Source organism: Schistocerca nitens, chromosome 2 (genome assembly GCF_023898315.1).
Source record: "Schistocerca nitens isolate TAMUIC-IGC-003100 chromosome 2, iqSchNite1.1, whole genome shotgun sequence".
In the NCBI taxonomy this organism is placed as follows: Eukaryota; Metazoa; Arthropoda; class Insecta; order Orthoptera; family Acrididae; genus Schistocerca; species Schistocerca nitens.
Window position 1 is genome coordinate 275,041,535 of NC_064615.1, and position 144,179 is coordinate 275,185,713.

The 144,179-nt window shown below is 43.0% G+C and overlaps 1 long non-coding RNA gene across 1 annotated transcript; it reads right to left on the bottom strand.

Annotated features, from left to right (window-relative positions):
* Positions 1-19,495: 19,495 nt before the first annotated feature.
* On the bottom strand, positions 19,496-106,404 carry LOC126236019 (uncharacterized). Its single transcript, XR_007544863.1, has 3 exons — positions 106,260-106,404; positions 105,615-105,748; positions 19,496-19,823 (listed from the first exon to the last, which is right to left on the bottom strand). It is a non-coding gene; the product is annotated as an uncharacterized LOC126236019 (long non-coding RNA).
* Between the last annotated feature and the right edge of the window lie 37,775 nt (positions 106,405-144,179).

Below are 144,179 nucleotides of genomic sequence, written 5' to 3' on the forward strand. Positions count from 1 at the left end.
GATTTTGTGAACCCCCAAATTTTTGCGTTCCGATGGTTACTTTACACGATGAATGAACCGTGAATTCGTCTGAAAAGGTGAATCGTCCGGAAAAAGTGCCCTCTGCCATATCCTGGAAAACTGAAATGCAACATTCCTGCCTTCTGTTATGATCGCCGGCACGGAAATACTGCAGTAACTGCAACCTGTAAGGCTTCATATGCAGGCGTCGTTTCAGAACACGCAACACCGTTGTTTCAGGAAGATGAAGTTCCTGCCCGTCTTGTGGACTTCCAGGGCTCCGAGTGAGCGCATCTCGGATCCGCTCGACATTTTCATCAGACGTGCGTAGCCGACCACTGGTCTTCCCTTTGCATATCCATCTACATGGATACTCTGCAAATCACACTTAACTGCCTGGCAGAGGGTTCATCGAACCACCTTCACAATAATTCTCTATTATTCCCATCTCGAACAGCGCACGGAAAAAAACGAACACCTGTATCTTTCCGTGCGAGCTCTGATTTCCCCTATTTTATTATGATGATCGTCTCTTCCTTTGTAGGTCGGCGTCAACAAAATATTTTCGCATTCGGAGAAGAAAGTTGTGACTGAAATTTCCTGAGAAAATTCCGCCGCAATGAAAAACGCCTTTGTTTTAATGATGTCCGCCCCAAATACTGTATCATGTCAGCGAGATTCTCAACCCTGTTTCGCGATAATACAAAATATATTGCTCATCTTTCAACTTTGTCAATGTACTCTGTTAATCCTACCTGGTAAGGAACCCAGACCGCGCAGCAGTACTCCAAAAGAGGTCGAACAAGGGTACATCTACATCTACATTTATACTCCGCAAGCCACCCAACGGTGTGTGGCGGAGGGCAAATAACCCTGTGACGAAACGCGCCGCTCTTCTTTGGATCTTCTCTATCTCCTCCGGCAACCCGACCTGGTAGGGATCCCACACTGATGAGCAATACTCAAGTATAGGTCGAACGAGTGTTTTGTAAGCCACTTCCTTTGTTGATGGACTACATTTTCTAAGGACTCCCCCAATGAATCTCAACCTGGTACCCGCCTTACCAACAATTAATTTTATATGATCATTCCACTTTAAATCGTTCCGCACGCATACTCCCAGATATTTTACAGAAGTAACTGCTACCAGTGTTTGTTCTGCTAGTATATAATCATACAATAAAGGATCCTTCTTTCTATGTATTCGCAATACATTAGTGTATGTTAAGGGTCAGTTGCCACTCCCTGCACCAAGTGCCCATCCGCTGCAGATCTTCCTGCATTTCGCTGCAATTTTCTAATGCTGCAACTTCTCTGTATACTACAGCATCATCCGCGAAAAGCCGCATGGAACTTCCGACACTATCTACTAGGTCATTTATATATATTGTGAAAAGCAATAGTCCCATAACACTCCCCTGTGGCACGCCAGAGATTACTTTAACGTCTGTAGACGTCTCTCCATTGATAACAACATGCTGTGTTCTGTTTGCTAAAAATTCTTCAATCCAGCCACACAGCTGGTCTGATATACCGTAGGCTCTTACTTTGTTTATCAGGTGACAGTGCGGAACTGTATCGAACGCCTTCCGGAAGTCAAGAAAAATAGCATCTACCTGGGAGCCTGTATCTAATATTTTCTGGGTCTCATGAACAAATAAAGCGAGTTGGGTCTCACACGATCGTTATTTCCGGAATCCATGTTGATTCCTACAGAGTAGATTCTGGGTTTCCAGAAACGACATGATACGCGAGCAAAAAACATGTTCTAAAATTCTACAACAGATCGACGTCAGAGATATAGGTCTATAGTTTTGCACATCTGCTCGACGACCCTTCTTGAAGACTGGGTAGTGTAGGCAGTATGTTTTATGGGTGCGAACTGCTTCCAGTGATTGTTCTGCAATCGAGTAATCAAACAATAAACGATCTCCCTGCCTATTTATTATCCGCAATGCATTACACTTGTTTACCTTGAAGGTTAATTCTCAATTGCTGCACGAAGCATCGATCCTCTGTATGTCTTGCAGTTCGCTAGAATATTATAGTGTTGCGACTTCTCTGCATACGCCGACACCATCCGCGAAGATCCTCACAGAACTTCCGACCTTATCTACGAGAACATTTCTATATATTGTAAAAACTAACGGTCCTACAACACCCTCTTGGGTATGCCCGAAGTTACTTTTACGTCTCAAGAAATCTCACTGTTACGAATGATATGCTGCGTTCTGTTTGCTACAAACCCTTCTGCCAAATTCCACGGCTGCTTTGATATGCCGTATGCTAGTAATTTGTCCATTAGGCGGCAGTATGAAACTGTATCGAGCGCCTTCCGGAAGTCAAGGAACACGGCATCTAACTGAATGTCGATATGTACTGCTTTCTGGGTGTCGTCGACGAACAAAGCACGATGGCAGGCGACGTTGTAGGTTGGGCAACCACAGCTATGAGTATTCATCTTGGGTATTATTACTGTCCCACGACCGGTTTCGTGGCGTTAAAGCCACATCTTCAGGTGACATATGATTAAAACATTAGAGCGAAAAAGTTGGGAATCTTTTTTCCCAACATTCATTTCTGTCAAATACAAAAAACCGCTAAAAGACGGTATGTTATGGATTAAAAACTGCCAAATTCCAGTATAGTGGATCGGTCCAAAACAAATCGTACCCTAGTGACCGCTTCTCCAGTCTATACGGAACGGCGAACAGGGGACACGGCCGCGTGCTCTGTCATACTGAGGGCAACGTCACGAAACCGATAGTGGTACAGTAATAAAGGACCAAAACACAGCTGAAATAATTATTGATAACCCAGATGAGAGAAAGATGGGTTTTGCACATTATCTTTGTTTCAGAACCCTTGTTGATTCCTGCAGGAAGATTTTCGGTCTCCAGAAATATCATTGTAAGCGAACATAAAATTTGTTCCAAAATTCTACAAGAGACCTACGTCAGACACATAGACCTACAATTTTGTGCGTCTGTTCGACGGCCTTTCTTGGAAACGGGAATGACCTCCGTCTTTTTTTTTTGCATTCATTAGGAATGCTTCGTTCCTCTGGCGGCCCACGGTACCCTGCTGCTGCAAGTGGAGCAATTTCTTTGGTACGCTCTGCGTACAACCGAATTCTTATCCCGTCATGTCTGGTGACCTATCCTCTGTTGAGGACCCTGTGTATTAATGCAAAATCCATTCCGAAATTGTGGTTCCTCAGCGTGCAGTGAAAAGGGACGACTGCAGTGGAAGACGTATCTATGGCTTCAATATAAATGGAGGTGGTTTGTGTATTTAACCCGACGAAATGTATGGTGAGCGGATGAAAAAAGTCCTTTGCTGGGCAGACACAGTTACAAAATGGAGAGCAAAACGGCTGCGTACAGCCGAAGACCGCAATGCAGTGCAGATTCAGGTACTGACCTACATCCTGCAAAGGCTGTCGAGTTGTTATGATGCAAGGTTTTCCTTCGCAGGTTGTCAAGTGCACTCCCTACGTTTCATTTTGAAATTTTGTCTCGTGCTCTACTTACTATTGCCCCTAGTGTCTAGTACGTGGAGGGCGTCGTACCTTCCACAAGACGGCATGCCTCCCGCGACGTAGCACAACAGCTGTGACGGACGCTCCCGCGAGCGACCTGGCCTATCCGCTTCGCGGGCCGCAGCCGCAGCTCTTGCTCGACTGGCGACTGCCCTTTGCTTTATCTCCGGCGTGACGTCACGCGCACTTCGCGACTGAATGGAGCTCACCGCTGTCGTACGCCACCACGTTGGTGTATTCCCGAGGCGGCATTTGGCTATTTACGGCGTCAATGCGGTGTATTTTGGGAGCGCTATTGCGTAGGTACATCGAATGAACGATATCCAATCTGGAACGGCAAAATTATACTACCATAAGGAGCGATCAGAACGTTTTCGTTCGAGGGCATTGCTGCAGCATACATGCAACGAAGGGCGACTCCGGTGCGGATATAACGACACCGACTTGTAGGCAAGGTGTGAGCGCGGCAGTTGTGTATTTCTCACGTGCGTGCGTTAAATGCGGAAATGTGAATTATGTCGACGTCACGACCAAATGCATCGAAACAGGACCAACGTGCTGTTCTTTTTTTGACTGCCGAAGGGCAAACCACCGGTAGACATCCATCGAAGAACGAAGAATCTACACACATCAGAAAAAGTTTTGCACCACCTCAGACACACTCTTGCCTCCTGCAGCCAAATGAGCGAGTTTGAAAGGGGTCAAATAGTGGCCTTCCGAGAGGCGGAATGGTCACTTCCGAGAACGCCACACAAAGAACGTGCTGCGTCAGTTGTGCATCGATGTTGGTATCAGTGGTCACGTGAACACACTCATACCTGCAGAAGAGCTTCTGTGAAGTTTGGAAGGTAGGAGACGACGTACTCGCAGAATTGAAGCTGTGAGGACGGGTCGTGAGTCGTTCTTCGGTACCTCAGTTGGTAGAGCACTTGCCCGCGAAAGGCAAAGCTCACGAGTTCGAGTCTTGGTCCGGCACACAGTTTGAACTTTAGCTATTTTCCATATTTGCAGATAACTTGTGCTTTACCTTGGAGAAGGAATTGTGTAGTGTGTAAGTCTTAAGTGAGTTCTGTGAGTTTTGAATTTATACTTGGTTATTGCGCAAATATGCACTTTAAATGCGGCCACGCCAATTCGTACTTATAGGAGCCTGGTACATGATTTAATTAACGTCACTATCGAAAATTTGAATTCCGCGAAGAAAATAAAATATAAACATAGTACGCGATGCTATGACAGAAATATACATATTTATTGCACCTTTATTCTTCATTCGGACAGCAAAGAAAAGCAGCAATAACCAAATATGGCGGATGTGCCAGCCTGTGTTTTTGGGAACTCTACGCGCGTCTAGTACGTAGGCGATCGCTCTGGGTTTCTAATAAAGCAATTATTAATTTTTCTGATACGTCTACTTATCTCTAACATAACAAAACATAAGATTTATGATGTAAGAAAACATAATGATAAACATCCGAAAATGTTACTGATAGCTTTTTGGTGTATACCTAAGTCTTCTCGTACATCAGTCTGAGAACTTAGGTCTGATAAGTAGCAGTAAAAATGTTTTAATTTTCACATCATTTGAAAGGTCGCCCTTCTTCTTTCATGATTTACTGGAAGAAAGTTCTCCAAGCAAATAACTTTTTTTTTATTTGACAAAATGGCTGGTTCAAATGGCTCTGAGCACTATGCGACTCAACTTCTGAGGTCATCAGTCGCCTAGAACTTAGAACTAATTAAACCTAACTAACCTAAGGACATCACATACATCCATGCCCGAGGCAGGATTCGAACCTGCGACCGTAGCGGTCACGCGGTTCCAGACTGAAGCGCCTTTAACCGCACGGCCACACCGGCTGGCCATTTGACAAACCCGTATAAACTTATACAGAGTCTCCCTTCAGTATTTCTTTGGGCTATCTATATCTTTTTTTTTTTTTTTTTTGGCCTTCCACGCAACACAAATCTGCCATTTTTACTAAAAATATTCAGTAAAACTTAACCTCGACATAACTTAATTAGCTCGAAGTACGCTACAGAGCTCACTTCAAAAACGGAGACTGTTCTCTGCTTGTGAGGAGCTCCTCTAGTTTTATTTGTAGAAATCGGAGAATGTTCTTTCTTCTGAGCAACTTTCCCCACCCTTTTACTGACTCAGAGAACATACTCGGGTGTAGTAAGTTCTCCGACTCGCTTCTGTTCTCCGAAATTTCGAGCATAAAGTACATTTTCCGTTTTATCCATACGATCCAATACAGCGAACTAAAACACTTTATTCAAACCTGACTACTGCTGTGATACTGCACACAAGTATCACTTCATTGCTATGGTTGGCAGTGCCAGGCCATAAAAGTAATGTCAATAGTACGATTTTGTTTACGCAGAAATACGCAGGATTGTATTGGATTCCTGTTTAATTGTGGAACAATGTACTGTTCGTAGTTATACATAATAACGAAAGATGAATACCTACATAAGATAATTACGCCAAAAGTGTGCCCTGTCTGTTTGCACTTGTATCCCGCGAGAAAATTATAAGTTGTAATATCGACCAGCACTGGCTGCACGAACGCACGCTGTCAACTCCCGTGGATTAATACGGCTATTCTCGCTGTAATTTACTCTTTCTTTATTAAAAAGTTCCATATTATAACGTGCTTCAGGGAATCACGCAACGCGCTGCCGACTACAGTTCTTGCATTGCCGACTTTATGGCTTTTTATTTTCGAATCACCCGGGAAAATGATTGCCTACAGGTGTTACTCAGTATGCATGGTGGCGGGACAGGTGTCAGGGGCTGCTCGCTTATTATGAATGGAAATTGCATCTCAGAGTTTTGCTGCTAGCGTTCCAGCTGACCAGAGGGAGCCGCGCGTAATTTGTGGCTCGGAGTTTAGTTTCAACACCGCTGCCAGGCTGTTCGCATTGGTCGGCTCCGAGACAGGCAACGCGAAATTATTAAAGGGTTCACGACATTCTGCGGACAGTGGACAAGTAGTGGGAGTATTACTATACAGCTTGCGAGAATTGGCAAAAGTAAGGGTGGTGACGTGTAAAGAAACAAAGCCGTGTGGCGTTGATTAAACAAGCGTATTATCTAGTTGGTGGAGTTGTGTAAGGAGTGGAGCTGCATATGGCGTTTTCCAGAGCTAAAAACTCGAAGTCCCAGGAGATTGGTTGGAGCGCCATCTGATCTCTCAGTTACGTAGATTCTTTAGTGGGAGGAGGGGATGGGGCAGGAGGCTGTCTTCAGACATGCTTCTTCCTTGGAAGTTTTCTAAAGGAAATTTAAGAATCTGTCGCTCTTTTCCCGGTAAGCAAACGACTCCAAACATCTTATTACTACCGACATGAGTTAAAAAAAAAGATAAACACACATTTTAAAGCGGTTGAGATCCGCGTTGAATTAAAAACTTAAGATGTAAACAACTGGTAAGGCTTACTGAAGTCTTAGAAGCACAACAAAAAACTAACGAGTTGGCTGCCTTGCGTTATGTACAATCAATCTGCCTCACTCATACGTGTAAAGCATGAAAAATTTAAGAAGGGTTATTCCTTCAGACAAAAAATTATCCTCTGTGGTTGACCAGTCTTTTCTAAAGGCTTGCCCATGAGACTCATTGTGTAAGTACATGTTCATGTTTGTCACCTAGGTATCAAATTTGTTACAAGGTGTGACACTATAAATACAGATCTGATTCCTAATTATAAACTAGCGAACCCGGCAATGCTTCGCAATTGCTAAATATGTATAGGAACTGGATATACATCTTAATCTCCTCCTCCCCCTCCCATCACCCATATCCTCGTCCTTCTCTCCCTACTTCTGTCCATCACCTTCCTTCAGCTCCCTGTACACCTCTCATACCGGACTCACTCTATCCATCTCCTCCTCCCTCATCTCTCTGTCCCTATCCTCTTTCCCCTTCTTTATCTCCATTTCTTCCCCTCTTCTCTGTCCATCTTCTTCTCCCTCCTCTCTTCTATCTTATTTATTGTTGTTGCAAACGGTATCTTGACTGTCAACAGAAGTCAAAATGAATGAGGAAATCAGTTGAAATGTTAGTACATGGGGTATCAGGGAGTTCTTTCCAGTTGATGGATCTGGGAGGAAAGTAGCTTTAATGACAGTATTAAGCATGGCTTTAATTCACGAACAGATACGATTGTAAACCCAACTTTCCTGTTTTCTGTTAAACATGACCGAAAACAAAAACAAAACCGCACATCTTCACAGCATTGCTTTGCATGTTGTTTCTCGCAGCCGGTTAAAAAGAAAATGTTTATTGTATAACATGGCTACTAACAGACTCTTTTCTTGAATTTGCATGAACCGAAACAAAATAATTTCTGTAAGTTCATAAATATATTGAAATGAAATAAATCGGAATTCATTGTTCCGGAGTCGTAATGGATCGCGCTTGAGAAATTCTTATTTGATTTGCCTCCAAATGCTCTTCGTCACTCTCAGTGCCTGGGCGACCGTGTAGTTGGCCAACGTCGGGTGTACACTGACCTACATTTGGAAGCCTCACATGTGGCATAAACCACGAACTGATATCAACTGAATGTTCGCAACATACCAAATTATCACGAATTGAAATCAATTCAGCCTTTGTCACGGATCAAAAATATGACTACCGGTAACACACGACATTTCCATTTTACTGAAATATCGCTTTTAACTATTTACATTTCTTGCAATTTGTGGTTATTATGAAAACCTACGACAGCAGACCTCCCCCCATGAACCATGGACCTTGCCGTTGGTGGGGAGGCTTGCGTGCCTCAGCGATACAGATAGCCGTACCGTAGGTGCAACCACAACGGAGGGGTAACCTTTGAGAGGCCAGACAAACGTGTGGTTCCTGAAGAGGGGCAGCAGCCTTTTCAGTAGTTGCAAGGGCAACAGTCTGGATGATTGACTGATCTGGACTTGTAACAATAACTAAAACGGCCTTGCTGTGCTGGTACTGCGAACGGCTGAAAGCAAGGGGAAACTACGGCCGTAATTTTTCCCGAGGGCATGCAGCTTTACTGTATGGTTAAATGATGATGCTGTCCTCTTGGGTAAAATATTCCGGAGGTAAAATAGTCCCCCATTCGGATCTCCGGGCGGGGACTACTCGAGAGGATGTCGTTATCAGGAAAAAGAAAACTGGCGTTCTACGGATCGGAGCGTGGAATGTCAGATCACTTAATCGGGCAGGTAGGTTAGAAAATTTAAAAACGGAAATGGATAGGTTAAAGTTAGATATAGTGGGAATTAGTGAAGTTCGGTGGCAGGAGGAACAAGACTTCTGGTCAGGTGACTACAGGGTTATAAACACAAAATCAATTAGGGGTAATGCAGGAGTAGGTTTAATAATGAATAGGAAAATAGGAATGCGGGTAAGCTACTACAAACAGCATAGTGAACGCATTATTGTGGCCAAGATAGATACGAAGCCCACACCTACTACAGTAGTACAAATTTATGTGCCAACTAGCTCTGCAGATGACGAAGAAATTGAAGAAATGTACGATGAAATAAAAGAAATTATTCAGATAGTGAAGGGTGACGAAAATTTAATAGTCATGGGTGACTGGAATTCGTAGTAGGAAAAGGGAGAGAAGGAAACGTAGTAGGTGAGTATGGATTGGGGCTAAGAAATGAAAGAGGAAGCCGCCTTGTAGAATTTTGCACAGAGCACAACTTAATCATAGCTAACACTTGGTTTAAGAATAATGAAAGAAGGTTGTATGCATGGAAGAACCCTGGAGATACTAAAAGGTATCAGATAGATTATATAATGGTAAGACAGAGATTTAGGAACCAGGTTTTAAATTGTAAGACATTTCCAGGGGCAGATGTGGACTCTGACACAATCTATTGGTTATGACCTGTAGATTAAAACTGAAGAAACAGCAAAAAGGCGGGAACTTAAGGAGATGGGACCTGGATAAACTGAAAGAACCAGAGGTTGTACAGAGTTTCAGGGAGAGCATAAGGGAACAATTGACAGAAATGGGGGAAAGAAATACAGTAGAAGAAGAATGGGTAGCTTTGAGGGATGAAGTAGTGAAGGCAGCAGAGGATAAAGTAGGTACAAAGACGAGGGCTAGTAGAAATCCTTGAGTAACAGAAGAAATATTGAATTTAATTGATGAAAGGAGAAAATATAAAAATGCAGTAAATGAAGCAGGCAAAAAGGAATACAAACGTCTCAAAAATGAGATCGACAGCAAGTGCAAAATGGCTAAGCAGGGATGGCTAGAGGACAAATGTAAGGATGTAGAGGCTTATCTCACTAGGGGTAAGATAGATACTGCCTACAGGAAAATTAAAGAGACCTTTGGAGATAAGAGAACCACTTGTATGAACATCAAGAGCTCAGATGGAAACCCAGTTCTAAGCAAAGAAGGGAAAGCAGAAAGGTGGAAGTAGTATATAGAGGGTCTATACAAGGGCGATGTACTTAAGGACAATATTATGGAAATGGAAGAGGACGTAGATGAAGATGAAATTGGAGATACGATACTGCGTGAAGAGTTTGACAGAGCACTGAAAGACCTGAGTCGAAACAAGGCCCCCAGAGTAGACAACATTCCAATTGAACTACTGACGGCCTTGGGAGAGCCAGTCCTGACAAAACTATACCATCTGGTGAGCAAGATATATGAAACAGGCGAAATACCCTCAGACTTCAAGAAGAATATAATAATTCCAATCCCAAAGAAAGCAGGTGTTGACAGATGTGAAAATTACCGAACAATCAGTTTAATAAGCCACAGCTGCAAAATACTAACACGAATTCTTTACAGACGAATGGAGAAACTAGCAGAAGCCGACCTCGGGGAAGAACAGCTTGGATTCCGTAGAAATACTGGAACACGTGAGGCAATACTGACCTTACGACTTATCTTAGAAGAAAGATTAAGGAAAGGCAAACCTACATTTCTAGCATTTGTAGACTTAGAGAAAGCTTTTGACAATGTTGACTGGAATACTCTCTTTCAAATTCTAAAGGTGGCAGGGGTAAAATACAGGGAGCGAAAGGCTAAGAGTTGAGGGACACGAAAAGGAAGCAGTTGTTGGGAAGGGAGTAAGATAGGGTTGTAGCCTCTCGCCGATGTTATTCAATCTGTATATTGAGCAAGCAGTAAAGGAAACAAAAGAAAAATTCGGAGTAGGTATTAAAATTCATGGAGAAGAAGTAAAAACTTTGGGGTTCGCCGATGACATTGTAATTCTGTCAGGGACAGCAAAGGACTTGGAAGAGCAGTTGAATGGAATGGATAGCGTCTTGAAAGGAGGATGTAAGATGAACATCAACAAAAGCAAAACGAGGATAATGGAATGTAGTCGAATTAAGTCGGGTGACGCTGAGGGAATTCATTAGGAAATGAGGCACTTAAAGTAGTAAAGGAGTTTTGCTATTTGGGGAGCAAAGTAACTGATGATGGTCGAAGTAGAGAGGATATAAAATGTAGACAGGCAATGACAAGGAAAGCGTTTCTGAAGAAGAGAAATTTGTTAACATCCAGTATAGATTTAAGTGTCAGGAAGTCATTTCTGAGAAAGTATTTGTATGGAGTGTAGCTATGTATGGAAGTGAAACATGGACGATAAATAGTTTGGACAAGAAGAGAATAGAAGCTTTCGAAATGTGGTGCTACAGAAGAATGCTGAAGATTAGATGGGTAGATCACATAACTAATGAGGAAGTATTGAATAGGATTGGGGAGAAGAGAAGTTTGTGGCACAACTTGACCAGAAGAAGGGATCGGTTGGTAAGACATGTTCTGAGGCATCAAGGGATCACGAATTTAGCATTTGAGGGCAGCGTGGAGGGTAAAAATCGTAGAGGGAGACCAAGAGATGAATACACTAAGCAGATTCAGAAGGATGTAGTTTGCAGTAGGTACTGGGAGATGAAGAAGCTTGCACAGGATAGAGTAGCATGGAGAGCTGCATCAAACCAGTCTCAGGACTGAAGACCACAACAACAACAACACGACAGCAGAACAGTCAAACTGAACGCCACAATTTTGTTTTTGTTACGAAAACACGCGACAGCGTAACTGTCAAAGCGACTGTCACATTTCTTTCACTCATCATCATTTGTGAGAGTGACTAGATTGAATTGTGAAAAGAAAATGGACTGTGTAAAAATGGGACTTTGTACGGGCGCTGATGACTGCGCAGTTGAGCGCCCCACAAACCAATCATCATCATTTCTTTCACTGAGATTTTTATACAAAAATACCATCCAAATTTCCGACTTTTCCGGTGGATTTTCCAAAACTATTCTTTCATACAAGCCTTGTCGTGGCAGTTACGAAAGAAAAAAGAACCATCAGAGAAATTGGTCGAGCAGCTCTCAAGTGACGGTCTTACATAAATGCCGCAATTGATTTTTATTTATATAGATATGATGTACCTGTTTTATTCTGTAAATCTTTAGATACCATGTGTTAATTAGAAATGTGATATGAGCTGTAACGTGGAGAAGTTATTTTGGATTATGATGAATTTATTCTGGATTAATGCCATTAGGGACAGGTAGGAAAAGCAATATCGTTGGCAGAGGGTAAAGCTTGTGTAGGAGCCCTCTCTCTGGACGCGAGTGTGACGTCAGAGCAAGGCACGCAGGGAACTTACTTGATTCTGAGAACGAGGGAGTGAACATAGCCAAATGGCGTGTACTGTCGGACCTATATGAGGCGCAGTTGTTACTAGCGAGGCACCAGGAGCATGACGAGTGTGGACAGATGTAACAGGCTCCAATAACATCAAGAGCCTGTCCCATAATTGGTCGCTGCGAATCAAGACGCGTCCACAATATTACAAGGAGCAATAGGAGCACTGTCGTCGACAACGAATACGACAACTTAACTCTGTAACGAACTGTGTTTTATTTTCGTCCACGTTTGAAACTTTGTGAGGCATTATCCAGCGTCATCGTCAATCAATTTTATTTCAATAATAATTGTACCTGCTCTTGTTATTATCCTCACTCATTGTCAGTCAGTTAGGGTCCCATTCCTTTCCAGTTACTGAATACCGGAGTATCGTTTAAATAGCTAAAAGAGAAGAAATGAAATACTATCATTGCCAATTTTATTTGTTTGCCAGAAAGATAACTGAAAGTAATTAATAATGAAGCCTCAATAAGTTAATAGTGTTGTTTAACAATATTCAGAGGCAATGACCTTCTTGCTAATTGAGTGAATACAAAGCGAAGTAAAGCAACTTAAAGTATTTCTGCCAATTCCAAATTAAAGAAAAGAATAAATTCAGTTCACGTATTTCATATCTTTGTCTGTTGTAATAGTGCTATTGTGTATTGGTGTGCTCAGTATTTCTGCGTTGTCAATCTGTTGAGAGCCAAAGACGCTTATTTGATCCAGTAAAGTTCAATACTAATTAAAGTCTATTCAAACTACGTAGCTTACCACGGCCAGGAATGTAGTGCATGTAGGTAAACGTTAATCTGACCTTACGTAAATTACTGTCGTAACAAAGAGCTACCTCGAGTCACTATAACGTTTTTAAACGCCCTTTTCCAGATTAACACATCTGAGTATTAACGAAGTAAGACAACTGCTTTCTTTGTCCATTACTATTCCGTACCGTGTAATGCTGTCAGAAACGTGTCAACTTTCTGTTCCCACACGTACACCCAAACGATTAGGTACACATTGCTGTCTGCGTTACTGAACAGATATTGGACGGAGAGTCCCAGTTGTGCTGGCGACCGTATTAATTAATTTCTTTATTATTTCAATTGGTTTTGTTGTGGTCCCTTTGAGTCATGTGGTACCCATTTTCGTTTCATATTTTTTATGTGCGATGGCACTGTTTTAAGTACTGAACCAGATCCAATTAAGTAGAAAACGCAGAAGAATAGGCTCTTCATTAGAACAAATTATTGTACACTTCCCTCTACTAACCGGTCAAAAATTTTGCCTTGTCCAAAAATTAAATTCATTAAGCATACGCGATCACGCTCATATTATCGCATTAACCGATTAGTAGCCGACCGTTGTGGCCGAGCGGTTCTAGGCGCATCAGTAAGGAACCGCGCTGCTGCTACGGTCGCAGATTCGAATCCTGCCTCGGGCATGGAAGTGTGTGATGTCCTTAGGTTAGTTAGGTTTAAGTAGTTCTAAGTCTTGGTGACCGATGACCTCAGATGTTATGTCCCATAGGCCATAATAGCGCTCAGAGCCATTTGAACCATTTGATTAGTAAGGGAGGGGGAGGGGAGGAGGACGTTACAAAGGAAAGCCACTTCTACTTACCGCCGGCCGTGGTGGCCGAGCGGTTCTAGGTGCTTCAGTCTGGAACCGCACTACCGCTACGTCGCAGGTTCGAATCCAGCCTCGGGCATGGATGTGTGTGATGTCCTTGGGTTAGTTAAGTTTAAGTAGTTCTAAGTTCTAGGGGACTGATGTCCTCAGATGTTAAGTCTCATAGTGCTCAGAGCCATTTGAACCTCTACTTACGAACCAACTGTAACAAAATGGTTCAAATGGCTCTGAGCACTATGGGACTCAACTGCTGTGGTCGTAAGTCCCCTAAAACTTAGAACTACTTAAACCTAACTAACCTAAGGACATCACACACATCCATGCCCGAGGCAGGATTCGAACCTGCCACCGTAGCGGTCGTGCGGTTCCAGACTGTAGCGCCTTTAACCGCTCGGCCACTCCGGCCGGCGGCAACTGTAACATATCGAAGTACATTATACTGGTGCCAGTTTATCAACAGAAGCATGATTTTTTGTAGGAAGAAAAAACCAGTGTTCTCGCTCCGATATCGCCGAAAAACGGGATACAGAAGCGAGGCTCGGTGCAGTGGAAAGGATGGGTAGAAGTTGCGCTGCATATGTTTCTATGGAATTACCGTGGTTTAATAACGGCTCGAGGAAATGCTATCGGTTTGTAGCAGGAAGCCAGCAGCCGAGTGAGCTGAAAATGTTAGCACCTGTTTGTGAGTCCGCCGTGTCGCAAGGCGGCGGTGGGAGGGGCCCGGCGCGGCCCACGTGCCGCGCACGTTGCGCAACCACGTGGCGACCTCGTCTGATTTATGGGCCGTCGCTCCTCATCGCAGAAGACACGCCTTCCACACTCCGACCCGTCACAGGAAAAAAACAGAACCCAAAGTGGCCGCTCGCCCCAGGAGTCTCGCGTGGTTCTCTGCCTTACATCTACGCTTCTTGTAGTTATTACGTTTTAATTACCACCCCGAAATAATCAAGCTGCAACCATTGAATTACGTAAAAGGCTTTCTCTACACATTTTTCCTCGAATGCAACGCATTTTTTCCAAATTATGCGCGAGTTGGCGGAAGCATTGGCCGTAGAAGTTTCCATTTTGGATGTTCGGTAAACGTTGCACCTCCAACATACCCCGTCCCCATTCTGGAAATTCTAGCCAAGCAACGGTTTCTTCATCCGAGGGAAGAGGAGGAACTCAATGGTTGCCATGTCAGAATAACAAGGATGGTGTGGCAAAATTTTTTGATAGACCAAAGAAGCACCGTCTCTGAGTGTATCCTGCTCATGTCCTGGGGCGTTACCGAGTGAGGTGGCGCAGTGGTTAGCACACTAGACTCGCATTCGGGGGGACGACGGTTCAAACACGCGTCCGGCCATCCTGATTTAGGTTTTCCGTTATTTCCCTAAATCGTTTCAGACAAATGCCGGGATGGTTCTATCGCAAGTCACGGCCAATTTCCATCCCCATCCTACCCTAATCCGATGGGACCGATGACCTCACTGTTTGGTCACCTACCCAACTCAACCAACCAACCAACCAACCGGGGGCGTTCTCATGAAGCAAACGACACCGCGATGCTTCGATTCGGTACACTTCTGCATCATTTACAACATTTCGCCAATATGCCACTGCGGTATATTGCCCATTAGAAGCATAATCTGTTAGCACCAAACCATGGCAGTTCCGAAAAACATTCGGATCTGAGCACTATCCGACTTCTGAGGTCATCAGTCGCCTAGAACTTAGAACCAATTAAACCTAACTAACCTAAGGACATCACACAGATCCATGCCCGAGGCAGGATTCGAACCTGCGACCGTAGCGGTCGCTCAGCTCCAGACTGTAGCGCCTAGAACCGCACGGCCACTCCGGCCGGCGAAAAACATTCGGCATCGTCTTGCCTGAGGAAGGCTATGCCCTCGTATTTTTGGCGGTGGTGAAACCACACGTCTGCACCGCTTGTTTTGCACCTTAGTGTGAGGTAGTGTTACACTCAGCATTCGTCGATGGCGATTGGGAGTCCACAGAAGCCACCTGGACTGCCCTCAAACACTTCTACGTTTCAGCAGCTGCCTCGGTTCGGCCGTCTTTCTCGAGATGAATCCAGCGGGCGGCGACCTTTGACAAACTCAAAATGTCATGCAAGATGTTTAAAACTGAACGATGACTGATTTGCGCTGTTTCACTATCGCCGGTCTTGGAGCACCGCGGTCTTCCCTGCTCTTGCGATATCCAGTTCTCTACAGAGAGCTGCTCTGCCCCTTAGGTCTTGTTTGATCACACTGGAAGCTTCTGCGGACCTGACAAAAGCTTCACTGAGCGCCGTGGCCGCACACTTCCATCGCTTCCGCGAAGCTGTTGCTCTTCAAAGAAAGAGAACGAATTACTGCACGATATTCCACTTCGTCGGCAGGTTGCGTTATTTTTATTGTGGCGCCTCTAGCGGCGTGCTACGGTACTGTGATGCGAGTATTTTAATTATGTGCCAGGCTGCAGGCATGCACCTGAAAGAAAACAACTGTGCGCCTTCATTTTTTCGATGCGTCTGTGAACAAGGTGCGGCGCTTAAATCCGGACAAATTAAACTTTTTTTAAAGAAAATTTACTGAAACAAAACACAAATGAAAATCCTTTTACATGTAAGTAGTCGTATCTTTCTAGAAGAGTAACATAACAGCCCCCCCCCTCCCCTCCCCTCTCAGCCGCAATGACCACCTCAGATCTTGTCCTGAAGCGGTCGCACGCACTCTTTAAAACAGCGCTGTCCATATTCGCGAATTCTGTTTCGACAGCGGTGCGTAGAGATACGACATTAGGGTGCTCTGAACACAGTAGTCGAGGAGTTTCAAATCCGGGCTTTCGGGGGCCAGAACTCCCTTGACCGGAACATGTTATCGTTATCCGTGGGCCAGGTTTGGCCTAAGTGGCTCGTATGAGGTCTCCGACGCATTGCTCGCTCGCTGACATTCAATACTGACGCCAATCTCCTCAGAGATTGCCCCGGGTTCTCCGAAATCAGCGCGTGAGCGTTTTCGCTGACTGCCGCGGTACGTGACACGAATTGCCTCGAATGAGGTTTCCTCGCCGGCTTCCCCAGACTTCTCCGAAGCATTATACTTGGCCACAATATCGTAAACAGTTGATTTCGGGTACCGAAGAATCGAACTATTTCAGTGGGCGAACGCCCATCGCGAAGACGTCCGATAATCGCGGCTCTTCGGTTGTACTCCGCGCTTGTCTGTAACATCTCGGCCATTTTGAGGTTCCGGCTATTTACTACTGTATAGCTACACTATTGTCTCAAACATCTGGAGACAGCGTCTGCCGTAAAATATCTAGGAGTACCTATCCAGAGCCACCTTAAGTGGAATGACCACATTAATTAGATAGTGGGAAAAGCAGATACCAGACTCCGATTCATCGGAAGAATCTTAAGGAAATGTAGCTCATCCACGAAAGAAGTGGCTTCTAAGGCGTTTCTTTGCCAGATTCTTGAGTACTATTTGTCTATCTGGGATCCCTATCAAGTACGATTGATACAGGAGATAGAGAAGATCCAACGAAGAGCGGCGCGTTTCGTCACATCGTTTAGCTGGCGAGAGAGCGTTACGGGGATGCTAAACAAACTCCACTGACAGACATTAAAAGAGAGGTGTTGTGCATCACGGAGAAGTTTACTATTGAAATTTCGGGACAGCACTTTTCAGGAGGACTCGGACAACATATTACTTCCCCCGATGTACATCTCGCGTATTGACCACGAGGAGAAAATTCGAGAAACTAGAGCCAATATAGAGGCTTACCGACAATCAATCTTCCCACGCACTCTTCGCGAGTGGAACAGGGTTGGAGGGATCAGATAGTGGCACCGAAAATACCTTCCGCTACACACCATTAGGTGGCTTGCGGATATGATGTAGATACAGATATTACTAGATGCCTATGGTTTTCAAGAACGCCATCGCGACCTCCGACGGAACTAGGATATCGCAGGAAATTCAAATTGAAATTTGTCCGGATTCGAGCACTGCACCCTGTATTCGTCTTGTATTGCTCGATTATTACCTTCGTATGTTTCGTAGAGTTTCGCTGAAAAGTGCTGGTTAGTCACTAATGACTCCTTTTTCCTTCCGTTCCCCTATTTTATGCAAATACGGGAACAGAGTTTAACTTCACAATGACTGTAATGCATTCAAATACAGAAACCACCTGACCGACGAGGTGACGCAGTGGTTAGCACACAGGACTTGCATTCGGGAGGAAGACGGCTCAAACCTGCATGCGGCTATCCAGATTTAGGTATTCCGTGATTTCCCTATATCGCCCCAAGGCAAATGCCGGGATGGTTCCTTTGAAGGGGCACGGCCAATTTCCTTCCCCATCCTTGATACTATCCGAGCTTGTGCTCCATCTTTAATGGCCTCGATGTCGACGGGACGTTAATCCTGATCTTCCTTCCTTCTTCTGCAAACCACCTACTCGAGCTGAGTTAAGAAACCAAACCTTCTTTGGTATCACAGAAATGACAGTGACTGTGGTAAATCAAAACAGAATTTTCGTACAGAGTCAACGAATAACTTTTTTCAAATTATGCCTTTCGATACTTTAGACCCCGTGAATCCATCTTCAGGTGCACTGCCTCTTTGAGTGTCGACATGCGGCTTCTTACATGATTATTTGGATCCTGTGTTACCAAAAACCACGTCATATAGAGTGAATACTTCGAATATTAAACTGCTCTCCAAAACTTAAGGACGAGGTGTGTGTATTACACCGAGGACCTAGAAACGACGGAGAGGCTTCGTCCAGGCGTAGCCCTCAGTGGTTCACAACCAAACAACAGGCCACAGCTGTTCACCCCCATCCCACCTCAATCGCCGACATAGTGTAACTCAGGAGGAATAAGGGGAACCAGCCGGCATTCGCCGAGGTAGATGGAAAACCGCCTTAAAAACCATCCACAGGCTGGCCGGCACACCGGACCTCGACACTAATCCGCCGGGCGGATTCGTGCCGGGGACCAGCTCGCCTTCCCGCTCGGGAAGTAGCGCGTTAGACCGCGCGGCTAGCCGGACGGGGTTAAAGACGAGCTAGATGAAGTAACGTAACATTTTAACAACACGGTAGAAATGAATGGAAGGGCGGAAGCAAGTGTCCAGAGGTCTCCCAGTCGTGCACAGAAGGTTGGACGTCACACGGAGTGACTGTAGCGCCAATGGGGCTGTAGGAAACGCCTCCCGCCTTTTGTAATGTCCAAGTCGCCACCATAATGGTGACTTCGGTGTAATTATTGTCTTTGAATAAGAGTGTTATTTTTGATTGTCTCATTGCGTATTTCTTTCAATTACCTTCCGTACTACACTGTAGCAGTTCTTTCTATGTATGGTCCCGTTTCACTGAGCTATGTTACTTGACAACGACACATCATACGAAAATTACTTTTATTCTCAAGTTTTGCACACCATTGCACGATAAAAGATTATTGTTGTGGATGGAATCAGTTTTTACCACTTTAGTAGTTGTGACTAGATGAAAGTACAATAGTGTGGCCTTAACTGTGGGTTCTTTGATTGCTTGGGGAGGAGTCACACAGGAACTATTAACTCATGAAATATTAGTTCTCTTTATTACAATTATATATGAACTTTGCCACAGGATTACTGAACAATTTACAACTGTTATTAACTAGCAAAGCATCACTTGATGAATTAATTAACAAACTGTTCTCTTGAGGTACAATGTTTAACATTTACTAAAGTAAAAGTTTATCAGAAAATTTAACAACTTGTTGGTTCAACACTACGATGTTGACTCCTCCAGATGACGTCACGACCTGGGCTGAGCTCTTGCATGTTCGACATTATATTGACCTCATCGTGACGGTGCTGCTGTGCTGACAGGAAGGCGTGGTCTTCTGGAGTGCCTCCCATTGGTTGTTGCGGACTGCAGGAAGCCCTCCATAGTATCTGTGGTATCGATTCGCGCTGGCGACACTGGTGTGGCGCTGCTATCTCTGGACGATAACACAGTAATTACCTAACACAGCTCCAGAAACACAGAAAACGGTATAATACACCATAGTAAGACCGCCACACTTCATGTAGAAACTTATGGTATCTCCCTGCCAATTTCAGAGACTGGAGGCATATTAATATGTAATTAACAGTGTTACTCTTTATCTGACATACTTATCAACAGATTAATGATAAAGATTGGATGACGCCAGGAAAGTAGCTAATTATGGGCAATAAGCATATTACAGAAATGGTAGCATTCCACCGCATCCACAAATTCAATATTCTCATATCACCGTATACCAATAGGAAATTAAGACAACAGTTAACACACAAAACACATACAGACGAAAATTGAAACAATACCGTATCCAAATTTAGATATGAAAATTGTTCTGCGTATCATACAAGGGAGAATGAAAGAAAATTTTCGAAACGCTTTCAAGAATGTATTGACATATTTTAACTGAACCACTTCAAGAACTCATGGTCACAGACATGTAGGATACAGAAAACAAAATACATCCTCACTATCCCCCATACTACAGCAACAAGAAACAGCTCTATTTAGAAGAAAAGCCCTAAATTCAATGTATAAGTAAAGTGAAATCTACAGCTGTGAGTTTTTACTACTTTACAGAGCCACTTTACTAACATATATGCACATTCTGAAGTTAATTCGTGTCTAAATAGTTAATATGTAACACATTAGTATCCTCTGTGAGTTTATAGTTCTAAATGTGGCGAGCAGTTTTATCGTGGCAGCTTTGTAAACTATCTGCAATCTTTAATTTGTTGACACGAAATGTTTATATCCTATAGGAAACTGTAACGAATGCGATTTAGAAATACGTTACACTCTCTTTACTGTGTTTCTTGAACTATTTTACGATGGTAGACTGATAAGAAATGGCTCTACCCATAATAGTATAACCTCCTTTATAGTAATATTCCTCGAATATAATGTATAGAACGTCGTTTTCATGAACATGAGATACAACAAACTACGTTACACATGTCTCATGCTAAGATCATTGAGCAACTTGAGTGCCTTACTGTCAGAAGAGGGCAAATGTTCCGGGTTTAGTGCAGACACAGTTCTGCTTCTGTAAGTATCATAGGTGCACAGCAGTCTGAGAGCGAAGTGGCGCGCCAATTGGATACGTTCTCCAATGCTGAAGTGAGCGAGACACTATGAGTCTTGTGAGGAAAAAGTATGTGTAAATTGCACACATTCACTGTGAAGTTAAGCGATATACGGATCAAATGCAACGTTGATCCAGCCGTAGTGGCATGGTGCCAACAAAATTCGGTGACGCTGATCGGGCAACCCAGATCTTGCACGACACGATTTCCATTTTTTCAGCAAACTGAAAGGACATCTGGGAGGGAAGGAGATTTTGCAGCGATGAGGACGTTCATACGGCGGTTCGCAACTGCCTCCGTGGCCAATATACAAAACTGTCCGACGTTTCAGCCACTATTGCAAAAGGAAAGTGTCAACTCAGCACAAGGCCCTGAAGAGAGCTTCTTGCAATAGTGGTCGTAACGTCGGACAATTTTATGTACTGACAATTCGGTCAATAGGAAGAAGAATTTTACTGACAGTGACAACGGCCGCGGAAGCATACGCTTACATATGGGCAGAAGTTTCCTACGGTTATTTACAAAGACACGATGACTATGCCGAAATACAGTGTTATGTATCTGAGTCTCTTTCAAGTGTAGTGGGCCGGTCAATAAAATGACTTTGCCTGCCATAACAACGTGTACCTTACAATTCGAAGTTCCCTCGCAACATGCTGACGCTGTTAAGAGCAGAAGCACCTGAAGATGGTTCTACAGCGTCCGAAATGCATTCCAGTGCCGTAATTAAAGTACTATCTTTTGCATCTGCAGGCGGAATTCATACGTAATTAATTTCTACAATGAAATACCGGATTGGGTACTTGGAGTCTTGTTCAATACGCGTAACTCACTAACAAATGGTCCACCTCCGGCAGCTGAGTGGTCAGCGCAACAGAATGTCAATCCTAAGGACCTGGGTTCGATTCCCGGCTGGGTCGGGGATTTTCTCCGCTGAGGGACTGGGTGTTGTGTTGTCCTAATGATCATCATTTCATCCCCATCGACGCGCAAGTCGCCGAAGTGGCGTCAAGTCGAAAGACTTGCACCCGGCGAACTGTCTACCCGACGGGAGGCCCTGGTCACACGACATTTTACAAACAAATGCATATGATTTGCAGAAGCACAAGGCCACACTTCGATTCTATACTGTGGGAGGAGAGAGAGAGAGAGAGAGAGAGAGAGAGAGAGAGAGAGAGAGAGAGTCGTTGGGCACTGCTGGATGGGACACCTGAGGGGTTCAAAAAACGGCTCTAAGCATTATGGGACTTAACATCTGAGGTCATCAGTCCCCTAGACTACTTTAACCTATCTAACCTAAGGACATCACACACATCCATGCCCGAGGCAGGATTCGAACCTGAACCGCAGCAGCAGCGCGGTTCCAGACCGAAGGGCCTAGAACCGCTCGGCCACATCAGTCGGCTGTGAGGGGTTGTTCAAGCCGCCTAATCGAAAGGGTTTCCTTGACCGCGCACTGTGACTTGCTTCATCGCGGTTTGTGTTGTATCTGGGGTGTATTTATTGAGTGTAGATGACAGTAACGAGTGTGTGTACCGTGTTGTTTCATGTCTGTGCTGTAAGATGATCAAGAAGGTGGAAAAACTCCTCTCGAATAGCGCCAAGGGGGTCGCAGAGCTACAGTCCCTATCCGACATATACAGCACAATCAAAAGCATCAGATGCCCTCATTACATGTGACACTGTGGGCAGGTCTGAAATGTAATGCAGGACATTGCCGCAAAGTCTGGTGACGAGGAACTTTACGGCACCAGATTTCCTCCTCATGCCAGTCAAATAATGGTAGCGACGTTTTCTTCCACCAGCAAGATTCGAGCCGGCTGTCTCCAAGCGCCACCACACAGGTGTCCTCAGGATGGCGGTTACCGCTGAAACAACTGATTTTCGGTTATATCGGCTTTTTTTTTTCAAATCGCTCAAAGTAACAAGTTTCTGACATATCCGGTTTTCCGTTTTTGCTACTATTACTTCCTGTAATAAATCGAGCAAATATTGAAAAATTTTGACTGTCTCTGTTTCAAGATACACAGAATCTACATATTAAACAGGCAAATGGAAGAAAACTTAGTCTGTCCACTATTGACTGCTTTTCTCGTAGAATGATAAGTGGGGGAAAACTATGGTATCACATATCTACACCTCTCCACAGGCGTCATAGCTGGCAACGACTGCGAGTTTCCGGCAGACATCGATAGCAGCCGTCCGGGATCCAGCGGACCCAATGGAGCACGCCTGCTAAGCCATGCCTCCGGCAGCTCCGTACCACAAGCGCGGCCTTTGCCGCCGCGATATAGGACGGCTGGCGGCAGCCACACAGCCCACTTGCATTTGGAGCCTCTTCCCTATGTGAAGTTACGCAGACGCCGCCTAGTCGCGGCTCTGACACAGTCGTTCATGCTTTAGCACAGAGAGCCAGACTCTGTTCCTTGTTGCATTATTTGGTAACGAGCCTTTGTACATTTGAACAAATACAAATTAGGTAAATCTGTTTCACTGTGTCAGCTTGTTCGATAATCATTTCTGCTCCTGACATCTTGGATATTCGGGAATCCAGCCGGATATTCGCGTCGTTCTCGCAGGATATTTCAAGAGCGTGCCGCGCTGTCTTCTTCAGGTGCTACCTGAGACTGGTCGTTGGGTAGATCGAGTCCAGTATTTATGCCTGGTAGGAGCTGGGCGTTCCGTCTTCGGTCCGGGCGCGGACGGCAGTCGGAACATCCGCGACTGGAGGGGTCCATTGAAGCCGAGTCTGGCGGGCGCGGACCACAGAGAGAACACTCGACTAAGCGCGGACCGAAGACTGAACGCCCAGCCCCTTCCAGGCATAAATACTGGACTCGATCGACCCAAGGACCAGTCTCAGGTAGCACCTGAAGAAGACAGCGAGGCACGCTGTTGAAATATCGTGCGAGAACGACGCGAATATCCGGCTGGATTCCCGAATATCCAAGATGTCAACAGATCGCCTGGAAAGCATGAAGAATTATTTCTGCTCCTGTCCAGATTTCCTGGAACGACACTTGCCACACCACTCAGTACCCCACCTGTCCTTACCGTTGTGTACAAAGTCGTACACAACGAATGGTACAAAAAAAATTACCGTATTCTCCGATTGATTCTAATTTTTTGAAACTCTGTTGAAAAGTCGAGTTGTGATCGTGGATCATACCGCTATTTGGGCATTACGTATAGTCAATGCAAAAGGTGAAAACTGGAGTTAAAAAACTCTGTTTTCCGTGTTAATTTGTCAGTTTTCAAGAGTTTCGAGCAGATAATGGCATATTGAGTAGACAGAGGCAGCAGATCAGCAACTTTCTATCTTTATCGTATACTATGAATGGATTTTTGTTAAGTTTTTAATTTATTACTGTTAGTATCGCTTCGTTCCTCACTTTTATTTCGGACAAATTTTTAATCTTTCAAGCAAATGAAGCACTGTACTTCACTGTTACGTCACTTCGTAAAAATATATCTAGACTAGGGTTGGTGCCATTCTGCAATACAACAGCCGTCCGGCGACGACACCGAGAAACTACCGCATAGACCAGGTGGAGCAAATCTTGCGCACTGACGTACACACGTACATAAGACACTATTGTCTCAGCAATGCTGTAAGACTTTTTGTGCCTGTGTGTCTGTCGCTCGTTTCTGCCGGCATTGTTATCAAAATAGCACACATCGCTTTTCCCACTTCCTATAAAAACGCAATATGTCAATACACTGCAAACTTTACGTATAAAAATTGCCCCTTTTTTTTTAAAAAAAAACGTTAATTTAAAAAGGAAAAATTTTAGCGTTGCACTTATGGCTAATTGATATTTCTGTTTTTTACTAGGTTAATACTAAGAAGAAAAAACACTTACTTTAACCGAGACCAAACAAATACCGAAAAATACCGGTTATTCAGAACCAAAATACCGGCATCGGTTTTAACCGGTCGTTTTCCCCATCCCTAAGGTGCGCGCAAAGCGACGTCGTCGCTTTAGGCGAGAAGGCGCTCTGAGGAACGCTTGGAATTCTCGGCCATCTGCAGAGCCAGCGGCGGCTCCGCCCCATATGGGGCCTACGTGGGCCACTTACCGCTTGCCGCCACTTAATGGCGCTCGACACGTGATGCGACAGCGCGGTACCACGAGGAAGACTGCTGCTACACGGAGCTCCTGCGCCCTTGTTGGGCGCACTGGTCTCCAAGCAGAGGAGAGCTTGGTTCAAATCCTCATTCAGATATCCCACCCTCGTTTCTCGATATCAGTTTGTATGAATGTCAGGATGGTTCCTTGGTTAGTTAGTTCTTTGGAAGTTCAGCAGATCATAACAGAAAATATGGAATGAATCAGTTTCACGATTATAATATTGTACTCTGCCAGTGAAAAATATGGCACTGTCTGGTCATTTAAATGATCCCAAAAAATATCTTCTGCTGGCTGTCTTTCACAGCTTTGGCGAAGTTTAGAAATGACATCATATAACATATTAAGGATTCGGTAAAAGTATCTGAACTACTAACATCATGAATACAGAAAATGTAGCTCAAAAACTATGTTTCGAAACTGTAACAGATATACAGGTAATACTTACAGCTTTGGTTAACAGCAAGAGCTACATTGGAATACAGTGAAGTAAAAAAAGGAGCACAATGGCAAAAAAATGACTGGAAACTGTATCATAAAATAAGAATCAGCCGCCAAGAGCTTAAAAACGCTAAACATTATATACTTCCTGTGTAGAGAGTAAAGGTCTTTAAATGGCACAGAATACAGCAAATAATAACACTATCGATCAGCAGGGGCACAGTTTGAGACATTCAAATACGTGCAGATTGGCGCTGCACGTGTTGTACCATGCAGGACCGACTCGGTAAGCGGCAACGAAGTCAGATTTCAGGTAAACCGTTCCAGCAACAACTGTTCAACTATGTGTGAATTACTAACGGACCAAACTGCAAAGGCCATCGGTCCCTAGACTTATACACTACTTAAACTAACTTATGCTAAGAACAGCACATAAACCCTTGCCCGAGGGAGGACTCGAACTTCCGGCGGGAGGGGCCGCGCAGTCCGTGACATAGCGCCTCAAATGACGCGGCCGTTCCAGCAGCACTGAATACTACAGTCACACCGCGAACATCACTGCCAAAGCCCACAGGCATATTGACGCTCCCAAGACAGATAATGCTCAAACTTGCACGAGTAGACGACGCATGGAGAGCCACTTTTAACGGTCTTTCCTGTCAACTAGCCTAAATGCCAGGGAATATATACAACTTGCATGTATAAGAAGTACAGTTACTGAAAGGCACTTAGGAGAAATATAACAAACGTACTGCAATAACACTAAAGCCTAAAACCGACATGGAATTAATAAAGAACTAAAAATAAAATCTGAATTGAACCACGCAGTAACGGCTATGTACTGTATATACAGGGTGTTTCAAAAATGACCGGTATATTTGAAACGGCAATAAAAACTAAACGAGCAGCGATAGAAATACACCGTTTGTTGCAATATGCTTGGGACAACAGTACATTTTCAGGCGGACAAGCTTTCGAAATTACAGTAGTTACAATTTTCAACAACAGATGGCGCTGCAAGTGATGTGAAAGATATAGAAGACAACGCAGTCTGTGGGTGCGCCATTCTGTACGTCGTGTTTCTGCTGTAAGCGTGTGCTGTTCACAACGTGCAAGTGTGCTGTAGACAACATGGTTTATTCCTTAGAACAGAGGATTTTTCTGGTGTTGGAATTCCACCGCCTAGAACACAGTGTTGTTGCAACAAGACGAAGTTTTCAACGGAGGTTTAATGTAACCAAAGGACCGAAAAGCGATACAATAAAGGATCTGTTTGAAAAATTTCAACGGACTGGGAACGTGACGGATGAACGTGCTGGAAAGGTAGGGCGACCGCGTACGGCAACCACAGAGGGCAACGCGCAGCTAGTGCAGCAGGTGATCCAACAGCGGCCTCGGGTTTCCGTTCGCCGTGTTGCAGCTGCGGTCCAAATGACGCCAACGTCCACGTATCGTCTCATGCGCCAGAGTTTACACCTCTATCCATACAAAATTCAAACGCGGCAACCCCTCAGCGCCGCTACCATTGCTGCACGAGAGACATTCGCTAACGATATAGTGCACAGGATTGATGACGGCGATATGCATGTGGGCAGCATTTGGTTTACTGACGAAGCTTATTTTTACCTGGACGGCTTCGTCAATAAACAGAACTGGCGCATATGGGGAACCGAAAAGCCCCATGTTGCAGTCCCATCGTCCCTGCATCCTCAAAAAGTACTGGTCTGGGCCGCCATTTCTTCCAAAGGAATCATTGGCCCATTTTTCAGATCCGAAACGATTACTGCATCACGCTATCTGGACATTCTTCGTGAATTTGTGGCGGTACAAACTGCCTTAGACGACACTGCGAACACCTCGTGGTTTATGCAAGATGGTGCCCGGCCACATCGCACGGCCGACGTCTTTAATTTCCTGAATGAATATTTCGATGATCGTGTGATTGCTTTGGGCTATCCGAAACATACAGGAGGCGGCGTGGATTGGCCTCCCTATTCGCCAGACATGAACCCCTGTGACTTCTTTCTGTGGGGACACTTGAAAGACCAGGTGTACCGCCAGAATCCAGAAACAATTGAACAGCTGAAGCAGTACATCTCATCTGCATGTGAAGCCATTCCGCGAGACACGTTGTCAAAGGTTTCGGGTAATTTCATTCAGAGACTACGCCATATTATTGCTACGCATGGTGGATATGTGGAAAATAGCGTACTATAGAGTTTCCCAGACCGCAGCGCCATCTCTTGTTGAAAATTGTAACTACTGTAATTTCGACAGTTTGTCTGCCTGAAAATGTACTGTTGTCCCAAGAATATTGCAACAAACGGTGTATTTCTATCGCTGCTCGTTTAGTTTTTATTGCCGTTTCAAATATACCGGTCATTTTTGAAACACCCTGTACATAAAACTAAATTTCGTAAAATTATCTCTCTCTCTCTCTCTCTCTCTCTCTCTCTCTCTCTCTCTCTCTCACACACACACACACACACACACACACACACACACAATATTACTACACGTTCAGAAAATCTAGTGTAGAGCAGAAGGAAATGTCAAGTAGAAATCAGATCAGTTTGTGTTAGAAGTTAATTATGTAACCTCTTAAATTCTTTTCAGCAGTAGGGACTTTCATGGCTGAATACCTCATTCCCTTCTGTGCTGAGTGAAAGTTGAAGTCAGTTCCCCGTCTAATATCATATTTATGAACGTCACCGTTGTTTCCGAACTCTGATTATTGACAACAAGGTTGATAAGAGAGCAAGCATACTGTAAGGCTGCTGTAACTATGAGCAGCTATTTAAAGGGCTGTCTACAAGACACGTTAAAAAACAAAAGAGCGATGTAGATGGCGCTGAGGCAAGTAATTTGATGTAAGAGACATGGGACCGCAAATGTCGGGAAATTCCCCAAAAAACTAAAAACTAAACTTGGGCCACGAAGGCCCAACGGTACCGACCGTCCGCCGCGTCATCCTTAGACCACCGGCGTCACTGTATGCGGAAATGGACGGGCACGAGGTCAACACAACGCTCTCCCGGCCGTATGTGAGTTAACGAGTCCGGAGCCGCTACTTCTCAGTCAAGTAGCTCCTCAGTTTGCTTCACAAGGGCTGTGTGCACACCGCTTGCCAATAACGCTGGGCAGACCGGGTGGTGACCCATCCGAGAGCTAGGCCAGCCCGACAGCGGTTAACTTCGGTGATCTAAAGGGAACCAGTAAATTCCCCTAAAGTGGAATGACAAATATTGATCACTTGGCGTCACCAGATGGTGTACCTCACCCCACGCGCAAGCCACTGGGCTTCGCCGGTAGAGGGCAGTGCTGCATATGGCTCTGCTACGTTGGTCTGTTTTCCAACATATTTTGTAAATGTGATATGATGTAAATGTAAACGTTACAAAATTATTGGCCTCTGTGTGAACAAGCAAAAACTGTCCTAATATTGTGTTTCTTTGGATTTTTTTTTGTTTTTGTTTATAGAACGTATTTCGTAAAGAACTCGTACGTCATTTATTGTTAGCGATGCAATTCGGTAGCTTATACGTCATCTGAGAACGTCATACGTTCAACATCCGTCATCCACTTCTGCGTTATTTCCCGACATTTGAGGTCCCGTGTGTCTTGTTGTAAACTACTTGTCTCAGCATCATCTACGTCGCTTCGGTTTTTTTTTTTTAAGACTAGTTACTGCAGATTATGATGCCATAAGATATTTGTGATTGAAAATTGAAAATTTCCGAAAATATGTTATTAAACGCGACGCAACAATTTCACAGATTAGATATTTAAGGAGATGTGTAACATACGACTTCCGGATTACGTCCTTACCAGCATAAACACCTCAGATTTTTAGAATACTTGGCTCCACTTACTGATTCACCGCCATGTATTATTTCTAATACTATGGTCAGGCCATGTGCGGCTCAAAATTGCATGTATTGTATTTCATCTACGTTCAGTGGCAACTCATTTGCACAAAATCATTTACTAGATTCCAAGAAAAAAGAGGAAGCAATGTGTTTGTCTTAAGAGCATTTCCGTGAAAGGCTGGTTTATCCAGATTATTATTGGTTGGTTGGTTGATTTGGGGGAGGGGATCAAACAGCGAGGTTATCGTTCCCATCAGATTAGGGAAGGATGGGGAAGGAAGTCGGCTGCGCCCTTTCAAAGGAATTATCCCAGCATTCGCCTCAAACCATTTAGGGAAACCACGGAAAACCTAAACCAGGAAGGGCGGACGCGGGTTTGCACCGCCGTCCTCCCGAATGCGAGTCCAGTGTGCTAACCACTGCGCCACCTCGCTCGGTCTGATTATTGTACTTGCAATGTCGGCAAAGATAACTTTTCTGTTTCTTGGATGTATGGCGGCAGATAGTTCAAATACAAAAAGGCACACCGAACACAATTTCGATGCCTCTGATTTTGTATCGACCGCTCCAGGTCACGGCCTACGGTCTTAGTTTCGCAGAGCACGTGCCTCGTCCCTCACGATGGTGGCGTCGGCGAGACTGAACTGTAAAAATCCTTGTTTCTTTATTTCTTGCCGGGCGGCCTCAAGTTATACTTCAAACATGTATATCTGCTTACTTTCCGGCGAAGTGTACGCGATTTTTTTTGAAGTTCCAGGAAGATTAAAATTGTACACAAACAGAGTCTCGAACTGGAAACTTCGCCTTTCACGGAAATGCTCTTACTGATTAAGCCACGCAGGTGCGTGTCATGATCCCCCCTCCCGAGCTTCAATTCCACAACTCTTCGCTGAAATACATAGGTGTAACCGACCGGAGCAACCTAAAGTGGACTGACTGCACAAAAGCTGGTACTAGGCTGAGATTTACTAGAAGAATCCTAGGGAAAAGAAATTCATCCATAAAAGAAATGACTTAGAAAACACCCATTCGACCAATTCTTGCTTAACGCTCGTCAGTGTGGGACTCATGCCAGGTAGGGTGTATAGAGGAGATGGAGAAAGTCCAACGAAGTGAGGCGAAATACGGAATTATCAGACTCTATCAACAGTCAATGTGAGAGAATCTTTGTGTATTATGGAGAGTTTTATTGCTAAAGTTCCAAGAGGATAAGACGAAGATATTGCTTCATATCCCCTAACGACCACAACGGCAAAAGCAGAGACATGGAAGCACATAGGGGACATACCAACAGTCCTTCTTCTCACGTACCAGTGTCGAGTGGAACAGGAAAAGAGGGGGGTGGGGGTGGGAGGGGGGGGGGAAGAGAAGAAGATACAATAACGCAGCACAAGGTGGCTTCTGGAGTTTCTGGAATATAGCTGATGATAGAGAGGTACGTTGCTATTTTCCAAATTTCGGAGAATCATAGGAGTACTGGGAGACAACACATCGCGGCTTTTATCCCCAGCCTAGAGTTGTTTACAAAATGGTTCAAATGGCTCTGAGCACTATGGGACTTAACATATGAGGTCGCGCGGTTCCAGCCTGAAACGCCTAGAACCGCTTGGCCTGTTGTTTACAGAACGGAACATTTACTCCGCAGTGTAAAGTAGAAAAGAAATACTGGCTGAACTGAAAATGTGAGGTTGGGTTCAGAGCCGTGCTTGGATAGCTCAGTCAGTAACAGCTTCGTTACAGAAAGGGAAAGTCTTGCGTCCGAGTACCGAGTGACACACAGATTTAATCTGCCAGTAAGTGTCATATATGTAAGCTGTCTCAAAATTGGAATCAATGTAGCTTAAAGTTGGTTTAACTACTCCGGATGAAAATTACATATTTCTTAGAATATAATTTCAACCAAACGTAATAAAGGAGATTTGCATTCTATTGAGAACTTACACCTTTTGTACAGGATGGGCAAACTACAACTGGCCCGAAAATTTGCACGCCAAACACAAATTCTAACACTACGCAACGGCTGTTCACCGTACATGCGATTACTGAAGATTATTCTGGTGAATAATGACACTTGTTTAGTGAATACACATACCTGGACAGGCTGAAGCTGGCCTCTTGTAAGGAAATGAAAAATTGACGATCCAAATGTACTGATACCATTTGATTAAGAAGACAGCGGCAGAATAGAACAGGCGCCGGTTGGATTGCCAGCTCTAACTCATGTAGAAAAGAAAATGTGAAACAATAAATGTGCAGATCTCCAGGTACAAGTTGATTCCAAGTTGCGCGAAAATTGTGTCCACCCCGACAGTGCGGTGCTTCCTTGATGAGACAGAGGAATTTCTAATTAGGACCCAGCAGTTTCACTCCGTATCAGTTAGGTCGTGTCCTAAACAGTCAACACGCAGCTTCGGCTTAGGCACTGTCATCTCAGACAACACGTCATGTTGCCGAAAATCTGGCAATAAGACCTCGCGCACTTGTAGGAGTACTAAGATCCTTTAAAAATCGGGCAGAGTGTTTTACCCTTCGTCAGTCGTAAACAGTCCAAGTGATTCAGGAAGCGAAATAGGCGCAGATATACACTCAACAAACAAAACTCGATAATTTCATTTCCAACAGGCTACAGCGTCTGAGTAAATCAATGACCTCGTACAGTCTGTGTAATGTAGGAGTTCGAAGAGACTCTCCCTCTCTACGCTCTTACAGCAAACACAGTTGAGATGTGAGGTGGCGCGGCACAAGCTACTATCTGAGGAGCTCCTCTGCAAACAGATTAGCTTGTCTACACAGCTGACAAGACTAATTTAAATTTCCTGCCGGATCGTACAGGCCATGATGAGTCGAGACGTCCAGCGCAGTCTAGACTCGACAAGCTGTGTATGAGTTCCAAACGTCAATGGGTCCTGGGCCGTGGTTTGCAACTTCGACGCTGCCTGTTTCATTGGTCCCTTACTTAGCTTGCATCTGTAGCGAATCTCTCATACAGCGCACAGTCGAAAGCGGCCGTAAAAAAGCGCAGGTGACTCTCGTATATAGTAACGGCAAAGGATGGACCCACAAAATTACACACTAATATCTTTAATGTAGATTTGCTGCAGAAGTGTTGAGTATATTATAAGTTTGAATGTAATAAATTTCCTGGAGAGAGAACGCCTCCTATCCATTAAAAAAGCATGGATTTGGAAGGCGTCGCTGTTCTTTATATTTGTGGGGTTGTTCGAGTAAAGTGTTAACTCAGGCCCAACAATCGCCTAGATTCATGTGTGAAACTTTTCAAAATAACACTACAGTAACATGGCAAGCTTCACAACCAAATAAACCAAAGTTACGCAGCGACTGTGAACGCAATACATTTCCAACAGTGCGGGAACGTGTAATGCCAGAACAGGCTGCATCTGCGGTTTGCTACGATCACAGCCTATCGTATATAGAGAAGCATGAGAATTCAGCTATGAATAAGAATTCTGTACTACAGATTCCCGCGTATAGAGAACAGTGCAGCATTTTGCCTCCACGTCACGCTTCCCCTGCAGACGCCAATGAGCAGCAGCTATTGGACAGCAATAAGAATCCGCGGAAAAGATGGAGAAGGTGGTTTCAAATCAGCGTTATATCATGCGGGTTTAGTGTTTCAAGGGTTTTACTAAACATTCACAAGTGGTGGGTACAGGAATGGTTACTCTGGCTTGGCTTACCCATACCTGTTTCAACAGAGCTAACAGTGATGTGATCTCTATGCTAACCACCCTTTACTATGGGCCAGCATCGTGCATTTCACAGAGAGGTGAAAAAGGAAATTCGTATCAACATTTCCTCTATCTACCTATATAAAACTGTTCTGGTCTGACCATTCGCAGCAAGACCTAAAAGAATTAAAAAATTCTATTATTCAATGCATTGTATGACTGCAAACGCAGCCATTCTGTAGTGTTATCTAGTCTGAAACAGTTGCGACTGACGTAATTTGGTCTTAACGTTTCTGTGTTTCAAAATTAAATAAATTTGGGGTGACAACAGGTGCAACGACAAAATAAACCTGCAGTCCAGAGTGACAAATTTCCCATTGGAAGCTTCGATAGCGTTTCACTTATTGGTAGCGGCACAGTCGCCGAAAGCCATAAATTACATTGAAACATCTGCCTGTCTCGGCGTTTTCATAACGCCATTGCTAGTTCACGGAAGCCCCTAGTGTCGAACAGATACAGTGTCTACGCACGCACGTCAGGCACTTCCCTTTAATTGAGCACTGCTGGTTTGTGAGAACGGAAACAGAGTACTGGTGGTTTGTGAGAGCGGAGGTGATCCACAATTTAAGGTCCCAGATGTGTTCCATCGGGTTCACATCAGCTGAACTTAGAAGATAAGACATCAAAGTAAACCACTGTAGCACTATTCTAACCTGATGACACAGACAGTTATCCTGCTGGAAGATGCCATGTCCGATGGGGAAGACATCAAGCACGAAGACATCTAGACATTTGTAAAAAAGTACGTTTTAAAGTTTTTACTGCTAGAATGTATAATTTACCAATTAAAATAAGTGATGGGACGATACTCCCGCGCGCTCACACACACACACACACACACACACACACACACACACACACACACACACCGCGCTGAACAGCTGTTTAATGAGAAGCCGGTATAAAAAAACATTGTTCTTAGGTCATCGCTTTGTAATGTAAAACACTCACTAATCCGAGTCAAATCTCTGAATATTACTGAAGAATAATTATTAATGTTAAAATTATTACTGACTGTATTAAACAACTGGCATGTGTTTCTTGATGGTAAATATATTCTTAAATGTTGCACAGTTTTCAGTGAAAAAATGCTATGTTGTCAGATGTAGTGACATTTCAGACAGACTATAGTTTTCTGTTCTGCTCCTATTTTTATCTACTTTCGTATGACTGCAATGTGAAAGATAAAATGAGAACACTAACATAAAAGATTTAATAATAAAGTATCGATGCCGAAGACGCTGGCATCGTTCGATTCCGACTAATCGATGGCTAGAGAACTGGCGATTCTTGGTCACATGGAGTTGGAATCGGCACATGACGCATCCTTAATTAAAATCATTATGAATTTTTTTACTGTAATATTTTTGCAGCAGTATAGTATAAGCAAAAATACTACCTACAGGCTACCTACTTAACATGTACTATGCTTAGCTGAAGAATTACTTTTAACCTTGAGTTTTGGTTTCCTTTTTTATTATGTGCTACCCCAAGAACTGACCTCATTAAAAATGTATAGTTACGTTTACAGTCCAATTTATTTCCCCTCTTAACATCCCTCCCCGTTAATTTGAAGTTAAATTATTATGACCGAATAATATTTAGTTACCTGAATGGTCACTTCTGGGCGAGGAAAGTCGTTTCCCCAATGTTTTACACAATTACCTCCCACACTTCCATATAGAAATTTTCATACTATTTTGAATTCTCAAGTAAAAAAAAAAAAAAGATTAGAAGCTACAGCTCATATCATACTCTGTTTGACGCTCGTTGTCGAAGTCAGCACCTGGAATAAAATCTGTGGCTCTGCAAAATTCAGACTCCGAAAATTCTTAAAATAATCGTACGCCGTGGGGAAGCCGTCTTGGGTGCTACGACGTACTTACTCTGCAGCATGGGAATCAGTGTCCAGGTTGTGTATCAATGTCGATGAAGTCCAGAATTAAATCTCTTAAAATAGAGCATAAACGACCGTGGCGCGCAGGCTATACTGATTTCCCAGCATACGAGTTACAACACACCAAATAATGTTCCGAGCCACAGACAAGGTAGAAGTTAAAATAACCAAAGAATCTGAAACTTTCTGGCTGATTAAAACTGTGTGCCGGACCGAGACTCCAACTCGGGACCTTTGCCTTTCGCAGGAGAGCTTCTGTAAAGTTTGGAAGGTAGGAGACGAGATACTGGCAGAAGTTAAGCTATGAGGACGGGGTGTGAGTCGTGCTTGGGTAGCTCAGATAGAGCACTTGCCCGCGAAAGGTAAAGGTCCCGAGTTCGAGTCTCGGTCCGGCACACAGTTTTAATCTGCCAGGAAGTTTCATATCAGCGCACACTCCGCTGCAGAGTGAAAATAACATTCTGGAACCAAAGAATCTAATATCCCTTTTCCATTCATGAAATAATATTTCTCCACAAATGATATTCATAGCTACATTTCAGGATACATCATCCTCTTGTAAAAGATGAAATGTTAGCATAACTAATCCAATTACATACAGTATTCAAATTGTCAGCTTATAACAATGCCGCTAATAACAGTTTCACTGCGAACCTGCTCTCCGCAATTCTAAATCAGAAGTAAATATGTCCATTGTACACTTAATGTTCCACATTACATCCACAGAGTTTTTATGTCACGAGTGAGAGATTGTCTCTCGCAGTCACAAGGCGTCTTTGAACCATATAAATGAGTCGCTCGGTCACGCGTAAATGTTTCTGCTGGTACTACATCTCTACTCTACATCTCAATCAGCTGAGTTACCTAACACCCTTTCCAACACAACATATCAGTTAAAATACTTTATAATGCCGTTTAACAACTAATTTTTAAAATCCATAAATGCCCTGGCATTTATCAATTTTGGGGATTTGCCCCAACTTAACAAATTCCTTGCGTTTTACATCACTATCCTGCGCCCAGTGCAATCGCAATTGACGATGTAATAGCATGGGAACGCATAGGAGACGCTTGCCGCGGAGCTGCATGTTCGACAATGTGCATCGAACCGTGTGATCCGAAGCGCCTGTGCCTGCACCGACATCGCACCCTCTCGTCAGATCGGCCGCAGATTGCCTCCTATCCTGCTACAAGCAGCGAGCATGTTTCCGACCTCCACGCTGCACGATGAATCGTGGACGTCCAACACAATGTCGCATTGTCATGGCTTCACCGTCGTTCAACCACTCTCCACAGATGCTGACGATAACAGCTCGCTGGCAGCCGACCAGTTTCGCCGTTTCCGAGATGCTCGCTCCCAAGAGCCGCGTCATAACGATCAGATCTTTCTTTGGTTCAAATGGCTCTGAACACTATGGGACCTAACAGTTGAGGTCACCAGTCCCATAAACTTACAACTACTTAAACCTAACTAGCCTAAGGACATCACACACATCCATGCCCGAGGCAGGATTTGAACCTGCGACCGTAGCAGTCACGCGGTTCCGGACTGAAGCGCCTAGAACCGCTCGGTCACCGCGGCCGGCAACGACCAGATCTTTGTCAAAGTCGCTTATGTCAGTGTATGTTGTCATTCGCGGCCCATGTTATCTCTTGAATGATTACCCATTCATCTCTGCTCCGCTTATGTACTTTCCTTAATGGGCCACGTGCCCACGACGCCAGTTTCGTGGTGGGCCCGTCAGTGTATTTCTGCTGGCCAGATAGCGGGAGAAACAAACTGTCCAGCGCGGCACAGTGGCCAAGTCCTGGAGACTGAGTGGACCATTAGGATTCCAGCCGCAGCGCGTCCTGCCCTAATGCGACGCCACTCAGTCCGCGTCGCCCCGGCGCAGTGGCGCCACGTCATAGCCGCCAAGCACCCATACATCAGCCGCCACAGCCAACTAGCTGGCGCCCCCCCCCTCCCCCCCCCCACACACACAGACGCGCGGCGCCTCCCGTACACAGACGCGCGGCGCCTCCCGCTGCTCTCGAACGAGAGAAAGCACTTTCCGGGATATCGGGGAACGCATAAAGTAACAGCCTTACCCTATCTGCATCACCTAATTCCAGCTGCACTACACCTATCAATGAGGTCCATCTCTGACTATCTTTACTCTGGGCGACAATTCCACTTCCGGCTGCTTTAAATGTTGACATGTACAGTAATTACAAAGTCATATTTCCCGAGGTACAAGTTGCTGTGGTGTCGAACTACTCGTACCTCAGGAACGTCCGTTACTTACGTGAGACTTTTTTTTAAAAAAAATTGGACACCTCTTCCTCCCTCGGTGAGATTTGGTGAGATGTCATAGAAACCCCCATCCCTAACACGTAAGGTTTACCCTATAATTTTTAAATAATTCAATTTATTTGATATATTTATGTTGTTGCTTCATACCACTAAAAATATCTGTTACGTTTCCTGAAATTAATGTAATAAATCAAAATACTATCCGTTATAATAATGGATATCCCCTGATACTTTCTGCCTTTTGGTATCTTTCAAGGCAGTTAATTGAGTTGAACATCTTAAACTTATTTATCATTTTTACCCCTAATTTCACGGAAAAATGTAGTGCCTAGACAGTGTATCGAGTAGCGTTTTCAACAGGTGATTAAAACACTTATTTTAGAAATGGCAGTCCTGAGCAGTATTGGAACAGACAGAGAGATAAAAAGGCTCCGTGAAAATAATATTAACCATTTTGACGGATCCCTACAAAACTGAACTTTCACTGATATATAATATACATTAAACGTCACTGAACCTTTTTACTTATACTGCAGATGAAAGACAATTGTTTGCACCTTCCTTGGTACTCCATGATTACGTACCTTTTCAACTCTTGACTGATGTGACCGCTATGACAATTCTTGCCGGTGAACTTCAGCTTAGCTTTCTTCCACATACGACTGACTTTTTGCTAGCGCATTTATTTCTACTTGTCAGCACGATGCTTAACACAGGCACTGTAAAAGTTTTGATACAAATTCATTTTGACACAACAATGTCACTTCATGTGGGTTGCACAATATCACGACTGGCTAACTATCTGACACACGCTGATTTGGACATGCGCGGCAGGGAACTACCAGAATGAAATCTGACACTTCTGCGGCACTTGTTTCAAATCTGGGAACCCCGGGCATGAACGCATGTAAAGCATTCAGTTTACAGAAGGCATGAAGATTTGTCGGCACTTCAATACTGTCTACGTTCGGGATGAATTTTGTAAAACAAAATCTTATCCGTTACGATAATATACACTGAAGGGCCAAAGAAACTGGTACACCTACCTAATATTGTGTACGACCCCCGCGAGCACGCAGAAGTGCCGTAACACGACGTGGCATGGGCTCGACTGAAGTCTGAAGTAGTGCTGGAGGGAACGGACACCATGATTCTGCAAGGCAATCCATAAATCCCTAAGAGTATGAAGGGGCGAACATCTCTTCTGAACAGTACGTTGCAAGGCATCCCAGATATGCTCAATAATGGTCATGTATGGGGAGTTTGGTACTCAGCGGAAGTGTTTCAACTCGGAGCCGCTCTGTAGTAATTGTGATCGTGTGGGGTGTCTCACTGCTGCTGGAATTGCCCAAGTTCGTCGGAATGCACAATGGACAAGGATGGATGTAGGTGATCAGACAGGACACTTAGGAAAGTGTCACCTGTCAGAGTCGTATCTAGACGTATCAGGGGTCCCATATCACTCCAACTGCACACGCCCCATACCATTACACAGCCTCCACCAACTTGAACAGTTCCCTGCTGACATGCAGGGTCCATGAATTCGTGAGGTTGTCTCCATACCCGTACACGTCCATCCGCTCGGTAAAATTTGATCCGAGACTCTTCCGACCAGGCAACATGTTTCCAGTCATCAACAGTTCAATGTCGGAGTTGACGGGCCCAAGCGATGCGTAGAGTTTTGTGTCGTGCAGTCATCAGGGGTACAGGGGTGGGCCTTCGGCTCCGAAAGCCCATATGGATAACGTTTCGTTCAGTGGTTCGCACGCTGAATTTGTTGATGGCCCAGCATTGAAATCTGCACCCTTTTGCGGAAAGGTTGTACTTCTGTCACGTTGAACTATTCTCTTCAGTCGTCGTTGGTCCCGTCCTTGCAGGATCTTTCTCCGGCCGCAGCGACGTCGGAGATTTGATGTTTTACCGAATTCCTGATATTCACTGTACACTCGTGAAAATACCCACTTCATCGCTATCTCTGATATGCTGCGTCCCATCGCTCGTGTGCCGACTATAACACCACGTTCAAACTCACTGAAATCTCGATAAGCTGCCATTGTAGCAGCAGTAACCGATCTAACAACTGCGCCTGAGACTTATCTTAATAGAGGCGCTGCCGACCGAAGCACCGTATTCTGCCTGTTTACACATCTCTGTATTTGAATACAGAGATATGTACTAGTTTGTTGGGCGCTTCAATGCATATTGTCTGAATTAAAAATCTGACATGAGATTTTCATTCCCCTCCCCTTACAGGAGTTTTGCTGGGATTTGGCCGGACCCATCCCCACATTTTGGGCTCACGTAATTAATGGACAACCACTTCTCTCATTCGTCGTCAAAGTGCAAGTATGGAGTTCTAATGAAGTGATTGATTTCCAGAGGAATGAAACCGTGTTCGCGTAAAGAAGTGAACTTTATTCACGGTACGAGGGGTAGTCAAAGTTTTAATTACGATATTGTGAAAAAAGTTACATAATTGTTTGTAGGTGCATATCGGCATTGCTGGTACACATTTAAATGTCGGCCGCGGGAGAGTACCGGAGGATGTCGCTAAAGACTACGCGACAACATGGCGTAGCCCTTCTCCACTTTACCTACGAGCTGCGCCATTCTGTTGGCGTTCCTCTAGCGGCGTGCTGCGGTACTCTCGCGCGGGCGGCATTTAAATGTGTATCAGCACTGCCGACATGTACCTACAAAACAGCTGCACCCCAGTATCGGCGCTGTTGCACAATCTGACATCTACCGCCTCCATGCTGGCAGACTTGCAATAGACTGGGACAACATTTTTATTCCATCAAATATAATTTTAACTTTGGCCGTTAGTCTGTGTTCACCTATCTGTGCCTTTCTTTCATCTCGATTTTAATGTGCCTTCGGTGTTTTATATAGAATGTCTGGACACTACGGATCGGCGGATTCAAACAGTCGAGATGCCTCCGCAGTGATGAGCTTTCATACGAAGGGTCACGCCAGAGGGAATATTTGTGTGCGATAAATTTGTGAAGTTTACTTTTTCGGCTATATTACACTCCTGCCTTTGAACAGTTATCATGGCTACGTGGAGACAAGCGTAGAGACTATCACACCATCTGTTTGCTCTACCGTCCGCTCAAACATTACACTCCATCATTTTTACCTTGAACTAACATCCTCCCGCAGCACTTTAGGTAGACTGTTTTGAACAAAGCGAGAACCTGTCTTATACCATTACATAACACAACTACTTTCTCAATACATCAGGAACCCAACTTTGGCTAGATCTACCCCAAAATCTCTGGAAAATTCATTCCTTTCTAACTTCGTAAGACAGTTAATGGTCGAGCTTCTGCCACAACAGCCGTCTCTTCTACATATTTGTCTCCCTATCCTTTAGTTGACTGCCCTCCTCCCACTTTTCTCTCCCCACTGTCTACAGAGCCATCTCTTAAAACAACCTCCTCAACGGCTACTGCCACTGTCATTCCAATCTTCTCCTCTGCCATCATCCCTCCTGTTTATGATGACATTAAACACACCACCAAAAATGGTAAACCAATCAATATTACTGTTAGTCCTAAATTGTATTATTTTTAATATTGTTATTACAATATTCGAATAAGCCACTAGAGGCCCACGGGAAGTGTCAAGTGCGGGGATGACCAGGAACTCTGCTCGCATGCGGTGCTCATGCACATGTGCAAATCTCTCTCACCCAAGTGCGCACTTCCCCCTCTAACATGTCCCTCTCTTCCAGTTCTTGGCTCAGTGACGGTCTGTCTATAGAGTAGTACGCCCTCCTGAAAACTACAAAAGTGAACACGGTCGCTCTGCTTGTTGTCGGTTGCTATCTTAGGACTGTGTTGAAACTGGATATCTATGGAGCACAGAATCTTCCCAATCTGAAGCCTGATTGGTATTCTCCTACCTTGTTTTCCAGTTGGAACTGTGTCCTATCTAGCAGGCACTGAGATAGAATTTATTATTATTGTTAATCACTTACTATTTGAGTTCCTAACTATCGCCGTCCTGCTTTATTGGGTCACGGGCGTCGCGTCGGATGAAGTTGTAAAAGTTGTGCAATATTTCAATGAGACAGTTGCTTCTCATCTTCAAGTGCTTACTAATGTGTTGCTGCAGTGGCACGCGAATGTACAGGGTGTTTCCTCAAGAGCGTGCAAAAAATGTAACAAGACACAAAACATGCTCCACTGAACAATTTGAGGTACAGAACCTGAGGTCGGAGAATCCAGCTTAATGAGATATGGAAGTAAACTTGTCCACCACTTTGTCTAGCATTACTATTTTCCAGTTTATTTACAACTAACATGCGTATAAGTTTACATGTACTGTGCTATTTATTTACACGTACATTCTTTATTTCCTGCACGGAAACAAGAGGACGAGCCTGATTACTTAGGAAGTCATGAAGCAGGTTTTTTTTACTTTACTTGTCTATAAGGTGACTCTGTTGTATCGTATTTACATTGTACCATGACAGAACGTGCTATGAATCAACGACAGACCCATTCGTTACTCAGTGCTATTCAGACACGTAGAGTACAATACGATGCAGCAGTACATGTACAGTTTCCCAGAACTCACTGACATGCACCTTGTGTATGGCGAAGTACGTTGCAAGGGGCTCTCGCTGCTGAATGACTGTACAGGGAACGATTTCGTAATAGGCATCATCCGTCACGACACTATTTCTCTCGATCGACGAATGCAGGAGACTGGTTTGTTGGAAAGAAGAAACGAGAGACCTGCCAACATGAGGGCCACTGCTGGAACGTGTTGAAGCGCACAGCACTACAAGTACTCGTCGTATTGCTCGTAAATGGGCGCTGCACATATCAGCATGAGCCGAGTACTCTACGAACAACAATTACACCCCTATCACCCACAACGAGTCCATGCAATGCTTGTGACTGACTTTGCACGAAGGGTCGCACTGTGCCAATGGGTGCTCCAACAATGGATTGGTCGACCACATTTCCTACAATCATTCTGTTTACTGACAAGGCCTCATTTGATCGTGATGGTATTTCGAAAAGCAGGAACAACAAATTGTGGGATGAGGAAAACCTTCACGCTGTAGTAGTCACACCATCCAGTACGTTTTGCTGTGAATATCTGGGCGACAATCTCAATGGGCCATATCTTCTATCTAGCCGTCTGAATGGCCACCTGTACTTGAGGTTGGTGCAAAGAGTTCTGCCTGAGTTGTTGGAGAGCGTACCCTCGGCTGTTCTTGAGAGGATGTGGATACAACATGACGGTGCATCGCCTCGCTTGGTGTGGATGTCCACACCCATTCCAATGCTGTATTTCCTGGTCGCTGGATTGGAAGGGGACGCCGTATTCCATGGCCTGCGAGGTCACCTGACCTAAATCCCCTCGATTATTTCCTATGGGGAAATCTAAAGTCACTTGTGTATGAGACCCCAGTGGATACGGAGGTGGAATTAGTTGCCAGAATTGTAGCTGCCTGCGATGTGATTTGAATCACACCAGGCATATAATATTCTGAAGGTGGCAGGGGTAAAATACAAGGAGCGAAAGGCTATTTACAATATGTACAAAAACCAAAAGGCAGTTATAAGAGTCGAGGGGCATGAAAGGAAAGCAGTGGTTGGGAAGGGAGTCAGACAGGGTTGTAGCCTCTCCCCGATGTTATTCAATCTTTATATTGAACAAGCAGTAAAGGAAACAAAAATTCGGAGTAGGTATTAAAATCCATGGAGAAGAAATAAAAACTTTGAGGTTCGCCGATGACATTGTAATTCTATCAGAGACAGCAAAGGACTTGGAAGAGCAGTTGAACGGAATGGACAGTGTCTTGAAAGGAGGATATAAGATGAACATCAACAAAAGCAAAACGAGGATAATGGAATGTAGTCGAATTAAGTCGGGTGATGCTGAGGGAATTAGATTAGGAAATGAGGCACTTTAAGTAGTAAAGGAGTTTTGCTTTTTGGGGAGCAAAATAACTGATGATGGTCGAAGTAGAGAGGATATAAAATGTAGACTGGCAATGGCAAGATAAGTGTTTCTGAAGAAGAGAAATTTGTTAACATCGAGTATAGATTTAAGTGTCAGGAAGTCATTTCTGAAAGTATTTGTGTGGACTGTAGCCATGTATGGAAGTGAAACATGGACGATAAATAGTTTGGACAAGAAGAGAATAGAAGCTTTCGAAATGTGGTGCTACAGAAGAATGCTGAAGATTAGATGGGTAGATCACGTAACTAATTAGGAGGTATTGAATGGAATTGGGGAGGAGTTTGTGGCACAGGGACCGGTTGGTAGGACACGTTCTGAGGCATCAAGGGATCACAAATTTTGCATTGGCGGGCAGCGTGGAGGGTAAAAATCGTAGAGGGAGACCGAGAGATGGTTCAAATGGCTCTGAGCACTATGGGACTCAACTGCTGAGGTCATTAGTCCCCTAGAACTTAGAACTAGTTAAACCTAACTAACCTAAGGACATCACAAACATCCATGCCCGAGGTAGGATTCGAACCTGCGACCGTAGCGGTCTTGCGGTTCCAGACTGCAGCGCCTTTAACCGCACGGCCACGGAGACCGAGAGATGAATACACTAAGCAGATTCAGAAGGATGTAGGTTGCAGTACGTACTGGGAGATGAAGAAGCTTGCACAGGATAGAGTAGCATGGAGAGCTGCATCAAACCAGTCTCAGGACTGAAGACCACAACAACAGGCATATTTGTCAGGCTGCGTCAAAATCTTGTTCCCCGATGTCATGTTTGCATTGAGATTGATGGCCGTCAGTTTCATCACACTTTGTAAGATACAGTACAAATGGTACGTTCATTGTGTCAGTGATCGTATTTGCAGTTAACTGTAATTCCCGTAAATAAAAAAGTACGCAGTAATGTGATTTTATTTCTATTATCTCCTTAAGCTTGCTTCTCTGACCCCAGGTTTTTTACCTCAAATTGTTCAGTGGACCATCCTCTATGTCCTGTCAAATGTTTGCACACTCTTACGGAAACACCCTGTATGCGCTGGCTCGCTACAAAAGCGCAGGTGCCAAGGGGTGGGGCTAAAACTTCATCGTAGGCGAATCACAGAGCACGGCGACATCCAGTGCCCTCTGCCGGAGAAACGAGCCACTGTCTTCGCATGCGCGATGCGGCAAAAGCGCGCGGGCAGGATGTTGGCGCTCAGTTTAAGTGTACGGGCTCCTGTTCCCCGTCTCTGTTGGCTCGAATTCGTTCGTCGGCTGCCGATGATGCCTTAGTGCCACCATTGCTGGTTCCCATGCCTTGCTGAGTTGAAAATCCCTGTCTCTATTAATCAGGTCTTTACTTAAACGTATTCCCACTGCTTCCTTAATGATGGAGTCCCGGTACGTGGAGGGGACGAAAGTATCTTTGTCTCTCCGTACGCTTTGTCCCGTGTCTAGACAGTGTTCAGCTACAGCAGACTTTACTGTCTGACACAATCTGGTGTGACGTCTGTGTTCAACGCATATATGTTTAACGGTGCGAACAACTGGCACAGAGTTTTATACACTCCTGGAAATTGAAATAAGAACAGCGTGAATTCATTGTCCCAGGAAGGGGAAACTTTATTGACACATTCCTGGGGTCAGATACATCACATGATCACACTGACAGAACCACAGGCACATAGACACAGGCAACAGAGCATGCACAATGTCGGCACTAGTACAGTGTATATCCACCTTTCGCAGCAATGCAGGCTGCTATTCTCCCATGGAGACGATCGTAGAGATGCTGGATGTAGTCCTGTGGAACGGCTTGCCATGCCATTTCCACCTGGCGCCTCAGTTGGACCAGCGTTCGTGCTGGACGTGCAGACCGCGTGAGACGACGCTTCATCCAGTCCCAAACATGCTCAATGGGGGACGGATCCGGAGATCTTGCTGGACAGGGTAGTTGACATACACCTTCTAGAGCACGTTGGGTGGCACGGGATACATGCGGACGTGCATTGTCCTGTTGGAACAGCAAGTTCCCTTGCCGGTCTAGGAATGGTAGAACGATGGGTTCGATGACGGTTTGGATGTACCGTGCACTATTCAGTGTCCCCTCGACGATCACCAGTGGTGTACGGCCAGTGTAGGAGATCGCTCCCCACACCATGATGCCGGGTGTTGGCCCTGTGTGCCTCGGTCGTATGCAGTCCTGATTGTGGCGCTCACCTGCACGGCGACAAACACGCATACGACCATCATTGGCACCAAGGTAGAAGCGACTCTCATCGCTGAAGACGACACGTCTCCATTCGTCCCTCCATTCACGCCTGTCGCGACACCACTGGAGGCGGGCTGCACGATGTTGGGGCGTGAGCGGAAGACGGCCTAACGGTGTGCGGGACCGTAGCCCAGCTTCATGGAGACGGTTGCGAATGGTCCTCGCCGATACCCCGGGAGCAACAGTGTCCCTAATTTGCTGGGAAGTGGCGGTGCGGTCCCCTACGGCACTGCGTAGTATCCTACGGTCTTGGCGTGCATCCGTGCGTCGCTGCGGTCCGGTCCCAGGTCGACGGGCACGTGCACCTTCCGCCGACCACTGGCGACAACATCGATGTACTGTGGAGACCTCACGCCCCACGTGTTGAGCAATTCGGCGGTACGTCCACCCGGCCTCCCGCATGCCCACTATACGCCCTCGCTCAAAGTCCGTCAACTGCACATACGGTTCACGTCCACGCTGTCGCGGCATGCTACCAGTGTTAAAGACTGCGATGGAGCTCCGTATGCCACGGCAAACCGGCTGACACTGACGGCGGCGGTGCACAAATGCTGCGCAGCTAGCGCCATTCGACGGCCAACACCGCGGTTCCTGGTGTGTCCGCTGTGCCGTGCGTGTGATCATTGCTTGTACAGCCCTCTCGCAGTGTCCGGAGCAAGTATGGTGGGTCTGACACACCGGTGTCAATGTGTTCTTTTTTCCATTTCCAGGAGTGTATATCCCTTGTCTCTTTAGGCCTACGTTGTCTTTAAAAGAACCCAACATCATTTGTACTCGCGCTGGAGAACGAAGACACATTTATTTGATGTTTCCTGAACAACCTGCCACGCCACAAATACAGCGTAGAGAACCATCCTCGTGGCGTTCTCCGTTTCTTTTGGCTGTTCTTGATGGTTAGTGTGTGCTGTTTGAAATCCGTTACAGCTCTTTTTATCAGAGTACTCGTTTTGACCAAGCACAGAGCGAAGATGGCTAAGCTCTACTAATAAGTTCCCTGGATCTGTGATAAATCTACCTCTAGGAACGAGAGCCCGTAATACGGTACGGCGTTTAGATAGGTGGTGGCAGCTCGGTGATAGGCGTCAGCATGAGTTGGTTTGAGGAACACACTGTGACCCAAGGAACCATCTTCTTTTCTGCGGACCATGACATCCAAGAATGGAAGGTCTCCATTTTTGTCTACTTCCATGGTGAAGCAAGTGCTCGGATGAAGAGAGCTGATGTGCTCCAGAAATGCAGGAAGCGTTGCTGTTCCACGTGGTCATGCTACAAAGGTGTCGTCCACACGTCTCCAGAAACATTTACGTTTTAACACCGCCAACTGATTACATTTTCTCGAAGTCTTCCATTAAAATGTTAGCTACTATGGGGGACAAAGGGCTACTGATACCAACACCGCAGTTTGCTCAAAATATTGTTCATTAAATATACAGTAAGTCGAGGTAAGCATATGCCTGAATAAAGATATCTTCCTCGAACTTAACTCCTATAAGTTGCAGTGAATCCACCAGAGGTACTCATATGAATCAAGAGAGCACATCGAAACTCATTAACGCGTCCGCTCGTTCGAGACGCAAAGTCTTCAGTCGCTATATAAAATCTTCTGAGTTTCGAATGTGATGTTCCCATTTTCCTACCAAAGGGCTCAGGAGAGAAACCAGATGTTTTGCTAGGTAATATGTTGGGACTCCTATGTAGTTCACAATGGGGCGAAGCGGAGCCCCTTCCTTACGGCCCGTTTCTGCGGAAGGGGGCACTGGATGTTGCTGTGCTCTATGATTCGCCTACGATGACGAGCCTGCGCGTACCGGTGTATTGGCGAGCCACTGCAGCAACACGACATCAAACACCTGAAGATGACGAGCAGCTGTCTCGTTGAAATATTGCGCACCTTTCACAACATCGTCCGACGCGACGCCCTCGAACCAATGAAGCAGTCACTGTGTCGGGAAAGTCTCAAACAGCACATGCATCGTCTTATAATAGAACCTCAGATGTATACATCACTGTCAGAAGTATGCATAGCAATTGAGGCACTCGGTAAACAAAGTTTTGTGATTGTTTCTGATAGGTACAGTTCCTGGTCTGATGTGAGAGGTGGCAAGTCATTCTGCATAACAACACGGCGGCCGCTGAATCACACGCGCGGCAGGGGTCCGCTGCTTGGGTCAACAGCCGCTCTGTGCGGCCAGCCGTTCGTTCATGTTCTGCCAGTCACCGCTGACTTGCATCATTCGCCACGCAACCGGGTCCTCCTCCACCGGCTACTGGCCGCGCAGCCACCCGCACCATTACTCACCGCGGCGCAAAACCGGACGGCGATCCTCCTTCCAGTGCACTGTCGCAACTTGGACTGTGGCTTTCGGCTGCGCCTAAATGCCGCTATTACGAATGTTCTTGCAGCTTTCAGTTCGCCATCTGGCTTCATGCACCCCTCCAGGCTACGGCACCCAGTTCAAGTCTCTTCATCTCAGCAACCTAGGTCCCTTGTAATCTGCTTCTTGCACTTATGTCTTCGCCTTCCTCTACAATTTTACTCCCCTACACTTCCCTCCTATTCCTTTATGCCTAAGGATGTGTCCCATCAACCTATGGCTTCCTTTACCCAAATAGTGCCAAAAAGCTCTTTTATCGTTGTCTGGCACTCATATTAACGCCCGAGAAGTCAGTCATTACCGATGGTGCGACGGCAGCAGTATAGATTAAAACCAATGTTGTTTGTAATCGAATGCGTCACTCGGACCGTACTGTCGAACGTCAACGTTGGGCGTGCCGAGTTCAACGTGCTGCTGAACGCTCAGTAACGATGCGACTTGTGCACACGGTACGTGGGCCCCAACGTGGTATATGCGATCGTAACGCGTTCCAGTGGCAGTTGTCTGCTGTATCTGGCTCGTAAATCACACTGTTTACGAAATGGACGGGCGTAAAATTCCCATATAAGCTCTATTAAAACGTACTTTCCTCCCTTGTCCATATGCTAGTTAGGTAGTTCTCTCTGTGCCGGCCGCGGTGGCCGTGCGGTTCTGGACGCTCAGTCCGGAACCGCGTGACTGCTACGGTTGCAGGTTCGAATCCTGCCTCGGGCATGGATGTGTGTGATGTCCTTAGGTTAGTTAGGTTTAAGTAGTTCTAGGGGACTGATGACCACAGATGTCAAGTCCTATAGAGCTCAGAGCCATTTTTTTAGTTCTGTCTGTAGTAGTAGTAGTAGTTGTTGTTGTTGTGGTCTTCGGTCCAAAGACTGGTTTGATGCAGCTTTCAATGCTACTCTATCCTGTGCAAGCCTCTTCATCTTCGAGTAACTACTGCAATCTACATCCTTCTGAATCTGCTTAGTGTATTCATCTCTTGGCCTCCTACGATTTTTACGCTCCACGCTTCCCTCTAACCTTAAACTGGTGATTCCTTGATGCCTCAGAACGTGTCCTATCAACCGATCCCTTCTTCTAGCCAAGTTGTGCCACCAATTCTTCTTCTCCCCAATTCTATTCAGTAGCTCCTCATTAGTTACTTGATATACATAAATAAAAACTTCAATATCCATGATAATATTATAAGGCAGAAAGGAAAGTACCACGTCCAGTCAGTAAGGGCATCGGCTTACGTCCCTTCTCAATTACTGCTCCGCTTTCATGCCCTTTGGCTCTAGTAACTGCAGTTTGGTCTCTGAACAAGTTATGAATTACCTTTGTCTCCATGTATTTTATTCATGCTACCTTCAAAAGTCCAGACAACATTGTCAAAACTTTTTTCTAAATCTACATTGCTATAAACGCAAGTTTCCCTTTCTTTAACCTGACTGCTAAGATAAGAGACGTAGGGTCAGTATTGCCTGGCGCGTCCCTACAGTTCTCCGGAAGCCAACCTGATCTTCCTCGAGGTTGGCTCCAACCAATTTTTCCATCCTTCTGTAAGTAATTCGTGTCAGTACTTCGCAACCACAACTTATTAAACTGAAGCATCCGTAGTATTCACGTCTATCAGCACTTGCCTTCTTTGGAATTGACATTATTATTACATTCGTCTTGAAGTCTGAGGGTATTTCCCGTGTCTCATACACCCTGTACATCAGATGGAAGAGTTTTGCCATGGCTGTCTCTCCTAAAGATATCAGTAATTCTGAGGCAATATGATCTACTCGAGAGGCTCTATTTCTTTTCAGAGTATCCTATTTCCCACCTGATTTTCACCTACTTCTTTTTTTCTTTCTGCAATATTGTTCTGAAGTTTTTCGCCCTTATACAGACCTTCTACATATTCCTCCCACCTTTCAGCCTTCCCTTCTTTACTAATTACTGGCTTGCCATCTGATGTCTTGTTATTAAAACAGCTGCCTCTCTTTTCTCCAAAAGTCTCTGTAAGTTTCTTATAGACGCAAGTGTCTTTCTCCTAGTCATTAACTAATTACGTTCAAAAAGTAATGCCCCACATTTTTTTCTAAGAACATATTTATTGTTAAGAGTCACAATACACTAACAAGTATTGTCCATATCCTATTTTTCCACGTAGTCTCCATCACGTTCTATGCCGTACGCCAACGTTGGGGAAGAGCATATACTGCCTGCTGGTAGACGCTCTTGTCCTGTAGGCGTAGCCATGTTTTCAATGCATGACTGACACTCTCGTCATTTTCGAAGTGTGTTCCCTGAAGAGAACCTTTGAGCTCCAACAATTCAGATGAAATGACCTTTCTTTGAATCTTGTGGTCCACTGTGAGCATTCGTGGAACCCATCGTCAGCACCTCTTTCAATATCCGGGAGTCTCGATCATTGCAGACGCACTTCCACTGCTGACCCGCAACTGTACAGCCAATTGTCGAGTTGTGATGCGCCGGTCGGCACGAATAATGGCATCCGCACGATTCAGCATGTCTGGAGCAAAGGCTGTGATAGGACGTCCCTAGCGTGGCTGATCATGGAGCTCTGTTCCTGCATTTCCTGAGGCTGCAACTCTCTTTACCCGTCGCCCAACTGTACTCCTATCAGCTGCAGCATCGCCATACATTGCACACAAACTTTTATGGATGTTCACCATAGTTTCTTTTTTCTGCACACAAGAATTCAATAACAGCACGCTGCTTGTAACGTCGGTCGTATGTAGACGCCATTTTGACGCTGTACTACGGCTCTACCATCGGCCAGAACGGTTCGAAACTTCACCGCCGCACAGAAAAAACATCAAATGTGAAGCACCAACAAGGACGTTTGTCTATGTATATTATTGGCTTTTTTAAAAAATGTGGGGCATTACTTATTGAACGACTCTCGTACATTTTCCTTATTTCGTGAGCATTTATCTAATTGAAATAAAATAACGGTTAATTGCATGGTTCGATTTCGTTTAGTGTGTTTCCTTCCCAGACGTTGGTTTATACTTTTGACAATTTTATTTTTTTTTATTTTCTATTGTTGCTCACTTTGCTCAGTTGGAAATTTCACTGAAGTCTTCGATCCAACGAACGAAGCGCATATGTTAGAGACTGAAGCACTGAGAAAGTCTAAGAAAGTCAAGGTTAATAGCTCTTGTCTAGTGCAGTTTTGAATACAAAGTGAGGCTGGTGACCCTAACTAACACACACACACACACACACACACACACACACACACACACTAATAGGTATGGACAGAGTCAAAACAACAATACGATAGTGTGCATATTTAGTGAGGACTGACACTGATTTCTCAAATAGAGGTGGTATTCGACGAAAAATAGGTGGTCGGAAAGGACAGGCATATCATATTATCCCTCACTGAGTGTTATATTCAAATTTTATGGAATGTGATATGATACGGTGGGGTGTGGTGTGTGTTGATCTACACTTCATGAGACATCACCTGGCAAACTGCGACAGCAAGTGAACGGCCTTTCAAACAATGCACCCCAAGACAACGTCCGACATTTTTAAGATAATCTCTATGCATAATTTCAAGAGTGAATCAAAGCGAGAAATAGTATTAAACAGTGGTCCGCCCCCGGTAGCTGAGTGGTCAGAGCAACAGAATGTCAATCCTAGGAGCCCGGGTTCGATTCCCGGCTGGGTCGGAGATTTTCTCCGCTCAGCGACTGGGTGTTGTGTTGTCCTAATCATCATCATTTCATCCCCATCGACGTGCAAGTCGCCGAACTGGCGTCAAAATGATTCAAATGGCTCTAAGCACTATGGGACTTAACAGCTGAGGTCATCTGTCCCCTAAACTCAGAACTACTTAAACCTAACTAACCTAAGGACATCACACAACCATGCCCGAGGCAGGATTCGAACCTGCGACCGTAGCAGCCGCGTAGTTCCGTACTGAAGCGCCTAGAACCGCTCGACCACCGCGGCCGGCGAAGTGGCATTAAATCGAAAGACTTGCACCTGGAGAATGGCCTACCCGACGGGAGGCCCTAGTCACACGACGTTTACATATTAGACAGTGAAATTTTTGCGAAACGCAAACTGACCCTAGGCGTATGTCCGCGAGATTATGATTATACGTAGCAGTAGTTGCTTCTTGGGTCCATTTTTCGCATTAACCTGTGTACTACTCACTACTACGTACTATATTCATGGACACCAATTTAAAGTAAATTATGACATTATAACTAAAAACACCAGACATTTGAAGAATCGAGATTCATACGGAAAGTAAACAACATTTCGTTAAAAAAGGCCACAATGGATGCCTCCGGATGTCTGTGTAAATGTTCGGCTCTTCACGAAGATTGTGAAACTCTGCGAGCCACAACGGCGATACTTGCAGCTGTGAAAAAAGGGAGACAGTTTTGTGTAGGCACCCGGAAGCCGCAAAGCAGAAAGCAAAACAGGAAATCTGCCATAAGTTTATCGTGTTTTGTATTGTCCAGCGACCTGTGGCGCAATATCCACGACGCTCTACAACAGGATCAGTTCCCTGTCGGTTTTATTTTTAGATACCGCTCCTCCTGATGTCCTCACCGTCCTTCCGACATCATCCTCCCAATATCTGCAGGCACGCTCAGATGCCATGAGGCTTCAGGCATTGCATGTGGTATGACAGTGCTAGAGACAAGTATTGTCGAAACATGTGCAACTATTCTTCAACGCATTTCACTCAGTTTTTTGGCGAAAACTTGGACACTTTAAGTGGATCTGGAGCTGTCGTAAGGACATCTTTCATAAAGGTAGCGTACACGAACTACATTAATGCAGTAGATGGGTGGTAGTCTGCTCTTCTAAGCACTAACGTAGCATGGACACCCTGAAACACCGCTTCTCGAGATTCACTCTGCTTTCCGTGGTGCTGGAACACAGCCTGCTAAGTGTCTTCAAACTCCCCAACGCTCTACATCTTCGGACTGAAATTCTTGTCCCCTGTCAGCCACCGGTTAGGGTTGTGAACCCCAGGTCAGACGCTTTTGGACATTAGTTTGCTGCGACGTTACTGGAGATACCTCTGGTACTCTGAAAGAAAATCTTCCCTGATATGAGCCGTTGGTGTGGTGGCTGGTATGCAAGCAAAGCATGAACTGGAGACATCTATCCCAGTCATTTCTACTGCCTTCTACTTCCCGCCGAACGTCAGAAGGAGCTACGTCACCAAGCAGTGTAGTTTCTCCAGCGCTGTAGGGCGCAGACGTCCTGTAAATCTACGACAAACCCAGTCAAGACCGACGATTGTTTGGATATGAGTATACAGAGAGAATCGGCACATATCTTCACTGTGCCTAATTGTGATCCTAAGATCCTAATTCGTAACTAGCACATAATATTGCTTCTAGAGCCAAATTTCACTTTACGTTTGCCCTTCTCGTGCAACGTAACAAGACTCTTTCTAAATGGCAGATTCCGTCATTCAATAAGTCGTACATTTCAAGCCATGCAATGAAACAAACGGATTTCTTCAGCAGTAGTATCAATCTCAAATAAGAGCAACGTAGCGGTAATCCTAATGAGGCAGGTAAGATTTCTGGGGGGTAAGGGGAACTGGATATTTAGCGGTATGAGGTGGGAGGAATATGGAGGTATGGGATAGGAGGAAGACGTGTGGACGATAATTTGCACTATTTTGCGATACGTGGGTCATCTGTAAATCAAAGAAGCTCTTGCTGTCTCTCACTTGGTAAATAACGGAAAATTTCATTATCTCTGGTCGAAGGACATAAACCATGAAATTGATATCCAGGATGTAAAAAAAACTTCATATACAAATTTGCAGAGTCATTAGGAGAGATAAAAAGAAACCAGTTTATTACGTGACACAGGCGCACCGTTTTGCCCGCTAGGGGTCCTTCAAGGGTCTGATGCTGGGCTTACCTTGAACCATCATTCACAAACGTTTCAAATGCTTTATATGCAACACGTTGGCAATGGAATCTGATTTGCAACACGGTTACACTTTACTGCTAGTAAGCGTAAGTTTCCGTTACGGCTACCTGTGTCCAAGCCGCTGGGTAAACAAGTACCTTATTACTGCTTATGTCATGTTCTGTGTACATGATAGTGTGTACTGATGTTTACAGGTTATTGGAGCTGTATTACACACTAACCGAGTTGGCTGTCACGTATCTTATTTATGGGAAGACACGACTCTTGTCAAATTTCAAAGACTTGGTGGCAGTCTAGACCAGATCGATAGAAATTGGTAGATTTCACAGTATGCAAACTGTTCAGTTTGAGGACTTGTTACAGCGAACTGAGTACAGTGCCAACACCAGCACAACACACAGTCGATAACAAGGAACTAAATAAGTCCAGCGCCAAAGTCCTTTGCGAGATGGGCATGCATCGATTCAAGTATTATAAGGTACAACAGCTGATGACTACCCTCTGCACGTGGATTCTGTCAATAGTATCTACACCGATCTAAGAATCGTGACTTCAGAAAGTGTTTCGTTTACTGACGAGATTGGCTTCACATAGGGGGAAAAAAATCTGCAGCTGCAACGGCCATGTCTGGGAGTTGAAAAGTCCTAATGCAACTTACGAGTTCCACTACCATTTGTCATAAATGTATGGGCAGGTATTTTTCACGACCATCTGAGTGGCACGTATCTTCTGTCCAAGATACTCGGTGGGGAAAATTTCCGTGAAGTACCGGAAATACTGAAGAATGTTCCACTTGTCAGGCAATGATTATGGTTCGAGCACTTTCGGCGGGCCCCATGATGTCAGAGAACATTCAGGCAACGTTTTCGCTGTTCATATAACTTGCGGGAATGCAGCCGGGTGACATTGTCGACAACCGCAGATATTACGACAGGAGCATACACTGTCACTTTCAAGGCAAAACTGCAGCAAGTAAGCGCTGCGCAAGTGAATTTAAAACCTCTGTTTTCAGAGAAACTTCAACTCTGTCCCTCAGTTTTTTGACGAGTGAGAGAGCACGATTCTATGCAGAATTTAAGCACAAACCACCATCTCTATTCGTACGGTTACTTGCTAATTCAATTTCAAGAACTTCTGGAATTGCATGCCAGAATCTCCGTGTTGTTATATTACACAGAATGACCGGTGCCAAGACAGTGTTCTACAATGGCGGATTTGCTGGGCTGTTATAAGCGAGTGTGCCTCTTATGCTCAAGTACACCAGTCCTCCACTGTCCTAATAGTCTGACCAGTGATCGCCATACTACCTGGATGTTGAACTTCAGCTGTCTGAAGGTGCCAGCCATAGATCATCATCTCTCGTTTCTTGCCAAATTACAACACGGCTGCTAGGAAACGTCACTAGAACACGAAAAGAAAATACTTTTCGAGTTCGCTCCCACACAAACCTATTACATCACATGTTGACATAAGTTTCCAAACAAGAAATCAGTCTGCAATTCTTTGTCACGTACAGGCCGCTGCGAATTTTTTTGCCACGCTACAAAATGGCAGACAATGCAAAGCATATGAATCTGCAGACACGCTGCAGTTCTATACTCAAAGACCAGACTTCTACATCCAGGTTGTATAGACATCACTGAGTCTGGCCAATGTATGAAATCTTCGGTTTGTGATGGCGGTAGTGCTTACTGTGTGTGTGTGTGTGTGTGTGTGTGTGTGTGTGTTATCTTTATGGAGTTTCTCTGGAAACCGAGCTTTTAAATGCGCGTGTACAGCGCTTACTTGCTGCAGTTTTGCTGCGCAGGATTAGCCGAGCGGTCTTAGGCGCTGCAGTCATGGACTGTGGGGCTGGTCCCGGCGGAGTTTCGAGTCCTCCCTCGGGCATGGGTGTGTGTGTCTGTCCTTAGGATAATTTAAGTTAAGTAGTGTGTAAGCTTAGGGACTGATGACCTTAGCAGTTAAGTCCCATAAGATTTCACACACATTTGAACATTTTTTTTTTTTTTTTTTGCTGCAGTTTTGCCTTGAAAATGGGCGGAGTGTGCTACTATCGAAATATCAGCGGTTGACGACGATGTCATCCGGCTGCATTCCCGTAAGGTATCTGAACAATGTATTCGCCGGGAGAAACTAAGGTCTCAATGTTGTCCCTAACTGTTGCCCCGGGATCACTGGGCCAGCATCACGGTTTCCACGACCATCCGACCTCACTCCTGTGGATTTCTTTGTGGTGGGAGACGAAGCGTTTGGTGTACGAGACACCGACACATACTCCAGAAAGCTGGTTGCCCGTTTGGCTGAAACTACAGCTATTCGTGAAACACCTGGTTGTTTTAAGGGTGTCAGACAATCATCAGCAAGCAGATGACAGATCTACATCTTCATCTACACCCATACTCCGCAAGCCACCTGACGGTGTGTGGCGGAGGGTACCTTGAGTACCTCTATCGGTTCTCCCTTCTATTCCAGTCTCGTATTGTTCGTGGAAAGAAAGATTGTCGGTATGCCTCTGTGTGGGCTCTAATGTCTTACATTTTATCCTCATGGTCTCTTCGCGAGATATTCGTAGGAGGGAGCAATATACTGCTTGACTCCTCGGTGAAGGTATGTTCTCGAAACTTCAACAAAAGCCCGTACCGTGCTACTGAGCGTCTCTCTCAGAGTCTTCCAGTGGAGTTTATCTATCATCTCCGTAACGCTTTCGCGATTACTAAATGATCCTGTAACGAAGCGCGCTGCTTTCCGTTGGATCTTCTCTATCTCTTTTTTCAACCCTATCTGGGACGGATCCCACACCGGTGAGCAGTATTCAAGCAGTGGGCGAACAAGTGTACTGTAACCTACTTCCTTTGTTTTCGGACTGCATTTCCTTAGGATTCTTCCAATGAATCTGTCTGGCATCTGCTTTACCGACGACCAACTTTATATGATGATTCCATTTTAAATCACTACTCTCAGATAATTATGGAATTAACTGCTTCCAGTTGCTGACCTGCTATATTGTAGCTAAATGATAAGGGATCTTTCTTTCTATGTATTCGCAGCACATTACACTTGTCTACATTGAGATTCAATTGCCATTCCCTGCACCATGCGTCAATTGGTTGCAGATCCTCCTGTAACTCAGTACAATTTTTCATTATTACAACCTCTCGATATACTACAGCATCATCTGCAAAAAGCCTCAGTGAACTTCCGATGTTATCCACAAGGTCATTTATATATACTGTGAATAGCAACGGTCCTACGACACTCCCCTGCGGCACACCAGAAATCACTCTTACTTCGGAAGGCTTCTCTCCATTGAGAATGACATGCTGCGTTCTGTTATCTAGGAACTCTTCAATCCAATCATACAATTGGTCTGATAGTCCATATGTTCTTACTTTGTTCATTAAACGACTGTGGGGAACTGTATCAAACGCCTTGCGGAAGTCAAGAAACAAGGCATCTACCTGTGAACCCGTGTTTATAGCCCTCTGAGTCTCGTGGACGAATAGCGCGAGCTGGGTTTCACACGATCGTCTTTTTCGAAACGCATGCTGATTGCTACAGAGTACATTTCCAGTCTCGAGAAAAGTCATTATACTCGAACATAATACGTGTTCCAAAATTCTACAACTGATCGACGTTAGAGATATAGGTCCATAGTTCTGCACGTCTGTTCGACGTCCCTTCTTGAAAACGGGGATGACCTGTGCCCTTTTCCAATCCTTTGGAACGCTACGCTCTTCTAGAGACCTACGGTACACCGGTGCAAGAAGGGGGGGGGGGGGGGGGGCAAGTTATTCCGCGTACTCTGTGTAAAGTTGTACGTCAATGTAAGTGATCGACATTTTCAGCAACATCTCTAAAATAATATTCGTCAGACGGCAGTTTGAACACCATCTCTGAACATCACAAACGCCTGAACCCTCATGGACACCTTTCTTGGGAAAATACTGCACCTGTGACATTTTTGTCACATAAAAAAAGTTTCCTTTTATCTCCTCTGAACATTAACATTTTGTATACGTACGATAATACGTAAGTAACAAACATTCACATTTTGTATAGGTACTATAAGACGGAAGTAACAAACATTCACGTGTTGTAGTTCAGACAAAAAAATCGCCAGAGATACGGCAAAAAGGATAATGAGGGTACCTCAAAACAGAAACCTGCTGCATACGGCAAAAAAGATAATGTGGGTACCTCAAAACAGAAACTTGCTGCATATGGCAAAAAAGATAATGTGGGTACCTCAAAACAGAAACCTGCTGCATACGGCAAAAAAGATAATGTGGGTACCTCAAAACAGAAACTTGCTGCCGAAACTGTCGTGCACATTACCTTCACGAAATAGAAGTGACAACACAGGAAAGCACATGTAGTCACTGCCAGCGAAACCTATTTGTTCGATTTATAATACAGGAAAATGTTACTTCCAGAAACCGGTCACTGGCCATACTCAGTAGCCGGAGAAGGATAAGCTCGCACATCTGTAAGGAATGGCAATCGCAGCGCCAGAGGGGAATTTTTCAGCGGGAATTAATTGCAGCAAATGTGGCGGACGACATCAGACAGCTGGATATACATTATGTCTGCCACGGCGCAAGAAGTGACAGGTCACAGCGACACAGAAGGACGCCTTCCCACGCCGGCTTGGCTCTCACGTTCCCTCTACCGTACACTCCTGGCTAGCTTACAGTCCCTGGTTCGAGTAGCTACTGGCGGCGGAATTATCGCGTAAAACTTTTTTTTATTTTTTTTAATCTGATGTGCTTAGGGCCATGTGGTCTTCTCTTACATCGGACCAGAGTTTCACACATCATACTGTGAGTAAGTAATACTGACTATGAACTAATAAAGTTAATGCTGACAGTATTTGTAGCACTGCTGCTGCTACTGCTAGCACTAACAGTGGTAACAACAACAACAATAATAATAGTAAATTTATAGTTGCGTACAAAATAGATGTTTTCTGAGACAGCGAATTCAGAGGAAAGGAAATTTAACGAGACTGCATCAGCTAAGCATACTGGGAAATGAGCAAGATCTCGTTGGAAGAAAGGATGTCAATTGTAAGGAGTGCGTAAATGAACAATGGTAATCATTATTCTTGTTCTAGTAGATAATTCATTAAAGGACCTCTGAAGCTAGAGATGTTATTCAATTGTCTAATATAGTGTGAGAGGTTATTCCAAAGTCGGATTCCCGCTACTGAGAATGAGAGGTCCCCAGCGATGGATTCGACCTTCTGAAATCAGATATGCGGTGATGTCGGTTCAGATCCGAGGTATCACACACTGCATCCATTCACCCTGGTGGGTCCTCGTTTGCTAGTAACTGACGAGAAAAAAAAAATTCAAAATTTTGCGTGATGCTTAATAACGTTAAAAATCTCATCTTACATGACTGGTTGCATGGCGAAGTTTATAAGAGAATATACGATATAATGTGGACGAAAAAACAGGGTGAAAAATAAATTAAATAGAAATTAATACATAAAACATATAAAAGCACATTAATAAATATTTCAACTGGAAAAAGAATGATATAAAGAAAAAATGAAACAAATGAAAAAGACCACATGGTGATTAAAATCATGTGACAAAGGAACAGAAACTAAAAATTACATTTATACCGATCAATTGTAACCACCTCCAGGTGTCGTGTTCTTTCCTGACAACTGCCATGCGGGATGTTGATGTGGTCTTCAGTCCAGGTTTGATATAGCTCTCAATGCCACTCTATCCCGTGCAAGCCTCTTCATCTCCGAGTAACTATTGCAACTTACATCCATCTGAATCTGCTTAGTGTATCTGTGTAGTGGTCTCCATCTACTATTTTGACCCCTCCACGCTTCCCTCCAATACTAAATTGGTGATCCCTTGATGCCTCGGAACATGTCCTACCAGCCGATCCCTTCTTCTAATCTGCTTCTGCCACAAATTCCCCTTCTCCCCAATTCTATTCAGTACCTCCTGATTAGTTACGTAATCTACGCATCTAATCTTCAGCATTCTTCTGTAGCGTCATATTTCGAAAGCTTCTATTTTCTTCTTGTCTAAACTATTTATCGTCCATGTCTCACTTCCATACATAGCTACACAGCATAGAAACACTTTCAGAAAAGACTTCCTGGCGCGTAAATCTATACTCCATGTTAACAAATTTCTCTTCGTCAGAAAAACATTCCTTGCCATAGCCAGTCTACATTTTATATCCCCTCTACTTCGACCATTTTGCTTCCCAGGTAGTAAAACTCATCTATTACTTTAAGTGTTTCATTTCCTAATCTAATTCCCTCAGCATCACCTGATTTAATTCGACTACATTCCCATTATCCTCGTTTTGCTTTTGTTGATGTTCATCTTATATCCTACTTTCAAGACACTGTCCACTCCCTTCAACTACTCTTCCAGGTCCTTTGCTGTCTCTGATAGAATTACAATGTCATTGGTAAACCTCAAAGCTTTTATTTCTTCTCCAAGGACTTTAATTCGTACTCCAAATTTTTCTTTTGTTTCCTTTACAGCTTCCTCAACATACATCGGGGATAGCTACAACCCTGTCTCGCTCCCCTCTCAATCACTGCTTTCCTTTCGTGCCCCTCGACTTTTGTAACTGCCATTTGGTTTCTGTACAAATTGTAAATAGCCTTACGCTCCCTATATTTTGCCCCTGTAGTCTTCAGAATTTGAAAAAGTAGTCCAGTCAACGTTGTTGTTATCCTCCCTTGCAGGATAACAACGCTGTAACCGATAACTGCTTTTTATATTCTTGCAGTGTGTGGAGAGATGCTGTTGCCTTCCCGTCCATTGCAATTACGTGCTGAGTCCAATTTATATTTTCATGTATTATTACTCCTAGACTCTTTGCTGAAAGAGAGAAGTTGACATTTGTACCATTTATGGTTTAAGATCGTAGGGATTCCCGACAATTGGGACTAATGAGCCAAGAATGACCAACCAGTATTGCTTGGGTTTTGGATGTGCTGGTATTCTGCGCTCATTTTGATAGTGCATACAAGATGGTATTAAGATTCTCGACAGATGTCTTCGGGTTTGTTGGTTCTACACTTGGATACAACTGGAGGTCATCAGTGTTCATGTGTTATTTACAGTAGGACAAAACAGACGACACATTACTGACACAAAATGGAAAGATTATAGAACCTAATACCGATACCTGGGGGACGCCGGATACTAATTGCCCCCATGCTCACTACACGGTGTGGGACACGACGCATTGCTGACGAGGAGTCAGGTGTGAAAGAAACCACTGCACTGCACTTAGCGAGAAATTTAGGTTGCTAAGTTTGGCGAGTGAAATGTAGAAGTCGACATTGTCAAAAGCTTTGATGAAGTTTACGAAGCGCATGACAGTCGTCTCTTTATATCCAAAGGAAGTTCAGGTCATCTGTTACCTTTATTAAGGCAGAAGTTCTGCTGCGATGTTTACGGAAATCTGACTGGTATTCGTCTAGTAGGTTGTCTGTGGTCAGGTAAATTATTAGCTGGTCATGGGCTATATATTCTAAGGCTTTAGACAGAGCAGGAAGAATGCAGACAGATCGGTAATCAGAGGGTACTATGGTAACGTCCGTTTTGGGTAGTGGCTTAACCACTGGCTGTTTCCAGGCCTCACGGAAAACACGTCTGGTTAAGGAGTGGTTGAAAGTATCTGTCATAGTGGGGCACTTAACCTCTGATAAACTCAGCGGCATTCTGAATGTTTAAAATGCCCCTTGATTCCCACGATGTGTAAGCACAATGCCTCGAAAAACTGACTGACAGATATTAGAGCAAGACAGTAACAATAGATGGTAGGTTACAATTAATACGCCATTGCTATTTAACATTCATTGACTTTATTCTTTATTTGTAACGTAGCTAGTTAAGAATCGGTAAGGCTTACAAGTTGGAGGACTGTGTATTATTGGCCTAATATAACTTGGCATTTTTTGCGAAGAATTCCTACTGCGATGATATCGATAAAATCTGGCCAGGACTGACTTGCTTCCGCTAAGTGGCAACTTTAAATAGCAAACAATACTGTTCACAGAAGCGCTGTACAGTAGTATTTTGCAATCTGTAGCAACATGAATTTTTCGATACATATAATCATCTAAACGGCAGTTAACGTCGTGTGTCAGCTGCTTTCGCAAAGTTCTCGTTTCATGTATGCTGCTTATCCAACGAATTAAGTTTTAATGGCAGGCAGGGTCCCTCCACCACCTCCCACCATTCCGCCATTCTCACCGAACGATGCGTCAGTTTTCGTGAGATACAATACAAACTTCAGATTTTGCAGTCTTTTGCGGACAAACAATGAGATGCCATACTATCAGACTAGAGGGCCGCTATTCATAAATGTCAACTTTCGTCTCGTAGTGTAGTGTTTTGAATATTCCTAGGTTCCAATTCACACCCAATGTCTATGCAATCGTTCCCTATAAAGGTAAGTTTTTAAAATGATACTTGCTCCGACTAAAAAAAAAATAAAAAACTTTCTTCTGTTTGCGTTTTGCGATGATGATTCTAAGATTTGATTGTTAGCAATAACTTGACTACTCGCATTGGGGAAGAGCATGATTCAAATCCACATTCTCGTTTCAGATCAAAATGTCTCGCAGTTTCCCTAAATAGCTCATGATAAAAAGTACCTGGAGGGTCCTTTGAAAAGCAAACAGCCACTTTCTCTTCCGACCCTTGCCCTAACCGCCTCTAACTCACAGCCGACGAGAGGTTAAACTTCAGCCTTCTTTTTTCTATTATCATCTGGCAAAATTACGGACTTCCGCTTGCATCTGCTTCAGTTTTCCAGCTGGCAATACACAAAATAGAGAAACATCTAACTCTTGCGAGACTGTATCAAAAGAAATTTTACGTAAAAATAGTTGTAAACATCAATTTTAGATCTTTATCATGATAATCAAGCCTAATCGCGGAATTAGTTTTAGTTAAGCGATTGTTTTCCTCCCCACCACTGATTGATTGTCGTCTGGCAGCGGTGAACTGCTTCCACATTTGCACTCAAACCTCGAAAAGTAGACAGTAAAAATGAGGAGATGCTTCACTGTTTGAGAAGGCAAATAATCGATGGCACATGGAAAGTAAACTTCGTAAATTAATATTTGCAGTTCCTTTCACATCAAATTTTATCTGGGATGTCATTCTCACCAAAGAAATTAATAATGGTTATCCAAAAATCTCTTTATATAAAAGGTAATATCCTGACTGATACACTCAGTATAGCCCAGCGCAAACCGCTAAGGATAGAAACTTAAGATTTGGATAGGTTGTTGCTTTTATTCTGTAGGTATCGTTTAAGAAGGAATTTTTCGAAATTCCATCCCTAAGGGGATTACATAGGGGAAGAAAGGTTTTTTGAAAACATATCGCTATTAAGGCAATTTTGAAGGTAGAACTACGAAAATAGGTATTTGATTTCACGGTAAGAAATAAAACAATACATGTTACAGTGTTTTTGGAAATTGAACCCCTAATGGGATAAAATAGGGGATAAAAATGTTTATGAAAATATTTCATTACGAAAGCATTTTTAAAGTTATATCTATGATAATTGGTATTTCACTTCTCGGTTACAAATTAAAAAAAATACGTATATCATTGTTTTGGAAACTCAGTCCCAAAGGAGCTGAAATAGAGTATGAAAATTTTTATGAAAATATTTCGTTACATTAAAATATTTTTACAGCTAAATATATGAAAACTAGTATTTGACTTCTCGATCAGAAATAAAGAACTATTTGTTATGGGATGAAAGTTTATCTGGTAATATCCCCACACGAACTCAAAAGACAGGATTAACAAAAACTTGGAATCCAGTTACCAGTAGCGCTTACTGGTCAGAATTACTTTCTGAGGAGACCATGCTTCGATGGCCTTTATTAGCGTCAAAAGTTGAGCTGCAATTTGTGAACATCAAAGAACGTTATTTAACAGTCACCACGACAAATCGGCTTTGTCAAAATTGCGTAATAGATCTTTAATACATTAACTTTTCAGTAGGCCTAATATATGTTTATAAAATTATTTTTGTTGTAGTTGCTAAGCAAAAGCGAGAGAAGCAGCGAGCGCTAAGCTAGTCTTTCACAAAGTTAACGAGTCTTACGGCGTGGCTTTATACAGGATGTAACTAAATTCCTTTACAGACTTTGAGGACAGGTTCCTTACAGCAAAAGAAAAAGAAAGCCGAGTAAACATGGGTTCCAATGAATAACTGAAGAACTCTGAACACACTTTCAGTGGAAGGGATGTTTTTCGCAGTAGCGCAGACGAGCAAGCGCTCACAGCTCTATGCACTTTAGAGCTCATGTTTACTACACTTGTTTTTATGTAAGGAATCTGTCCTCAAAGTCTGTAAGGAAATTTAGTTACACCCTGTATACAGTACCCGCTTGTGCCTTCATGCAGGGATTGATGGAAGCGATCGAAGTTGTAGTGCACGTCGTACATGGGTAACGACTGATTTTTCCACTTACCCCTACTTCAGTCTTATTTAAAACAGAGCAGGAATTGGAGGTTTCGTTTGTTAATAATACGAAAGCACCTGACAATACACCAACTACGACATTCAAGTAACATTTTTCTTTCATATTTCATGAAGCTCAATATAAATTTAACTAATACAGACCCTATGTCCAGAATCGAGAGCATCGTCCTGTTTAACTTTTCCGAAATATGGAGGAGCAGTCAACAATACAAGAAGGCTGTTTTCGTCTGTGACCGTGGTCGTTGCACAGATGATGCATTTTTTGGGCACTGACATCATTTGATGCATTGTGTGGGCGTGTGTTTTTTTTTGTTTTGTTTTGTTTGTGTGTGTGTGTGTAGAGAGAGAGAGAGAGAGAGAGAGAGAGAGAGAGGGGGGGGGGGGAGCGGGGAGGGGGGGATAGTTAACCTCTCACAAAGTATGTGTACTTCCGTAGATGAACACAGTGAGTGTCTTGTAAACAAAATTTCTTTCTTTCAGTTTTTATTCCCATATTATACAAATTGTGTGACTTGAGGCTGAAAGGCATAATAAGTTAATTTCGCTTAGCAAACCTCTGATCCTCTTCGCCTCGGACGTATTGTGCACTGCCCTGTACCTCAGTCGCCCTGTCAGAACGTCGATGTTTTGGCGTTACTTCGGCGCTAACAGCATGTCGTGGCCTTCTTCCAGACAAATTCCAATCCAGCGAGGGACTAAATCACAAATCTGTGATGCCGTTCTGCATAATGTCCGGCCAGTCTGACCAAAGAAGCACCTACTGAAAATAGTAAGAGAGAACCGGTTGAAACGACAGCATTTCATTCACGGAAGGACACCATCTGTATTCAGGTCACCAAAACTCTGTGACAAGTACCAGCGTAGCGTTTGTCCACGCAGTTTTTTCGCTGAACGCTGCCGCGCGGGTAAAATCGTGTTATCGCTTGCCACAAAAAGTGACCTAACCAGAAGGAAAACAGATTTCCAATTCATCGGTTTGAAATTCCTAACTTCCCTGAAGCAACTTTGGTTGTACGCCAGAGGAAGCTTTACTTTCACTTTTGTATGCCCGCAAATTATTGTTTAGAGCTGCTACGTCACTTATTAGTGTTTATTACAAGTTCAAGTGCAATTTATAATTTTATCGACAACTCTTAAATTACAAGCTTATTCTGCCTTCGAAATTTCTTCGTTACCGTTGTCCGACTTAACTCCGCGCCCTGTAATTAAGCAGGAATCTCTGATATATCAGAAATCCTTGCAGGAACACGCGACGAAATGTCATTGGAATGAAGTATCAACAGACTTCTATAATAACGATGCATCATGTTTAAAACCGTATTCGCTTCACACTACGATCACTGTTAACTTGGTTCAAATGGCTCTGAGCACTATGGGACTCAACATCTTAGGTCATAAGTCCCCTAGAACTTAGAACTACTTAAACCTAACTAACCTAAGGACATCACACACACCCATGCCCGAGGCAGGATTCGAACCTGCGACCGTAGCAGTCCCGCGGTTCCGGACTGCAGCGCCAGAATCGCACGGCCACCGCGGCCGGCTCTTAACTTGAAGAGAATGTCGGTACAGTACCACTTTGCGCTGAAATTAGTAAAAAAGGAACCGAAACTTGAATATTCAGTGCTGACACACAAAATATTCGTGTTCATATATGGATCCGTATTTATCTATAATACCATATAAAGATAAGACATTGTTTAACGTTTTCATCAACAATCTTGACCGATTTACTTCAAATTTTTACGTGCTCGTCTAATAAAGACTCAGATGGACATAAACTAAATATTTTATTAACTCGACTGCAGAAAATAAAATGCTGTTGTGCACTCTGAAAATTTGCAATTTAGTTTTTTTTCCCCTCGTTAGGTTTTAACAGAGATCAGGAAAGTTCCAGAAATGAATTTTCACTCTGCAGCGGATTGTGCGCTAATATGAAACTTCCTGGCAGATGAAAACTGTTTGCCGGAGCAAGACTCGATCTAGAGACCTTTGCCTTTCGCGGGCAAGTGCTGTACCAGTTGTGCTACCCAAAGTACAACCCACGACCTGTCCTCACAGCTTTACTACCGCCAGTATCTCGTCGCCTACCTTTAAAACTTCACAGAATTTCTCCGGCGAAACTTGCAAGACTAGCACTCCTGGAAGAAAGAATATTGCGAAGATATGGCCCACGCACGAAAATACTACTGTCTAGCGTGCGACTGGACCACATACACGGCGCAGTCGCATTAACGTTACCATCGCCCATGTTCGACGTTAGCGTGCAATAACCACCCACAGACGGCGGCAGGTGGGAGCACTAGCAGTGGAGGGTATATAAAGCGTGTCTGGGGGATGCGGGAAACAGTGCGGTCGTTATTCTATGAGGTTTCAGGATTGCAACCGGATCATGTCGACTTATTGCCACAATATTTCGGCTGGCAACCGTTCATCCATCTTCGGGTGAGTGTCCTGCACTGCAACTTCCAGTTCAAGGTGTCGGCTTTATGGCAAAAAATGGTGCGGAGACGAATGCGCACTGGCAGCCATCACAGGAGTGTCCTCTATCGAAATCCGCACCTTCTGCGAATCCTGTTCCTTCTGCGGCGCGCAGGAGCATACGTAAAGTTGCAAGTACTTGTCCGCCCTCTGTCGAAACGCGGCCTCGCCGCGCTAGAAACAAACGTCAGATGTCGCCAGACATGTCATAGTGTATAAAATTTTTTCTCTTAAAGAAATTAAAAAGACCATCGGGTCCCAAGCCTTGTCCAGTTTAAGCCGCCGTCACGATTTGTAAGCTTTTGTGCTAGGAGTATTTCCAATAATTCTTTATGTATTGAATCCCAAAAGGAACTCAGTTCTACGAAAGATATTTGGACCAATCTATGTAGGAGGAGAATGGCGAAGAAGAAAGAACAGAGAGCTCAGGCAGCTATACAATGAACCAGGTGTAGTTGCGAAAGCCAAGGCAAGAAAGAAGACTGAGATGGGCCGACCACGTCTATAGAAGAGAACCGGAAGGACGAAGACCACTAGGTAGGCCGAAAATGAGATGGAGAGACCAGGCCACAAAGGATCTCCAGGTACTGGGAACAATGAAAGAAGATGCCGAAGACAGAATACTGTGGAAGAGGCTTCTCGACGAGGCCAAAAACTGGCTGCGGTTTGTGGAGCCAGGAGAGTAAGAAAGCAAAGGATCTCACTGGGGCCAAGATTTTTGTGGCAGAATACAATGCTCAGCTAAGAGCGACTTACTGGGCTGCGAAAGGCGAGTGTGACGCTCGTGTTCAACAAACCTTTCTTGTACTCTGCGTATCGTCTGACCTATGTAACATCTACAGTCTGTGTTCAAAGATGACAGTCACTCTCCACATCAGATTAGTACAGCGCTAAGGAGGAAGAAACGTGACCACCCACAACATCAAGAAGATAAGGAGCCGTTCAGGTACAGGGTATTCCTTCCAAATATCGGCAGCCTTTTGTCTAAAGTAGGCAGATCAATTTAAAGTAATCTTCCGGCCACCGGCGAAGATTAGTGCTCTTCTCAATGTATAGGCGCGCAAACTTTGAGCAACTGACCACCCTGGTGAACCGAGGGCTACCGTCAGTGTCTCCTCTACGTCCGTTCACCGAACGTTGCGTTCGGCTTCCGGAGCAGGCGTCCGCCTTCGTGCATTCATGCTCACTGCTGTTCAAGGGCGACGAAAGCTTGAATCTACACTCCAATACCGCAACTGGACGTCCACAGAGTGGCGACAGGTGGCCTTTTCAGATGAATCATGTTTTATGCTCCATCGGGCGGGCAGATGGCCATTGGCTGCACCACGTGAAAAATTTGAAAATGAACATCCTGCACCGTCTAGTAAGGTCATCGGAAGACCAGTATCAGTTGCAAAGCGATTTAGAAAAGATTGCTGTGTGGCAGGTGGCAGTTGACGCTAAATAACGAAAAGTGTGAGGTGATCCACATGAGTTCCAAAAGAAATCCGTTGGAATTCGATTACTCGATAAATAGTACAATTCTGAAGGCTGTCAATTCAACTAAGTACCTGGGTGTTAAAATTACGAACAACTTCAGTTGGAAAGACCACATAGATAATATTGTGGGGAAGGCGAACCAAAGGTTGCGTTTCATTGCCAGGACACTTAGAAGATGCAAGTCCACTAAAGAGACAGTTTACACTACACTCGTTCGTCCTCTGTTAGAATATTGCTGCGCGGTGTGGGATCCGTACCAGGTGGGATTGACGGAGGACATCGAAAGGGTGCAAAAAGGGGCAGCTCGTTTTGTATTATCACATAATAGGGGAGAGAGTGTGGCAGATATGATACGCGAGTTGGGATAGAAGTCAGTAAAGCAGAGACGTTTTTCGTCGCTGCGAGATCTATTTACGAAATTTCAGTCACCAACTTTCTCTTCCGAATGTGAAAATATTTTGTTGAGTCCAACCTACATAGGTAGGAATGATCATCAAAATAAAATTAGAGAAATCAGAGCTCGAACAGAAAAGTTTAGGTGTTTTTCAAGCGCGCTGTTCGGGAGTGGAATGGTAGAGAGATAGTATGATTGTGGTTCGATGAACCCTCTGCCAAGCACTTAAATGTGAATTGCAGAGTAGTCATGTAGATATAGATGCAAAAATCGTCGCAGGTTTATGGTCTGTGGAATGTTTTCGTACCATTCCCCTCGGTGATCATGCCGTTCTGGAAGGCACAATGTATCAACACAATTTTTGCATTTATCCTTGGAGACCATGACTGCCACCCCACCATGCAGTTTGTTTTTCCTCGGCACGACGGCATCTACCAGCATGGCAATGCGATGTGTCACACAGCTCGTAGAGTACTTGTGTGATTCGAGGAGCACCACGATCAGTTTACAGCACTCTTCCGGCCTCCAGATTTCACCGCTTTAAACTCAATCGAAAACCTGTGGGACCACCTCGATCAGGCTGTTCGCGCCATGAATCCTCAACCGAGAAACCTGGCGCAGCTGGCTACGGCACGGGATTCGGCATGGCTCCATATCCCTGCCGGTACCTTCCAAACCTCGTGGGTTCTTTTCCCGCACGTCCGCGTTGCCAAAGTTGCTTATTCAGGCTTCTGACAGGTGATCATATTAATGTGACTAAACAGTGTGGTATACACACTCTAACAAGACTCTCGACAAGGTGGCCGCTGGGAGTAGCTATATCCACTGGCGTTGATCGGTATTGATGCCTTTCCAATCGCTATCAACTTTAGCTACCGACCAACATTGTGCTTATTTGGTCAAATAACGTAAGTAAATATAACAATTAATGTCAATAAACTACCAACCTTTCGCCTGCTACTGTAGGCAGTCTAGAATTTGTAGTCACTCTGATGAAGCCTACCTGCAGAAGCAGCCGAAACGTTGGAAGTCGTGTCACATTATAGCGCGGTTACACCCCCTGAAGAATTATATCTGAAATAGACCTCCACTACCGAAAGCCTACGCTCTTATAAGACGATCTGATACTGAGTTACACATAACATTTCACCGATCCTTGATTTCATGACTCACTTTCGGTTAAGTGGACGGAGATGCACTAAACACACTGTGTTATTTGATAGCTAACCTTGGGGCTGTTTAGAAAGTAGTCATTACTAGACTAGTGGTCTAGCCGGCAGTGTGGCCGAGCGGTTCTAGGCGCTACAGTCTGGAACCGCGGGACCGTTACGGTCGCAGGTTCGAATCCTGCCTCAGGCATGGATGTGTGTGATGTCCTTAGGTTAGTTCGGTTTAAGTAGTTCTAAGTTCTAGGGCACTCACGACCACAGCAGTTAAGTCCCATAGTTCTCAGAACCATTTGAACTAGCGGTCTATCCCATGCGACTTCCTTCGATTCTGAATCTCAAGGCAGAGTTATCTCGCCAAGAGCTTTCTTAGTATGCGCGTGTAGTAAATGCGACCCCTTCCCGTTCCTCGAACCACAGGCCTTGTCGCCATGGGGTGATTAGATTGCCTAATGGTAAAGTTAGTTTTTTCTTACACGTATAAATACAGTATAATAATTACCGAAGTAAAATCTCTAGCAAATTAATGAAATACAAACGTTTATTATGTACTATAAACTTGTCGTAGCTCGGATTCACAGTCATAAAGAATTTTTTGATGGACGTCATCTGTTGTAAGTTTTTATTACACTATTGCTATTTCGGCCTTAGGCCATTATCAAGCCTAAAATCACTTGATAATGGCTTGACTTTAGGCTTGATTATGGCCTAAGGCCGAAATAGCAATAGTGTAATAAAAACTTATAACAGTCACTGGCGAAAAAATGATGTCCTTCAAAAAATATTATATACTAATTTTTAATTTCCCCTTCCGCTACAAGAAAAGTAACTTCTTGGGCGAATCCACTCTTGAGCAAATAATATAAACTGTGCGGCGGCGCGGTTCCTTCCGTCGTCTTAACTGCACCTACCTGTGAACTCGTTGCAGCAGATCACCGTTAGGAAAGCCGAGCAGAAACTTACCGTACTGCAACGAGAGACATTTATTCTAAGAACATTTTCGTGCAGTTCTGAACGTTCGAGGTCACACACTTCCCTTGTTAGAACAGCACGGCATCCAGCGTTGGCAATATTAAAGTAACAGCGTCGCCAGGCTGCATACAACGTAACTATTCTAAGAATCGGGAAAAGGTCTTAATTTTGAATGAAAGGTTGAAATACTGGCAAAACTTCGGTATATTCTGAAACTCGATAATGTACACGTTCACTGCCAAGCCCGTGCTAATCTTAACACAGTCAGGCACAAACCCTTTTATTCACGTTAGCAAGTTTATGGTAAAGTATTTCCAGAAATCTGAACAGCTACTAAGCACGGATTGTCCTAAATGAAAATGCTCACCATACTATTAAGTTTATCACTGTCTAATGCACTCATTTTTAGTCACCGATCTGCTCAATATGCTACGCAGAATTACTGTCTTTTCTCATACACAAAATTACTTAAAAATCCGTACTTTCTAAAATATACACCGGAATAAATATGCCTTCGCTTTAAAGCACTCTTGAGGCATGTAGCACAAACTAAAACCGGCAAACTAAAAGTTCCTTACAAGCTCATACTACATACGATCGTACCATTGAAAGGCTGGGCTCCGACTCTTTAGACTGCTGTAAGCATTCTACATCTCCAAGGGAAAAGACGCACGAAGAATACTCCGCTCTGATTGGTCCACTTTCTTTAAGGCCAACAGAAAAACATTACTCTCTAGCGTTAGTGCGCACTTTTCATGACTAATCAATCAACAAATAACACACTTTGAAAATGTACTTTTCCCGAAATAAATATTTAACATTCTATTTTATTTACACTTTATGTTATTAATTATTTTCATTTGCACTCGAATTAGCTTTCCTTTTACCCTAAACTTACTTAACATATTATGATACAAAATTTCCCGTCTTACGCATTCAGACTATCTTAAAACTTCCTCACACTAGTTCGTACAGCATTTATCAGTAGAACAATGATCTACACACTACACACGATCGTACCATTGAAACTAAAAGGCTGGGCTCCGACTCTTTAGACTGCTGTAAGCAGACCACATTCACGCATCATTCACACTACTAAAAGCATAAACAAAACTGTACAAACTTAAATAAACAAAAAAGCTTTCAAGAAATAAACAGAACAATTCACAAAAACATTCTCTTGGCCTGTTTCTTGAATGTCTCTTTGCACTACTGGACTCTGGTGGATGAAAATTAGAACTACGTACCCTGCTGAATCCGTTTGACACCATCTGTCACTGTGCACGCATGAATTATTCTTCCGATGCACAGGCTCTAGGCAGGGGCGAAATAAGGCGTCACGCCTCAAGCGTTAAGGCAGACCATCTTAGGAGAAAAGTGGCGATCTCTAAAGCCGCAGTGCGACTGAAGGTTTCCCACAACATCTTTGTACAACACGGTATGGCGCCTAGCTATTTATGCTGAGCCGAATAAATTAATTTCGGGTAAATGGACAAAAATTAAAAATCTTGACTTTGCACTCGAATGAAGTAACGTTTCCGCACTGCTATCCAGGCAGTAGGGCAAAACGCCCTCGGAACTCTCAGCAACCATCGATCCCAAAGGCTATGAACATGATTAGTTTTCAATGTCTCCACAGCTAAGTGTGCTAGGCATGTATTACCGCCATTGTTTCTGAATACATTGATGTGTGTACCAAGTTTGCTTTAGACTGATCCACACAGTTCACAATCCTGCTTTACATGTCACCGCACTTCCCAACACACCCCTCACACACCTACCTTTGTCGATCAGCTGACATGAAGACTGCCACCAATGAATCCAGCGCCTCCAGTACTATGAGTTCGTCAGTAATATTCGTTGTCTTCCGTTATTTATATGTCAGTCCCTTTAACCTCCATTCTATAATACCCTTTGGAGGAAGTGGCACCAATTAGTTCAGAAAACTCAAAAGCTCTGGATTAGACTCCAATACAGTTCGTTTTCGATTAGTTGTGCATGCTACCACCTCACCCTCCAAACTGCTACGAGCATATTTTCCCGAATTAGGAAGGCATATATGTACCAAATTCTGCTGAAATGACGTCCTATGTTCCAGAATAATTCTTGCATCTCACCAATTTTGCACCTAGGAACGTCTTACTCCGGCAGTAATCATATATTGGTATTCTCATAGAGGTTTGGTTGAAATTTCTCCATGTGTTTCACAGGTCTTATTTGAACAAACGCACATACGTTTTTTCCTATATGTAAGTTTGAAATCTTTTTTATATGTTGTGAAAATTCTTTTCAGCCCTTCTTCGGTACACGAGTGAATAAACAGTGCACGGTCACAGTTTTCCAATAAACAGCGCTAAAATATCTAGGAATACATTTTTAAAAAATTGCTGCCTTGGGACGAGGAGAGAAGAGGCAGGCTGGGCGAAACGTATCGAGCATACATTGATTCATAGTTGTGATACAGTACTAGATACTTAACACTGCAAAACCACCGAACAAAAAGCAAACGTCTGTGCAGGCAGGGTTGCAAGTGCGAATCACGTGGCAGATTAAGAAAGAGCGAGAACTTTTTGGCCCCGGAGGAGGCAGCCACGAGATAATGGATGCCGACGACTAAAAACTCGCCCGGGATACGCTTCCTTATTGAGTAAACGCCCCATTACCGTTAACTGCCCACTATCGAGTCTTTTTTTCCTGTCTTATTTCGCCCTCCATGGCGGCTGCTACCTGCTCCTTTGTTGTAGTTAACGTTGTAATGAACTCCGATACCATCTTTTACGATTATGTCCGGCCAGCAGCGATGCATTAAAACGAGTTTAATCTTCTCATGCCGGCATCCTATGAAGAGGGTTGATTACGTCAGCCAACTGAGCTTCTCCGGACTCACAGCGAGATGGCAGCGATGTCTGTTGCGGCGGGGGTATCGCCCCGCGACAGTTAAAGAGCATCTCTGGGTAGTATGAGGGCAGCTGACCGTGGCCTGCAGTCCGAGTGCGGGTTTCCACACGCGTATAGGAAAAACAATGCAGGATTCCATAATTTTCCTTCTACGAGAAAACAGCGCTCACGCACGTACTATGTACATTCGCAGTTTGGCCATTGGAACCATTACCGACATAGCAGACCTACTCCCCAACAGTGGTTCCCTCATCCATTTAATTCCGCTCTTCTGGATCTCGGAATAAAAAGCTGTACAGGTGCCAATTCTTAAGGAGACAGAGTTCCACAAGAACCCAGTCCCAAAAAGCGCTTTCCAGAATCTACCAGCTATACTCACTATGCCAAGCAAACCACCTTGTGTCGATCTTCCGTTAACAGACGTCTTCGATGTCACTGGGAACTGGATACATCAATAGAATGGACGTTGTGACATTCCTAGGTTGATATGTTTGAAATGTAAGACTTCAGAAAGTTAGTCGTCCTAGCACTTTTGCGATTAAATAAAATAAAAATAAATAAGAACAAAAATTTTAAGCGTACAAACAATATTACGTCACCCATTCTTACACGAGTTCTGCTGTTACTGTATAAATAAATAAGACAGTAAATGTTTATATCTTTGCAATCACTGTAAAATGCATCTTTAATGTACTGTTATCTTTGGTTGTAGTTCATGGGCTCTTTATGGCGAAATTATCAGCGGATGTCTTTGTTCTTACGATCGCGCTAATATGGCATGCTTGTTACATGTAGTCAGTTGTCTGTTCTAGACGGAATTAGGAGTCAGGTGAAAAGTTGTAAGCAATTGTTCGAAGTTTGAGAATGAAAAACAATATTTGTGAACCTTTAGTGTGTGAACCAATGGCTATTTTTACCAGTGTCTGAATGAGAAACATCGCAATAAATCAACAAGTGGAGAACTTGAACTGTTTCAGTCTATCACTCACACCCATACCTAAATACGGGAATGATGGATGGTTTATTGCTGCCCCTAGACGCCGTTGTCAGGCAAAGATAACTACTTTTTCTTTCTTTCTATCACCGCTATTGTAAAACAACCTTTAATATTACAAAATAAATGGTTTACACAAAATAAATGGTTTACACAAAATAAATGGTTTACACTTCGAATTGCAATTTCACGTTTCTTAATTGCTACCCTTATTAGCAATCTAATGGTGGACGTGATTAGAACATACAACCCACAACACCTGTCTAATTCAAAACCCGAGGATAAAGAATGCAAAGATTGAACCACATGGCAAAGGGATAGGGGAGATGTGGCCACTTCTTTAAGAAGTGCGGTGGTTGTGTAAGTGCCGCGTCTAAATGTGGCCCAGAGGAACAGATAATAAGACAATACTGTGGAGAAAATTGCCCCCTCCACGTTTTTGTACGATTTCTGAACGACTTGCAAGAAATGAGGCCTAATGCTGCCACGTGACTGTCAAACTGGAACATTAACCAGTAAATTCATTGTTCTATAATATACTACTCTACTGTCAATAATAATGGTGTGAAAATGGAACAGTGGAAGCATCCCGTTCATTGGGAAGCAGAGCAATAGGCTACATGTTGCTCGTGTACTGCTACCAACATTAGAAATGAGATCTGTGTTTGTTCCTCCCAAGAGCACCAGGAGTACTACGTAATAAGTCAAAGATTCATACATTATTCTATCGGACACATCTCGCGTGAAGGCAGCGGCGACGCAGCCCATCATGGACTTTACATCTACATCCGCGTGATTGCCCTGCAGTTCACTGTTAAGTCGCTGGCACAATGTTCATCGGACTACTTTCACTATTTGTCTACTGTGCCACACACTAACAGAGCGCAGGAAGAACGAACACTTAAATCTTTCCATGTGAGGTCCGATTTTTCTTATTTTAAGTTGATCATTTCTCTCCATGTAGATGGCTGTCAAGAAAACATTTTCGCATTCGGAGGAGAACGTTGGAGACTGAAATTTCTTGAAAAGATCTCTCCGCAACGAAAAACTCCTTTGTTTCAATGACTGCCACCCCAACTCGCGTGTCATATCTAACACTCTCTTCCCTCCTCGGAACTTGTTCGAAGGTAGGTAGGAAGATAGCGTTGGCTTTAACGTCCCGTCGACATCGAGGTCGTTAGAGACGGAGCACAATTGTGTCAAAGACGGAGAACGAAATCGACCGTGCCCTTGCAAAGGAACCATCCCGGCGTTTGCTCAAATGGTTGAGATGGCTCTACGCACTATGGGACTTAACATCTGACGTCATCAGTCCCCTAGACTTGGAACTACTTAAACCTAACTAACCTAAGGACACCACACATCCATGCCCGAGGCAGGATTCGAACTTGCGACTGTAGCAGGCGCGCGGTTCCGTACTGAAGCGCCTAGAACCGCTCGGCGACAACGGCCGGCCCGGCGTTTGCCTGGAGCAATTTAGGGAAACCATGGAAAACTTATATCTGGTTAGCCGGACGCGGGTTTGAACCGTCGTCCTCCCGAATGGGAGTCTAGTTGCAATCCACTGCGCCACCTCGTTCGGCAATTTTTTCGATGTCTTCCATCAATGCTGCGTGGGACAGCCGCGCGGTCTTAGGCGCCTTGTCACGGTTCGCGCGGCTTCCCCCGTCGGAGGTTCGAGTCCTCGCTCGTGCATGGGTGTCTGGTGGTTGTCCTTAGCGTAAGTTAGTTTAAGTTAGATTAAGTAGTGTGTAAGGCTAGGGACCGATGGATGACCACAGGAGTTTGGTCCCATAGGATCTTACCACAAATTTCCAAATTTTTTTCCATCAATCCCATTTGGAAATGATTCCATATCGCAAAGGAATAGCCCCGCAGAGGACGGCCAAGCGTAGTGTAGGCAGTGTCTTTTCTAGACCTGTTCCATCCCGTAAGTGTTCCTCCCATAAAACGTAGTCTTTGGTTTGCCTTCCCGACAATATTCTCTAAGTGATCGGTCCAGTTTGAGTTATTCATAACTGTAATCCATAAGTATTTATCTGAAATAATGTGTATCGATAAAAAAATATATTCACCAAGTGGCGCCAGAACACCCTCAGAAAAGAGGACTGTATTTAGGCAAGCTTTCGGAGGCAGTAGCTCCTCCTTCAGCCACAAGGGTTGAAGGGGAAGGAAGAGGGGGTAAGGGGGTAAGAAAAATGACTGGAGAGGTCTGGGAAAAGGTGAAGATTTCGGGAAAGTCGCCCAGAACCGCGGGTCAGCGTAGACTTACCGCACGGGTGAGAAGGAAAAACTAAATGATTTTGTCAAAAATTGATTGTTTTAGTTGAATCGAAAGCTTTCAGACTTGTGTGATTTACCGCGTAACCAAAATGTAACGGATTTCTTTTAGTACTCATGTGGATGACGTCACACTTTTCTTTATTGAGGGTCAACTGCCAGTTTTTGCACCATACAGATATCTTCAGAAGATGCCGAAAGCGTTGGGAAGCCCATCGTGACTCAAGAACACTCAACTGCCGAAAATGAACTCTAACAGAATGGTCCAAGGCGATCGTTAAACTGTAGGTGTGCGCGTATCAAACCACGCTGACACTCGGTGAGTCAGTTCAAAGTTCGGAAGAAGGTAAGGGCATACCACCAACAATATGAACATGCCTGGTCTTCAGAACAGTCTTGGGATTGAGGACATCTTCAGTCACACTGTACGTTGTATATAAATGCTGTTTAGTGTCTGCCGACAGGGCTAAAAAAACATTCAAGACGCCACGGTTTAGGACAGGAAACAAGGCACGAAATCAAGCGGTTAGCGTCACAAGACAGAACGCCAACGCACGAGCGATTCCTGAGGCAACAACGCGGCCACATCTCCACCCTGAGCCCGCTGCTGGGCTCTTCTCCGAGTTTCATAAATCTCGCTCGGGCACGACAGCTCAAATCGGGTCTGGCGGCGATCAGTGAAAGCGGCTGCATTCAACGCAAATGCGCGACGTGAAGCAATCGGCCTCCACACAGTTGTGGCCGTTTACTGGAGCAGCCGGCGATTTACGTAATCGCAAACCGAAAACAGGCGCCACAGCTCCGATTAGAGTCGAGACACGACGGGAGTACTCGACGTTTTTCCTCGGTGGAGAGGCAGTCCCGAGAGATGAGGCTGACAGGAGGCTGTAATATCTTTACCGGTAGTGAATACTCGAACTAACTGCCGTGGGCCGGCAGTGAAGCAATCACGTGTCCTTTTGCGAGCGCTAAGTGTAAGGGGTGATCAAAAAGTTTACGTTCGAAGCCCGCACAGTGCAGAATCGGTAGGCCAATCAGGTAAAATCGGCATGAGCACTGATGCTATCAACCAATCATCCCGCTGACGCAACAGAGTTAAGATACCCGTTTGGTAAAACACTATATCCTGCTGCGTGAGAAAGTCGTAACTGCCTGCTCCACATCTTCGTCTGTAGAAATTGTCGGTCCTAGATCAGCACTATAGGGCAGATGCTTGGGTGTCCATACGCAATGGATGAGGCTGGCGTTTCAGCTAGAGCGGCGTCTTGCGTCGAATCGCGACCAGTGCGGAACGTGCCTTAACTTTCCGTGGTTTTCGACGGATATGCTGTCCCATACACAGTCTTCATTCTCCGATCGAAGTGTGCCGACATTTCTCTTTCGGCAGACACGAAAAGAACACCACCATGTTGATCCTGTTTGGATGCATTTGGTAATGACGTCGCCACAGTTCACGTACACACGCCAGAGAGACACGAATGCTGCACTAATCGCTTGCCTACATGTGGTTGCTTAGACAATAGCATTCGGAGTCGCGCTACCTTGCAGCAACACCCTCACATGGAAATTTTTTGATCGCCCCTTATACACAGAGTGATCCAGCACCCCTACCGCTGTCGTATATGCAACCTGCAGTGTTACATCTGTCCTTCAAAAACCATGCGAGAGTTTTTCATATTCTCTCGCTAGCTACGCACAAACTATTACTCCTACAGAAAAAATGAACAGGCTTTTTTGTGCGACATTTAATGTAGTTACATTTTGGACTGGGTACGTTTACGAAGGAGGGCACGGTTTTTGTGTTCTTCAAGAATAACCTACAAGTGATCTTGAAACGCACCTCATCCATCACACTCATCCTTCACCCGTCATTATTTCAAACACTGTGTTGTTTGTGGCACTCCCTCCTACTACTGACAAAACTATCCGACTACAAGAACTATTCCCGATATTCGACCTTTTTTTGGTCTCTGTTGTTCGGGCTATTCCGCCACCAGCATAGTCGGCAATTTCGGTAACATTATTAATCTCAAGTTCCGGTGAGGGTAATGAAAGGAAAACTACTTTTGTAAACGTTACGCTAATACTAGTTATGCTTACAATTCGATCAGAACCTAACACTTACAGTCACAGCAGTTTTTTAGTCAGATGGCCTGGCGCATACAACGATGTAATTGTTTATTTGATGCTGTCAAAATTCACAAATTTTTTTGGTAAAGTTTACATGAACGTCAATTTTACTATTTGTAAGTGCTCGACTAAATCGGTGGCGTAACAAGGCCGGTCGATGAAGAACAAAAAAACGTCGAATGTGCGAAATAGTTCGTGCAGTCGCAAATTCTTGGACAGTGGTGCCATGAATAACGTACCAGAAATCATGACCGGCGAGGGCTGAGTGTGGGGGGTGGAGGTGTGTCCGAAGGTCACTTTTATAAATTTCTCTTCAGAAACTCTAAAACTAAGCCTCTAGCGAAAACGTACCCTGGTACAAAATTTAACTACATTTTAAATTTTCTGCAGAAAAGAACATGTTCTTTTTTTCTGTAGAACTGATAATTTGCGCGTGGTGAGCGAGAGAATATGAACATTTCGCGCGTGGTTCTTGAACATTGTGGGATGCATAAAAAGACATTGGTAGGGGCAGCTGAATAACACTGCATGCTATACTGCAACTGATAAACCGCCGCGCGGAGTGGCCGCGTGGTTTGAGGCGTCGTGTCACGCACGAATCGCGCAGCCCTCGCGCCGGAGGTTCGATTCCTTCCTCTGGCATGGGCATGTGTGTGTTTTTCTTAGCATAAGTTAGTTTCAGTAGTGTGAAAGTCTAGGGACCGATGACCTCAGCAGTTTGGTTCCTTAGGGACTCACACACATTTGAACTGATAAATCAGCTCGAAAATTGATACAAAAATACTTTCAGGGCCTGTTCATTTTTTCTGTAGAACTAATAATTTGCGCGTGGCGAGGGAGACAAAATAGAATAAAGCTACTGGGAGTGAAAAGATGGACGCCCCAACTTGGGGATGCTGCCAGTCAACGAGTGCAAATACGCTGACGGAAATGAGAGGTGCAACACCTTGCCCAAAAGCAATCGAATTGATACTCCAGTATTTCCATGCCTGCGGGACAGTCTGATTACAGTTTCATTCTTACGCAAGCTTATTTTCAATATTTTCAGCACAGAAGAAGACATTCGTACCGATAAAGAATGTCGTGACTACATGATGGATACCGAGTGTATCTAACTTTTTTGGAACCTATCAATGGGAGGTCGCAACACAGCACGCACAATGGAAGTGCCTGCCTTTCGGGCTTTGACAAAGGCGAATCATGTTCACAAAGGACATGTGAGCATCATTCCGACAGATCACACAGACAGCTGGCGGTGGTGCAGTAAGCGCAGACGGGCTGTTGTCGAGATGGACTCGGGACAGGAGTATGGCTACAGGAGTAGGCGCGGGTCCTTCCAGAGGCGCTACACCACAAGAGATCACACGAGTCTCCGACTAGCTCTGACAAATAGGAGGGTGACCACTGCTGTAAGCCGGGCAGAGCAAACAGGCAGAGTCTCCTCACCACAAGCTATCGGAAAATGATTACTGGAACCCGGACTAAGATCTCGAAGTGGCATGAATAGTTTAACTGCTGATATCATGCCACACAGAACAAACTTGCATGGTGATGAGTCACCTGGGACAATCAGTGGTGTCCTCTAGTGCTCAGCAATGAGGCTCGCTTCTGTTTGTGGTGGTCTGATCGACTTAAGTTTACAACAAGTTTTGCCGAGTAATGCATGACCGGTCAGTGTTTATTATGCACGATGACGAACAGATTACTCTTAATTACGTACACTATGAGATCAAAAGTATCTGGATACGTGGCTGAAAATGATTTACAAGTTCGTGGCGCCTTCCAACGGTAATGCTTGAATTCAATGTGGTGTTGACCCACCCTTAGCCTTGATGGCAGTTTCCACTCTCGCAGGCATACTTTCAATTAGGTGCTGGAAGGTTTCTTGGGGAATGGCAGGCCATTCTTCACGGAGTGCTGCACTGAGGAGAAGTATTGTCGGTCGGTGAGGCCTGGCACGAAGTTCCAAAACATCCCAAAGGTGTTCTATAGCATTCAGGTCAGGACTCAGTGCAGGCCAGTCCATTACAGGGATGATATTGTCGTGTAACCACTCCGCCACAGGCGTGAATTATGAACAGGTGTTCAATCGTGTTGAAAGATGCATCACCATCCCCGAATTGCTCTTCAACAGTGGAAAGCAAGAAGGTGCTTAAAACATCAATGTAGGCCTGTGCTCTGACAATGCCAAGCAAAACAAGGAGTGCAAGCCCCCTCCATGAAAAACGCGACCGCACCATAACACCACCGCCCCCAAATTTTACTGTTGGCACTACACACACTGGCAGATGACCTTCACCGAGCATTCGCCATACCCACGACCTGTCATCAGATCGCCACATTGTGTACTGTGATTAGTCACTCCACACAACGTTTTTCCACTGGTGAATTGTCCAATGTTTACGCTTCTTACACCAAGCGACACATCGTTTGGCATTTAATGACGTGATGTGTGGCTTATGAGCAGCCGCTCGACCACGAAACCCAAGTTTTCTCACCTCCCGCCTAACTGTCATAGCACTTGCAGTGGATCCTGATGCAGTTTGGAATTCCTGTGTGGTAGTCTGGACTGGTGTGTGCCTATTACACATGACGACCCTCTTCAACTATCGGCGGTCTGCGTCAGTCAACAGGCGAGGTCGACCTGTAAGCTTTTATGCAGTACATGTCCCTTCACGTTTCCACTTCACTATCACATCTGAAACAGTGGACCGAGGGATGTTTAGGAGTATGGAAATATCGGGTATGGACGTTCCACACAAATGACACCAAATCACCTGACCACGTTCGAAGTCCGCGAGGTCTACGGAGCGCCCCATTCTGCTCTCTCATGGTGTCTGATGAGCACCGAGGTCGCTGATATGGAATACCTGACAGTAGGTGGCAGCACAATGCACCTGATATGGTAAACATGTTTTGGGGGTGTCCGGGTACTTTTGATCACATAGTGTAGTTTATTATTATTATTATTATTATTATTATTATTATTATTATTATTATCATCGTCGTCGTCATCATCATCATCTCCCACGTGGTTCGCGTCTTATTCGATGGGTCGGTGAATGAGCTTCCCCCATCAATTATAGTCCAAAAGGGTTTCCTCTCTCTTCGATGCTGTTCCTCCCTGTACGACGTGAGATTTCACCATATACTTGAACCTGAGTACAGGCCGTCTTCTTAGTCTTTTTTCTCTGAGTTTTGAGTCGTGCTGAATACAGTGTGGCTCGCTGGCTTGCGTGCTAAATTTCAAACTGCAAATCCAAAGGTTCCGGGTTCGATCACTCATAGGTTCTATCGTTTTTTTCGATCATTTTTCACTTCTGGCAATTATTAGTTAACGTGCAAAATGCCACGTCGGCCCGTTATTCTGAGTCAACGCTGAACTGCACGTCCCCCTGTAACTGGATAGATCAGTCAGATGAAACGTCGGAGGTAGGCTAGGGAGTCCCATTTCCAGCACGGCTCTGCCTTGTATAGCACAATGATGTTCAAACAAACCTTGCATGTTGAAGTCAGCTATACCTGGTCCACAGCATAACGTTCTTTTAACACCTCCATGTGATGATGAACCTGCAGTGGCTTGAAAACACCTGCAGTGGCTTTTCAAAAACATGTTTGTGGTAGAATAAATCGTATAAAAAAACTAAAAAAAAGTGACTGGTCCAATAATTCATTTATTGGGGAAAAATATTTACTCTTCGGAAAAGCTTCCGATGTTTGTAATTGTGAAAATGCTTTTATTGGTTGATATGTTCTAAGTGATACGATGGTAATGAATACAACGCCTATACCATTTTGAGTGTGTTTAATCCATACTCCAACACTGTTTGTTGCATAATGTACACACTGTATAATGTACAGCTACTTCAGTAGCACAATGCACAGAAGTGCGCTCCTGCCCATGCTTCCCTGTACGCATTGTTCGTCAGTTATGCTAGGCCTGCCGACGGATCATGCGCTGGGACACCGTCGGAGAGGGGAGAGTACAAACTTCTCTATCTTTGCTTAGTTGAACTGCTAGACAGGTGAGGGCGGCTGACATTATTGCATGTACAGTAGCTTACTTACTCACCATCACATCTGCATCTACATACATACTCCGCAATCCACAGCACGGTGGGTGGCGGAGGGATCGCGGTCTCACTACCAGTAATTTCCTATCTCATTCCACTCACAGATAGAGAGATGAAAAAACAACTGTCTACGTGCTTCCGTATGAGCCCTCATCACAGTAAAAATACTGATACGCGGGCACAGCCACACTTAATAACTAGTTACTAATAAAGTTTTTCTTAATTATCCTGATTACTTTCAAGCAATTAAACCCTTTTTTTTTTTTTTTTTTTTTTTGTAAAACTAGACCTAACACTGGTCTATCTGATACCCCAAATGTCCATTCACGACTCTTCGTCTGATTGTGAAAATTCGGACAAAAATACCCTGTGTAATTTGTTGCTAGTCTTGTTTCTGCTCCGCTCAAACATTTGACCAAAAAGGTAAACCTTGGCACGCGCGAGAAATGATTTAAGGAACGCCAAACAAGATGGTTCGGCACAGGCGTGATCTCCACTCTTTGCAGTGTCTTTACCTAAAGCTGAGCGGAGCCTGATCGGTGCAGAGTCGCGGTGCGCTTTGTCACGTGTGGGCGGGGCAGACAGTGCAGACGGGATTCGCACCGCGGACTGGGAGTGAGTGCGTGTTGTGTAAGAGGGCGGCGAGACACAGCCGCGCCGGGAACCTGTTTACCGACGGAGGCTGCGGTGAACGAACTGGAGGGAGCACGAGCAGGCCGCACCACGTGCTGGTCGGTGGCCGGGGTTCACGGCTGCCCGCTGCGGGGGCGGAGGTGGGGGCGGGGGCGGAGGAGGCACAGGCACCGGCACCGGCCTGCCCCGCCGAAACTACCGGGTCTACCAGTCTAAAGCTGCCGCCACTCCGACCGAGCACTCGGACGTTGGGCGTTGATCGTGCCGAGTTTCTGACGTCATAGCGTGGAAAAGGCACGTCGGGGAGTCTTTCCGAGCATGCGAAGCAATAGGAAGAGCGGGGGGGCGTCGAAAAGTTTCTAGCCTAACAACTAGAGAATGACAGAAATTTCATAATACCAACTTATTTTTCAATGTAATACCCGTGTACAGTAATACACTTGCGGGCACGCTCAGCTAACTTCTGCAAACCGTTCAAATAACAGGTCTTTGATTTCGAGTCCAACCAAGCGTTCACAGCATCAATCATTGCATAATCATTGGGGTCTTTTTTTCAGCTTTGGGGAAAGAAAAAAAGCCTGATGGAGCCAAACCTGGAGAATATGGCGGTTGACGTAAAAATTCGAACCCGCAGTCACGCAGACTTCCCAGTGTTGCGAGGACATTGAGCGCCGGTGCGTTGTCCTGATGCAAAAGAACTCCGCGCGCCAATTTCACACGCCATTTCTTCTCTATTTTTTCTCCCAAACGGCGCGTAGGAGGGTGCAAAAGTACGATGCATTGATAGTTACGCCCTTTTGAAACTAATCCACCATAATTACCCCTTCTGCATCCCAAAAGACCGATATCATCTTACTAGTTGAGGTTTGCACCCGGAATTTTTTTTTTTTTTTTTTTTGAGTATGGGATGAAGGATGTTTCCATTTTTGAGACTGTTGTTTTGTCTCAGGATCGAAGTGGTGAATCCACGTATCGTCCACTGTCACATACCCTGCAAAAAAGCTGTACATCCGCTTCAAATTGGCGCACGATTTTTTCACAACACTGCACACGCTCCCGTCTCTGATCGAGATGAAACTTTCCGCATTCCCAAAATATCCATATCAATGTCATGAGCATGCCCATGGGACATTCCAAATGTGGTTTTAGTATGCTGGAATGTTGTTCGACGATCCTGCGAAATCGTATCGTGAAATGCAGTCACTGTTTCATCAGTGGAAACGGTGACAGGTCTTCCGGTCCTTGGAGCATTTTCCACACACGTTCTTCCACTTTGAAATCGAACACCCTGTATTTCAGTGTTGCATAAGATGAAGCACTGTCCTTAAGTGTATTCTGCATGTCCTCCGAAATTTCCTTCCAATAAAGATATTCAATCACGGCACGGTTCTTAATTCTCTCGATATTGGCCATTCTGCTTACACTACGGTATACAACGCACCCTAGCGGCAAAACTAACGAAGCTGGAGCCGCGAAATTTGACTTGCATACACACAAAGTGTTACCATGAAAGTAGGTGGTGGTGTTTGTGCGAGACATTACGTTCTCGACCTCCCCTCGTTATCTAGCGCGTCGATATTCTGAACGTGCGTTTGACCCTAGTCCAATGAGATGGAGGAATGCCACACGCCCGCCATCTGTCTTCAGTACAGAGTCGCGAAACGGCACATTGGCTTTCAGCCCATATGTACATATCCTGAGCTTAGATTTTGTCCATGAAATGTTTGTTTTGGTTGTCAATGCATTGCTCTTGGGCAAAATAAGTTTGAAATAGTGAATTTAAAAAATTGGTTTGACTCGCAAAAATTAGGTGTTCAAAGTGAATACTATTTATGTTAGAAAGTAACTGAAATATTTACAACACTCAGAAAACTATGTTTTATAACACCTCAAGATTATGAAAACAACATCACTGAAATGTGAAAATGTAAGCTGTTGTCAAATGTAGCCTCAGTGCTACATAAAAAACAATATCTGACTATATTGTGTGACGAAATAAACAATCACTTATTCGATATTGCAGGGTATAAGAGCACGTTAAAACGTGGTATGAATACTTTATAGTCCAAAATTACTAAAAACAAACAGAAATTATCATTATTTTTCGAAGACTTGCTGTCACCACAGTAAACAGCTGTCCTAAGCAGATGCTATAAGGTACCACGAACACGAAGAGAGGTAAACAAGTCATGCGGCGAAAGCACGTCGTTTAAAGTATATGCTATAATTAAGCCAAACGAATTTTGTTTATTTCCTGAGCTAGAGAAAAATAAAATTTGGATGTAGCATATAGCCAACATAGGGACTGAGGCGGATATGCCGTTTCAAGCACAAGCAAATCAAGGATCTCTCGAAAACTATTCGTTAGTCATATGATTTGTTCTAAAACGACGGGAAACGTCGTACTGGTGGTTAAAGAATTACTGTGACTTGGGTATTATGAAAGTATGCCGTTTCAAGGCAACAGCACAATGAAGATCCATCAGAAACGCGTTTTCCTTGGTTCAGCTGGTTATAATTAAATGCCAGTTAATAACATATCTACGATTAAAGATTTCAGGAGGTGGTAAGATGCAGAGTATGTTCGTGATTCAGTAACGGTCAGTGTAGCGTAAAGGGTAGAGTCGTAGATTTGTAAGGTAGCTGTCGAGGACTCCTGATTCGCGTCTCGCTGGACATTTCCAATAAAATCGTGTTTTGTTTCCCCTGTCGTCTATTTGTCCCACTGTTTAGATTAGATATAATATAATCGACCTAAAGTTTCTCGAACCAGTTTCCCATACTGTTGTTTCTAATATACCCTCAACGTGCTTATTTGTGTCGACTCAAAATTGTTCCCGTTGTTTTGTTCCCATGTGTTATGTCTTCTGATTCTTGTTATTAAAAATCATGAATCCTCCTACTCTACAAAAAAATTGTGCTCTTCCTGTTTTTAATGTTATGCATGTGTAAAATATAAATTAACTTTCTCTTCCCTAATCATTCTACACAACTGGCCATTAAAATTGCTACAGCACGAAGATGACGTGCTACAGACGCGAAATTTAACCGACAGGAGGAAGATGCTGTGATATGCAAATGATTAGCTTTTCAGAACATTCACACAAGGTCGGCGCCGGTGGCGACACCTGCAACGTGCTGACATGAGGAAAGTTTCCAACCGATTTCTCATACACAAACAGCAGTTGACCGGCGGTGCCTGGTCAAACGTTGTTGTGATGCCTCGTGTAAGGAGGAGAAATGCATACCATCACGTTTCCGACTTTGTTAAAGGTCGGATTGTAGCCTATCGCGATTGCGGATTATCGTATCGCGACACTGCTGCTCGCGTTGGTGGCATGTACCTGTACACGCCATCCAAGCTCTGTTTGACTCAATGCCCAGGCGTATCAAGGCCGTTATTACGGCCAGAGGTGGCTGTTCTGGGTACTGATTTCTCAGGATCTATGCACCCAAATTGCGTGAAAATGTAATCACATGTCAGTTCTAGTATAATATATTTGTCCAATGAATACCCGTTTATCACCTGCATTTCTTCTTGGTGTAGCAATTTTAATGGCCAGTAGTGTACCTGTCACAAAAAATTGAACTCTATCATTTACATATCCACCGTGGTCTATACATGTATGAAGTTACACTGATATCCAACCATGTAGTGTCAGTGTCGTCGTAACTGCCGTCTGCTTCACATCTGCTGTGCAGCTAGCTACTTTAATTTAAGTATTAACTGTATTTTTCTTACTTGTCACTTCCTCTTCCGTGTGTTTTTGTTTTTAGGAAGCTTTAATTTTCGAGTAGTAGTAATAGTGTTCCATAGATTTCGTGTTTGTTTTGAATACAGTCAGAGAGGGTCCCTTTGGTCAGCTGTAGTGCCAGTAGTGCTAGTGTTTGTTTTGAATACACCCCAGAGACAGGTAGTGCGTATTTTCATTGTTTTCAACAAGAAGTGTCTAGGTACCTACAGTTTAGTTAGCTATCAGCCGCCTTTAGTGAATTAGCAGTCTAGTCAGAAGTTGATTAATTCTCTACAGTAAATTGATTTCTTCGGATGGATAAGATGTGTGACTGCTGTGTACGGACGCAGGAGGAGCTGGCCACTGCTCGCGAACACCTGAACGTTTTGATGGCCGCGGTCAGCCGTCTTCAGGCTGCTGCCTCGGAGTGTAGCGGCAGTGGGGAATCTGGTGCGCCGCACGGTACACCGCAGGTGTTACATGCTTCATCCACGGTCCCCGCTGTCGAGACATCTCCGCGGGTACCGGGCGCGGTTGGGCCACCCTCGCCCCAAGGGGAGTGGGGGTTCAGCGGCGTTCGCGGCGCACGAGGCGAAGAGTCAATGTGGAGGCTGGCCGTGTGGCGTCACCCGTTCTGCCTGTGAGTGGACATGTGGCCGCTCCTTCAGCAAGGTCCGAGCAGGCACACGGGGGGAGGGGTTTGTTAGTGATTGGGAGCTCCAACGTTAGACAGGTGATGGAGCCCCTTAGGGAAATAACGGAAAGGTCGGGGAAGAAGGCCAGTGTTCACTCTGTCTGCTTGCCGGGGGGTCTCATCCGAGATGTGGAGGAGGCGCTGCCGGCGACGATAGAGAGCACTGGGTGCACCCGACTGCAAATTGTTGCTCATGTCTGCACCAATGACTCCTGCCGTCTGGGTTCAGAGGTCATACTCAGTTCCTACAGGCGGTTGGCGGAGTTGGTGAAGGCGGAAAGCCTCGCTCGCGGTGTGGAATCTGAGCTATTTGTAGTATCGTTCCCAGAACCGATCGCGTTCCTCTGGTTTGGAGCCGAGTGGAAGGCTTAAACCAGAGGCTCAGACGATTCTGCGGATATCTGGGGTGCAAATTTCTCGACCTCCGCTATCGGGTGGAGAAATGTAGGGTCCCCCTGAATAGGTCAGGCGTGCGCTACACGCAGGAAGCGGCTACAAGGGTAGCGGAGTACGTGTGGAGTGCACATGCGGGTTTTTTAGGTTAGAGAATTCCCTAGGCCCGACAAGACGCCTCCTGAGACGCGACAAGGTAGTAGTAGGCAAAACACAACAGGAAATAACAATATTAATGTGGTAATAGTAAATTACAAGAGCGTCTATAGAAAGGTCCGAGAACTGCTCTCATTAATAATCGGCCACAATGCCAACATAGTATTAGAGACAGAAAGTTGGCTGAAACCAGATGTAAACAGTAATGAAATTCTAAACTCAGATTGAAATGTATACCACAGAGACAGGCTGGACAGTGAAGGGGGAGGCGTGTTTTTAGCGATAAAAAGTGCAATAGTAACGACGGAAATTGACGGAGATCCGAAATGTGAAGTAATTTGGGTGAAGGTCACGGTTAAAGCAGGCTCAAATATGGTAATTGGATGTCTCTATAGGTCCCCTGGCTCAGCAGCTGTTGTGGCTGAGCACCTGAAGGAAAATCTGGAAAATATTTCGAATAGATTTCCCGACCATGTTATAATTCTGGGTGGAGATTTTAATTTGCCGGATGTAGACTGGGAGACTCAAACGTTTATAACGAGTGGCTGGGACAAAGAATCCAGTGAAATTTTTTTAAGTGCATTATCTGAAAACTACCTACAGCAGTTAAACGGAGAACCGACTCGTGGCAATAACATATTAGACCTTCTGGTGACAAACAGACCCGAACTATTTGAAACAGTTAACGCAGAACAGGGAATCAGCGATCATAAAGCGGTTACTGCATCGACTATTTCAGCCGTAAATAGAAATATTAAAAAAGGTAGGAAGATTTTTCTGTTTAGCAAAAGTGACAAAAAGCAGATTTCAGAGTACTTGACGGCTCAACGCAAAAGTTTTGCCTCCGGCACAGATAGTGTTGAGAATCAGTGGACAAAGTTCAAACCATCGTACAATATGCATTAGATGAGTATGTGCCAAGCAAGATCGTAAGAGATGGAAAAGAGCCACCGTGGTATAACAACCGAGTTAGAAAACTATAAAGGAAGCAAAGTGAACTTCACAGCAAACATAAACACAGCCAAAGCCTTGCAGACAAACAAAAATTACGCGAAGCGAAATGTAGTGTGAGGGGGCCTATGCGAGAGGCGTTCAATGAATTCGAAGGTAAAGTCCTATGTACTGACTTAGCAGAAAATCCTAAGAAATTTTGGTCTTATGTCAAAACGGTAGGTGGATCAAAACAAAATGTCCAGACACTCTGTGACCAAAATGGTACTGAAACAGAGGATGACAGACTAAAGGCCGAAATACTAAATGTCTTTTTCCAAAGCTGTTTCACAGAGGAAGACTGCACTGTAGTTCCTTCTCTAGATTGTAGCACAGATGACAAAATGGTAGATATCGAAATAGACGACAGAGGGATAGAGAAACAATTAAAATCGCTCACACGAGGAAAGGCCGCTGGACCTAATGGAACACCAGTTAGATTTTACACAGAGTACAGGAAGGAACTTGCCCCCCCTTCTTGCAGCGGTGTACCGTAGGTCTCTAGAACAACGTAGCGTTCCAAAACATCGGAAAAGGTTACAGGTCATCCCTGTTTTCAAGAAGGGACGTCAAACACATGTGCAGAACTATAGACCTATATCTCTAACGTCGATCAGTTGTAGAATTTTGTAACACGTATTATGTTCGAGTATAATGACTTTTCTGGAGACTAGGAATCTATTCTGTAGGAATCAGCATGGGTTTCGAAAAAGATGATCGTGTGAAACCCAGCTCGCGCTATTCGTCCACGAGACTCAGAGGGCCATAGACACGGGTTCACAGGTAGCTGCCGTGTTTCTTGACTTCCGCAAGGCGTTTGATACAGTTCCCCACAGTCGTTTAATGAACAAAGTAAGAACATATGGACTATCAGACCAATTGTGTGATTGGATTGAAGAGTTCCTAGATAACAGAACGCAGCATGTCATTCTCAATGGAGAGAAGTCTTCCGAAGTAAGAGTGATTTCTGGTGTGCCGCAGGGGGAGTGTCGTAGGACCGTTGCTATTCACAATATATATAAATGACCTAGTGGATAACATTGGAAGTTCACTGAGGCTTTTTGCGGATGATGCTATAGTATATCGAGAGGTTGTAATAATGGAAAATTGTACTGAAGTACAGGAGGACCTGCAACGAATTTACGCATGGTGCAGGGAATGACAATTGAACCTCAATGTAGACAAGTGTAATGTGCTGCGAATACATAGAAAGAAAGATCCTTTATCATTTAGCTACAATATAGCAGGTCAGCAACTGGAAGCAGTTACTTCCATAAATTATCTGGGAGTACGCATTAGGAGTGATTTAAAATGGAATGATCATATAAAGTTGATCGTCGGTAAAGCAGATGCCAGACTGAGATTCATTGGAAGAATCCTAAGGAATGCAATCCGAGTACAAAGGAAGTAGGTTACAGTACACTTGTTCGCCCACTGCTTGAATACTGCTCAGCGGTGTGGGATCCGTACCAGATAGGGTTGATAGAAGAGATAGAGAAGATCCAACGGAGAGCAGCGCGCTTCGTTACAGGATCATTTAGTAATCGCGAGACCTTCACGGAGATGATATATAAACTCCAGTGGAAGACTCTGCAGGAGAGACGCTCAATAGCTCGGTAAGGGCTTTTGTTGAAGTTTCGAGAACATACCTTCACCGAGGAGTCAAGCAGTGTATTGCTCCCTCCTACGTACATCTCGCGAAGAGACCATGAGGATAAAATCAGAGAGATTAGAGCCCACACAGAGGCATACCGACAATCTTTCTTTCCACGAACAATACGAGACTGGAATAGAAGGGAGAACTGATAGAGGTACTAAAAGTGCCGTCCACCACACACTGTCTGGTGGCATGCGGAGTATGGATGTAGATGTAGATGTAGTAGATGTCTTCTAGTTGCTTCATTTAGATGTCAGGCAGTGTATGTTTAAAAGAAAGATGATGTGCTTCACTGACATCAGTCAGAACAGAAATGACAGAATTCCCCCACCACTGAGTCACACATCCCACCAAATGTGTTAAAAGCACCATACTATGACAATGTTATTTTGTACTGTAACTACCAGGTGTCTTCCACAAATGAACAACTAGTCTGCATATTACTACTTTTCACATTAGTTGCACACTAACAATCAAGTAAAGATCTTTGTACCACAAACCAAACAATGAGAATAGAACTAAGAATAATTCTATTAATGTTACAGTGCCAAATTATGCTTTAGAAACCAGATGAAGATGAGACGCAGGTTCCTCTTATGCATCACTCATCTTTCCTCTGGAATGTAACTTTTATGCGAAATAACATGATTACCCTTTTACAAAATGTATAATGGAAAGAAACACAATTTCTGATATTGAATAAGTGAATATAATAAAACTATATATTGATATGAATGTGGAAAATAGCATCCACAGCAGTTCAATCACAGTTAAATCTTGGCATTAGCACACTACTTACGTAGTAAAAGTAATCAAGAACCTTTCTAACACACCACAAAAGATAATAGTTCTGGCATAATTTTGAATTTGTAGGCCTTAGACTGGAAACTGATGTATATCTACCAATCTCCAAAGCAAGCAGTATCACTGTAGCAGAGGAGAGAATATATATAGGGAAACATTCCACGTGGGAAAAATATATCTAAAAACAAAGATGAAGTAACTTACCAAACGAAAGCATTGGTATGTTGGTAGACACACAATCAAACACAAACACAAATTTCAAGCTTTCGCAACCCACAGTTGCTTCATCAGGAAAGAGGGAAGGAGAGGGAAAGAGGGAAGGATGTGGGTTTTAAGGGAGAGGGTAAGTAGTCATTCCAATCCCGGGAGCGAAAAGACTTACCTTAGGGGGAAAAAAGGACAGGTATACACCCGCACACACACACATATCCATCCGCACACATACAGACACAAGCAGACATATATATCTGCTTGTGTCTATATGTGCGGATGGATGTGTGTGTGTGTGTGTGTGTGTGTGTGTGTGTGTGTGTGCGCGCGCGCGCGCGCGCGCGCTCGTATATACCTGTCCTTTTTCCCCCTTTCCACTCCCGGGATTGGAATGACTCCTTACCCTCTCCCTTAAAGCCCACATCCTTTCGTCTTTCCCTCTCTTTCCCACTTTCCTGATGAAGCAACCATGGGTTGCGAAAGCTTGAATTTTGTGTGTGTGTTTGTGTTTGTTTGTGTGTCTATCAACATATATATATATTTGGAAGCAGAGAGATGGTGTGACTGCACAACACTTTTTCTTTATTACAGAATAATAATCCACATAGAGCAAGCAAGAATTTTGATAATTACTGGTTATTAATCTCACAGAGAGTCATGTTCAGTTCTACGAAATCAAAAGTGCAAAATGTTTATACATATGTATTCAGTAATACATAATCGAACCTTCTATATGATAATATGAGTAGTTGTCTATTCTCATACCACTGTTTTTGTGTTTCATGATTTTTATCTATCCTCATATTAAATAGATAAATTACTATTCATGGTTAAAAAAAATCATATCTTGAACTGCCGAAAAGCTGCTGTATGGATAACAATATTTGTAGAAATCTATGGTAGTTTCAATCACTGGAGCTATTGTCTAGGCAATATATTATAAAATTATGAATATACCCACTGCCTGCAAAAGTGAGGAGTCCCTTACTAATACAGAATACCACTAATATTCTGATATAACTGGCATGCTTGAAAATCCAGCATGCACCACGAGTGAAACTATTTCTGTTGACTCAAATGTAACTCCAGTCAAAGTAAAAAGAGGAAGAGTTAAATCTGCTATCCCAATGACTCAAGCACACAAATGGCTATGCCCACCGTAAACTGGAAGCACTTAACCTCATGAATGCTTACACAACACCAGTGACAATCGAAAAACAAACTGAAAATGAAGACAAAGCCGTGTCATCAGCACTATGCTTTGGTAAAGGGATGGCATATGCTGACTATACAATCAGATAAGCACTCTCAACAAACAACGTTGTAACAGTGGGAAAAGACAGTGAGACATGCTGCTACAAGTAGAGTCAATCACAGAACTACCAGGAGGCTAACATAATACTTGTATCACTAGGAAATCTGTGAAGTTCCTCACGATAAAGGATGACAGCCAGAACAGTTGCAGGATGAAAATTTATTAAAATTCTTGATCAAGGTTTCGGTATACATAAATACACCTTCATCAGAAGTAAAAAATCCTGAACAGGAAGACACTTTCATTAGAAAGACCTCAGCATCAGAAGTAAGAAACACAAAATCTTAAGTAACAGTGAAATTACCAGAGGAATACAGGCACAAAATCTTTTAGTTACTTACTAAAATTACATCATGCAATGGAGATTAACAAAACAATTGTGCCACAGGCGTCGTCAATAATTAAGACATCTTCACAATTTGTACAACATGACTATGTGCACAGGGTCAATGCAAACAGTTAAGCACCAGTACTTCGCCTATGAACTATCGAGACAAGAGTGTGAAAGCACTAGGGCAGATGGTTTCGCCGAGAGAGGGCACTTGTGGTATGTGCCAGACACTCGCGCATATTAAAATCCATAAATACTTACATAAGCGCATCAAAAATTATTCAAAGTTGTGCTGATTCAAACTTTCTGTCTTAATAAATAAAACATATCAGACCATTTAAAAACATTTATGTAAAAAAGAAAATATGGAACCAATTTATCTGTGTCCTAGTGTCAAACGGATGAAGCTTGCGCTATGGAACACATCTAACGAGAGAGGGCACTAGTGTAATGCGCGAGAATCTCGCGTAACGTATACATACTAGCGAAAACAACCAAAATGTTACAATAAAACGAAACCATCTCCCCTTGTGAATAAAAACATACTAGTCAATTAACCACACATACACATCGAAAATCACAAACAGCAAACATCAAAAATACGTAAAATCCCAACAAGACAGGAAAAGCGCATTTCACCGGCATCAACAAGCAAGAAAACTAACTTCTAGTCAGCCAGACTATATTACATTAAGGCAAGGAGTGGTTTGAAACTGTCTAAAAAATTTTTGTTTCTAAGCTGCACCTGTTCATTAAGAACAAAACCATCTTTTAGAGACAGATGCTTGAAAAATCTCTAATTCTTCGAGCAAGTCCAGTTTGTAACCCTTGTTCGCTTCATGAAGCAACTCTACGTCGTCCAGTTCACGTGGCGTATGCTGTAAGAGCCATAGATGTTCGGCAAACGTGGAATTATGTTCGTTTTCCCAATTTTTACCTAGCATGTGCTCTTTACACCTTACAAAATTACTTGTAACGACTGCCCAAACTATTACGTTGGACAGACAGGTAGACCCATTAAAGTAAGGTATAAAGAGCACATGCTAGGTAAAAATGGGGAAAACGTACATAATTCCACGTTTGCCGAACATCTATGGCTCTTACAGCATACGCCACGTGAACTGGACGACGTAGAGTTGCTTCATGAAGCGAACAAGGGTTACAAACTGGACTTGCTCGAAGAATTAGAGATTTTTCAAGCATCTGTCTCTAAAGGATGGTTTTGTTCTTAATGAACAGGTGCAGCTTAGAAACAAAAATTTTTTATACAGTTTCAAACCACTCCTTGCCTTAATGTAATATAGTCTGGCTGACTAGAAGTTAGTTTTCTTGCTTGTTGATGCCGGTGAAATGCGCTTTTCCTGTCTTGTTGGGATTTTAAGTATTTTTGATGTTTGCTGTTTGTGATTTTCGATGTGTATGTGTGGTTAATTGACTAGTATGTTTTTTTTCTTTTTTTTCACAAGGACAGATGGTTTCGTTTTATTGTAACATTTTGGTGGTTTTCGCTAGTATGTATTTCACCGCCTACGTTACGCGAGATTCTCGCGCATTACACTAAAGTGCGCGTCATTTACGACGGCGGCCGAGTTTAGGTTCGTCCTGCGCATCTGACGTCACAAAACACAGTCAGCCAATGAACAGAGAACGACGTTGCCAGAGCTCGACTGTGGTGCAGAGCACAGACGAGTGTCTTCAGTTTAAGAAATATTCAGTCATAAATAAAGTAAGTGAACAAAAGCAATGTCTTGATAGCAGACTTTCTATACAAGAAAGTTTGGAAAAAGTATTCATTATACAAGTTGCTTCATATTCTATTCATTAATTAAATGACACAAGCAAAAAGCCTCCTAATTCAGGCGATAGCAAGGAAATTCATTCCCACTAAACGCATTTTCGCAATAAAGAACAGCGGTAATTGTTTATTTCCTATTGTACTTCGACGAAACGTGAGTAATTCATAGTCACACCAACAGTGTTTGTCGGTATTTTGCGTGACTCTTTATAGTCCTCCAAGAATTCCATTGAATGGTGAGCTGCGTTAGCGTAATGGTTAAGGTGTTTGGCTGCTAAGCAAAAGGTTCTGAGTTTAAATCTTGTTTGATGCTTAATACATTCTTTACTTAAAAACAATATCGAAGTGTCTTACTTCGTGTATTTTATTCGTTTGAATGTAATTTTTTGAAATTTCTAGTGGCAACCAAAATCGACAATACGGGAAGTATATGCTGTGGACTTTTACCTCTGAAAACTCTTCAAAATTTCGTGCAATGGTTTGCTACATTTAATGCTGCACAATAACTGCGTTGAACATCGAAACAAAATTAAGTCATTTATGGGGGCAAGTATCAGTCAAGAAGATGTGTAAAAATCAAATTTTTGAGCCAAATACTTTTTGTTAAATCGAATGATAAGTGTATCAAAGCAGTCGGAACACCATGTGTCTGCACAGGCGAGCAGTGCAGTGATGAGAAAATCGCGCACAGCGCGGAATGCGGGGAGAGCACGTCTCTGAAGCAGCGAAAGGGTTAATGCGGCCGTGGTGGCTTTACTTCATAAACTGCGCGCTTGCCCCTAAACGTAAGTTTGCGAATTACACTATACTATGGCGTTGCTTCTCTTGGCGTGTGCAACTGGCAACGCAGCCATCTCCCGCGTCTGGGCGGGCATGCGCGAGCCGCCAAGATAAAAGAACTGAACTATAGTGCCCTCTCTCGTTAGATGTGTTCCATAGCGCAAGCTTCATCTGTTTGACACTAGGACACAGATAAATTGGTTCCACATTTTCTATTTTACATAAATGTTTTTAAATGGTCTGATATGTTTTATTTATTAAGACAGAAAGTTTGAATCAGCACAACTTTGAATAATTTTTGATGCGCTTATGTAAGTATTTATGGATTTTAATATGCGCGAGTGTCTGGCACATACCACAAGTGCCCTCTCTCGGCGAAACCATCTGCCCTAGTGCTTTCACACTCTTGTCTCGATAGTTCATAGGCGAAGTACTGGTGCTTAACTGTTCGCATTGACCCTGTGCACATAGTCATGTTGTACAAATTGTGAAGATGTCTTAATTATTGACGACGCCTGTGGCACAATTGTTTTGTTAATCTCCATTGCATGATGTAATTTTAGTAAGTAACTAAAAGATTTTGTGCCTGTATTCCTCTGGTAATTTCACTGTTACTTAAGATTTTGTGTTTCTTACTTCTGATGCTGAGGTCTTTCTAATGAAAGTGTCTTCCTGTTCAGGATTTTTTACTTCTGATGAAGGTATATTTATGTATACCGAAACCTTGGTCAAGAATTTTAATAAATTTTTATCCTGCAACTGTTTTGGCTGTCATCCTTTATCGTGAAGAATTTCATACAGCTCGTGATAAGTGGGAAATCCGGGTTCAAGTCCCAATCCAGTACAAATTTTCATTGTCATCATTCCATTCTACAGCTGTTGGTTGTCCTTATTCACAACTGCAAATACATTTAATCTGCTCCAGTAGTAGTATGTCCATTGCAATGAATCTCTATGCCTCTTCTCTGCACTGAGATCTCACTTCCATGCACCACGGTCAAAGTTAAAGTTCTTCTTTCACAAGTTTATTTCTACAACCTTTTTAGTTACAGAATCCCGGTATGTAGGAGCCATTGTTTTGTCAAATAATATGATGTGTGTGTTTGTACAGCTGCGCTCAGCAACTGTAGATTTATCCAGGTCTTGATGTTTGTATGCCGCTGATGTTCTGAACAGGTCCGAAATGGTGTGCATGGACTGACCGATGCAATTGTTTCCACACTCACAAGGAATGTTGTGAATGACATGGGTCCTGAGGTTGAGACAGTCCTCGACAGGGCATAGCATCTCCTATTTGTTCCTAGAAGTTCGGAAAATAGATCTTATACCTCGTCTTCCCAGGACTCTGCCTATTTTGCTGGATACGGCATTACAGGAAGGAAGGAATATAGCCTGTGGCTCATCATGTGAATGTTGATATTTTCATGTTTCCTTTTCTTGGAGAAGATTGACTTCATATCAGGTGAACCACAGCCATTCTTTCAGAACAAGTACTTCAGATGATTAATTTTGGAATCCAAGTGTTCCTTATCAGAAACAGTATTTGCTCTCTTCTGGACTGGCTGATAAAAACTAAGGGTGCTAATATATAAATCAGTGTGCATTGGCTTGTAGCATGCTTAGTGGCTGAGATATCCATCCAACTTTTGTTATACTAAAACATCTACAAATGGCAGCCTTTCTTCTTTCTCTGTCTCACAAGTAAACTAAATGTTTATGTGCTTAATGCCCATATGTTCAAGGAACTTCTCAAGAGCTTCTATGCCATATGCCCACAGCATAGATGTTTCATCAACATAACAATAAAATGAAGATGGATAAAGGAGAGAGAAATTTAATGCGCATTCCTCAAAATGTTTCATAAAAAAGTCTGTCACTGCTGGAGAAAACAGGGAGCCCATAGCCATTCCATCTGCAGTTTCATAAAATTTACAGCCATACAAGAAGTAGGTGGTCATCATAATACGTTTTGGTAGAATGAAAGTTGGATGGACGTCTCAGCCATTCAGAGTACTGCAAGCTGAAGCACACAGATTTATATCTTAGAGCCCAGAGTTTTCATTATCCTGTCCAGAAGAAAGTAGTTTTAAATAAATCATTACACAGAGCAAAAACTTTTTCTGATAAGGACCACTTGGATTACAAAATTGATCATCTGAAGTGCATGTTCTGAAAGAATGGCTATTGTTCACATGATATGAAGGCAGCATTCTCCTAGAAAAGAAAATGTGAAACATTCACATGATGAGCCACCGATTCTATTCCTTCCTTTCTACAGTGCTACAGTCAGCAAAATAGACAACATCCTGGGAAAACAAGGTCTAAGACCTATTTTGCAACCTCCTAAGAAGATAAAGGAGATGCTACGCCCTGTTAAGTACAGTCTCAGCCACAGAATACCTGGTATTTATAACATCTCTTGTGAGTGCAGAAGCAAGTGCATTGGTCAGTCCATCCGTACCATTTCCAACCACGGTGCAGAACATCAACAGCACATTAAAAACTGAGAACCGGAGAAATCTGGGGTTGCTGAAAACACAATTACAAGTAAACACAAAAAAATGTTTGCTGAAACAAAAGTTTTGTGCCAGGCTAGTACATACTGTGCTCCTGAAATTAAAGAGCCTGTAGAAATAAGAATGTGCGAGAAGAACATTGTGCCAGCAGATACAATATTAGCAGTGCATGGAAGTGAGCTTTCAATGCACAGATGAAATGGAAATATTCATTGCAATATACACACTGCTTCGGGTGGGGTGCCGCCACCAGCACAGACGTTGACACCATTTGCCACAGCATTACGTAATCGCCAACAAATTGGAAGCTGTCTGAGGGCTACATCAGACCAATAAAGCAGCAATTTTCACAGTCAATTGCTCCTGATGAAGATGATCAGCGAAACCTCGAGATTTTATCTTGAACTGATATGGCAAGAAATCCGAGAACATGTTATAAAACAGTGCTGTCATGAAAGACTTCATTCTCATTCATTTAGATTTCCATTTACAAAATTCAGATCATATGAAGCTTCACAGGGTATTACGTACTTTACTTTTCAAATCATGCAATCAGCTGTATGTCAGGTCAGTTGCCTCCCAACTAAATATAGTACTCACAGTTTTGGGAACACAAATATTGTTTGATGTAGAATACACATAGTGAAAGCATTGAAGTATTCTGTTCATTACTTCACTAATAACACTACGATGTTGAAGCAATAAAAAACATATACATAATTGGCATACCACTCTATTGTTCCTCAAGATCATAATGTATAAGAATGCCAAATGACAATGTGTAGCCACACGGCATCAGCCGAGCGGTCTAAGGCACTGCAGTCATAGACTGTGCGGCTGATCCCGGTGTGTGTGTGTGTGTGTGTGTGTGTGTGTGTGTGTGTGTGTGTGTGTGTGTGTGTCCTTAGGATAATTTAGGTTAAGTTGTGTGTAAGTTTAGGGACTGATGACCTTAGCAGTTAAGTCCCACAAGATTTCACACACACACATTTGAACATTTTTGACAATGTGTACTTAAAATTGGCTCTTTCAGTCATAGGGATCAAAACCCTCTCTAGAGTGCCTTCTAACTTATAATTTAAAGTTTAAATCTATATCTACACTCTGCAAACCACTATGAAATGCATGGCAGAGTGTGCATCACATTGTACCAGTTATAATTCTTCTCATTCCATTGAGTATGGAGTACAGCAAGAACGATTGCTTGAATGCCTCTGTCTGTGCTGTAATTAATCTAATCTTGTTCTCAAGAGCCCTGTGTGAGCGACTTGTAAGGGTTGTAGTACATTCCTTAAATCATCATATAAAGCTGGTTCTTGTAACTGTGTAAGTAGGCTTGCTCGGAATAGTTTATGTCTATCTTCGCGAGTCTGGCAGAGTTTCGTCAGCATCTCTGTGACACTCTCTCACATGTCAAACAAACCTGTGATCACACATGCTTCCCTCCTCTGTGTATGTTCAATGTCCCTTGTTAGTTAGTTCAGGTACATACACTTGATCAACATTCCAGAATGGATGCCACGAGTGATTTGTAAGCAGTCCCCATGAAGTGTTACATCCAGGTATTTGTATGAGCTAGCCAAATCCAACTGTGACACATTGATATTATAGTCATATTGTTTTTTGTAAAATGCACATTTAAAGTAAGTAGCCAGTCTTTGTACCACTTTGAAATCTATGCAATAACTTTGTTACAGGTAAGTATCTCATCTGCAAAAAGTCTGAAGTTACTATTAATATGTCTGTATGGTGATTAATAAACCATATGAACAGCAAGTGTCCAACCCAACACATTTCCCTGGGACACACCTGAAGTTAGTGCTACATCTGTCTCTGACTCTCCCTCTAAGATAACATGTGTCTTCCTTACCAAAAAATCCTAAATCCAGTCACAAATTTCACTAGATGCCTCATATGATTGTATTTTTGGCAGTAAGTGTAGATGTGGTATGGAGTCAAATGCTCTTTGGAAATCATATAATCTGCATCTACTTGACTGCCTTGATCTAAAGCTTTCAGTGTGTCATATGAGAAAAGTATGAGCTGGGTTTCACATGATCAATGTGGCATGGAGAAGGTCATTGGGTTCGAGATACATTATTTTAGGCCTATTTGAGTTCAGAATATGTTTCAAATTCTATAACAAATCAATGTCAAGGATCCTGGATGGTAATTTTAAGGCTAAATTCTACTACCCTTCTTGTAAACATGTGTGATCTGTGCTTTCTTCCAACTACTGGTCAACGTTTTTTGTTTGAAAAATCTACAATAGATTATAATTAGAAAAGGGGCTAACTTAGCTGCAAATTAAATACAGAATCTGATAGGGATTCCATTGGGCCCTGGAGCTTTATTAAGTTTTAATGATTTCAGCTCTTTCTCAACACCACTGACACTCTCAATTATTTACTCATGTTTTATATTGGTAGGAGGATCAAATTGAGGCAGTTCTCCTGGGTTTCCCTTTGTGCTTTTGCTTTGCTGCCCTTACTTTCAGTTCCTGTCTCATTCGCAAGTGAGTGGACACTAAATTTTACATGCGACTAGAATATCTTTGGGTTTTGTGGAAGATCATTTGACAATATTCAGCTATGGTAGTCATTGACGGCTTCATGCAGCATTGCTCTCTTGACAGCTAAATGCATTCTATTCAGCATCTCTCTCTGTTTAGCCCCATGCTTTGTTATAGACCTATTATGCAGTAGTCTCCGGTCCTTTAGAAGTTTCCTTAAAGTGGCTGTATACCAAGGAGACACCATCCCATTATCAACTGATTTACTGGGTACATATACATCCAGTGGATTGTAAACTCTTTTTTTAACTTGAGCCATAGTTCCTCTACATTGTCCTGTCTAATGCTAGAAGTTTCTAGTTCCTTGTTGAGATATGACTCTACAGCTTTTTATCTAGTTTACTGAAAATTAATATCTTTCTACTTGTTTTAGTTGTCATTTGTACTTTGGTAATTATTGTTGCCACAACCATGTCACGGTAACTAATACACATTTCGATGTGGACGTCCTCAAACAGGTCATGTCTATTGGTTGCCATTAGATTTAACATATTTCCAAATATAATCACACAGAGGGAAGCTTACTGCTAGTGACTGAATAACATTTTGGTTTATGGGAATATTGGAATAAATAAGTTTTTGGAGTGGTCTACGATTTAAAAAGATTTGTTGTTTAACTCAAAGTTACATGCATATACACTAAATCAGTCAAACAGGAGAACCATGAAATAGGTGGCACCAAGATTCATCTGTAAACTACACTGTTCTCAGTATCAGACTCTCCAAGTTCCACGAAGCTCAACTTCATTACTATTTAAAGAATATGCTACTTCTATGGGCATATGTATCCCACAGCAATCACAACAGTAACATTTAAAAAACAATGTCACAAGAAGACAGCAAAACCCAGTACTGCTAACAGAAATGTACAAAGCATGAATCACCACACCCTATACTGATGAGTTTGTGTGCAAACAGTAGGCATGTGTCATACTGGCCGTTTCTAGTGTTTGGTCGAAATAAAAAACATCAGTATAATATTGATAAATCATTTTTAATTACTGGATCCAGTTTAACTTTCTTGAGTAATAAATTAAATTCTATTCATGTGATATGTTTACAAGACAAGGTAATGATAGATTGCTACTCATCATAAAGATGACACATTAAGTTGCAGACAGGCACAATTAAAAGATACATACACATAACCTTCCGGCCACAGCCTTCGTCAGAAAATGAAAGAGAAGCACACTCCATTATATGTAAGTGTCTTTTTAATAGTGCCTGTCTGCAACTTAATGGGTCATCTTTATGGTAATTTTTCCTTACATGGTTGACAGTCCAACCTGGAGTTTACATTGTTTCATGTGATATGTTTTTGAGGCATATTCCTTACCAGGCATTCATCAGAATACCAAACTTCCCTAACATAAATGTACACTGATAGAAGTAAAGACAACAAATAACAGAATATTTGAGGTACCCCCCCCCCCACTTGCATTAGCAGTATTCCCAGTCTCGTATAAATTCCTATTGACAACTCAGTGCCTCAACTATTTGGTTAGCTGTTACCTTATCTCCTGCAATTGTTTATATCCCACCAGGAACTTTCCACTACTGTAAGTATAGAACGTTTTTCTTAATGATAAAGTGTGGAGTGTCTCCTTTGATCCATGACATCATCTAGATGGCGGACACCCCTACTTCCAGTAAATACAATATGGTGACCTTAATGACTCTACATACACACACGAACAAACATAAAAAGAAATGAGAATATTTCACTCTAGCAATAACATGAAACTAATGGGACAACCACAGGAAGTAGGAGTTTTACATTGGGGGCAAACTAAATATATGACAATACAAAAAAAACACTACCACCCCAAAACAAATCTCATCTACAAAATCAAACACAAAAAATTCTCCACATATAACATAATACTACAAAGATGAAAATCACAAGAATAATACATTTCACTTGACCTATATGGCTTAAAAGAAGCTTACAACCACACCCACTGATGAATATAACTGGGCTACTCCCCCCACCCCACCCCACCCCCCCAAAAAAACCACACAACTAGCAAAAAACAAAACTAAATCCTCCAAACACCCCACCCTCCACCTCCCCACCTTTAACCAATCCCAACCTCCTCCATAGCACTCGTAAACACAACACTCACAAAGAAATAGAAGAAATAAAACTAAAACCATTCACACTAAAAACTAAAACCAACCCTCAGAAAACAAAACAATGCAGCATCTCAAAGATATAAATATGAACGATAACAAAAATAATATGTAAGTAAAACAATCCCCCTGATGGTTAATATACATCTCTTAAACCAGCTCCTCCATCAGATAGATCGTCAAACATTGTCAATCCAAAGAAAACAAGACGAGCACTATTATATTTCAGTCCATAAATAACACACAACAGTAATCATACCTGATACAAAAATGAATGTGTAAACCCTAGAAACAATAAATCAGTGTAAATCACTCATGATACAGTACTGTCTTCCAACAGCTTCACAGAATAATTACACAAACTCAAATAACCAAATACCATAAACATCTTCAAACATGAATATCTACCACAAGCGCATGACACTAAATACTACAACATGCCATCTACAAATGTGATCCAACTCAAAAAGAACATGCCACAATAACGTCATGTAACACAACTTATGTTAAGGGTCAAAGCCGATGGGTGGAATCGGACACTTCCTTGACACTAGGTGGTGACACATCTGTAAGACATCATCATCATTAGATCCATAATTGCAAGTATGTATACTTATGGTAACATGCATTGTTTTATTCAGTCCTGGGTCTGTTATTAAGTCACACTCACCTTCTTCTACTTCTATACTCCCTTTTTTCAACAATCACTGTTTAGGCTCTTACATATCTGGACACCAAAAAGTTTTTATTGCACAAAACATATTACTCTTAAAGCACACAAGATCCCAGAAAAACATACAAGAATGATGGAGGCAGGACAGTCCAGTACAGGAGCAATTCCAAGATTAAATACACAAGTGACACTATAAACAGTTGTATTTACAACAGTCTGAGTCACGAAGTAACATTCTGTTATAGTCATGTTGCTGCTAATGATCAATGTAGTACTCATCACAAAACAATATCATGTCCCATGGATCATTTGCATGCTAAATCATAATGATATGGAATATGTCATTTTATATCTGCCCCATAAATTATTTTGTAAATATGGCTAAATGTTTATCATTTACAAGTGTGAGTTATAAAAACTGCTGTATAAATTTTAAAGTTTATGTTTTAATGAATGCCTGATGATAAGACCAAGGGCACCTATGCTTGAGGGCAAGGGTTTTACTTTTTTATTTTGTTGTGTATAAGCGTTCTATGTTTGTTTTCTTGACACATTCCCCAGCATGAGGTTTACTGTGAATCAGGCTTATGGAACAAGTAATTGACTCCTGTACCAAGCTAGAGAAGCATACACTCTCTGCTCAAATTCAAAAAACTAAACAAAATTACTATATGGCACTTAGCCAATGTTTATATGCGCAAATCATCAAACATCGTGAGTCTAACAAATCAAAACATAATATCTTTTAAATTCTTTCTGCTGGTGCATGACGAAATGATTTAAAACTAAGCTAGTCAGTCATCTGTGTAGGCCCTTGTAAACAATGAAAGGTGATTCACGGCTGAGGCTTTGGTTTCACTAATCCATCTCATGTAACGATGAAATGCATGCACTAATAAAGAACACAAACTTGACATGACCCCCACAGTGTCATAAGGATCGCGCCTTTTACAATGTTAAACGAGTATGATGCAGCAACACTCACCTGAAACCTTGAAGCTTCTCTTGCACTCTTCCTACGACAGTTTTCTTTGGAGACTGTGGCCGGTCTTCTAAATCCATACCAACCATAGCCTGGGCGAGATGAAGGTTCTCTTCATTCATGGTGAAAAGCAGCGGCTAAAACACCAACACACTATTTCAGTTATTGCAGTCCTACCAGACAATGAAAAAGCGTCAAAACTAACGATTTGTGTTGTTTTAAATAATACACATGGGCTGATTGAGGCTGAAATTTTATTTACGGGGAGGTACAGTGTAAATCGAATTCGCATCTGAGGTTTAGAGAGACCCTTGCGTCTACTCTAAAGGATTTTTTGGATGTAATATAGCGATAAATTGTAAATTCGCTGCAAGAAGCGGGGAATTATTGTTAGCAATTGGTGTTCCACCACCTACAGGCATGAATGTCTCTAAATAAACAAATATGCGACAACACTTGCTTTGCAAAAAAGTCGCGAACAGATTGTAAACAATGCTCAAAGTTTGAACACAGGTGTACTGCTTCTCTAACTCAACCACCCTCATCACAAGATTGCCGGGATATATTCTTTTGTGAGCACATTTTGATCTGCATAGACAGATGTGGATACCTGTGATCCCACAAGAAATAATCACTTGGTGCTAATACCTGTCACGTTGTATATATCACAACAAGCGGCGCGACGCGTTCGGCACAAACAACAACACGAAGTTCTCCCACCAACACACGGCTTACAAATGACGGGCAGCGGCACTGGGACGAACAGCTGTTTTACTTGATGGTGCTGCCATCTCTCATTGAAGCTTCAAGCTAGTCGCCGCCATTGTGGAGTTGGTCGCTCACCAGGTAGAACAATTTCCCGCCGTGTGGCAGCAGCATCGCTTCTTGCTCGTGCATTGCTGGAATTAACTGGTCTCTGGCGAAAGGAGTAGACGTAAAAGCTATGTCGAAGGGCTTAGTTACTATTCAGACAGCCTATTTGACGGTGAATCCATCGTATTTTAGAAAAATGAAAATAGCTGCCCACACAAGAACGGACTCCCGTGACAGGCCAATTCCGCAGGTTACCGGTGGCGAAAGGGGGGGGGGGGGGGTGATACCTCGTCCGACGTAGTCCCTCAGACCTGCCCGCAGGCAGGGCCCATTTGTGTGTGGTATAAATCGGTGGATTATCCGCGGGTCCAGGACTGCGGTACATGCACGACAGGCCAGAGACCACAGGCGACGGATTTCAGGAGCTGTGGCTGCGTCACACCACGAGTACGTTGTGCAGTGCGGCGTCTTGAAGACATTTTATGTATTGTAGTACATTTCCGCACTTCCAAAGCAGTTAACATCTTCGAGGGAACGTATGGACAACGCCAGGCAGAAAACTGTGGCAGTCGCCAGCTGTGTGTACGCTATGGACTCCTACATCTTTCGAAAGAAAAATCGTATTATTTGGGAGAAAAAATGGAATGCCGAAAGGGAACATTTCAGCCATAGGGGTTCGATTCATAGTCTCAGAGATAATAAACCAGACGACTTCATGAATTACTTAAGAATGAGCCAGAATAATTTCGAAGTACTTTCAGGTGTTTTTAATTTTTGTTACCAGTGAGTAGCCGATATACAGGGTGATCCCCATTAACATTTAAGAAAACTCCGCAGCGACGTAGATAACGCTGAGGCAAGCAATTTAACGTAAGATGTCGGGAAAAATCCCAAAAGTGGATGAGAGATGTTGAACGTGTGACGTAATCAGGCGATGTACCTGTTGAGTCTATGGGTCTGTCACGTCTGATCATCCCAACACGAGTCAAGTTTTCACATCAGGGCTCGGGGCTCACATGCACGACAATAGTGCGTAGATCGCAGGGTTCGAATCCAGCGTCTGGCAGGCAGTATTTTTTTTCGTTTCGTGACATAGTTGCGCGTTTACATTGAGGTAAGAATTATTATTCTGTTTACCGGTTTCGTGTTCCCCGCTGGTTTGTTGCAAAGTGCAGTACAACAAAAACCTACCGTATTGCGCCGTAACCAGTAAACGACCTACATTTTCATTTATAATTGATGTCTCTAAACAATAAATAAATAAAGGGACAAAAGAAAAAAAACACAGAATAAGAACAGCTTATCCTTGGTCACAGAAAGGACAATAATTTTGCAACTTTTACATATACAACAGATCACGTTTATAAAAGGTGTTCGAAATTTGCACCTTTTGCTCGAATGCGACTATCGCATCGCTCAATCCTCCCTTCACGTGTGCCGAGGTACGTCGTCTGGTGACGTCACATGTTCAAAGTTTCTCATTAACTTTTAGGGTATTTCCCGACATTTGCGGCTCCATGTGTCTTCTATTACATTACCGGTATCTCAGCGTCATCTACGGCACTTTGGGAGTTTTTAAACGTAAAAAAACAATCACCCTGTGCAGCATCTGGCGCGGCAAATTGTACATAAATGCTGTCTTTTATTTTTAGAAATGGTGGGCCCGAAGCTACAGAAACTAGACACTGTAATGCGTGAAAGCATTTCACCAGAACAAAGACTGGCCGCGACGCTTTGATATGTAGCTACCGGGCGGAGTTCCGAGGATTTAAAATGGTTCAAATGGCTCTGAGCACTATGGGACTTAACATCTGAGTTCATCAGTCCCTTAGAATTACTTAAACCTAACTAACCTCAGGACATCACACACATCCATGCCCGAGGCAGGATTCGAACCTGCGGTCGTAGCGGTCGCGCGATTCCAAACTGATGTGCCTAGAACACACGGCCACACTGGCCGGCGAGGATTTAAAATTCACAACAAAGATTGCAGCACAGACGTTGGGATATGTGTGTGGTTCCGGAAATGTGCCGAATGATTTACGAGATCTTGAAAGATGAATACATGAAGGTAGCCGTAAAGACTTAGTGAAATTTAGAAAGTAAATTGCCTCTTTATTAAACAATGAACATACATATACTGATAGAAATAAGGCAAAGATTACCTATTCAAGAAGAAACGTATTAACAAAATTCTTGATGAATGTAGAACAATGTTAAAATAATTTATGTTGTACAAATTTTAACACAACTAAATGACAAGAGAAGAACAACATTTTTGATATCGAAATAAAAACTAAACTTTTTCACTGTTACCCAAAACTAGAGTAGCTGTCTTTTGACGAAGAAGTCAGTTGTTCGGTATAGGATGAACCAGAAGATGCACTGGGTGAATTGTGAGTAGTCGGGATGTAAGGAAACGCAGACATTTGTGGGGCTGGTGATTCGCACAGGTCTGTGTTAACTGTGAGTTGATTCTTCATTCCCCGAGTTACGACCTTTTGTATTAGCGCCTCAGCAAGGATTTGCAGAGTTTCGTCCATTTTACGCAAATTTACCGAAACATAGTTCCGAAGTGCAGTACAGTCATCCGCAATTGTCGGCTGATTGTTGAGGGCTGCAGTGCATATTTTCATGAAGGTGGCCAAGTTTTTCACTATCTCTCTAGTTTGCTTCTTCGTCTGTGGTTCTCTGAAAAACTGGAAAAAACAAAAGGGACGTGTATGAGACTGTAGAGCATCCTATTGAATACCTTTCCTGTTTCAGATGCTACACACCAAAGATGAATGGAAAAACGAGGCACACAAGTTCACGAAGAAATAGCAGACGATAAACTGTGGGGGATGCATTGGTGGGAAACACATCAGAATTGCGAAACCAAGAAACTGTGCAGAGTTATATTACAATTATCACAAGTTTTATAGTGTTGTTTTAATGGCTGTTGTTAATGCTGACTGTGAGTTTGTATTTGTTGACGTGGAAAAACCAGGAAGTGTCTTTGAAGCTACAACGTTTTATGAACGCTTACAATCGGGAACATTAAAGTTACCAACCAGCGAAGAGACGGACGAAGGAATAACCTTCGCACTTTTCGAAGACGCAGTATCTGCTTTGCATATCAACGTTTTGAAACCATACGCTCAGCGGAATCTCAACCATGAACGAAGTGTTTTCAACTACAGATTATCACGTGCAAGAAATGTTGTAGAAAATGCTTTTGAGCTGATGGTGTCTAGTTTCGTCTCCTATACACAGGCATTAACATCGATCCTCGTAAGATTAAATACCGTATGTTATTATTGCTATGTGCACTTTGCATAATTTTTTATGCGTTCGAGCACTGCCGACAGCAAACCTCAGGCTGTTTACCGAGAAAATACGGTCACTCATGCAATAGAGCCTGGTTCGTGGAGAGATGCCAATGAAAATGAATTAGTACCACTAGAGCCCCCCCACCGTAGCTCAGTTACTTGCCGTGAATGCCGTAAACTATCGAGAGCAGTACAAGGAATAGTGCCTTGGCAGGATGAAATGATAAACAAATGAACAGCTTTGCACTTTCCGATATGTTAATTATGAATAAGCTACCTACAAGAATGTCTATAGTTTAAGGTTGTACATGGTTGAAGATACACTCCTGGAAATTGAAATAAGAACACCGTGAATTCATTGTCCCAGGAAGGGGAAACTTTATTGACACATTCCTGGGGTCAGATACATCACATGATCACACTGACAGAACCACAGGCACATAGACACAGGCAACAGAGCATGCACAATGTCGGCACTAGTACAGTGTATATCCACCTTTCGCAGCAATGCAGGCTGCTATTCTCCCATGGAGACGATCGTAGAGATGCTGGATGTAGTCCTGTGGAACGGCTTGCCATGCCATTTCCACCTGGCGCCTCAGTTGGACCAGCGTTCGTGCCGGACGTGCAGACCGCGTGAGACGACGCTTCATCCAGTCCCAAACATGCTCAATGGGGGACAGATCCGGAGATCTTGCTGGCCAGGGTAGTTGACTTACACCTTCTAGAGCACGTTGGGTGGCACGGGATACATGCGGACGTGCATTGTCCTGTTGGAACAGCAAGTTCCCTTGCCGGTCTAGGAATGGTAGAACGATGGGTTCGATGACGGTTTGGATGTACCGTGCACTATTCAGTGTCCCCTCGACGATCACCAGTGGTGTACGGCCAGTGTAGGAGATCGCTCCCCACACCATGATGCCGGGTGTTGGCCCTGTGTGCCTCGGTCGTATACAGTCCTGATTGTGGCGCTCACCTGCACGGCGCCAAACACGCATACGACCATCATTGGCACCAAGGCAGAAGCGACTCTCATTGCTCCATTCACGCCTGTCGCGACACCACTGGAGGCGGGCTGCACGATGTTGGGGCGTGAGCGGAAGACGGCCTAACGGTGTGCGGGACCGTAGCCCAGCTTCATGGAGACGGTTGCGAATGGTCCTCGCCGATACCCCAGGAGCAACAGTGTCCCTAATTGGCTGGGAAGTGGAGGTGCGGTCCCCTACGGCACTGCGTAGGATCATACGGTCTTGGCGTGCATCCGTGCGTCGCTGCGGTCCGGTCCCAGGTCGACGGGCACGTGCACCTTCCGCCGACCACTGGCGACAACATCGATGTACTGTGGAGACCTCCCGCCCCACGTGTTGAGCAATTCGGCGGTACGTCCACCCGGCCTCCCGCATGCCCACTATACGCCCTCGCTCAAAGTCCGTCAACTGCACATACGGTTCACGTCCACGCTGTCGCGGCATGCTACCAGTGTTAAAGACTGCGATGGAGCTCCGTATGCCACGGCAAATTGGCTGACACTGACGGCGGCGGTGCACAAATGCTGCGCAGCTAGCGCCATTCGACGGCCAACACCGCGGTTCCTGGTGTGTCCGCTGTGCCGTGCGTGTGATCATTGCTTGTACAGCCCTCTCGCAGTGTCCGGAGCAAGTATGGTGGGTCTGACACACCGGTGTCAATGTGTTCTTTTTTCCATTTCCGGGAGTGTATAAAGGTAGTATATGGGCATACTGTAGTGCTTCTCAGAAATAAACTGACTTTAATGAAAGACTCATCACTCGCTTGTGTTTTTCTGTCTCCTTTGTTTCCTACTTTCTTCATATCTTCTGCCTGTCATTGGCTCAACAACAGCAAACCTTCCTCAAATGGTTCAAATGGCTCTGAGCACTATGGGACTCAACTGCTGTGGTCATTAGTCCCCTAGAACTTAAGAACTACTTAAACCTAACTAACCTAAGGACATGACACACATCCATGCCCGAGGCAGGATTCGAACCTGCGACCGTAGCAGTCGCACGGTTCCGGACTGCGCGCCTAGAACCGCGAGACCATAGCGGCCGCAAGCCTTCCTCACTTCCCTTTTGGTACCCTCGGGAGAGGGCGTTCTTGGTCTTTTGTAAAATGCAGTAATAATACCTGTAAAATAATGAACGTAAGACGTGCGTAGTACAATAATGAACGCAGTATAAATAACTTTTTATTGGCACTCACCATAATGATGTTTCATACCATTCATCTTTCCCTTTTCCGCTTCTTTCAGAGGCCTTCACCTTCCTTAGCTCCTTTCTGTAGGTGCATCTCAAATTTTGTCTCTTCATTTTTATTATAGTCTGGTCCACAGTTGGAACATCGTCTAAAAGTTTTTCTAGAATCTCTGCGTACGCTCTATTTTATATGTTTTTGTTGGTTTTTTTTATGTGGTCATTATTCCACTCCTTCACCATTACTGTAGAGATACTGAAAAGGTGGGAAAATACGTAATGAAACGTAGCAAATAAATAAGGAGACAGCCAGGTGATGCGGGAGTGATGAAAGCCGGTATGTGGGCAGAGACCAGCTCGGCTACTGTGGCGTCTCGCAGGGTTCGCACATGTGTGTACCTGCTTCGAGGCCGGACCTCCAGCTCCGTCTCAAGGGCGCAATTCCCTCCACTAACGTGCAGGTTTTCAAGACTCCGCCGGAAATATCAGAGGCGTCTAGAGCGAACAGAAATAGGGATGCTCAGTTACCAAGCAATCCGTTACAGACCTACGGTCACGCTTACCATGATGCTTTGCGATTCCAGTGTGCGCATTTCAGCTGTTTACTTATTTAGATTGAGATTATTTAGTAACCTTGGATTGAGAGAAGTTCATTGAAGGCGACGGTGCATCGAAGATATACCACAAACACGCAATTTTTTTACGATTTGTTATAATTTAATTTCGGTCAATGACATATCGGTGATAAAAAGAGCCTTCGGACTGTAATTAAGGTAGAAGAAGTCAAAGCTGGTGCACCTGCAGCATCGCGCAATGTGAAGAGTCGGGCAGTTCAGCAGCAGAAGTTACTAGTTCCACGGACGACCACGCTCTATTTTTTTTCGTTTGTGTTTTTAAAAGAATCTCATACTTCCCTATTAATTTAATAAAAGTGTGTTCTGCAATACTGAATGTTATCTATACAATTATACAAAGACAAATAGTTGTTTAACATCTTTACCAAAAATCTTGAAAAATAAGTTACAGATTTAATTCAAACTTTTATACAATACTCTGACAAACGTTCGGGCGAACATAGGCTTCATATTTTTAAATGTATTTGGTATAGAAATATGTTGTTGTTGTTGTCTTCAGTCCTGAGACTGGTTTGATGCAGCTCTCCATGCTACTCTATCCTGTGCAAGCTTCTTCATCTCCCAGTACTTACTGCAACCCACATCCTTCTGAATCTGCTTAGTGTATTCATCTCTTGGTCTCCTTCTACGATTTTTACCCTCCACGATGCCCTCCAATGCTAAATTTGCGATCCCTTGATGCCTCAGAACATGTCCTACCAACTGGTCCCTTCTTCTTGTCAAGTTGTGCCACAAACTCCTCTTCTCCCCTATTCTATTCAATACCTCCTCATCAGTTATGTGATCTACCCATCTAATCTTCAGCATTCTTCTGTAGCACCACATTTTGGAAAACTTCTATTCTCTTCTTGTCCAAACTATTTATCGTCTTACGTTTCACGTCCATACATGGCTACACTCCATACAAATACTTTCAGAAACGACTTCCTGACACTTAAATCTATACTCGACGTTAACAAATTTCTCTTCTTCAGAAACGCTTTCCTTGCCATTGCCAGTCTACATTTTATATCCTCTCTACTTCGACCATCATCAGTTATTTTGCTCCCCAAATAGCAAAACTCCTTTACTACTTTAAGTGTCTCATTTCCTAATGTAGTTCCCTCAGCGTCACCCGACTTAATTCGACTACACTCCATTATCCTCGTTTTGCTTTTGTTGATTTTCATCTTACATCCTCCTTTCAAGACGCTATCCATTCCATTCAAGTCCTTTGCTGTCTCTGACAGAATTACAATGTCATCGGCGAACCTCAACGTTTTTATTTTTTCTTCGTGGACTTTAATACCTACTCCGAATTTTTCTTTTGTTTCCTTTACTGCTTGCTCAATATACAGATTGAATAACATCGGGGACAGGCTACAACCCTGTCTCACTGCCTTCCCAACCGCTGCTTCCCTTTCATGCCCCTTATAACTTCCATCTGGTTTCTGTACAAATTGTAAATAGCCTTTCGCTCCCTGTATTTTACCCCTGCCACCTTCAGAATTTGAAAGAGAGTATTCCAGCCAACATTGTCAAAAGCTTTCTCTAAGTCTACAAATGCTAGAAGTGTAGCTTTGCCTTTCCTTAATCTTTCTTCTAAGATAAGTCGTAAGATTAGTATTGCCTCACGTGTTCCAACATTTCTGCGGAATCCAAACTGATCTTCGCCGAGGTCGACTTCTACCAGTTTTTCCATTCGTCTGTAAAGAATTCGCGTTAGTATTTTGCAGCTGTGACTTATTAAACTGATTGTTCGGTAATTTTCACATCTGTCAACACCTGCTTTCTTTGGGATTGGAATTATTATATTCTTCTTGAAGTCTGAGGGTATTTCGCCTGTTTCATACATCTTGCTCACCAGATGGTAGAGTTTTGTCAGGACTGTGTCTCTCAAGGCCGTCAGTAGTTTTAATGGAATGTTGTCTATTCTGGGGGCCTTGTTTCGACTCAGGTCTTTCAGTGCTCTGTCAAACTCTTCACGCAGTATCGTATCTCCCATTTCATCTTCATCTACATCCTCTTCCATGTCCATAATATTGTCCTGAAGTACATCGCCCTTGTGTAGACCCTCTATATACTCCTTCCACCTTTCTGCTTTCCCTCCTTTGCTTAGAACTGGGTTTCCATCTGAGCTCTTGATATTCATACAAGTGGTTCTCTTTTCTCCAAAGGTCTCTTTAATTTTCCTGTAGGCAGTGTCTATCTTACCCCTAGTGAGATAAGCCTCTACATCCTTACATTTGTCCTCTAGCCATCCCTGCTTAGCCATTTTGCACTTCCTGTCGATCTCATTTTTGAGACGTTTGTATTCCCTTTTGCCTGCTTCATTTACTGCATTTTTATATTTTCTCCTTTCATCAATTAAATTCAATATTTCTTCTGTTACCCAAGGATTTCTTCTAGCCCTCGTCTTTTTACCTACTTGATCCTTTGCTGCCTTCACTACATCATCCCTCAGAGCTACCCATTCTTCTTCTACTGTATTTATTTCCCCCATTCCTGTCAATTTTTCCCTTATGCTCTCCCTGAAACTCTGTACAACCTCTGGTTTAGTCAGTTTATCCAGGTCCCATCTCCTTAAATTCCCACCTTTTTGCAGTTTCTTCAGTTTTAAGCTACAGTTCATAACCAATAGATTGTGGTCAGATTCCACATCTGCCCCTGGAAATGTCTTACAATTTAAAACCTGGTTCCTATATCTCTGTCTTACCATTATATAATCTATCTGATACCTTCTAGTATCTCCAGGATTCTTCCATGTTTACAACAATCTTTTATGATTCTTGAACCAAGTGTTAGCTATGATTATGTTATGCTCTGTGCAAAATTCTACCAGATGGCTTCCTCTTTCATTTATCTCCCCCAACCCATATTCACCCACTATGTTTCCTTCTCTCCCTTTTCCTACTCTCGAATTCCAGTCACCCATGACTATTAAATTTTCGTCTCCCTTCACTACCTGAATAATTTCCTTTATCTCATCATACATTTCATCAGTTTCTTCATCATCTGCAGAGCCAGTTGGCATATAAACTTGTAGTGTACTATATACAAAGGGGAAACGTTGTTTGCAAAAATCTCAAAAAGCTTTTGAATAACTTACATCTGATTTTTGCACAATACTATAGTAAACTCTTTGACAGACACAGGTTACTTTTTCTCATACGTAGAAAAAAATATCGAAAAGCTCTTGACCGATTCACTTCAAATGTTTACACTAATCTATATTTTTTAAAAAATATGTTTGGTATATAAATATGTGTGTAACAATATATTTCCAGGAAACACTAGTAGCAAAAATCTCGAAATTTTGTTGACCACTTTACTTCAAAACTTTTACACGATACGCTAATAAATATTCAGATGGACATAGGCTATATATAAACAACAATGCACAGGTTTTCTGTTAACACCGACTGTGAGAAAGAAAATCCTGTGCTTTGATAATGTACGGTTCCGTTATCCTTCTAGCAGTCAGTTTTAACTACGGTGGTGGGACATTTAAACCATTAAACAAATTGTTTCTTCCGTATTTATTCTACCTCCTAGGGTATAATTTTAAACAAAACTTGTGTACGCAACTAAGCGCTGTTTTCTTTTCTTCATCACAGTCCGTTTTAACAGAGAACACGAAAGTTGTACGTATCCCTATGATTAAAATACTGCTACGGAATCTGTGTCGTGCAAAACTTTTTAATCCTACTCATTTTCAGATTAAAAGAGTGCGAAATACTGAGGCCGCGCGGAGTGGCCGCCCCTCCCTCCTCCCTTGGCCATGAATGTAGGTGTCGTTCTTAGCATAAGTTAGTTTAAGTAGTGTGTAAAACTGGGGACCGATGACCTCCGCAGTTTGGTCCCTTATAAATTCACACACATTCGAACATTTTGAAATATTTAGCAAGAGAGTTCACTCATACACCATGCACCAATGATTGCAACCGATTTACAGACTTACTTTAAACGACTTCAATTCCCAATCTTGTTTCCCGTGGTCATAACAATAAACAAGGCTCAAGGTCGCCGAGGGGGGTAGAAGAAATGATCATAAAGAGAGAGAGAGAGAGAGAGAGAAAATCAGGACCTATATCCAATTACCATACATATTTAGCAATTGGGAAGCATTACCGGGTCCGCTAGTTTATATATAAGAGGCCCCTCTCTCAAGAGTGACCTTGTTAGATTTTGTAGCATCAGTCTGTTTAAAAACATAAGATTACGTCGTTGTGAGTGAAAAGAACAGTAATGACATTTATATACTTCCTTGTCACAAATGTTGGCTGTTTATTTCAATATTTAGCGATTTACGAGTGTGTATATGTGCATAATATGTATCAAAACATTCGCCTTAACTTCTCCTTTAGCTAATATAGGATCTCTGAATTCACCTTGCTGTTTTAGTTTTTGTGACGAAAGGGTCGTCAAATATGGCAAAACGTGTTGAATATAGCGCGAACGTAAATATTAGGTTACGCTACAGATCATCCACAGCCTTTATTTAGCATTCACATACGTCGCCTTCATCTACATCTACATGGTTACTCTGCAATTCACACTTAAGTGCCTGGCAGAGGGTTCATCGAACCATTTTCATACTACTACTCAACCATTCCACTCTCGAATGGTGCGTGGGGAAAAGGAGCACCTAAATCTTTCCGTTCGAGCTCTAATTTCTCTTATTTTATCATGATGATCATTTCTCCCTACGTAGGTGGGTGTCAACAAAATATTTTCGCATTCGGAAGAGAAAGTTGGTGATTGAAATTTCGTAAATAGATATCGCCGCAAAGAAAACCGCCTTTGTTTCAGTGACTGCCACCCCAACTCGCGTATCATATCAGTGACACTCTCACCCCCATTGCCGGCCGAAGTGGCCGTGCGGTTAAAGGCGCTGCAGTCTGGAACCGCAGGACCGCTACGGTCGCAGGTTCGAATCCTGCCTCGGGCATGGATGTTTGTGATGTCCTTAGGTTAGTTAGGTTTAACTAGTTCTAAGTTCTAGGGGACTAATGACCTCAGCAGTTGAGTCCCATAGTGCTCAGAGCCATTTGAACCATCTCACCCCCATTACGCGATAACACGAAACGAGCTGCCCTTCTTTGCATTCTTTCGATGTCCTCCGTCAATCCTACCTGGTAAGGATCCCACACCGCGCAGCAGTATTCCAGCAGAGGACGGACAAGTGTAGTAGGCTGTCTATTTAGTGGGTCAGTCACATCTTCTAAGTGTTCTGCCAACAAAGTGCAGTCTTTGTTTCGCCTTCCTGACGATATTATCTATGTGGTCTTTCCAATTTAAGTTGCTCGTAATTGTAATTCCTAGGTATTTAGTAGATTTGTGCGATTTATCGTATACCCAAAATTTATAGGATTTCTTTTAGTATCCATGTGGGTAACCTCGCACTTTTCTTTGTTTAGTACCAATTGCCACTTTTCGCACCATAAAGAAATTCTCTCTAGATCATTTTGTAATTGGAACTGATCCTCCGATGATTTTACTAGACGGTAAATTACAGCGTCATCTGCAAACAATCTAAGGGGGCTGCTCACCAACTCTCTGTCATAATATCACCTTCCAACATAACCTAGAACTCGGGCTATACTTCAGATCAGTCTGTCAGCACAAGATTATAGGGTGGGGGGGGGGGGGGGATGCTCTCAAATATTACATGCTGATCCATTTTCATTCAAATACGAAGCTAACAGTTTTTGCAGATTGATAAAAACGTCGGCTCATGAAAACAGGTTAGGCCGTTCATATTTCCGAAATGTGTCTTTCCTGTGAAATATGTTTGTATATGGTTTGATTATTCGCATGGGAAGCTACAACCACAAATGACTCCATTGCCGAAAAGACTGTGTTAAAATTGAATGCAATGCGTACAAAGTCGGACGTCCTGATTTAAACGAAACTGTGCCAAATGAAATGGGGCGAGTTAGAGCTATGTGAACTCATCCCCCCCCCCCCCCGCAAAAATATCAGGAACCCCCCCCCCCCCCCCCCAAATACGTTTTTCACATTAGGTGCATTGTGCTGCCACCTACTGCCAGGTACTCCATATCAGTGACCTCAGTAGTCATTAGACATCGTGAGAGAGCAGAATGGGGCGCTCCGCGGAACTCACGGACTTCCAACGTGGTCAGGTGATTGAGTGTCACTCGTGTCATACGTCTGTACGCAAGATTTCCACACTCTTAAACATCCCTAGGTCCACTGTTTCCGATGTGATAGTGAAGTGGAAACGAGATGGGACACGTGCAGCACAGAAGCTTGCAGGCCGACCTTGTCTGTTGACTGACAGAGACCACCTACAGTTGAAGAGGGTCGTATTGTGTAATAGGCAGACATCTATCCAGACCATTATACAGGAATTCCAAACTGCATCAGGATCCACTGCAAGTACTATGAGAGTTAGGCGGGATGTGAGAACACTTGGATTTCATGGTCGAGCGGAGGCTCATAAGCCTCACATCACGCCGGTAAATGCCAAACGACGCCTCGTTTGGTGTAAGGAGCGTAAACATTAGACGATTGAACAGTGGAGAAAGGTCGTGTGGAGTGACGAATCACGGTACACAATGTGGCGATCCGATGGCAGAGTGTGGGTATTGCGAATGCCCGGTGAACGTCATCTGTCAGCATGTGTAGTGCCAACAGTAAAATTCGGGGGCGGTGGTGTTACGGTGTGATCGAGTTTTTCATGGAGGGGGCTTGCACCCCTTGTTGTTTTGCGTGGCACTATCACAGCACAGGCCTACATTGATGTTTTAAGCACCTTCTTGCTTCCCACTGTTGAAGAGCAATTCGGGGATGGTTATTGCATCTTTCAACACTATCGAGCACCTGTTCATAATGCACTCCTGTGGCGAAGTGATTACGCGACAATAACATCCCTGCAATGGATTAGCCTGCACAAAGTCCTGATCTGAATCCTCTAGAACACCTTTGGGAATGTTTTGGAACGCCGACTTCGTGCCAGGTCTTACCGACCGACATCGATACCTCTCCTCAGTGCAGCACTCCGTGAAGAATGGGCTGCCATTCCCCAAGAAACCTTCCAGCACCTGATTGAACGTATGCCTGCGAGAGTGGAAGCTGTCATCAAAGCTAAGGGTGGGCCAGCTATATTCCAGCATTTCCGATGGAGGGCGCCACGAACTTGTAAGTCATTTTCAGCCAAGTGTCCGGATACATTTGATCACATAGTGTATATTAGATAGTGGGACACGTCTAAGGCGAGTGTTTCGATACATATTTATGTAGGCATACGTATTGGAAATCGCGACGTATTCGGAAATAAACAGCCCATATTTGTGACAAGGAAGAATGTAAATGTCATTGCCGCCTGCCTCACTCGCAAAAATGTAATCTTTGGTTTTCACAAAATCTAACATAGTTACTCTTGAGAGCGAGGGCGCTCTTATTGCAAATAGCATCAGATATTGCAGATTCTATTTATTAAATTAATACGAAAGTCAGAGAATGTTTTACAAACGCTAAGTTAAAAAAAAATTAGACATAGACGTATGCGAACCTACTTCCTTCTTTTCCTAAACTGCCTGACTTTGCCCAACGCTATCCTGGAATTACACGGAATTAGACTTTACGTTTCAGCTTAACAATAATCTGAAGGCTTTTTTAACACTGACATGTCATAAATTTAATACTGACTTGTCATAAACCGTTTTCTCCGGGTAAAGTGCCAATGACAAGATTGATCATATGGATTATCAAGCGAAATTTTTGACTGGATTGAGAATTTTTTTGATAGGGAGGATGTACCATGTTATCTTGAAGAGAGAGGCACTGATAGATGCAGCAGTAACTTCAAGTGTGTCCCAGAGAAGTATGGTGGATGGGACCTTGCTGTTCTTGTTGTTTATTAATGGCATTGCGGGCAGTATTAATAGTATCCTCAGACTTTTTGCGGATGACTGAGTTATCCATAATGACGTACTCTTTGAAAGAAGCTGCATAAATATTCAGTCAGATCTTAATAAGATTTCAAAGTGGTGCACAGATTGGCAACTTGATTTATATGTTCAGAAATGTAAAATTGTGCACTTCACAAAAACGAAAAAAACGTGGAGCACCATGTCTATAATATCAATGCGTCACGGTTCGAATCAACCAACTTATACAAATATCCGTGTAGTAATTCATAAGTATATGAAATAGAATGATCACATAGGCTCTGTCGTGGGTGAAGCAAGTGGCAGACTTCGGTTTATGGGTAGAACACTGGAGAAGTGCAATCAACCTGGAAAGGAGACTGCTTACAGACCACTCGTGTGACCCATTCTGGGATATTGTCAAGTGGGTGGGGCCTGTTCCATGTAGGACTAACAGGGGATATTGAACGACTACAGAGAAGGGCAGCACGAATGATGTTGGTTTGACGTATGGTAGAGTGTCACACAGATTTTGAAGAAACTGAACTGGCGACCTCTTGAAGATAGACACAAACTACGTCGAGAAACTTTCCTTACAAAGTTTCAAGAGCCAGCTGTGGATAATAATTCTAGGAATCTACAACCCCCTACTTATCGCTCACATAGGGGTCGTGGGGACAAGGTTAGATTACTTGCAACACACACAGAATCATTTAAACAATCATTCTTCCCGCGATCAATGAATGGAGCGCGAGGAATCCCTAGTTACTGATACTGCAAAACCACCCCTCGCTATTGAAGGGAATGAGAAATAATGCTAGTTATTTATCTGTATAGATATCTTCCCCAGTGAACCACGCTAATTAAACTGTGTGCAAGGGAGTTAATTATCGCTAATTTTTGGCCCAGTACTGGATCAGTGAGGGGAGAGGTAATCACACAGTTTCCTTAATTTTGCACAGGGATCACTAGCTATAGTGCGAAAGTCGAAGGTACGGTAAATTTCTGACTTTATTATCACAAATTGATTTCGTTGAAAACATAAAGTGATTCAGTAAAAGTTACTCCAGATTTAACGCCAATAAAGATAAAACAATATAAAACTGAAGTAACTCGTGGTTGGGAAGCACGTGATGGTAAGTTCACCTCCCTTCGGTGCAGATGCACACCAAGCTCGAACTCTTGGGAATCGGCGAGATGTCGCGAGTAATGAGGCTAGACGAGCAGAGTCACTACATCAGAAGGGTGTGATACAAGTTGAGAATTTCGGTCTGAGGGGGGGCGTGCTAGGGTAGTCCGTGCGCCTGTGGTAACCACAAGATGGCATAGTGGTCAGCGCATCTACCTAGTAAGGAGGAGACCCGGGTTCGAATCCCAGCCCCGCGCAAATTTTCATCTTGCCCCACTGATATAAATCAGTGCCCCCTGGCAGCTAATATCTTTAATTCCTTTGTGTCGTAAGCGAAGTCGTGCAACTGTGCTGCCAGTCCCATTGGCCAGGTAGAACCTAACTGTGAAATTATCGACTGGTATTCATCGTGACCTATAGCACCGATGCTGACCGTAAATCTCACCAACGCTGGAGTGCGAATGCGATGGTTGCGGATAGTGCTGATGGATCGCTAAGCGTGTCTTTGTGGGCACCGCTGCTGCATCGCCTTGGATGCCGTCTGATCCAAGACCATTGCTGGGCATAAAAGCGGTAATCCGTTAATCGTTAATTATCAAAGTTCACTTTTCGAGTATTGATTAACATTAAGTTAATTTTAAAACTCATTAACGGAGTATTTAACTTTATTTTAGTCCGTTAATCGTTAATTAGGTACCCACTATTTACGGGAAAAATAATGCCGCACCGCCCGTGCAAATCATGTTCTGCCAAGTTCGGGCCATGTAGGGGTTATGCAGGTGTGTAGCTACGCCGGGATGCGTGCGACGGTTGTAAACAATCGAGTGAGAGCGAGAATATCTAGGTGTTGGCTGTGTATTGCTCGTTCACTGAATTCCAGTTAAGTACTACTTGTTGTTAGTGGACTGACTGTGGAAAATAGATCACGGAATCGGATTCTGTCTCTAGAACTGATGAAAATCCGTGGCCGCAGTTAAGTGAATATGTTAATTTTTTATTCAGATCGGGAAAACAAATATTTTCGAGCCGGCTGTTTTCGTTCGAGGAAAGCGAAAAAGAAAAATGAAACTTGGACATTCAGATATCGTCAGTAGCAGTAATCCGGTTAAAAGAATACGACAGACAAGCACTGCAGAGCGTTTTGGCATTGCAGCAATTGGCAGCGGTGTGTCTCTAGCTAGTGTGGACCATGCATTATACGTATACTTTTTTGTTACAAACGTAATTACTTTGTGTCCTCGATATCTCACCAAAACGTTTCCAACCAAAACAGTTTTATTTGAGCAATGGTAATACGTTTCACTCACTTGCACACTTCACTACACCCAAACATTAAGTTTATTATTACGATTTGTCGATTAATTTTAACTTCCGATAAACCTCCTTTAACGTTTAAAGAAGTTAACTTTTTTAGTAACGGATTAACGATTAGCGAAGTTGACTTTTTTTATTAGCGTTGCCCAGCTATGTGAAGAGTCTGCTGGCGCAGTCTTCACGTGGAGCGTCCTGACCGCAAAGCGCCCCAGTTGCGTGCAGAACCCGAAGTGCCCCTGCCGACTGTAAGACGCGAAACGCCTCTGCTGTAAAAAGAGGCCAAAGTGTCCTCTGTGCAAGTAGATCCTTTAAGTCGCTCTACTCGAGCAAAGTCTAAGGTGAAGTTAACAGCACAGAGTGTATCTGTCTTGCGGCCGTTTCCTACGTCTCAACCAGCAATTGCCAACGAGAAATTAAGTGTGCCAAAGTACAGTGCCAATCCTCTTCACGCAGCACCTAGCGAGTTGGCGCAGTGGTTAGTACACTGTACTCGCATTCGGGAGGACGACCGTTCAATCTCACTTCCGGCCAGCCTGATTTAGGTTTTCTGTGATTTTCCTAAATAGCTTCCGGCAAATGCCGGGATGGTTTCTTTGAGAGGGCACGGCCGACTTCCTTCCCCAACCTTCCCTAATCCGATGAGGCCGATGACCTCGCTGTTTGGTCTCTTCCCACAAATCAACCCAACCCAACTCTTCACGCAGCATTCTCCTATCGCATGTCACTGTACTTCTCTCTGTGGAATCAAAACTCGCATATTTTGTAACGGAAGTCATCAAGCCTATTATCTTCAGGACGGTGGAAATTAGAATGTCCTTGCGGCGCCTCTCCTGCTCCCAGTCGACCTGTTTGACATCCTACCTTCTCCCCTCTTTATTTGTGACCGGGAGAACAAGAAATCTTTAGAAAGTTTGCACTCTTTATTGATTATTAGCTAATAACTTTCCCTTTTGAGTGTCATAAAATTAAATGCAGAAAAAATAAAACCAGTAAAGACAAGAGACAAGCAAAACAGTTCACATTTCTACAATCCTTAGGTCCCAGCATTTTTTCTCTCTCAAATCTTGCTACAGGTTTACATGGCGTGCTTTCGTCTCTGCGAAAGAATCTACTGCCTCACCAAAGTTCGTCAAACGTTTTGCTACATGAAAAATCAAAATGTCGTTGTCTAACACTGAAAAAGCTGTTAATACGAATAGTACCCAAGACTGGTATGATTTCTCGATTCAATTACGCTTATTTTAGCACTGTCTGCTAGGTAAAACGAAATAGCCGTTTCTGATATAGCAGCAATTGAAACACACGCCAAGTAAGCGAGACTGTCTTGGCACAAATGGTCATTTTTATGTACCTCATTTGCATAAAGAACACGACAGAATATAATTCACGAAGTACCAATACCAAATGCGTATTAGGCCTACTATAAACAAAACGTTTTAAGTTAGGAAATAGTTTCACATTTCGTTCATACGCTCCATTTTCTCAAGCATGATATCGAAAAGTAGTAGTACGATATTTTTGTATACATTTGGAATCGTCAAATTCTTCCATATAATTTGTGTGATGTCACCGTTTGTTCTCCTTCCTCCATCTAACAAACAATCTTATCATCTCTAATTTCTTAACTATTCCTGCCACTGTCAAAACTTATTCTCCGGTTGACTTCGCTAACCCTGGCAGAACCACCGGTTCAATTATCCTGCGTTTATTCTCCCGTTAAGCTTTATTACACGTTCCTACAACGCTTTTTCAGCGCTACTTCGAGAAAAGAACTTACGCGGCTGCTATCCGGTGACTGTTCAACTGGTGCTTAGTAGTGTAGCGTTCTGGGAAAAATTTTCTGTCAAAATTTCATTTTCTCGGATACACGAGAAGATAATATGTAATCTTTCGTACCTGTTATTGCTGTTAGTCGTTTATAAAATAACAACACTGGTCATTACAAACCCAATCAACCACATAAACAACAGCGATTGGCATTCACCTGTTCTGGTTTATTCGGCTCAGCTCATACAGCCCGGTCCCCTTTTGTCTGTGGGACACTTTTTTATTTCTAGATTCCACAGGAATCCCCTTGGCAGAGACATCACGTACACTAGTACGCGTTCAAAAAACATGATTCGTTCAGAAATCAACTAGAATGTGTTCAAAAATGTTCAAAAACACACTGGGATGCGTTTCAATCATATAAATAATCGGTAGACCGACGTGCGCTGAATGCTAGGCGTTTGTGAAACAAGTTTTTCTTCTTCAAGAATATGAATTTGGCGCTCTCATTGCTGCCTGGGGCCGATACCCCTGTTTAACCCCCCACCCCCCTCCCGCCACTCTCCTTTACCCGGGCCTGTCCAAACTAGATGTCTTATATTTGGCGTCTTTTGCGCGCTTTTTTCTGCTGTTGGAACATAAAAGAGAAAAAAGAATATAAAAGGGAAAAATGTTGGGCTAGATACCAAGCGGCCGAAGCGTCAGACCGTAATTCCCACGGATTCCCCACATCTCTTAGAAAGCTTTCGATATCGGTACGTTCTCTGGAATGTTTTCTCCTAACAATGGCTCAGAAAACTGCCCTTGTTATTCACCAGATCCTCTATGCAGAAAGAAACCCTTTCGCAGGCGTTATTATCAGAAAAATCTTAGAGAGTGCCCCTGGCTGACAAAGTGTCTATAAGAAGCCGAGAGAGGAATATACACGACAATTCCCAGCATGCGTCCCCCCCCCCCCCCCCCCCATGAGCGTGTACGGCATTTCTCGGCGTTAGACAACCGGTTTCGCGCTTATGCCCCCTTCGTTGTGACGGTGAGTGTTTAGGGCTGATTCTAATGGTGCAAATGTTCACCAATGTCTCGAACACGTAGTAGACTTTCACTTTTCTCATGTTTGCTCCCTCTTAGACGCTTAGTCAGCTGTTTCGCGGCTGAGTTCAGAAAACAGTATTTCTGTTGTTCGGCGTAAAGTAAAAACCAGTTTTGTTCGGTATTTTATACATTTTAAAGCCCTTCAAATCTAAATCGGCGATAAAATGCTCCGATTCTGTAAAGCTGGAGACGCCGGCGGCGAGGCGCTCAGCGTCGAAAAGGGCTTTGAGGACGAAAATGAGGGCTTTTCAGGTCAAAGTAGGAGAAAGCGGCCATACCAGGCATGGATGATATCTCCTAAGTTTCAAGCTTTGTCCCTCTATTACGTGATAAATACTTGTCAAACTTTAAACGCGTTTTCTCAAAACCGTGTTTTTCGACGTGGTTGTCCACGCGCACGTTACAGTCTTCATCCGATTTTAATGATTTTTGTCTGCCTTTAAGAAAATTGAATTCTCTTCAGTCCATCGTAGCCGGTTTTATTTATTTTGATATTTAGTAGTTTTTTGGCCAAAAAAGAGGGGTCCAAAAGACGGCTATTTTTTCTAAATACCTAATATTTCGCCGAAAATAATTTTTTAGAAAATCCCTACCATGAACTAAAATTACATCTGTAAGGATCAAGGTGATATGTTAATTTCATGTTTCAGATAACCACAACCGGAGTTACAGCGACAGCTGTCGGTCTGCCTCCTTTCAGAGTTGCCTCGGGCAAATCCCAATAACACAACGAAGATATCAATATTTTTCAATAAAACATGCCAATAAGAACGTCAGTGAATGCCATATTCATTGACCAAACCCCACTTGCCTTCTACATTCCAGTACAAAGAAAAAAAATCATGAATCTGAGCAATATTTTCGTCCGTCACCCTGTCGTTCCCCCTAAGTTCGCCGCTTACCTCAGAGAGCAGAATGGTCAGTAGCGTGACCACTGCGTGGTTAACAAAATGGTTCAAATGGCTCTGAGCACTATGGGACTCAACTGCTGTGGTCATCAGTCCCCTAGAACTTAGAACTACTTAAACCTAACTAACCTAAGGACATCACACACATCCATGCCCGAGGCAGGATTCGAACCTGCGACCGTAGCAGTCGCACGGTTCCGGACTGCGCGCCTAGAACCGCGAGACCACCGCGGCCGGCTGGTTAACAAAAGTGAGGGGGGGGGGGGGATATTTCATTGTTTGTCTTCCACTGCCGACAACTCACGAGGGTGCGCAACCCTGCTGTGGCATCAAAGTCAGACGGAAATTACACGGATTCGTGACACACGCATTATAGAGACGGTCGTCTTCAAATGAGCGTCAGTACATGCTTGTAGCAAGTAACATGAAATAAAATTGAGGCTGTTGCATTACCATGCAATGAGTAAAAGAAAAGTAACGTTCAGAACATTTGGTAAACATTTGTGATCGTGTCTCACACTGCAGTTAATATAACATACTAATTTATGTAAAGGGTGACAATTATTGAACCAAATGAAACAAAATCGTCATAACTTCTGAACGGTTTGCGTTAGGACGTTCAAACTGCACTGCTGACCGCTGGGCACGAGGGGAATTAGTATGCCATGGGCGTTTGGTTCGGCGACGAGGACCACTTCCATTTGCATTGGTTCTTCTGTAAGCAAAATTTGCGTATTTGGGGGACTGAGAATCCGCATTTCGCGATCGAGAAGTCTCTCCACGCTCAACGGGTGACTGTGTGGTGTGCAGTGTCCAGTCCCGAAATAATCGGGCGATATTTCATGACTACCGAACCGTACGTGAAGATTCTGGAAGATGGTTTCATCCCCATTATCCAAAGTGACCCTGATTTCGACAAGGTGTGGTTCATGCAAGACGATGCTAGACCCTATTGAAGCAGGAGAGTGTTTGATGTCCTGGAGGAGCATTTTGGGGACCTAATTCTGGCTCTCGGGTACCCGGAGGCCAGTGGCATGGACCTCGATTGACCGCCATAATCTCCTGATCTGAACACATGCGACTCATTTTGTGGGGCTCTATTAAAGACAACGTGTACAGCAATAACCCCAAAACCATTGCTGAGCTGAAAGCAGCAATTCAGCATTGTAAATCTTGAATTCCGTTATTAAAAAAGTGAAGCACATGCACTATTCTGAAAAAGTGAAACACTTCAACAATAAGGCAAAAACAGTTTGAAACACTATTATAAAAAGGTGAATAGAGTCTGCAAGATGTGTGGTTATTTACTTTACAGCTGAATAAATACTTTACTGTATTTATTTGAGATACACTACTCTAGAAGGTAATTCCATATAACAATAATGAGTTTGAAGCTAAATAAGCCAACACCCTTGTCTTCTGGTCAACACAATGAGAGATTATTCTAAGGAAAAAGAAGTATGCTGAATTGAGTTTCTTGACTAGCTGATGTAGTGACTTCATTTTATTGGTTATCTTGAATTTTACACAGAGTGTTCCATTTTGCATATGGCCATTAATGTCTACTTCTGGTGCTAAAAGATCATTTCACATAAGTCTATCTTGTTGAAAACAGACGTTATGAGGAATGTGGCTGTAGTGCAGGGTGGCATGTGAGAGTGGCTCAGAAGAGTGGATATGACTGGACGTGAATGTATGCATATAACCACACACCATGACACACATACAATATTATCCACACTGGTCCCTTGGAGCATGTTTACACAGTCTTCTTGCCTGACAGAGTTGTTAGCAGAGGCCAGTCTAGCCATGGCCCTAGCTGGCCACCCATGTCACCTGATCTGTCAGTGTGCGATTACTTTGTGTGGTGAACTCTCAAGCCTAAGCTGTATTGCAACAACCCTCATAGTCTTCAAGAACTGCAGCAAAACATTTTGGATGAGACTGCAGCGATTCCAACAGTCCAGCTTTGATCCGCCTTCAGCAACTTGCTGAGCAGGATCCAGAAGTGCCAACAGATGAATGGTGGTCACTTTCAACATCTGCTACAGTCAGGTTAATACTGTATTTTCTTTCCTCTGCTGTATTTCTTTGTACCATGGAACTCTGTTCTCCAGGCCGCTTTTATTTGCCCCACCCTATTGACTATAACCCGAACACAGTATTGCAAAAGGTGAGTGCAACATTGATGTTCAGTGCACCATTCTTTCACACAGCATGTGGTCTGTCCTTTGTAAGCCATACCACACTCAAAAGGTATGTAAATTCTGGGCTTTGGCAATAACAAGTCATCCTTCACTGATCCCAAGAGGTCTGCAATCTTAGATGGTGGATGGAAAATCACTTTACTGAGAGTTCTTGCTCTTTTAAATGTAATGTTGTCCACAAAAGCAAGAAATGTCAAAACATTTTGCTGGCATGTTCTGATATTCATCCAATTACTGATTCTTGATTTTAACTGACAGTTGCCCTGTTAGTCTGCTGGTTGAAATATCCATTCTTTCTAAACACTGTCTTTAGGCGGGTGGGTTCTTTAGGTAAACTATCTATATTTGAGATAGTGAGCTCTGTGTATGAGTGTTTTAAGCACGCTCAAATTTTGCAGTGGGTGATGACAACTTGACGCTTGCAAGTACAAATCAGTATGAGTGGGCTTATGATAAACTGAGTAGCGCAGAGAACAATCATTCTTTTGTCTAACCAAGACATCCAAGAAAGGGAGACTACCATCTTTTTCTATTTCCGTGGAGACCCATATGTTGTTATGAACTGAGTTGAAGTGGTGAAGAAACTCCATCAAATTATCTTCTCCGTGAGGCGCATTTGACTGGCCAAGCCTCGGATTGGCACCTATGAAAGGTTGGCACGTGATGTCACCCAGTAACAGCACCAACAAAACTGCTTATGGTAGCGTCAAAGCTGATCACAGCAACAGCAGCAACTGCTCTCAATGGTGCATACTGTGCCATTCTCTGCGAAGGTTTGGGTGCTGCAAAGAAGCATTTCTTAGTGTCGTCACACGAATGCACCCAAACTGTCTGGATATGCTCCTGAATTCTAGACAATCAGTCTAACAGTAGTAGCAATGACAACAATGGGGGCAAAGCAGATAATGCTCTAAAGAAAATGTGAAGTGCCTGCTGCTGTGGCAGACTGGGAAGCCCTGCTAATATTTGGCACCCACAGTTTGAACAGGAGGGGGAGCACAAGTCACTCATAGATGTGGTACATTCTCTCAGGCACGTAAAGTAAGGTGGCTAGGAAAATACCGAATTAAATTACTAAATCCACTGACCAAGACTCTAAATTCGCGCACTTAACTTCGGTGCAGATTACAAAAATTACCATTTGATTTTAATCAAACAATGGAAAATCCAGGATGGAATGTAACACTATTACGAAAAAGAAAGTTGCCACTCACCATATAGCGGAGATACTGTGTCACAGATAGGCACAACAAAAAGTGTCACAAATAAAGCTTTTGGTCAGTAAAGCCTTTGTCAAAAATAGATCTCTCTCTCTCTCTCTCTCTCTCTCTCTATCTCTCTCTCTCTCTCTCTCTCTCTCTCTCTCTCACACACACACACACACACACACACACACACACTATATCTACAAATACGTGGTTACTCTGCTATTCACAATAAAGTGCCTAGCAGAGGGTTCAATGAACCACCTTCAAGCTGTCTCTCTCTACCATTCCACTCTCGAATGGCTTGCGGGAAAAACGAGCACTTAAATTTTTCTGTGTGAGCCCTGATTTCTCTTATTTTACTGTGATGATCATTTCTCCCCATGTAGGTGGGTACCAACAGAAAGTTGTCGCAATTGGAGGAGAAAGAAGATCCCATCACAACGAAAAAGCCTTTGTTTTAATAATGGCCACTCCAATTCACGTATCATGTCTGTGGCACTATCTCCTCTATTTCGCGATAATACATAATGAGCTGCCCTTCTTTGAACTTTCTTGATGCCACCCGTTAGTCCCCCCTGATGAGGATCCCATACAGCAATACTCCAGGATAGGGTGGACAAGTGTAGTGTAAACAGTCTCTTTAGTAGACCTGTTGCACCTTCTAAGTGTTCTGCCAATGAATCACAGTCTTTGGTTTGCTCTACCCACAACATTATCTATGCAATCATTCCAATTTAGATTATTTGTAATTGTAATCCCTAAGTATTTAGTTGAATTTACAGCCTTCAGATTTGTGTGACCTATCGCATAATCAAAATTTAGTGAATTTCTTTTAGTATTCATGTGGATAACTTCACACTTTTCTTTATTCAGAGTCAATTGCCACCTTTTGCACCATACAGATATCTTATCTAAATAATTTTACAATTTGTTTTGGCCATCTGATGACTTTACAAGACAGTAAATGAAAGAATCATCTGCAAAAATCTAAGATGGCTACTCAGATTGTCTCCTATGTTGTTAAAATAGATCAGGAACAATAGAGGACCTATAACATTTCCTTGGGGAATGCCGGATATTACTTCTATTTTCCTACCTATTACTATGAACTGTGACCTTCCAGACAGGAAATCACGAATCCAGTCGCACAACTGAGGCGATATTTCATAGACACGCAGTTTGCTTAGAAGATGCTTGTGAGGAACAGTTCCGAAAGCCTTCTGGAAATTTAAAAATATGGAATCAATTTGACATACCCTGTCGATAGTACTCATTAATTCATGAGTATAAAGAGCTAGTTGTGTTTCACAAGAATGATATTTTCTGAATCCTTGCTGACTATGCATCAATAAATCGTTTCCTTTGAGGTAATTCATAATGTTTGAACACAGTATATGTTCCAAAATTCTACTGCAAATTGACATTAATGACATGGGCCTGCAATTCAGTGGATTACTCCTATTTCCCTTTTAGGGTACTGGTGTGACTTGAGCAGTTTTCCAGTCTTTCTGTGAGTGAGCAGTTGTATATAATTGCTAAATGTGGAGCTATTGTATCAGCATACTCTGAAAGGAACATGACTGGTATACAATCTGGACGGGAGGCCTTGCCTTTATTAAGTGATTTAAGCTGCTTTGCTACACTGAGGATATCTGCTTCTAAGTTTCTCATCTTGGCAGTTGTTCTTGATTGGAATTCAGGGATATTTACTTCTTCGTCTTTGGTGAAGGAGTTTTGGAAAACCGTGTTCAATAACTCTGCTTTAGTGGCACTGTCATCAGTGACTTCACCGTTGTTATCGCGCAGTGAAGGTATTGGATTAGATTAGATTAGTTTTCGTTCCATAGATTCGTGCTGAGGAGATCCTCATGGATGTGGAACATGTCAATTTTTTTTAGCTGAAATAACAATACTAATAGTATGAATATATACAATACATCATTTGTTTCTATTAAATAATTAGTCAATGGAGTAGAAGGAGTTGGCCACTAGTAAGTCTTTCAGGCTCCTTTTAAACTGATCTTTATTTGTAACTAAATTTTTTATGTTTACTGGCAAATTATTGAAGATGAGTGTTCCTGAGTAGTGGACCCCTTTTTGAACTAAAGTAAGTGCTTTTAAGTCCTTGTGCAGATCATTTTTGTTCCTGGTATTGTATGTATGAACTGAGCTGTTTGTTGGAGAAAGAGATATTTTATTTAGAACAAATTTCATTAATGAGTAAATATACTGAGAGGCAGTAGTTAGTATACCCAGTTCTTTGAAGAGGTTTCTACAGGATGTCCGTGAATTTACTCCACAAATAATACGTATTACACACTTTTGGACTCTGAAAACTTGTTTGCCTTGAAGAGTTACCCCAAAATATTATACCATATGACATTATGGAATGAAAGTAGGCAAAGTATGCAAGCTTTTTCATTTTTATGTCACCTATGTCTGCTAACACTCGAATTGCAAATACAGATTTGTTAAGGCGTTTCTGCAGTTCTGCGGTGTGCTCTTCCCAACTGAATTTATTATCAAGTTGTAATCCCAGGAATTTAAGACTGTCAACCTCTTCTATCTGCTCTTCTTTGTATTTTATGCATATGCTGGGTGGAAACCTCTTACAGGTTCTGAATTGCATATAGTGAGTCTTTTCGAAGTTTAATGTCAGTGAGTTGGCTTTAAACCATTTATTAATATCCTTGAAAATATCATTAGCAGATCTTTCTAGAACTACACTTGACATACTATTTATTGCAATACTTGTGTCATCTGCAAACAAAACGAACTCTGCTTCTGGCAGTGTAACTGATGAGAGATCATTAATGTACACAAGAAAAAGCAATAGCCCTAAGATGGATCCCTGTGGGACACCACATGTAATTTCTTCCCATTCTGATGATGACTGATGACTTAATTCACTAGTCCTTGCACTGACACCCTTTGTTTCCTGTTAGTGAGGTATGACTTGAACCATTTTGCAGCACTGCCCGTGACACCATAGAATTCTAATTTACTTAAAAGGATGTTGTGGTTCACACAATCAAATGCCTTTGACAAATCACAGAAAATACCTGCTGCTTGTAATTTGTTATTTAATGAATTAAGTACATTTTCACTGTAGGTGTAAATAGCCTTCTCGATATCAGAACCCTTCAGAAATCCAAACTGTGTTCTTGATAATATGTTATTTGTGGTCAGATGGTTGAGCAGCTGCCTGTACATTACTTTTTCTAAAATTTTTTAGAATGGTGGCAAAACTGAAATCGGTCTGTAGTTTGATGGTATCTCTTTATCCCCCTTCTTGAATAGAGGCTTAACATCTGCATATTTTAGCCAGTCAGGAAATGTCCCAGTTATAATTGACTGGTTACACAAGTAACTTAGAATTGTGCTAAACTCACAGGAACATGCCTTAATTAACTTTGTTGATATTTCATCGTACCCACTAGAATGCTTTGTTTTTAAAGATTTTATTATGGACATTATTTCTTTTGGTGTAGTGAGTGATATATTCATGTACTTGAAGCTATTTGTGAAGGCTAGTTTCAGATAATCAAGGACATTATTTACTGATCCTGAAAGTCCTATTCTATCAGTAACGGATATAAAGTACTTGTTAAATAGATTTGCCACACTATGCCCATCAGTTACTAATGTGTCGTCTACCCTTAGTGCTATTTGCTCCTGTTCCTTTCTGGTTCTACCAGTCTGCTCTTTCACTATATCCCATATTGTTTTTATTTTGTTCCCTGACATTGCTACCTTCTTCTCATAGTGCATTTATTTAGACGTCTGAATTACTTTTTTTTAATGTTTTACAGTATTCCTTGTATTTAGCTAAATCATCAGCATTGGAGCTATTCTTGGTCGACAGATACATTTTCCTTTTTGTCTTACAAGAAATCTTGCGTCTTGCCGCTGGTGTGCTTTACATATGACCAGAATCTCTCTGGGTTTTCTGACAGATTCTGAGATAGAGTTTTGTTGAGGAAATTGTTAAAACCATCTCGCATTGAAGCACGCGCTATATTTCGAACTTCTGCAAAACTTTGCCAATCTTGGGAATTTTGCGTTCTTTTGATTTGGGCGTGCTTTTTCGTTGCTTCTGCAACAGCGGTCTGACCCATTTTGTATACCATGAAGGTTCAGTACCATCACTTACTAATTGATATACCTTATTAATTTGTATACCTCTCAATTGCCATCGCTACTATCTCTCTGAAATCATTCCATATCTTTTCTGCGCTTACATGATCAGATCAGAAGGAGTGTGGACTGTCTTTTAAAAAGGCGTTAAGAGCATTTTTATCAGCATTTTTAAATAGATGCACTTTGTGTTTCTTTTTGAGGGTGTGGGTGTTATGGTATTCAGCCTAGTAGCAAATGCCTTGTGGTCGCTAATCCCTGTATCCACCTTGATACTCCCTATTTGTCTAGAATTATTTGTTGCTAAGAGGTCAAGTATGCTTTCACAACCATTTACACCCTGAGTGGGCTCATGTACTAAGTGTTCAAAATAATTTTCTGAGACAGCATTCAGTACAATTTCGGATGACGTTTTATGCATGCTGCCAGCATTAAACGTATGATTTTTCCAGCATATCAAGGGTAGATTGAAGTCCCCACTGACTATAAATGTATGAATGTGGTACCTATTTGAAATGAGACTCAAGTTTTCTGTGAACTGTTCAGCAGCTATATCATCTGAGTGGGGGGGTCGGTAAAACGATCCTGACTACAATAAATGTTCCACAACCAATTGTATATAATCTTTCTTTTCTGAACACTGCTAGGTCATTTGAGAAAATTTTGGCGGAACTTATTTCTGGCTTTAGCCAGATTTCTATACCTATAACTATTTGAGATTCAGTGCTTTCTATCATGGCTTGGAGCTGTGGTTCTTTCCCAACACAGCTACGACAATTTACAACTACAATACCGATTATTGTTACAACTACCTTACTGTGTTTTACCTGTCCTCTTTCTGTGGTTTCCTGAGACCCTCTAACCTAAAAAAACTGCCTAGTCCCTTCCACACAGCCCCCGCTACCCATGTAACCACTACCTGTGTGTAGTGGACTCGTGACCCATTAAGCAGAACCTTGAAACCCATCACTCGATGGCGCAAGTCAAGGAATCTGCAACCTACATGGTCACAGAACTGCCTGAGCCTCTGATTCAGATACTCCACTTGGCTCTGCACCAAAGGACCGCAGCTGGTTCCATCGATGATGCTGAAAATGGTGAGCTCCACCTTAATCTCACAAGCAAGACTGGCAGTGTTTATCATTTCCGCTAGCCACCCAAAACCAGAGAGAATCTCCTCCAATCAAGAGTGACACACATCACTGGTACCAACATGAGCCACCACGTGCAGTTGGCTGCATCCTGTACTCTTCATGCCATCCAGAAGCACCCTTTCCACATCCGGAATGACTCATCCCAGTATGCACAAGGAGTGCACATTTGCTTCCTTTCTCTCCTTGGCAGCCATGTTAATAAGGGCCCCATTACGTGCCTAACATTCAAGCTCCCAGCTATGAGCAAACCCTCCCTCTCTGAATGCCCAGACCTTCCGGGCCGAGAAGCTTCCTCTGGAACAGGGTGAATGACTACATCCAGCTTAGAGACTTCATCAGCCATAGATAATGCCAGAATCCCGTTTGTCAAATGAACAGGGGAGGTCCTATGATTGGCCCTTAGAAAGTCTTTTCCTGCCTGACAGACCTCGGAATGATCTCCCACTCGACCACAGGTGAGGGGTCAGCCTCAGAGCAGGCAGTACCTGGGGTGGCTACAGCAGTGGACCGATCAGGGGACACATGGGACGTGCTTGACATTCCTTGCATCCCTGCAGCCGACCCCCCACAGTGATGCCCCTTGGCGGCAGCCTCAAGCTGTGTGATGGAAGCCAACCCCACCTGGAGCTGTGAGCGAAGGGTCACCAACTCAGCTCGCATCTGTATACACCAATCACAGTTCCTATCCATTACTGAAGTCGCTCCTGTTTGAAGCTCATAAAAATATGTAACAAACGAATAGTGTATTTGGCTTATTAGCAGCAGGGACTCAAGGTGCTCTCTCACTGACAGTCTAACTGGCACTGAGCTACACTAACCAAAACAAACAAAAGCCTGTATGGTACAAGGGTCGACAACAATGGCGGTATTGTACGCTACACTGTTATTAAAATAAAAAGTTGGGTCTAGTAAGCACTCAAACATGCAAGAAATTACAAAAATAAACTAGTAACTACACAGATAACTGAAAATAAGTCACTCCTGTTTGAAGCTCATAAAAATATATAACAAATGAGCAGTGTACTCACCTTATTAGCAGCAGGAACTCGAGGTGCTCTCTCACTGATGGTCTAACTGACACTCGTGCAAATGCAACTTACACCCACATGACTGCAGTCTTAGGCTGGTGCCGCTGCTTGTAGTGTGGCTTCAGTTGCCTGGAACTGCAGGCAAGTGTGTATGTGTGCGTGTGTGAGAGAGAGTTGCATTTGCATGTGAGTGTGTGTGTGAGACTCGTCTATTTTTTATGTAGTCCTCCTTACTGGTCAAAGGCTTTATCTGTGACAGTCTTTTGCTGTGCCTATCTGTGACTCAGCATCTCTGCCGCTATATGGTGAGCAGCAATTTTCCATTTGATTTTAATTTAGTTTCAACACTCTGGGGGTGGAAGGGTTGGGTGAGTGGTGATCACACTGTCTGCCTCCCTCCACCCCACACCCTTAAATCTGCCCATGTTCAGCTGTAGAATAAAAAATGATCAAGATGAACTTCTGTTATACTAGAGAGGGCCATAAAGAGAAAAAACTCTGGGAGAACTCAGAGGCTGCATTATGTTCAACAAACAATTGAATTGGATGTAAGTGACACTGTGAGATGAAGACGTTGGCACAGGAGAGGAAAATGTGGTGATCTGCATCAAACTAGGTCGGAAGACTGATGACATCGAGTACCATGAGTGAATGGAACAAGTTTGTTTCCAAACACAACAAACAATCGATTCTGCTGACATTTTCGCTGTTGTGTAGTTATTTTCAGTGCGACACAGAGACAAAGACAATAGGGGCTAAGAAAACAATGAAGTTCAATTACTCTTAACAAACCACTGGAAACCACTGACCCCTTATGGCAAAATACTCAGAAAATATCTCTGAGCAAGCTTGGAAATTTCTTCATTGGTGTTCAGGTTGACCCTGTGGATGGGTATAGACTGATTACAAAGATAGCTTAAGCATAGACTTATCAAGTCAGCAGAGGATTTTAATATTCTGTTATCAACACTATCATAGCCAGCAGAATTATTACTTGTTAGTTATCTGATGACTTTTGGAGCTGTATTTTTTAAGCTAAATATCTATAGGTTAAGTGGTGTATGTAGTGTCTGCGCAATTATATACAATATATATCTAATGTTTCCCCACTTTTATTTTGTCTTCTTCCTACTGAACTGTTTGTTAATGTGACTTTCTGATTTCTGTTGTTTAGATTCTACTCCATCCATGGGAGACTGATGTCTTTAACATAACACCATTATAGAATTTTATGATTTATACAATAAAAGGCCTTGGTAAAATCACAGAAAATGTGTAATTTTTCTTGCAGAGCTTGTAAGATCATATACTGGTTTCTTAGCTGAGGAGCCTTTGTGGAAGCCAGACTGAGTATTGTTAAGAGATGGTTCAACTTCCTGTTTTAAGCTTCTTTCTCAAATTTTTTTGAGAATGTGGTAAGAAGGTGGATGGGCCTATAATTAGAGGTCACTTGCTCATCTCCACTTCTATAAATAGATTTATTACCACATACTTCAGTGTTTACCAATGTAACTGAAGTTGGCACTTCTAATTTAGCACAAGAGTTTTAATACTCTGAAATACTGTTGTAGTCATAAGCATAAATTTTTACAGTGACTAATGGTTTCTGTGGTCTCTCTAACAGATAATTTGGCAAAACTGATGTTTGTGGTGCATGCAGTGTCTATATAAGTAAGTCTAATGGATCTGATTTTGATTATCCTTTTTATATATGTTTTCAACTATTGTTGGAGAGAATTCACAGAACTTAGTATCCAATGATTTGAATTTAATATCATGTCTTGCAGCCACTGTTATCATAGTATTGAGTATCATTTGCCCTACTGAGGTTATTTGACCACATCTAACAGTCTTTGCTTTGTTCTTGGAATTTTAATTTTTTGTGCATAGAAGATGGTATTTGCCTTTTTGATGATATGGTAAAGAATTTTGTAACCCAGTCTGTAGTGTCCATTTAATTCTGTGTTAGAGCTAACCATTTGCATGACATAAAGCTCTCTTTTCCTGGCATATGATACTTTGATCACAGATGTTGGCCACCTTGTATCTTGGCTTCCACTGTAAGAAATATTTTTAGGAAATAACTAAATTTCTTATCTGGCTATTGTCCTTGGTAAACTTCTTACAGTTGTTCACCCTATAAATTCTTTCTAGATAGTGTAGCTTTTAAATTCTGTGAAACTTTATGTTTCCTTTCTTAGTTAAGCCTGACTGATGGGTGTGCTTTATTGCTGCCATTTGACCGTCATCATCAGACAAATATTTTATCGTGGAGCTCACATTCGTTTAGTGAAAGACAGTTGGAAACAAATTATCAACTGCTGTTACACTAAGTCCTATTTTTGTCAGGAAAGTCAATTTTGGGATCAAATCAAAGCTGCACATCAATCTGTGCTAACAGGGATGAAATTAATATTATAATTTCCATGTACATTTACTTCCCAACTGTGTCCATTAAGTCTTATTAGCTCAGCATGCAAATGTGCCTTTAAACTGCCACCTGAGTAGCGAGGCGAAAGGACACAGGTGCAGGCGAGCAACTCACTCTAAAGCACATTGCATATCTAAGTCTACAGATACACATACATATCATATATAACATACATATCATAAGATAATATTTACACAAAACAGATTTTCAATGTTTGAATGTGGTGCGTGCGCCTATAACAGTTTTATGATGGCATTGCACCTACTGCGTATGCCCATTCGGTAAAGTTCAGTATTAGCGCGGCCATTGCGAAGCGAGTTCATCACACGACACATAGTTTACACCCAGTCCATGTGTTCATGTCCACAAGACATTGCAAGACTTATCATCATGGATTTTACAAATGTGGATTAACATCTAAAACAGGTACAAAATCCTAAAGTTACAACATTCGTTAATCATGAAATTACAAATTCTTATTGCTGATAGTCTCTTTCACACAGTATTGCGCTTGAAATGTCTTTTTGTTTCAGATATAATGTCTTTCCACAGTGTGTCATCATTCCCAGTTCCATGAATCGAAAACATATGACAACTTTATAAAGGTGAGCATTGTTTATGGCAGTTAAATGTCATAGTTTGCAGTTTTGATACAGATGCGTGTGTGCGATCACTTGTAGCAAAGTTTATATTTTTGCACTAGTTACACTGTTTATTTAGACCAATGTCACTGTTTCTGTCCTAGTTCGTACATCGCCTGATAGAAGACTGGTGGATTCTCATTCCACAGCATAAGTTCATGAAGGCATGGAAGCAGGACCTCAGATGGCACGATGCTGACATTGATCCTTGTTTAGACCCGGTAAGAATGTCCGTCATTTCCGGGAACATATTGCTCCCTGAGGACCCATCCAAAATTCCTCCACCTGTCAAGTGGTCTCCCTCATTTTGGAACAAAGTGAGCATACATACAGTAGGGAACCAGTTCTTGCTTTTCAGACTTGTAGAGATACAGAGATGCAGTGCAGTAACTGTCAATTTGCGATGCACTCAAAAGTGTTGGTGCACTTCATTATGACAGTTTTTTCATGTACTCAGTTCGTCAAGCGATATACAAATATTCATACAGAAGTAGTTGTGACATAGAACAAATGTATGTTGACAAGTCTTTACGCAAACAATTCGTAACATGATTCTACATTAACAGTTTGTAAACAAATTTCAAACATAAATAGTTCATCATGTCTATATATATATAGCATTATATCATGAATAGGCTTTTCAGTTATACCGTTTTGCACACCTGTTTCCTCATAGTAACTTTTTCAGCGACGTATGGTAAATGTCCACATAGTTTCAGGTTATGTAAGTCTCATAACTTTCCCCATATAGGCACATGTAACAAGTACAGGTAACATATACAAGTGGGCATATATCATTTAGCTTTAGCTAATTACAGATAAATACATAGAAACATGTTACATATAGTTTTTTTACATGGCTACAAATACATACAAAGATATTATATATTTGCTTTACATAAACTTAGAAACATATTTCTCTTGTCTTCAAACAAGTATGATTCGTCTCATAGAAATATTTTCCATATAGCTTTACATAAGTTTGCAATATTTACAATCATTACAAGTTAACATCTAAGTTTTGCTTTTGCAAATGATGTCACCTGAAATACAGGAGGATTAGACATGACATCCCACATCAGCAACAAGACCAAGCGCACAACTACATATAAGCAAATAACAAAAGCAACACACTAACACCAAACGCAAAAAAATACTTGCAACATGAGTGTGCAGTGTTAAGCATCGCCTTAGCTACTCGTAAGTGTGTGTATTCAATGGAGAGATGTGTATCTAATCAGTTTCAAGGTGAAAGTGTAAGGGTGTAGAATGATCAAGTATTCATGTCAATCAGTTGTTAGTAGTTGAAGACTGGCAGCGCAGGTAGTCAATCTTGTAGGATGAAAATATATCTTCTTCACACCTGTATAAAAGTTAATATAAAATTTGCTTTAAAATTTTAAGTGGCTGCTATTAATATTCTGCAAAGATGAATCTCTTCTTTCTCCTTCTGCTGCTGGTAAGAACAGCTAAAATAAAAGTCTTATACTACGTAGCTTCTCTGTAGAAGTACTGTGAGGTACGTGTATTTGATAGTTGTGTATAACTTAAGCATGATCCATAGATGTGTTTACTGTTGAGCATGGTATACTCTAAGATCACGGTGAGCATATAGTCCAATACTTCTGTTTGTTTTAGGGTGCTGCAGCAGATATGCACCAGGATGAGGAATGCCGACAATAACATAAGGATCATCGTACAGCACAGGCCACTTCGCGTTGCACCGCTGAAGAGCAGACAACTCATGGTGAGTACGCAAAAGCACTAACATACCAACTTTAAATTCCTGCTTCCTCTTGACAGAGCGAGTATAAGTTTTGTTCCTAATTTTGGCTTCCGCGGTCAGCGTCGCACAGACTTCCCTTACCTTTTCGTTGCGTGTTGTTTGCTGAAAAGCAAGTTTTCGTAACAGCGTTGTCCAATCATTGTCTTCTTAGTGATCGAACATGAGCTCATTAGGAGTGTATGGAGTTTCATAAACATTGAGGTTGTTGTGTAACTCTTCAAATAAAGACAAATATGTTACCCAAGTTGTGGGATGTGGACCACTTATTTCAGAACTTACAATTTCTACAGGTTTACTGGGTAGAATAGAATGCAAATCAGTCTTACAATTTCTACAGGTTTACTGGGTAGAATAGAATGCAAATCAGTCTTCATAGTTAAGTTCAGCGGTTTAGATTTTTGACACATCGCACATGTTTTGAGTATACTGTGGATCTTACGTCTCATATTGCTAAAGTAACAATAGGTACTAAGCTTTGCTAGGAACTTCTTGGTACCATAATGACCCCAAGCAAAATGTGTGTGCCAAATTAGGTTGCGTTCAGAATCCCTAGAAATACAAACACAACAAGGGCTTCAGGATGACGGGGATAAAATAACACATTATTATGTATCAAATATCTGTTGGACAGAGGATGATCAGGTTGATTTGTGGGTAAAACTCTTACCTAATTCCAGTGAGGATCAGATTTCTGCAACGTTGGCGTATTTCTACGTAAGTCGATATAATACTTGTGATAAAGCCTATCCTGCATAAGAAATATTCGGTAAGCATTCACATTCTCCAGGTCAGTGTTACACTCATTCAAGCCTTGAGGCAGTCGTGACAAAGCATCGGCAATGATGCTGCCTTTACCCTTAATACATACAATTTCAAAGGAATAGTTTTGCAAAGATAAAGCCCAACATGACAATCTGGGATGTACCAACTTACAAGTTAACAGAAATGCGAGAGCTTGGTGGTCAGTATAAATTTTAGTGTGCTTACCATATAAATAATAATTGAATTCCTTAAAGTTCCACACTATAGAGAGCGTTTCAAGTTCTGTGGCAGAGTATGGGTGTTCACATTCACTAAGTGTGCGGCTCACAAAACTAATAATTTTCACATGATCTTGTTCTCCATTCTTTACAACTTGAAACAAACAACAGCATAAGCCATAGGATGAGGCATCACATGTCATACAAAAATCTAAATTAAAATCATGGTGATCCAAAATTTTTGCATTAACCAAAGCATGCTTAATACTATCAAAGTCTTTATGACACTGGTCAGACCATATACATATCTGATTCTTTTTGAGTAGGTTCCATTGATGTTTGCTGTTTAAAAGTTGGTGTGGTAAAAATCATCGAAAGAAAGAACAAAGTCCAAGGAAAGATTTCAATTGCTTTCTAGTCTGTGGACTAGGAAAATTCCTGATTGCGTCTAACTTTCCTGGGTCAGGTCGTATACCTTGAGCATTAATAATATGCCCAAAATACCTAATTTCGTTGCAAGCAAATTATGACTTTTTGAGATTAGCTGTCACTACAGCTTTTGCAAATTTATGTAGAATCTTTTGCAGAGTATCAATGTGCAGAGACCAAGTCTTACTAGCTATGGGCAGGCCATCAATGTAGCAAGTAATTGATCCAACCAGTTCATCATCAAGTACAGGATTCAATGCGGTGATAAACATGCTTGACCTGACATTCAGACTAAAGGGAGGGACACAAAATTGATAGGTTCAACCCCCCCCCCCCCCAAATATAAATGCAGTATACTTTCTAGAATCTGGCATGATTGGGACTTGCCAGAAAGAATTGGTCAGATCTATTGTAGAAAAATACTTAGAATCTAAAAATTTATGAAGCTGCTCCTCTAAATTCTCAGGTTTCTTGTGAACAGGTATAATAATCTCATTAATTGCATGGGTGAAGGTCACGATTAAAGCAGGTCCAGACATGGTAATTGGATGTCCCTATAGGCCTCCTGGCTCAGCAGCTGTTGTGGCTGAGCACCTGAAGGATAATTTGGATAATATTTCGAGTAGATTTCCCCACCAAGTTATAGTTCTGGGTGGAGATTTTAATTTGCTGGATATAGACGGAGACTCAAACGTTCATAACTGGTGGCAAGAACAAAGAATCCAGTGAAATTAAGTGCTCTATCTGAAAACTACCTTGAGCAGTTAAACAGAGAACCGACTCGTGGCGATAACATATTAGACCTTCTGGTGACAAACAGACCTGAACTATTTGAAACAGTTAACACAGAACAGGGAATCAGCGATCATAAAGCGGTTACTGCATCGATGATTTCAGCCGTAAATAGAAATATTAAAAAAAGGTAGGAAGATTTTTCTGTTTAGAAAAAGTGACAAAAAGCAGATTTCAGAGTACCTGTTGGCTCAACACAAAAGTTTTGTCTCAAGTACAGATAGTGTTGAGGATCAGTGGTAAAAGTTCCAAACCATTGTACATTATGCGTTAGATGAGTATGTGCCAAGCAAGATCATAAGAGATGGAAAAGAGCCACCGTGGTACAACAACCGAGTTAAAAAACTTCTGCGGAAGCAAAGGGAACTTCACAGCAAACATAAACATAGCCAAAGCCTTGCAGACAAACAAAAATTACGCGAAGCGAAATGTAGTGTGAGGAGGGCTATGCGAGAGGCGTTCAATGAATTCGAAAGTAAAGTTCTATGTACTGACTTGGTATAAAATCCTAAGAAATTTTGGTCTTATGTCAAAGCAGTAGGTGGATCAAAACAAAATGTCCAGACACTCTGTGACCAAAATGGTACTGAAACAGAGGATGACAGACTAAAGGCCGCAATAATAAATGTCTTTTTCCACAACTGTCTCACAGAGGAAGACTGCACTGTAGTTCCTTCTCTAGATTGTAGCACAGATGACAAAATGGTAGATATCGAAATAGA